General features: G+C 46.6%; 2 protein-coding genes and 2 long non-coding RNA genes across 8 annotated transcripts in view; 3 read left to right on the top strand and 1 right to left on the bottom strand.

Annotated features, from left to right (window-relative positions):
- The first annotated feature begins 11,836 nt into the window (after positions 1 to 11,836).
- RNF216 (ring finger protein 216) lies at positions 11,837 to 118,626 on the top strand. 5 transcript variants are annotated; one of them, XM_084763900.1, is made up of 17 exons: positions 11,837 to 12,206; positions 26,611 to 26,732; positions 34,063 to 34,193; positions 36,607 to 37,404; positions 38,607 to 38,683; positions 40,957 to 41,059; positions 42,106 to 42,270; positions 47,501 to 47,615; positions 48,172 to 48,311; positions 51,736 to 51,786; positions 52,438 to 52,575; positions 53,639 to 53,787; positions 54,239 to 54,317; positions 94,110 to 94,207; positions 104,436 to 104,658; positions 116,041 to 116,110; positions 116,585 to 118,626. In XM_084763900.1, the coding sequence occupies exons 2-17, from the start codon at positions 26,666 to 26,668 to the stop codon at positions 116,899 to 116,901; spliced, it is 2,721 nt and encodes a 906-aa protein (XP_084620026.1). In that variant the 5' UTR covers positions 11,837 to 12,206; positions 26,611 to 26,665; the 3' UTR covers positions 116,902 to 118,626. The 5 variants fall into 5 exon arrangements, with proteins under 5 accessions (XP_084620026.1, XP_084620029.1, XP_084620030.1 ...); XM_084763903.1 differs by having other exon boundaries at positions 11,837 to 12,057; XM_084763904.1 differs by having other exon boundaries at positions 11,838 to 12,206; positions 36,778 to 37,404.
- On the top strand, positions 27,804 to 31,615 carry LOC311587295. The gene is made up of 2 exons (XR_014775812.1): positions 27,804 to 27,884; positions 31,129 to 31,615. It is a non-coding gene; the product is annotated as an uncharacterized lncRNA (long non-coding RNA).
- LOC311587296 lies at positions 96,762 to 101,682 on the top strand. Its single transcript, XR_014775813.1, has 2 exons — positions 96,762 to 96,797; positions 97,052 to 101,682. It is a non-coding gene; the product is annotated as an uncharacterized lncRNA (long non-coding RNA).
- A 15,540-nt stretch (positions 118,627 to 134,166) lies between the features above and the next one.
- FSCN1 (fascin actin-bundling protein 1) overlaps positions 134,167 to 142,744 on the bottom strand; it is a 12,668-nt gene continuing 4,090 nt past the window's right edge. Inside the window, exons 2-5 of the mRNA XM_084761089.1 lie at positions 136,960 to 137,116; positions 136,746 to 136,867; positions 136,344 to 136,511; positions 134,167 to 135,545 (exon numbers count right to left, since the gene is read on the bottom strand). Coding sequence (XP_084617215.1) covers positions 135,343 to 135,545; positions 136,344 to 136,511; positions 136,746 to 136,867; positions 136,960 to 137,116 — 650 coding nt within the window. The 3' untranslated portion in view covers positions 134,167 to 135,342. The remainder of the gene's footprint in view (positions 135,546 to 136,343; positions 136,512 to 136,745; positions 136,868 to 136,959; positions 137,117 to 142,744) is intronic.

The following is a 142,744-nucleotide window of genomic DNA, read 5'->3' on the forward strand; positions in this document are numbered from 1 at the left end:
CACACCCCTGTAAACCCAGCCCTCAGGAGCCTGAAGCAGAGGACTGCGAGATTAGACTATCATGGGGCTACTGACTGAAAAACCAAAGACAAAAATAAGGAACCCAGGGAAGAGGAAAAGATGAATTGACCGAGGGCCAGCAAGATGGCCCACTGGGTCGATGCGCTTGCTGCCAAGCCTATCTCCGGAACCTACATGGTGGTAGGAGAGACCCAACTTCCCCCAAGCTCTTTTCTGACCTTCACAGGCACACATGAGCACGCACATACCTACCACGTACATACCCTCAAAGTAAACCATAAAGTGGAATCCGTGGCAAAGCCGCTCCTGACAGAAAAGGTGAGGATGTCAGTGATTGCCTTAGCAACAGAACACGCTGTGCATTCGAATCATCTCATCGCCATAGCAACGCAGGACCGCCGTCCTTTGGAGCCTTGGTGGCAACAGCGCCTGTTTAGGCCAATCTCTTAGATGAAAACAAAAAAACAGAAGAAGCAAACCAAGAAAGATCTGCATCACCTAGCTGGCTGTCAAAGCCTGGGCTACTCCTTAGAAATACAATGATACAAAAAGTGTGAACATGGGAGTAATCACCACCTATTCATTCTCTCCTCCCGTATGTGTGTGTGTGTGTGTGTGTGTGTGTGTCTGTGTGTGTGTCTGTGTGTGTATGCACAATGTATTATGTGTGTAGGTACACTTGCCAGAGTGTGCACATGTATTTGGCAGAGGTTAACTTCTGGTATCTAACTCCATCATTCTCCATGTTATTTTCTTTTTGTTTTTTGTTTTTTAGAGACAGGGTTTCTCTGTGTGTAGCACTGGTTTCTCTGTGTGTAGAATCTGTGTCCTAGATTCATTTTGTAGAACACACAGCAATCCGCCTGCCTCTGCCTCCCAGGTGTTGGGATTACAGGCTTGCGCCACCACGCCTGGCTCCACCTTATTTTATTTTATTTTATTTTTTTATTTTTGAGACAGGATCTCTTACTGAACCTGGAGTTCATTGTTTTGGCTAGACTGTCTAGCCAGCAAGTCCCCTGTCTCTACCTCAACCAGTCCTGGGGATATTGGCCCACACAGGTATTCCTGGCTTTTATGTGGAGTTGGGGATTGAATTCAGGCACTCCTGCTTGTACAGTAAATGCTTTCTCCGCTGAGCCACTTTCCCAGCCCCCACTTTGCTGCTTCTTCAGCTCGTTTAAATCTGAAGACTGGGCCGGGCATGGTGGCACACGCCCTTAATCCCAGCACTCGGGAGGCAGAGGCAGGTGGATCTCTGTGAGTTCCAGGCAAGCCTGGTCTACAAAGCTAGTCCAGGACACAGAGAGACTCTGTCTTGAAAAACCAAAAAAAAAAAAAAAAAGAAAGAAAGAAAGAAAGAAAAGAAAGTTTAGGTTTTCCTGCCCATGGCCAGTTCCCAGAGAGGTTTCTGCTCAGATGAGAAGTGACTGGCTACTTCCTGGATGCCTCTCCTTGTTTGAGGTCATGGGCTTGCCCGGAGGCCTCTGATGGGTCTTAGCTGAGTCACCAGGCTTCCATGTGTTCACTATCATACTTGTTGGGGCAAGGTGGTGATTTCCAAGAATTTTACCCCACCAGCCCACAGACTGGGAAGTCCCGCTGGATCTTTGTGAATCCCGAACCAGCCTGATTTACATAAGCAAGTTCCAGGCTAGCCTTGGCAACATAGTGAGACCCTGCCTCAAAATAAGAAGCAAGTATGTAAATGAACAAATAAATAACCAAAAAAAAACTTTCTATGATAGATTGTTGGAGTAGGGGGCTGGGCTGTTGAGCTCAGGACTGTTTTGTGAGACACATTAGAAGGGGCAGGAAGGGGGGAGGCACCCCTGTTTCTGCAGGTGGGAAAGAGCACCTTTTGTGTGTGTGTGTGTGTGTGTGTTGTTGTTGTGGTTGTTTTTCCTCTGAGTAATAGCCCTGGCTGTCCTATGCTGGCTTTGTAGACCAGGCTCGCCTGGAACTCACAAGAGACCCACCGCTTCTGCATCCAGAGCGCTGGGATTACAGGGGTGTGCCACCACGCCTCAGCGATGGTTAACCATGGTCTTCAGTATGATAGGATGTGGAATCTAATCAGAGACACGCCTCTGGGAGGGGCCATAAGGTTATTTCCAGGAAGCCTCTCCTCCTGAGTGGATAGAAGTCTCCAGCAGCAACCGAACACTGCTGTTTGCTTACTTGCCTGCAGCAGGTAAGGATAACAGTTAACCAGCTCAGTGTCGGGGCGCATGCCTTTATTTTATTTTATTTTTTGGTTTTTCAAGACAGGGTTTCTCGGTGTAGCCTTGGCTGTCCTAGAATCACTTTGTAGACCAGGCTGGCCTGGAACTCACAGTGATCCACCTGCCTCTGCCTCCCGAGTGCTGGGATTAAAGGCGTGCGCCACCACGCCCGGCCGCATGCCTCTAATACCAGCACTCAGGCAGCGGAGGCAAGAGTATCTTTATGGGCTTGAGGGTCAGCCTGGTCTACATAGTGAGTTCCAGGCTAGCCAGAGTTACAGAGTGAGACACTGCATCAAAAGAAAAACAAAACAGCCAGCAGTCTCCTTGGTCCCAGTCTACCTGAAGCTTAGCAATGAGAAAAGCTGAGAATACAGAGCTGGCTGGTACCTGTCACCAGATGTCTGGGACTTGGTCTTTCATCTAAATACTAGCCAAACCCAACTCTGCTTATCTTCCAAGATTGAGCACAGTCAGTGTGATATGGCTGTAGACTGGGGGATACTGGTTTGAATGAGAATGAATGCCCCCCCCCCATAGGCTCCTACTTTGATTTTTTTTTTTTTTTTTTTTTTTTTTGGTTTTTCAAGACAGGGTTTCTCTGTGTAGCCTTGGCAGTCCTGGACTCACTTTGTAGACCAGGCTGGCCTCGAACTCACAGCGATCCGCCTGCCTCTGCCTCCCGAGTGCTGGGATTAAAGGCGTGCGCCACCACCGCCTGGCTCCTACTTTGAATATTTGGTCCCCAGTTAGTGAAACTGTTTGGGAAGGATTAGGAGGTAGAGCTTTGTTGGAGGAGATGTGTCATGGGGGCAGGCTTTGAGATTTATAAAGGACTTTTACCAGGGGTGTGTGAGGTAGTACATGCATGCCTGTAATCCCAGCACTCAGAAAGGCAGAGATAGGCAGAGTTTGAAGCCAGCAAGGTCTACAAAGAGAGTCCAGGACACCCAAGGCTACACAGAGAAACCCTTGGGGGTGGGGAGTTTACTATTCCCAGTGTGCACTCTACCTCTGACTTGTAGCTCAAGATGGGAGCTCTCAGCTGCTGTTCCAACTGCCTGTTGTCAAGCCTTTGCTTAAACCTTATGGAAGCAAAAGGCAAATTAAACTATCAGCTTTATAAGTTGGAGCAGAGTTGACACATGCCTTTAGATGGAGCTCTCAGTTCAAAGCCAGCCTGGTTTACAGAGCAAGTTCCAGGACAGCCAGGGCTACACAGAGAAACCCTGTCTCAAAAAACAAAACAAAAAAATGTTTTAAGAAGTTGCCTTGAGCCGGGTGTGGTGGCGCACACCTTTAGTCCCAGCACTCGGGAGGCAGAGGCAGGTGGATTGCTGTGAGTTCGAGGCCAGCTTGGTCTACAAATCGAGTCCAGGACCGCCAAGGCTACACAAGGAAACCCTGTCTTGAAAAAACAAACAAACAAACAAACAAACAAAAAAGAAGTTGCCTTGGGGGGCTGGAGAGATGGCTCAGAGGATAAGAGCACTGACTGCTCTTCTAGAGGTTCTGAGTTCAATTCCCAGCAACCACATGGTAGCTCACAACCATCTATAATGAGATCTAAGGCCCTCTTCTGTCATTCATGCAGGCAGAGCACTGTATACATAATAAATAAATAAATCTTGAAGAAGAAGAAGAAGAAGAAGAAGAAGAAGAAGAAGAAGAAGAAGAAGAAGAAGTTGCCTTGGGCTGGATGTGGTAGCACACGCCTTTAATCCCAGCACTCAGGAGGCAGAGGCAGGCAGATCACTGTGCATTCAAGGCCAGCCTGGTTTACAGAGCAAGTTCCAGGACAGCCAAGGCTATGCAGAGAAACCCTGTTTCCAAAAAACAAACAAACAAAACCAACAAAAAGAAGTTGCCCTGGTTATATATCACATTAAAAAAAACGACTAAGACACTGGCTCTGTACTTCTCCATGTGGCTTCTTAACGTCCAGTAGGCTTTTCTTGGCCCTTGAAATTTTTAAAAATTTGTGTGTGTCCATAATGCATTCAAGCACATGTGCATATGTGTACACACATATGTGCAGGCCAGGGATCAATGGCAAGTGTCTCCCCCAGTCATTTTCCATCTCTTTTTGTTTTTCTCTGTGTGGCCTTGGCTGTCCTAGACTAGCTTTGTAGACCAGGTTAGCCCCGAACTCACAGAGCTCCTCCTGCCTCTGCCTCCCAAGTGCTGGGATTAAAAAGGCGTGAGTCACCGCGTCTGGCTTCCCATCATCTTTTTTTTTTTTCTTCAAAAAAAGTTTTAATTACTTACTATATTACTGCATTTAGTATTTGTGTGTGAGAGAGAGAGAAGAGAGAGACAGAGGGAGAGGGAGAGAGAGAGCACAGTGGCAAGCTTGTGAGATCAAAGGAATTGGCTCTCTCTTTTAACCTTGTTGTTCCCAGGGATCAAACTCAAGTTTGAGGTTTGGTACCAACCACCCCTTCTCCATGGAACCGTCTCCTTAGCCTCTACCTTATCTTGTGAGACAGTATCTCTCACTGAATTCGGCGCTCACCATTGGCTAGACCAGCTGAACAGTGAGCCCCAGGAATCCTCATAATCTCTGTCCTACTGCTGCCCCCCCTACACCCCCGCTCCCCCACCCCCATGCTAATGCTACAGACTGTTAGCATCCAGGTGATTCAGCTAGCCTGCCTTCAGGGTCCTAGCAATTGCTTACGTCATCATCTGCTGCTACCAGGTGCGCCAGGTGCAGACCTGATATAAAGGACCCCAGCCACCGGACCCCTATACCCCATAGCTTGATCTCTCTCTCTCTCTCTCTCTCTCTCTCTCTCTCTCTCTCTCTCTCTCTCTCTCTCTCTCTCTCCCCTCTTTCACCCACCCTCTCTCCCTCCGTCCTTCCCTCTGTCCTTGCCTCCTCCCTGTTTCTCTTTCTCTGTGTCCTGTTCTCTTCCTCTCTGCCCAGCCCTCTCTTCCGTCATGGCGCATTTACTGTCTCTATCCCTTCCCCAAGGCCTCCTCCTCCCTTCCTACAATAAACTTCCTTACACCAGATCTGTTGCAGTGGGGTGTAATTCCTCAAGGGGGTACACCTTAGCATACCTCCCTCCTATGGTACACCCTTGCCACATCATTTTTATAGGTCATAACACAGACCACGCCTGGTTTTTTTTTTCCTCTCTCTCTCTTCCTTTCTTTTACGTATATGAGTGCTCCGTCTGCATATATGCCTGCAGGCCAGAAGAGGGCATCACATCCCCAGTATTTAGATGGTTGTGAGCCACCATGTGGTTGCTGGGAATTGAGCTCAGGATCTCTGGAAGAACAGACAGTCCTCTTAACCACTGAGCCATCTTACCAGCCCTTCTTTTTCTTCTCCCCCCCCCCCCCAAGTTGAGGTTTCTCTATGTAGCCCTGACTTTCCTGGAATTTGGCAGCGAACTCAGAAATCTGTCTGTCTCTCCCTCCTGAATGCTGGGCTCAAAGGCATGTGCCATCACCTCTGGCCACCTGGCTTTTTAAAAACATGGGTGCTGGGGATCAGACTGGATCTTTATGCCTGTGTGGCAGGCACTTTGCTGATGTAGCTACCCTCCCAGATTCTTAGCCTTTTTAACGTAGAACCAAAAAGATGCCAAAAAAGCCGGGCATGGTGGCGCACGCCTTTAATCCCAGCACTCGGGAGGCAGAGGCAGGCGGATCACTGTAAATTCGAGGCCAGCCTGGTCTACAAAGTGAGTCCAGGACAGCCAAGGCTACAGAGAGACCCTGTCTCGAAAAACAAAAAACAAAACAAAACAAAACAAAAGATGCCAAAAAGACAAAAGTTGCCCTGCCTTGGAAGTAGTGTGGCGTCCCTCCCATTGCATCACGATCAAGTTAGTCACAAGGCAAGCCCAGGTTCAAGCAAAGGGGAAGTAGACACTAACACTTAGAGGAAGTGTACCAAAAGCCACCTCTAGGAAAGGAGTGGCTCACAGGGGAAGGGAATTCTTCTTGCAACAATCTGGCAACATCAATTTGTAACAGCTGACTCAGCTCTGAGCAGGCGGCCCACAGAGTGCGGACATGTGTAGCTTAGACCTAGGATGAATGGCGCCCTTTATTCCCAGTGAACTGAAACATAAATTGAGATAAATTAGTATGAAGTTACATTTGCTTTTCCTTTTCCCTCTCCTTGACCTTTCTGCTCTGATGAACTGTAACCTGGGAACGTAAAGTAAAATAAACCCTTCCTCCCACCCCCACCCCTCCCCACCCAGGGGTTGCTGGTATTGACCTCTGGAGACCACATTATTAACCCATGGGTGCATGTGCTGCACACAAACCGCAATAAATAATAGAAAAATAAAAGTTACTTCATTGTGTACAGGTAAGAATAGCTGAAAGGAGCAGCTTGCTGCGATACAACAAAATCACAACATTTCTTTCATCTTAATCTTCCTGGTGTTAGGAACAGAAACCAGACACAGAGGTAGTCCAGCAAAAGCTAACACCAGGCCCTCTAGCTGGGCGGTGGTGGCGCACACCTTTAATCCCAGCACTCAGGAGGCAGAGGCAGGCGGGCTGATCTCAAAGCCAGCCTGGTCCACAGACAGAGTGAGTTCCAGGCCAGCCAAGGCTACACAGGGAAACCTTGTCACAACAAACATGACCCCAGGGATGGCAAGATAGCTCAGTGTAAAGGCTGATGAACTAACTAACTGAATAAATAAAGCGTAAGTTTAAAATATTTTTAAAAATCGAAGCTCTTGCTTCCTCTTCCTTGGAAAACGCCAAATGGCGGATGACGCCATTGCAACGAGAGGGTCCGCAGGACCTCAGGGCCCAGGATTAGGAGGCCCCACGGCGTTTCTGTGGAGGATTCTGCAGGCAGTGGGGCTTATGGAGGTAAAGCCAAAGACAAGGAGTGGATCCCTGACTGGTTAAGGACATGAAGGTCAAGTCTTTGGAGGAGACTCACCTGTTCTCCCTGTCCATTAAGGAATCCGAGAAGATTGACTGTTTCCTGGGCACATTCCTAAAGGATGAGGTTCTCAAGATAAAGACCAGTGCAGAAGCAGACCAGTAAAGTGAACTAACTCTGTTTAAAAAAAAAAAAAAAGGCCCCAGCACTCGGGAGGCAGAGGCAGGCGGATCGCTGTGAGTTCAAGGCCAGCCTGGTCTACAAAGTGAGTCCAGGACAGCCAAGGCTAACACAGAGAGACCCTGTCTCGAAAAACCAAAAAAAAAAAAAAAAAAAAAAGAAGAAGAAGAAGAAGAAGAAGAAGAAGAAGAAGAAGCAGCAGCTTTTACTGCTTAGGAAGTTTATGGGGAGCCCTGTGCAAGAACATAACCAAAATACTTTTTACTGTATGACATGATCACAGAAGCCTTACTGAAATGCTGACAGATTTCATGAGATGCCGGCAAGTCACATCTGTTGCCACCCTGCCATCTTAGCAAGGAGTCCGAGTAGTGGGAAGCGGTCAAGCTCACAGTGAAAACTCAGATACTAATCCTCCCCCAGGAAGCTCAGCTGTTATCCCTGGAGGCAAACAGAGCTGCTCCAGGAGAAGCCATGTTGTCCCTTATTCATTAATGAGACAATAAATAAATAAATAAATAAGCAAAGAAATAAATAATAACAACGGTGTCTGAGATACACCCCAGTTGGAATTAGCATAGTTTATCATAGTCATATTTTTTTCCCTCTAGAACCCTGTGTCTTGGGGAAGGAAATTAGTTCCTCCCACAACTCCCTGCTGCCGACATCCTTTCCTCCAGAAAGTTGTGTTCTGTGTGTGATTACCTGCTGTCCTGGTTTTGGTTCTATTACTGTGGTAAAAAAAACAAGCCGATGAAAAGTAACCCTGCGGGGAGGGGGGTGGGGAGGTGGGGGTGGGGTGGGGAAAGGGCTTATTTTAGTTCACATTTCCAGATTACAATTCACCAGAGCGGAAAGATCAAGGTGAGGAAAACTTCAGAGCATTCATGGGCTGAGGATGTGGGCTCGGTAGGTCAGAGCAGGCACAGCTGGAGGAGACTGAGCTTGGTTCCCAGCACCTTTGTCAAGTAGCCCACAACTGCCTCTAATTACACCCCAGGGGAACCCAGTGCTCTCTGCTGGGCTCCCCAAGTGCCCGTACTCATGTATAGTGATACACGTGCACATATTTTTTTTTACAAGTCACATACATTCACAGTCAAGAGCAGAGAGAAATGAACACAGCGCTCAGCTTGTTTTCTCCTCCTTCTGAATTTATATTTTCATGTGTGTGCACGTGTGTCTCTGTATGCATAATGCATGCCATACGTGTGTGGGGTGTCTTCGGAAGCCAGAAGGCTTCAAATCCCTTGGAGTCTTGTAGAGGACCAGGCAGCTATGGGCCACCAGACATGGGTGCTGGAAACGGAACGTGGGTCCGAGATAAGAGCACTGAGCAAACTCAAAACAAAACCCAAATGAATCTGCCCAGTCCCTTCTTTTTTTTTTTTTATACGGTCCGGGACCTAAACCCGGGGAATGGTGCTGCCCACAGTGGGCTAGGTCTTTCCACACCGGTTCTGCAGTCAAGACAGGTGACCTGATTTAGACAGTTCCTCACTGAGATTCATACATGTATATAATGAATCTTCCTCATTCATTCCTTGCCTCAGTACCCCCTCTCAACCCTTCCTCTTTCTCCCTTAAATCACTTTTCTTCCCAAGGACTCTCCCTTGTATCATTGTGTCTTTTTTTTGTTGTTGTTCTGTTTTTCAAGACAGGGTCTCTCTGTGTAGTGTAGCCTTGGCTGTCCTGGACTCACTTTGTAGACCAGGCTGCCTTCGAACTCACAGCGATCCACCAGCCTCTGCCTCCCAAGTGCTGGGATTAAAGGCCATTGTGTCTTTTTTAAAAATGTGACCCACTGAGTTTAATTAGGGGTCGTTTGCATGGCCATAGGTAGGAGGTTATTTACAGGACGTGGTCAGCTTACTAGTGGCTACACCATTGGAGACAGTTGTCCCCTTTCCCTCAGCACCATTAACTGAGACATAGTCTTTGAGTGAAGCTGAGAGGGTTCCTGGTGCCCATTAATTCAGCTAGCCTGGCTGGACAATGTTAGCATACCTGCCTCCAGGTTGCTTAGCAACCTCTGACGTCATCACCTGCATGTCACAGATGCCATTGCTCAGCCTTCACTGGGTCCTCATGCTTGCAAAGTATACAGTCTAAGGGTTGAGCTGACTCCCCAGCCTTCCCCTCCCCCATCTCAGTGTGGGATAATTTTGGGAGTTTGCAAATTTGTTAAAACTGATAGAAAGTAATCTGGGTGCTGTGTCCTGTATATAAATTATACCTCAATAACATCAATTTTCTTTTCCTTTTTTTTCCCCCCTGTAATGATGGGCCAGAATGGCAGAAAATTACTGCTTCTGAATTCAGATCCAATTTGGGTCTAGTTTCCTCTGTGACAAGACCCAAAGAGCCTCCATCTGCATTAAGCCGATGACAATGGTGATAGCTCTTGGGAGCAGGCTGGGACACACATTGGCATAATGACAGCCCCATACTACTGAGACTAGTTTTACAGGTTGAATGAACATTAAACAAAGTGCAACAAGAGATGTAAACTCAGGGAGTGCTGAGGAGCTAGGAAAATGGCTTCAATCAGTGGAAATGCAACCAAGGCTGCTCTTCAACGCTGCCCGCCTCAGCATTTCAGCATAGTGAGGACAACTCCGAGATACTGTCAACAACCACTAGAAGCATCATTCACCTCCCATAAGAGCATGGTTCTGGAGGACGAACCCACGCAACTCACGCGTCAGGCCCCTTGTCCTATGCTATTGTTTGGACTGTAAATGTCCCACAAAAGTCCATGTGTTAAAGATTTGGTCCCCAGGGTGGTACTACTGGGATGCAGTACTAACTGTTAATAGTTTACAAATTGATGACAGAACAACTTAAGAGAGGAAGGACTTTTTAAGATTTATCAGCCGGGCGTGGTGGCGCACGCCTTTAATCCCAGAGTTTGGGAGGCAGAGGCAGGCAGATTGCTGTGAGTTCAAGGCCAGCCTGGTCTACGTAATGAGTCCAGGACAGCCAAGGCTACACAGAGAAACCCTGTCTCAAAAAAACAAACAAACAAAAAAGATTTGTTATGGGCGTGGTAGCATACGACTGTAATTCCAGCACTCAGGAGGCAGAGGCAGGAGGATTGCTGTGAGTTCAAGGCCAGGCTGGTCTACAGAGCGAGTCCAGGACAGCCAAGGCTACACAGAGAAACCCTGTCTGGAAAAAAAATTATTGTTACTTTTCTCCTTCTTTTTCTTCCTCTTCTTCTTCTTCTTTTTCTTCTTCTTCTTCTTCTTCTTCTTCTTCTTCTTCTTCTTCTTCTTCTTCTTCTTCTTCTTCTTCTTCTTCTTCTTCTTCTTTCTGTCCTGGACTCGCTCTGTAGACCAGGCTGGCCCCGAACTCACAGCGATCCACCTGCCTCTGCCTCCTGAGTTCTAGGATTACAGGCGTGTGTGCCACCACACCCAGCTTATTATTACTTTTATTCACATTTATGTGTGTGAGTATGTACAAGTTCATACGGGTGCCCACAGGGACTCCAGGAGGATGTCAGATTGCCAAGAACGGGAATTACAGGGGGTTGAGCCAGGTGACCTGGGTGCTGGGAACCGAACCTGGGTCCTCTGCAAGTACAGTGCACACTCTTAACTGCTGAGCCATCATTCTAGTCCCAGGAAGGGTTCGATTTACAGTTTGAGGGTACAGTCCTCAATGGGGATGGTGGCAGGATTGTGAAGTCACTTTGTATCCACAGCCACTGAGCAAAGAGAGATAAATGCAGGGTCTCTGCTGGCTTTCTGCCGTTTGTGCAGTCTGCGTGGGTCTTCCCGCTTTAGTTAGCCTGGGCGCGACAGTTCCTCACAAACATGGATGGCAGGATGACACGTGATAGGCATGCCCAGAGACTTGTCGCCTAGGTGATTTTAGATCCTCTCATGTGGGCAATTGACATAAACATCACATAAGGTGGTGGGGCCTAGTCAGAGGTGGTGCCTCACTGAGGGCATGTCCCTGAGGGAGATTGTAAGGACCCCATGCTTTCCTTTGCTCTGTCATGGTCTCCCACCCTTGTCATTAGGATCACCAACCAGGGACCAAGGATAGGATTGGCCTGGAAACTGAGAAAACTGAAAGCCCATATTAACGCTCTCCCCATCCCTTTCTCTTTTTTTCCAGGATGGGGTTCAGGGTCTCTGTGTAGCCCTGGCTGTCCTAGAACTCATTCTGTAGACCAGGCTGGCCTTGAACTCACAGAGATCTGCCTGCCTCTGCCTCCCAGAGTGCTGGGATTAAAGGCGTGCTCCACCTCGCCCGGCTAAGTTTTTCTCTTCATAAACTCATATTATTGGGGATTTTGTTTGAGGGGTTGGTTGGCTTTTTTCAGACAGTCTCACTCTGTAGCCCTGACTGGCCTAGAACTCCCTGTGCAGGCCAGGCTGGGTCTTTGAGCTTCTGCCCCCAGGCCTTCGGTTTACAGGCATGCTGTTATCTATCAGTTTCTTCCTAGATTGAAAGAAATAGTCTATCCTGCGGGGGGAAGTTCCTTAAACAGAAAGGGAAACAACTCAAAAGAGCTCCAGGAAGTGCCTGAAACTGATCCGATTTATCAGGCCCCTCCCTGCCAGAGGAGGCAATCAAAGCTGAGAGAGAGAGCCCCTCTCAGAAGGGCGGATACCAAGCTGCAGGCAAGATTCTCGGGAGGAGCAGAGGTACAACTGTCGACACCAACCCAGCTTCCTGGAAGACGTGTGAACCAACTGAGGCAACTGGAAAGGACATGTTGCATGCTGTGCAGTAAGCTCCAGGTGCTGAGGCTTGTGTGCTGGGTTTTGGCAGTGCAGCTGACTTTGAGTCATCTCAGCTCCTGCAAGTAACCCCAGTGAAACTCACTGGTTCACCAAGTTGGACTTTGATGGTGTTCGTCCTTTGGTCTGTCATGGGTTCCCTATGTTGGGTGAGTAGGTTGTGTATTTCCAGGAAAAGTATTGTTATACAGCCTATGCACCACCACACTTGGCTTAACCACCCTTGTTTTCCTTGCTTTATTGTGCTATTCCAGAATCTCTCTGCCAGCTATGGTCATACATACCTCTAATGCAGGACATCCCAGTACTTGGGGAGGAAATGCCTATTTCCTCAGAGGCCCTATTACCCTTCCCCTTGCACTGTTGGCAGCCTTTCTCTTCTGGTGTGGTTTGACTATGCCTCTTAAGAGTTTACGTACTGGCGAGATGGCTCAGTGGTTAAGAGCGCCGCCTGCTCTTCCAAAGGTCCTGAGTTCAATTCCCAGCAACCACATGGTGGCTCAATGTGATATGGCGCCCTCTTCTGGCTTGCAGGAGTACATGCAAGGAGAGTACTGTATACATAATAAATAAATAATAAGTTTAAAAAAAAAGTTTATGTACTGAGCCAGGCAGTGGTGGCGCACACCTTTAATCCCAGCACTCGGGAGGCAGAGGCAGGAGGATCGCTGTGAGTTCGAGGCCAGCCTGGTCTACAAAGTGAGTCCAGGACAGCCAAGGCTACACAGAGAAACCCTGTCTGAAAAAAAAAAAGGAAAGGAAAAGAAAAAAAAAGAGTTTATTTATGTACTGAAACCTACTCCTAAGTTCTGTATGTTATTGGTATTTGGAAATGGAACTTTTGAGGTTAAATGAGGTCATGAAGGTGGGACTGTAAAAGGGACTTTTATTTTCCTGCTCCAGTTGTCTGGGAGGCTTCCTGCCTCCTTCTGCTAACCTAGGCCTAGTCCTAGAAACTTCTAGGCTCCAAACAATCTAACCTAGGCCTAGAATGTTTCCAGCCTCTGAGACTTACTGCTGAATAAGCTCACCCTTTCTTGTTCTTACTGAGCTCTGGGCTGGCTTGTTCAACTCAGCTGTTCTGGCTCAAACTCCTCTCCCAGATGACTTACTCAATCTGGCTTCTCACTTGGCCTCTGAATTGCTCTGCTTGGCTTCAAACTAACTCCAGCAATCTTCTCTAATCTTCTGGCTTCTTCTCATTCTCTGGGTTGTTCTGTCTTCACCTGTTTCTAGCTTGTTCTCTCATTTAACCTCTCTCCATAAAACTCGCTGGTCTCTCTCTCTCTCTCTCTCTCTCTCTCTCTCTCTCTCTCTCTCTCTCTCAATATTTATTTATTATTTATACATATTCTGCTCGCATATGTGACTGTCCGCCAGAAGAGGGCGCCAGATCTCATTGTAGATGGTTGTGAACCACCATGTGGTTGCTGGGAATTGAACTCAGGACCTTTGGAAGAATAGCCAGTGCTCTTAACCTCTGAGCCATCTCCCCGGCCCCTCTCCTCTCTTTCTTATTCTCTGTTGTTCCCGTAAGTAGCTTCCCTTTCACCTCGCCTGCTGAGAGGTAGGCATATCCTATTCTGTCAAACCTTTCTCTGGCTTGTCACTTTTTTGCCATTCAATTAGACATCACTTTTTTTTTTTTTTAACCTGAAACTTGCTCTAAACCAGGCTGGCCTTGAACTCAGCTTTTCCTGCCTCCGTATCCCGGATTAAAAGTGTGTTTGTATTCCAGCTGGATCACACAAGCCTAGAAGGTCTTTGGATGTGGTCTCTTGTCAGAATACCCATGTTCTCAATTAACTGCCTCCTGAGTGCTGGGACTAAAGGCATGAAAATAAAACATTCTTAAATTCTATTCAAACTCTGTTAAATCAAGGCTGAAGCACAGGGTCAGTAGATAAGAGCACTGGCCCAAACTTAATTCCTGGAAACCTCAATGTAGCTCATAATTGTCTGTAAGACCAGAAGATCCAATGACTTATTCCGGCCTCTGTAGGCACTGGGCACGCAAGTGGCGCATAGACATACACTATATATATCGCGTGCAGTGGCACACGCCTATAAGCGGGACAGATAAGTAAGTGGCTAATCAGTAGATTCCACAGCCAGATGCCCTCCAATCCTGGTGAGGAGACAGTGACCCTGGGGGTTGAGCTGTTCTTTTGTCCTCCCGCCGCAAGGGAAAGTCAAGGCTCTGCAGCTGTGGAGCCTCCTTGGAGGCCAGCTAGGCAGCCATCTCTATGGTCTCACTCTCCAGGCCTCTCCTCCTCCCGCCCTCCTCTTGCCTCTATGGTCTTCCTGTCATTAGTCGGGAGGGGGCGCTGCGCGCAGGCGCGAGGTGGACGCCGTGGCGAGGCCGGAAGGAACGCAGTAGCGGCCTCGGAGGCGGCGGCTGTGGCGGCTGTAACGGCGAGGGACCTTTTCAAACGGCTGCCTCAGGTGACTAGAGCCTGAACTCCGGGCGCCGAGTCCCGCTCGCGGTGCTAGGCCAGCTGCGTGGCGAGTGCATGAGGGGCGCGCGCGCGCGCGCGTGGGCTCCCGGGACCGCGGGTCGAGTGAGGAGAGTGGCCTCCCGCCGGGGCGCCACTTGGGTGGGGGCGGGGGCCCGGGCCGAGGGGCGCGCTCGTGCGGCCCCGGAGGTCCTGGGGGAGATCGCGTTGGGGGTGTCGGGAGGGGAGCGTCGCAGACGACTGCTAGCCAGCCGGCTCCCCTCCGGCTACTTAAGGAAGTTTCTCGGGCCGGCCTGCTGCGCGGGGGAGGGGGCCGGCGAGCCGCCGAGAGAAGGTTCGCTGGCCGCTGGCCTCCGTGGCCGGGCTCCCCACCGTGGCCTGGTGAAGCGGAAGGGGCGGCGGGCTGTTGACTTTGAACTCCAGCCCGGGCTAGTTTGGACCCCTTCGAGTCCGAGTTGAAGCCTGTCATCCCTGCCAGCTCTCCTGAGCAAGGCGGGTGGGGGGTAGGGTGGGACAAGCAATGCGACCAGTCCTGGGTTGCAGCGGTGGGAGTGAGCGCCCCGGTGGCGCGTGGCACGCTGGGTGAGCGGCGAGACCCATGCTTGGCAGCCTCTCGTGGGGTCTCATCGGTGATCCTAAACTCCGTGCCTTTCGAAAGGGTGCAGTGACCTGGGACCCTCTCCTCCATTGTGTTAAGTGTCTTGCTTGGTAGCCGTTTCTCCGCTGAGGTTTGTTTTGGTTTCTTCCTCCCCCTCCCTCCCTCCCCCTCGCTTCTCTCTTCCTTTCCCTTCCCTTCCCTTCTGTCTCCCTCCCTTCCCTAATTTTCTCTCTTCTCTCCTTTTCTTCTTCTTCTCCCCCTCCCTCCCTCCCTCCCCCTCGCCCTCCCCCTCCCTCTCTCCCTCTCCTCCTCACTGCATAGCCTAGGCTAGCCTGGAACCTGAGAAATAGATAAAGGTGGCCTCTGGAACTCAGAAAGTCACATGCCACTGCCATGGTGTAGGCCATCATATTCCTCCTCCTCCTCATTATTATTGATGATGGTGATTATTAATATTATCATTTTAAGGTAGTTCTTGCTGTAGACCTTGCTAGCCTGGAACTCAGTTCTGCGAGCCTGTCTCCTGAGCGTAGGGATTAAAGGTAGTGTCACCTTTCTGCTTTAAACAGCTGCTCTATCCTGGAGCGTGCACACACCCTTCTGAGTGTTTGTGTCAGTGAGACTAATGGATTCATTGGGCTTGCGTACCAAGCAAGGGTGAAGGATTATGTATAGGAGCCTGTGTGCCCCTGAAACATATGCACCAAGGTAAAGTTTCACCCCCACCACGGATGGTAACCTTATGAAAGTTTCATCTGCTTGGTATTTTAACATATTCTGAGAAGGGGTTTGTCCGTCCTCTTGCTTGGAGGAAAGGAGGGGCAGTGTTTTTATGACCTTAGTTTGTTGGAATTAAGAAATAGCCAAGCTTTGCATTTTGTTTATATCCAAATTAACTGTGCCTAGGAGGTAGAGAAGGATCGTGAACTTGAACCCGGATTCTTGAAACCTATGAACCTATTGTATTAGAGACATTGTATTAGAGACTTTAGCGCTCGCTCTTTCTCTCTCTCTCTCTCTCTCTCTCTCTCTCTCTCTCTCTCTCTCAGACCAGGCTGGCCTCCGAACTCACAGCAACCTGCCTGCCTCTGCCTCCCAAGTACTGGGATTAAAGGCGTGTGCCACCACGCCCAGCGAGACTTTAGATTTTTTGTTTTGTTTTTTATGCTTTTTGAGATAGGGTTTCTCTGTGTAGCCTTGGCTGTCCTGGACTCGCTCTGTAGACCAGGCTGGCCTCGAACTCACAGCGATCCGCCTGCCTCTGCCTCCCGAGTGCTGGGATTAAAGCCGCACACCACCACGCCCAGCTTGAGACTTTAGATTTTTTTATCTCTAATAAAAAGCTTTTGAGAGGAATCTAATAAAGTTGTGGCTCAGGAGATTGAACGTTTATGAAATCTGGTGAATGTTTACAAGCTACAGTGTGAGATAATGCTTTCTATGTTTACTGTGTTCTAGGCTTTGCCATTTTCTTTCTTTTTCTTTTCTTTCTTTTTCTGGGGGGGTGGTTTGAGACAGGGTCTCTCTGTGTAGCCTTGGCTGTCCTGGACTCCCTTTGTAGACCAGGCTGTCCTCGAACTCACAGCAATCCACCAGCCTCTGCCTCCCGAGTGCTGGGATTAAAGGCGGCTTTGCCATTTTCTTTTCCTTTCTTCCTATCTTTCTTTTGTTCTTTCTTTTCCCTAGAGAAGGTTTGTCCTTGGCTCTCCTGGACTTGATTTGTAGACCAGGGTGCCCTTGAACTCACAGAGATCCACCTGTCTGCCTCCTGGAGTGCTGGGATTACAAGCACGCATCACTGCACCCGGCCGTTATAATATTTCTTAGTCCTGTCGATAGTGTAGGTTCTCTTAAGAGTGTGTATGTGTGTGTAAGGGGTGCTGAAAAATAACACAGGTTCAGAGCTGTTTTTGGAACCCATGTGGTTGCACAGCTTTCACCTCTATTATTTTGCTGTACCTTGTTAATGCTATTCACATTGTGGGTTTTTTGTTTGTTTTGGTTGTTTTTGTTTGTTTGCTTGTTTGGTTTTTTCCTCGAGACAGGGTTTCTCTGTGTAGCCTTGGCTGTCCTGGACTTGATTTGTAGACCAGGCTAGCCTTGAACTCACAGCGATCCACCTGCCTCTGCCTCCCAAGGGCTGGGATTAAAGGCATGTGCCACCATGCCCGGCTTGTTTTTGGTTTTTCAAGACAAGGTTTCTCTGTGTAGCCCTGGCTGTCCTGGACCTCTCTGTAGACCAGGCTGGTCTGGAGCTCCACTTGCTACTTCCTCCTAAGTGCTGGGATTAAAGGTGTGCGCCACGATGTGCTTTTTGATCAGCTTCTTGGTGTCGAGCAGTTATTCTTGTCTCCTAGCTTTGGAAGTGCTGAGTAAGGCGTGGTCTTCTGCATTTGGAACCCAAGTTCCAGAAGAAGAGAGGTTAATGTTAAATATAATTTCCTAAATAGTTGAAGTTATACTGTGGTATTTGAGGAATTGAAGGGGTGTTTGTGAATGAACATGGGGCCAGGACACTTAAGGGATAGTCAGGAAAGGCTTTTCTCCGAGGAACTAGAGAATTGAGGCATGAACAGAGGTAATTTGGCCAAAGAGGGGTGGTCTCAACAGAGAATTCGGCCTGAGCGTGTGATCAGGGAACCAACTACTTTTGCTAGCGAGACTGGAAAGAGCTATTAGACGATGACACTACTTGGACCAGCAAAACCTGGCGGAAAACCTGATATTTTGCATACTATGGTAAGGACTTGGGTTCTGTCATGGTGACATTTGTAATTAAAAACAGCCAGGCATGATGATGGTGCATGCCTTTAATCCCAGCAGAGGCTAGTGAGGTGTAGATAGAGTTCCAGGTCAGCTGGGGTTATTTAGTGAGACCTTGTCTGGAAAACAGACACAAGCCTCAGTGTATGTGAAGAGGTCAAAATGTGTGGCCTAGAAGGCAGTACTTGAACTGAAAGTAGGAAGCAAAAGGTCACAAGCTCCTAGACAGTGGATTTGTAAGATCTTGGAGGGTTAGGGCTGTAGCTCAGGTGTATGTACTTAGCACATGCCAGGCCCTGGGTTCAGTTCCTAGCACTGTGCCCCACCACCATAAACAAACTGAAAAGGTGAGTGACAGTGTGTTTACTTACCTGCCCCCATTCCAGAATGTAGCTTCTAACAGTTGACAAAAACCTAAACATTTTATGTTAACTTTTTCTAAAACAGTTTTTTTGTAGTGAAGGCTGACCTCACACTCACTGTGTAACTCAGGATGACCTTGAATTACTATTCATTCTGCCTCTTCTGAGTGCTGGAATCTAAAGGTCTGCCATCACTCTAACAGGTTTATGTAGTACTTACAATTGAACTGGGGCTTCCTGGATATTAGGCAGCATTCTGGGAGCCACATCCCCAGGCCTAACTATAGTTAAATCTTTATCTAACTTTGGGGCTGGAACTGAAGCTCTGCTTTAAAGAGCAGTTGCTGTTGCTGCTCTTGCAGAGGATCTGGGTTTGGTTCCCAGCGCCCACATGATGGCTCATAAATACCTATAACTCCAGTTCCAGGGTCCTTTGGGCCCCTGTATGCACCAGGGAAACATACATAAATGTTGCTCATGTTTTTTGTTTTTCCACTGGCCTTTAGTCATCTTGCTGTCTCTGTTGGTAGGAGCTTTTGGTGTCAGGTGGAGGGGGTCTGAGGACAGATCCACCTGTTTCCCCAAGATTTCCCTAGGTCAGGAGCTCTAATGCTCCACTGCTGACATGATTTCAGTCCCATTTACCAAGTTTGCACTGCCAAGCCAGGCCACAGCTCCCAGCTCTCAGGCAGGCTCCGGGCCAAGCTGTGGGGACTGGTCTGCCTTTCTCCGTATGCCACTGGATGGCAGGAGGGCAGATCCACCCTTGGGCTGCACTGCAAATCTCTCTCACCTAGTCATCTCCAGCTCCACTCCACAGTGGTCCGTGGCTCCCGGTAGCTTCTGTGGTCTCTTCCCTGCAGATCAGACACTGTGCCATCCTGGAATCCCAAGTCCGAAAACATACATATATGCAAGCAAACATTTGTATGTATAAAGTAAAAACTTTTTTTTTTTTGAAGCCTTGGCTGTCCTGGACTCACTTTGTAGACCAGGCTGGCCTTGAACTCACAGATCTGCCTGCCTCTGCCTCCAGAATGCTGAATAAATATAACTTTTAAAAAATGTTTAGCTAACCAACCTGATTGTGAATTTAATTTTTAGTGTGATCCTAGTGTAGAAAAACACTGATAATAGGATTTTTAGATTTTGTTTCAACTGTTTAAATTCCTAATTATCTACATACTAATTTTTTAAATTTATTTTTATTTTTTATACATTGGTGTTTTGCCTGCATATGTCTGTCTGAGAGCATCAGATCTCTGGAATTGGAGTTGCAGACAGTTGTGAACTGCCATGTGGGTGCTGGGAATTGAACCTGGGTTCTCTGGATGAGCAGCCAGGGCTCTTAACCCCTGAGCCATCTCTCCAGTCCCCACACTTATATTTGTAAAAATGTATGTTATTATATCTTAATTATTTCATTTTGTCTGCATATTAAAATTAACATATTGTATTTCCTTATTTGGAGCTCGTCATATTGTTTGTTCTTAAGATCTTTGCCATTCTGCAGTGGCCTGATCTCACCATCTAGGTCAACTTAGACTCCCTTTTTTCTCTTGCCCCAGTAGGCACTTATATTCAAAATCCCACTAAATCTAGCTGTGTACTCACTATCTTGTGTCCCTCTCCCCTTACATGCCATCATTTCTAGTTCAGTCTTGACTGGCTCTTGTTTGCTGGATTTCCTGACACAGAATGTCCCATTGCATCAAGGCTGGTTTTCCTAATGTGTAGCTATCATTGTTCAGTTTCCCATTGGCTGGAAAATATCATTTGAACTCCAGTTCAGCTTCCTATCAACAGCACAAACTAACCCAAAATGTACTAGCCTAATACAACAATATAATTGTTGACAGGAGTGTGTGTGTTTGGGGGGGGGGGGAGGTTGATATGTAGACCAGGGTGAAGTTGCTGTGATCCTCGTGCCTCTACATCCAGAGTGCTAGAATTATAGGGAAGCACCACCACTCCCAGTTTATTTATATAGTTGTATGAATCTGAATCTGGAGATTGAAAAGGGTCACCTGGCTTATGTTGTCAGCCAAGATGGCCATGGTAGGAAGATCTACTCTAAGATGGCTTCTTCACCCACGTGTCTTGTCAGAGAGTAGAGACTGCTGGAAGACTTGAATGTTACTGTCTGTAGTGTCAAGTGTTTCCATGTGATTACAGCTGACCACACAAGCTTCTCAATATGGAGATTTAGGCTCCCAGAGCTGTAGATCAAAGCTTCTGTGCTCTTAAAGGCTAAGCTAGACTCTGGCACAGGACTCAAATGGTTGGCCTTCCTAAACTGTCCCTGCCTACCTGTCCTAATTTCTGTGTATATGTATGCACATGTGTGTATGTGGAGACCTGTAGAGGAATTTTAACTCAAAACATAGCTGCTCTGAAGAGATCACATTCAAAACCTTCTAGGTCTGAGTGATCCAGCTGCAGTACAAACACACCTTTAATCCAGGAGACAGAGGCAAGCAGATCTGAGTTCAAGGCCAGCCTGGAGTAGAGCAAGTATCAGGTTTAAAAAAAAAAAAAAAAGCTTAAGTCCAGGCATGGTGCTACATGCCTTTAATCCCAATCAGTGAAGCTAAAGTTAGTTTGTAGAAGGAAGTGCCCATGTTTAAATGATGTCTAGGTCGAGTGTCAGAAAAAGTGACAAAGACTTGACAGAATAAGATATGCCCAACTATCAGGAGGCTACTTATGGGACAATGCACAGAGAGAGGAGGGGAGTGGGGGCGGAGAGGAGAGACTGAATGAGCCAGAAAATGAGGAGGAAGCAGTGTTACGGAGAGAGGTTAAATGAGAGAACAAGCTAGAAACAGGTGAAGACAGAACAACCCAGAGAATGAGAAGAAGCCAGAAGATTAGAGAAGATTGCTGGAGTTAGTTTGAAGCCAAGCAGAGCAATTCAGAGGCCAAGAGAGAAGCCAGATTGAGTAAGTCAGCTGGGAGAGGAGTTTGAGCCAGAACAGCTGAGTTGAACCAGCCAGCCCAGAGCTCAGAAAGAACAAGAAAGTCCTTATACAGGTTTCTTTAGTAGCCAGTGGTATTGTGTAGAGTTAGCAGTTCATTGAAGCCTGAAAAATAAGAATCTCTTTATTGAGATTGTATTTGTTTTAGTTACAATACTTTTATAAAGAAGCCACTAATCCACACAGGAGGCAGAGGCAGGCAGATCTCTGTAGTTCGAGACCATAGAGTTAGTCTAGGACAGCTAAGGCTGTTAAGAAGAGAAACCCGCTGGCCATGGTGGCGCACGCTTTTAATCCCAGCACTTGGGAGGCAGAGGCAGGCAGATTGCTATAAGTTTGAGGCAGCCTGGTCTACAAAGCGAGTCTAGAACAGAAAGGGCTACACAGAGAAACCCTGTCTTGAAAAACTGGAAAGGAAAAAAAAAAAAAAGAAGCAGCAGCAGCTGCCACTTCTCTGTTTGGTCACCCAGTGATACAGTTTATGTAGAAAAAGTAAGAGAATGTCTATTATTTGACCTCCTTTACCAATTTATTGATTTATTTTGCATGTTTATTTTTGTAGGTTTGTTTATTTTCTGAGACAAGGTCTTAACTGTGTAGCTCTGAGTGTCCTGGGACTCACTGTGTAGACCAGGCTGGCCTCAAACCCGTAGAGATCCATCTTGTTTCTGCCTCCCCGAGTGCTGGGATTAAAGGTGTGTTCCCCCACCATCCAGAGACCACTGTTTTGGTTTTCATTGCTGGTTTTTTGTTTTGTTTTGTTTTGGTTTTGGATTTTTGAGACAGGGTGTGTCTGTGTTAGCCTTGGCTGTCCTGGACTTGCTTTGTAGACTAGGCTGGCCTCCAAATCACAGCGATCCACCTGCCTCTGCTTCTCGAGTGCTGAGATTAAAGGCATGGGCCACCACGTCCAGCTTTGTTTTGTTTTTTTTTTAAAGACAGGGTCTAATGAGCCCAGAGTGGCCTCAGTCTCACTCTGTACTTGAGGATAACCTTGATTCTCTCACCTAGGCTTCCCAAATGCTGGGATCACCACACTCAGCTTTCATTTGTTAGATAATGTGTATTGCTTGTCATCGTTTGAACATGACCTTTAAACAAATGGGATCGCTCAGTTGGGAGTGTGCTGGCTGTTAAAGCATGAGGACTTGCTTGATTCCCCACACTCTGTAAAAAGATCCCAGTCGTGAGGAACTGGAGTCAGGCTGCTTCCTGGGGCTTGCTGTCTAACCAGCCTAGCCAAATCCCACTTTTCAGTGAGAGAACCTGTCATAAAACCCAAAGATGGGCAGTGTTTGAGGAATGACACCCAAGGTTCACCTCTGGCCTCTACATACATGTGAACACACACCATACACAGTAAAGAACTCTAAATTTTTATGCACACTGAAGAGTTCCATGCTAAGTCAATACTTAGCCTTATTGAAGGTAAAAAATGTTCTATCTTGGGTCACTGGGAACTTATCCAAGATTTGTTTTCTAGTTTTGGTAAGACCAATCTTGACAAATGGTCTTTGATAGCTGTTTTGATGTCTGAGTGACAAGATGTTCCAGGCTCACTCTGTAATATCTCCTGCTCACATCCTTGGAGCTAGTAATTGTCCAATATTACTTTTGGTGAGAAAATTTCATAGACCAGAGAAAACCCTGTGTTGTGCTTTTTCTTTGTTGCCATCAAAAGATTGTTTTATGTCTGCATTCTTAACAGTGGTTTTATGCAAGTTGATTTAAAACTTGGTCTACATGCTGAGTTATGGCCAGAAAGAAAGGCTGTAAGGTTAATAATAGGGCTAGTCTCAGTTGATTGTGAACATTGTCGACTAGTTAATACAGGCAAAGTGGTTAGAAAATGCCTCACACAGCACCCTCACTTTAGTTTGTAATTGTGTTCTTACCGTCTCAAACAAGATCAAGGCTCATACTTCAGCTCCTCAGGACCCTGCCCTTATAACTGTACAGGATTTTAACTTCAGCCTTAGAAAAAGGTTTGAAGTTGAGGTGGTCATTGGATATCTAAAACTTAGACTATTTTAAGGAATTAATTTATTGTACTATAGATTGGTTCTTAAACTCTTTTTTGTTGTTGTTTTGTTTGTTTCCTTTTGTTTTTCTGCCTCTGCCTCCCCAACTGCTGGGATTACAGACATGCACCACCATGTCCAGCTTTTGTTTTCTTTTTTAATGTGTTCATGACTCAACAGGCATCTTCAATGGCTTTTATTAGTTTGCTGAATTCTCTCAGGTTTTTCTTTATCTGAGTGAACCTGGAGACTAACAATGCTTGTAGTGCCCCTGGATGCCCTTCACTGGGAGCTGCCAGCAACAGTATCAGGTATCAGCAGAGCTGCTGTGCCTCTGGACCAGTTCTGCTTCCATCAGCAGGGCCATTTGCAATTCCCAGTCCCATCTCTGCTTAAGACTACTGTTTCTGTTATTTTGATACAGAGTCTCACTGTCTAGCACTGGATAATGGCTTAGATTTCACTAGGTGAGGCTGGCCTCAAACTCAGAGATCTGCCTGCATTTGCCTCCCAAGAAGGAACTAAAGTCATATGCTACCATACCTGGCTAGGATTATTTTGTTATTTATTTCTTGACTGAAAAATACAACTATTTAGCATGAGAAAAATAAAGGCATACCTAAAAGTGTCATAATAGTAGAGATTAGAACCACAAAACTGCTGGCCTGTGGTGGTACTCATCTTTAATCATAGCACCCAAGATGCAGAGGCAGGAGGATCTCTGAGTTTGAGACCAGCTAGGAGTACATAGAGAGACCCTCTCTACCTGAGTTCTGAGGGCAGCCTGGTCTACAGAGGGAGTTCTGGGGCAGCCAAAGCTACACAGAAACCCTGTCTCAAAATGCCCTGCTAAAGCTGGAGAGATGGCTCAGAGGTTAAGAGCACTGGCTGCTCTTCCAAAGGTCCTGAGTTTAATTCCCAGCAACCACATGGTGGCTCACAACCATCTATAATGAGATCTGGTGCCCTCTTCTGGCCTGAAGGCACACATATAGGCAGAATACTGTATAAATAAATCTTTAATCCCAACACATGGGGAGGCAGAGGCAGGAAAACTACATGAGTTGGAGGCCAGATTGGTCTACAAAGAGTGTAGGACAACCAAGGTTACATAGAGAAACCCTGTCTCAAAAAAGAAAAAATAAAAAGAAAAGAAAGAAAGAAAGAAAAAGTTTCATTAAGAGAAAAGGAATCAGCGGTGGGGGGTGGGGATTGCGCACACCTTTAATTCCAGCACTCAGGAGGAGGCAGAGGCAGAGGTATCATTGTGAGTTCAAGGCCAGCCTGGTCTACAAAGCAAATCCAGGACAGCCAAGACTACACAGAAAAACCCTGTCTGAGTTTAAGAACCAGCAATGCACACCTGTAATATCAGCACTCAGGAGGCAGAGGCAGGCAGATCACTGTGAGTTCAAGGCCAGCCTTGTCTACAAATTGAGTCCAGGACAGCCAGAGCTCTGTTACACAGAGAAACCTTGTCTGGAAAAAATCAAATCAAAACAAAACAAAAACCCCAAGAATTTGGAGCCCATAGCAACAGCAGGAGTTCTAGAATGTCCTTTGGCCTCATTGGCTGCAAGCAAGATATCACAGAAGAAGTTGATATTAGCTCAGGTGGGTCTTCATGACATAGGCATGTTATCAGTGTCCTTTATATTAGTGCTTCCATCCAGGAATGGTGGGAAGTTAAATAGAATATGGTGTTTTGTCTGTCTCTCCCTCCTCCCTTCCCTCCCAATCACTCTTCCTGTTCTTTTACTTTACTGTGAAGGCAGTTCATTTATTATGAACATCCTTATACCATTTCTCTGAGCCATAGCACAGATGTCACCTCAGGTGATTTCCTGTACAGAGGAAAATGGACTTCAGAGTCAGCCAGCTATGGATCTAAGTCTCAGAGCTTGCACCTCGTCTCTCAGGTCTGTCTGCCTGGGCGAGGACCAGTGGAAAGCTGATGTGCTAATACAGGCATTGCACTGTGCTGTCCTCCTCAGTTCTAGCTTTGCTCTCCCACACTCATTTGTGAGCTTGTCCTGTCTCAGCTCAGGGCTCCACCAGCCTTGTCAGTGCCATGGCAAATGCCCAGCAGTCTGCCAAATTGCTGTTCCTCCGGACCCTCTCACTCCATTCCCAGAGAGCGAAGTCCTGGTCCTTGAGGTTGTAAAATATATACTATGCCTGACAGGGAATGGCCCCTGAGTATACTCAGCCAGCAATATGAGTTTCTGCCTGTCTGTGTCCTTGCAGTTATGTTAAAGTGGCATCTGTCTCTATAAAGTCGATCAACAAATAATACAGTAAATGTATCTGTGACAACTCGGGGGAAAAAGTCCTGCTATTATCTTTTTAAAATAACTTTTTACATACAGTTTTTCATGTTGTGGTGACCCCAAACTATAAAATTATTTTCATTGGTACTTCATAAGTATAATTTTGCTACTGTTATGAATCATAATGTAAATATGTTTTCCAATAGTCTTCAGCAACACCCTTTTGATCTCACCCCACCCTCAAAGGGCGTTGAGAACCACTGCATTACATCATTTTGAATTTTCTAGCACTTCAGTGGTAGAATGTTTGTCTCTTCTGACTAACCGCTCCTTAAGTCCTTTTACATTTGAGTATGATCTATGTATAGTGACATGAGCAGGTGAGGGTACAGGTTGACCCATTCCCAGTTCAGTCCATCTCAACAGATGCATGCAGTAGACTCCTGTAATAAAACTACCTCTTCAAGCTCGGTTTCTCTTGCGCCTAAAATATTGCTTCATGCTTTTTGTGGTCACCTGCCACCCCCCTTTTTTTGTCATTTTAAATTAGCTGGTCAGACCTGTAATCTCAGTGTTTTGGAAATGAGGTTCAAGGCCTACCTGGTCTGTGGAATGAGGCCCTATCTCAAAAATGAAAACTAGACTACATGGTGGCGTATGCCTTTAATTCCAGGTCCTAGGAGGCAAAGGCAGGAGAATCTCTTGAGTTCCAAGACCAGCCAGTGCTACTCAGTAAGATCCTGTCTCAAAAAATGTTTTTAAGCCAAAAGGAGATGTATATCTCATGAGTTTTCAGATTTGTAGATCTTTATTGCAATGAAATGTTAGGCTTGTGTGGGTTCAGTGGTAGAGTTATTGATTACCTTTGGCATATGCAAAGCCTTGAGTTCCCTCGCACTTCAATCCATCAATTAGTAATTTGTTTTTCAGTTTCTGAGACAGTTTCTCCGTGTAGCTTTGAGTGTGCTGCGGCTGAGTCTGTAGACCAGGATGGCTTCAAACTGACAGAGATCCGCCTGCCTCTGCCTGACAAGTGCTGGGATTAAAGGTGTGCACCACCACCACCCTTTTTGTTGTTAACGCTGTCTTCTCTCTTTCGGGACAGATGATCACCATGTTTGGGTACTAATAATCGCATATGTTTATATCTGAATTTGAAAATGGCAGAGGGAAACAACAAAGAGGAGGTCATTCACTTGAACAACTTTCATTGCCACCGGGGACAAGGTAAGTTGTTTGTCCTTTAGTATGATGGCAGTATCTGCTTTGAAATGAGCCTGTTTTGTACTTATTTATTATTATGTATACAGTGCTCTGCCTGCGGGTATAACTGCAGGCTAGAAGAGGGCATCAGGTCACATTATAGATGGCCGTGAGCCACTATAGTTACTGGGAACTGAATTCAGGACCTTTGGAAGAATAGCCAGTGTTCCTTACCTCTGAGCCATCTCTCCAGCCCGGCATTCTCAATCTTAAAATAATTTATTTTGCTGCAAGATTCTGGCTTAGCATCATTAAGAATGTTAAGACATAGTTCTTTGTCTTATAGGCTTTAACATTTTTAAAAAATCCATTGATTCGAGGTTGGAGAGATGGCTCAGAGGTTAAGAGCACTGACTTTTCTTCCAGAGGTCCTGAGTTCAATTCCCAGCAACCACATGGTGGCTCACAACCATTTATAATGTGATCTAATGCCCTCTTCTGGAGTGCAGGCATACATGCAGGCAGAGCATTGTATATACAATAATAAATAAAAAATAATCCATTGATTCACAAAGAACAGAAGAGTACCTGCATTTCCATGACGTTTCCTATATGCGTGTGGAGTGTTCTGTCAAATACATTTATTTATATTTGGTCTTTAAAAATTAATATTCATGCATAAAGAGAATCCTTAATTTATTATGTTAGCAAATGTTATTAATATTTACTATTAATGCATACAATTACCATATTTTCCGGCATGTTAGACGACTTTTTAACCCTGAAAGATCCATGCCAAAGCTGGGGGGGAGGTCATCTTATACGCCGGGGTGCAGCTTGCTTCGTATGCTGGAGCATATATTGGGGGATGCCACAGCCAATTCCCCATGAGGAGCAAGCTGCACACGTGTTCCTGTACCTCGAGGAGGAGAATGTGAGTGCGATTGGCTCTCCACCAGAACCCTCATATTCCACTCAGGGCTGAGCATGGAGGGTGTGCATTGGAAGAGGGGTAGTCTTATACAGTGAAAAGTTGGGACAGGGTTGTCTTATATGCCCAGACATCTTATACACCCGAAAATGCAGTATTGCAGCAGATTTTTTTAGCCTGCTGTTATAGAAGTAAAAGACCAATTAGATTTGTTTTATTTTTGTCTTTGAGACAGGGTTTCTCTTGTAGTCCTGGTTGTCCTGGCCTCACTTTGTAGACCAGGCCGGCCTCGAATCACAGAGGTCCACCTGCTTTTGCTTCCTAAGTCCTAAGATTAAAGGCATGTGCCACCATGCTTGGCCTTTTGTTTGTTTGTTTGTTTTTTCTAGACAGGGTTTCTCTTTGTAGCCTTGGCTGTGATGGAACTCATTATGTAGACCAGGCTGGCCCGACCTCAGAGATCTGCTTGCTTCTGCCTCTCAAGTGCTGGGATTAAAGTCAAGCGCCACCACTGAGGCTGGGCAGCTCTTAACCCCTTAAGCTACCTTGTTATTTCCCAGCCACACATCCCAGTCAAAATTCCCATCAATACTTGGACCTGCTCCATTTGGGCTGCTTCTCTCCACCATGCCAGTCCTCAGAGCCAGCTTCTGACGATGTGATTCTTTTTTATTCTAACCCATGGCAACTTGTTCCTTTCTTCTCCTTTTTCTCCTGTGACCCTCTGGCTCCTAAGCCCTCAAACCTTAGCTCCGCCTACTTCTCTTCTGCCCTGCTCCTGTGTAGGCATTTAATTGGCCAATCAGGGATAATTTGGAGGCAAGGTCACATAGCATCACTTGGTATACATGAGAGGGTTTCTTGGTAGAACAATCAAGGTCTCAGGGATGTGGGGATGGGGTAGGGGATGGGCAGCAGCAAGCAATTAACAATTAAATACAAAGCACCAGACCATGATGCAACAATATTCACTTTTTGTTGGGATGGGGCGTCGAGACAGAATTTTTCTGTGTAGCCTTGGCTGTCCTGGACTCACTTTGTAGACCAGGCTGGCCTCGAACTCACATCGATCCTCCTGCCTCTGCCTCCCAACAATATTCATTTCTTATGAGTACAAATTCCATGTAGAGGCTAAGGTAGCTTTGTTTTTTTCTCTTCATATTTTATGGTTGTGAAGGTGATTCCTCCCCCCATATTATGAAATAAGTCATATATTTGCCATAGCACATTTGAAGTGTAAAAAATTTTATTAAGTGAGTAAATTTAGGGGAAAGAGAATCATTCAGACTATACATATTATAGGTACCATAGAAATACGCAGTTTAAGATTTTGATAATACTGTAGTCCTAGCTTGTAGTGATTCAGAAAATTTGAAATCTTAGCTGAAATTTGTATACATGCTCATTTCTGACGTTTGGACATGCATATTGAATTAATATTGAAAATTTAAAACTGGGCCTTAAATACAATTGAACAGAGTTTTTTTCAAAAACAACTGCTAGGCTGGGTGTAGTGGCACATGTTTTTAATTCCAGCATTCAGGAGGCAGAGGCAGGTGAATCTCTGTCACTTTGAGACCAGCCTGGTCTACATAGAGAGTTCCAGAACAGCTAAAGCTACACAGTAAAACCGTGTCAAAAAATATACATAGATCAATATATAACACATCTGCTTTCTTTTGGAAAATTATTCACTTTGGAAATTTATTTTTTATTGTATTTATTTGTATTTTTTTGTTCAGTAAAAATAAACACACCATACCTGTTGTAAGGGTGTTAGTCAGTTGTGTAGAGTTGGTTGGTTTATATCAGCTCTATTAGCTTTTTTTTTTTTTTTTTTGTCTTTTGAGACAGGGTTTCTCTGTGTAGCCTTGGTTGTCCTGGACTCGCTCTGTAGACCAGGCTGGCCTCGAACTCACAGCAATCCACCTGCCTCTGCCTCCCGAGTGCTGGGACTAAAGGCGTGCGCCACCACGCCCGGCTCTCTATTAGCTTTTTGTTTAAACATTTTAACCACTGTCTTATTTATTTACTTGTTTATTTATTCTTGGTTTTTTGAGACAGGGTTTCTCTGTGTAGCCTTGGCTGTCCTGGACTCACTTTGTAGACCAGGCTGGCTTTGAATTCACAGCGATTTGCCCACCTCTTCCTCTAGAGTGCTGGGATCACAGGCGTGTGCTACAACGTTCGCCTATTTTATTAAATTTTTTATTTAATCACTTTACAGCCTCATCCCAGCCCCTTCCCTTTTCTCCTCCCAGTCCCACCCTCATGGCCCCATTCCCTCCCTCTCCTTAAAGAAGGGGAGGCCCCTAAGGGCTACCAACCTATCCTGGAACCTCAAGTTGCAGCAGGACTAAGCACATCCTCTCCCAGCCCAGCTAGGGGCAAGATTTCCAGAGGTAGGCAATAGAGTCAGAGATACCTCTACTCCTCTTGTTAGGGGACCCACATGATGGCCATGACCATGCACACATCTGCTACATATGTGTAGGGGGTATAGGTCCAGTCTATGCATGCTCTTCAGTTGTTGGTTCAGTCTCTGTGAGCCTAGCAATTTTTATTATGCAAATATCTTACGTATTGGGAGGGCAGTTTCCTTCTCCTCCTCCTCCTCCTCCTCTTACTCTTTTTGTTTGTTCATTTGATTTTCAACACAAGGTGCAGCCTAGGCTGTTCTGAACTTGCTTTGTAGATCAGGCTGGCCTCTGCCTCCCCTGTCATTAAAGGCATGTGTCACCACATCCAGCCAATTTTTTCTTCTTAAGAGTTCTGAAAAGCCTTAGAATTGTGACCAGATCATTTCTGCGACCCTGTGAAGATTCCTGTGTTTCTTTGCAGTGCTCACTCCATCCTGACCTCAGAAAGCCACTAGTCTACTTCATGCCATTATTCAGTTTCCTTTAAATGGAACCATAGTACACTTTTCTCTAGAATTCTTTGGCCCAGCATATTGGAATTAGAACATAAATCAATTATAAGGTGTTGTTGATGTTAGGATTTATTTATTGGCCTGGTGGTGCTGGTGGTGGCACACGCCTTTAATCCCAGCACTCAGGAGGCAGAGGTAGGTGGATCTCTGAGTTTGAAGCCAGCCTGGTCTACAGAGTTAGTCCAGAACAGCCAGGGATACACACAGAGAAACCTGTCTCAGGGGGAAAAATTATTTGGGTATTTTGTCTGCGTGTATGACTGAACAACAGAAGAGAGCATTGAATCCCATTATAGACAGTTGTGAGCCTGTGAGTGCAAGGAATTGAACTCGGCACCTCTGGTTGAGTTGCCAGTGCTCTTAATCGCTGAGCCATCTCTATAACCCCACAAGTTCTTATTGGAAAACCCCTGTGTCTATGGAATATATGAATAGACTTCAGACTGGGCAGTGGCGGCATACACCTTCTGTACTCAGGAGGCAGAGGCAGGTGGATCTCTGAGCTTAAGACCAGCCTGGCTTGCAGAGTAAATTTCAGGACAGCCAGGGATGTCCAGAGAAACCATGTCTCAAAAACAAAAAACCAAAGAAAAAAATAATAAATTTCAGATAAATCCATAACAATGAAAATACATGTTTTAAAGAAAACTTAAGGCCTTACACACACACACACACACACGCACACGCATGTATTATATATCAAGTAAAGCCGGGGAATGAGAGTCCAAGTAAGGGACCAGCAAATATTAAAGTCCTGATACTTAGTACCGCCTTGCAGACTGTGTGTCTCTGTTACATCAACTTAGCAATACAGTTTGTCTCTTAAGATTGAACATATGCTTACCCCGTGACTCAGCATTTCCATTCCTAGAATGTTCTCAACTGAAATGAGCACACCAAAGCATGTACATAACAGCAGTATCCAAAATAGCCCATATTAGCACCAACTCCGATGTCCGTCAAGGGAGGGCTGAATTATTAACATGCAGCAAAGAGAACTGTCATCACAGCAATATGGATGTATCCCAATCATGTGATTTGCAAGAAAGCCAGACACAGAAGAATCCCTACTCACAGCCATCCAAGACTAATCTGTAAAGTTAGAAGTCCTGCCTTTGAGGAGGATGACCTCAACTACACTGTAAGACCGTGTCTAAAAGGAAAGACTAACACAAAAACAAAATTAGGGCTACTGATACAGCTCAGTGATAGTGCTCTTATCTAGCAGGCACAAAGCCCTGGAAGATGGTTCAGTGAGCAAAATTGACTGCTGAGCAGGAGCTTGGTTTCCCCTCTCCATCCCCCAGAATCTACATAAAGTTAAACATGGTAGTGCATGTCTATAACCCTGGTGGTTCTACAGCAAGATGGGAGGTGGAGACAGGAGAATGTCTGGAAGCTTGCAGGCCAGCTAGTCTGACCACAGCAATGAACAAGAGAACTTGGACAAGGTGGAAAGCAAGAGTGTTGTTCGGTGTCATAATACATGTGCCTGGTGTCAGTCTCACACAGGAACTCATGTGTTACCACGCACCACAAAGATCTATTTATTGCACAGGAGGGGGAGTGCCAGGCACAGCAGTGCATATCTGTATTCCTAGTACTGGGATTCAGAGACAGGAGGGCTCCCAAGGCCTCTGGCTGTTCATTGTGACTGAATAGTGAGAATTCCAGGTTAGTGTCAGAACTGTCAGAACATAGGGTAGAAAATAATAACTGAGGGTCACACATATTCCACCTCTGGCCTTCACAGACAAGGGCTTGTGGCCCCCCTCCCCAGTCAAATAAATAATAGCGATGAAATATTTTTCTATAAGAAAAGATTTAAGATCAGATGTCAGCCCCACACAATGGGGAAAACAGTCTCCACAGATGGATCCACACATACCCACAGACTAGGGAGAGCAACAGCCCTCTTCACCTGCAGGACTGGCTCTTTGGGTTTAACTAGCCGTGGTTCCACTTAAAAGAGAGCAGGTGCCGGGGCATGGTGGCGCATCCTTTAATCTCAGCACTCAGGAGGCAGAGGCAAGCAGATTGCTGAGTTCGAGGCCAGCCTGATCTTCAAAGTGAGTCCAGGACAGCCAAGGCTACACAGAGAAACCCTGTGGGGTGGGGAGAGGGAGAGCAGGCAGGTTAAATTGCCTAGTCATAGATGCCAGATGAGTGATTGCATGATAGATGTTAAGTATTATGCTTAAATAGTTTATGTGCAAAAGTAGGCTGATTTTTAAATCTTAAGTGAATATATTACTATTTTTGATTAATAATTCTTTCAGTTGTGGTTGTTTAAACAGTCTTTCATTTATACAAGGTAAACATGGAGTGTCTCTAAAGACACTGGTAGTTCTATGACAGTAGAATAACAAAACAATTTCATGTATGAAAAAAAATTGCAGTTGGCTTGAGGAGAATTTGTTTTTTTGAGGCAACATCTCACTCTTTCAGGCTGGCTTCTATAACTTTATATGCCTAGAGGATGGCCTTGACCTCCTTATCTTCCTGGGTGCTGCAATCTCATGGTCGTACGAATGCACCCAACTAAAATGATGATGATGATTCTTCCTCTTGTTCCTCCTCCTCTTCTTCCTCTTCCTCCTCCTCCATTTATTTTTTACTATGTATACAGTGTTCTGCCTACATGTACACCTGCAAGCCAGAAGAGGGCACCAGATCTCATTACAGATGGTTGTGAGCCACCACCATGTAGTTGCTGGAGATTGAACTCAGGACCTCTTGAAGAGCTGTCAGTGCTCTTAACCTCTGAGCCATCTCCAGGCCCTAAAAAGATTCCTACAAACACATTAAACGCCTATATTCCTAGTATCCAAAAGGCTGAGGTGGCTGGGCATGGTAGTGCATGCTTTCAATCCCAGGACTCAGGAAGCAGAGGCAGATGGATCTCTGTGAGTTCAAGGCCAGCCTGGTCTACAAGCCAAGTCCAGGACAGCCAAAGCTGCACAGAGAAACCCTGTCTTGAAAAACAAAGATGGCTGGGCAGTTAATCCCAGCACTTGGGAGGCAGAGGCAGGCCTGGGCTACAGAGCAAGTTCTAAGACAGCCAGAGCTGTTACTCAGAGAAAAAATAAACAAGCAAAACCAAAAACAAACAGGCTGAGGTGGAGGATTGCTAGGGATTTGAGGCTAGTCTAGTCTACATAACACCAAACCAGCTAGCCAGCCACCCATGGCTATAGCATAAGACTGTCATAAAACAAAACAACCAAACAACCAAAAAAACCTTCAGATTTCTCCAACCGAACATAAGGAAAAGTTGATATATCTTGAGCCTTCTGTCCTGCATCTCTCAATGTCAATGGCAAAAATCAACATGGAAACAGTTCTTGCTGCTTGAGTCTGTGTGCACCTGAGGTGGTAAGGTAACTGTTAGTAGCCCCGAACATGGCTTAAGGCTGGAGTCAAGGGTGAGTGTAGGCATGGAATGTGCTCATGCTGGCCCCACAGTGATCATGTTTTCTACCTCCCTATAGAATGGCTGACTGTCAGAGATGGGCCCATCACCATATCTGACTCCTCTGATGAGGAAGGGATTCCAATGCTGGTTACCCCCGCTACTGAGCAACATGAGGAGGACCTGGATGATGATGTCATCCTGACAGAAGTGAGTAGTTTCAAACTGCCTATAGAGAGCAGCCCATTCCCATCGGTCTCTTGTTTCCTTCACGTTAGACTGTATGTAGTCTGTTTCTGTACCCTAGCTCTGTCTGTGAGCACTTTTTTGTTTGTTTTGTTTTTGTTTTTCAAGACAGGGTTTCTCTGTGTACCCTTGGCTGTCCTGGACTCACTTTGTAGACCAGGCTGGCCTCAACTCACAGTGATCCACCTGCCTCTGCCTCCTGAGTGTTGGGATTAAAGGCGTGTGCCACTGCACCCCACTGTCTATGAGCATTTTATTGCTCACTTTTTAGCCATTATTGTATATGATGTGCCTTACTATCATATAGAACTTAATTCCTTTATAGTTCTCAGGTGTCTTTAGTCCCACCCATGCTATTCTTGATAACATTTTAATGATGCTGGCTTTATGAGAATAGTTTATAAGTTTTTATCTATGGTTTTGAATATACAAATAAAAAAGTTAAAGCTTTTTAAAAACTTTTACTGTAGTGTTTTTTTGGGGCTTTTTTTGTTGTTGTTGTTTTGGGGGGGGGTTCTTTTTCTGTTTTGAGTATTTGGTTCTCATTTTTTTTACTTTCCTCTTTCCTTTAGACAGGGCCTCATATAGTCCAGCTGGCCTGGAACATGTTATATAAAATAGACTGACTTGGAAATGACATAGATTCACCTATCTCTGTCTCCTGGGTTGAGTGCTGGGATTAAGAGTATGTACCACCACACTAGCATTTCTCATGTTTTCTTGATTTGATAAATTTAACCATTGCTTTCTATTCCTTCTTTTAAATAATTTTTCTTAAGATTTATTTGCACTTTATGTGTCTGTTTGAGAATGAATGCCATGTGTGAATGAATTTTCCTTGGCCATAAAGAGGCCATCAGATCCATTGGCATTGTTGCAGGTATTTGTAAGCTGCCTGATGTGGATGCTGAGAACCAAACTGATCTTTTAGAAGAGCAGCAAGTACTCTGAACAGCTGAACCATCTTTCCAGCCCATTCTCTTTGTTTTATTCATTTCCTTTACCTGAGAAATAGCTCTAAGATTTACCTGGTGGAGCTTGCATTTGTTTTCTCAGGCATAGATTTCTGCTTTGGTATTTAGTAGTTCTTCCCTTCTGCTTTGTTATATTTGACGTACTTTGCTTATTATGTGGTTCCTATATTACTTTAGACGTTCATTATGTGTTTATCTTCTTGGGTTTTTGGGATAGTGTTTCTGTGTAATACCCTGGCTGTCCTGGAACTAATTTTGTAGACCAGCTTGGCCTCAAACTCACAGAGATCTGCTGGCCTCTGCCCTCACAATGTTGTGATTAAAGCTGGTGTCACCACACCCAGGTACATGTTTATCCTCTTAATTATATAACTTACCTTAATGGCTGCAAGCATATTATGCATGCTTTTAGATTACATAAGTGATTTTAGTGTGGATTGAGAATTATACAGATATCTTGTTTATGTATGTAACAAATGATGGGTCTTTTGAATTGTACTTTTGACTGTCATGAAAAACGTGTAGTTCTGCTGTAAAGGTTTGTGTGTGACTATTTTCATTTCTGTTTGTATATGCAAGTAGAGTTGCTGCATCACTTAGAAACTGTTGAATCCTACCAGCAGCTGTGTCATTTTACATTACTACTAGCTTCTAATATTATCTATGTTCTTGCTTATACCTTTTTTATTATGACTAGATGATATTAAGTTTTGTGGCTTTGACTTACTCTTCAGAGTACTCAGGGATTTGAGTGTGAGTGTGTGTGTGTGTGTGTGTGTGTGTGTGTGTGTGTGTGTGTGTGTGTGTGTTTGTTTTACAAGTCCATGGACAAATATGAGGGTTCATTCACTTATATACACTGGTGGAGACCTCAGGGTTGCTGTCTTCCTCTGTTGCTCTCCACCTACTTTATTAGAGGCAGTGTCTGTCAGTGAGCCCACAACTCTTTATTTTGGCTAGACTGTCTAGCCAGGAGGCCATTACCATCCCAGCACCTAGAAGGCAGAGGCAGGTGAGTTCCAGGCCAGCCAAGAGTACATAGTGCAACCCTACCTATCTTTTTGTTGTTGTTGTTGTTTTGTTTTTTGAGACAGGGTTTCTCTATGTGGCCCTGGCTGTCCTGGACTCACTTTGTAGAACAGGCTGGCCTTGAACTCACAGCGATGTGCCTGCCTCTGCCTCCTAAGTACTGGAATTAAAGGCATGTACCACACCACCGCCCTGACCCTACCTATCTTTAAAAAAGAGAGAGAGATGTAATAGTCTTTTCTTCTGCGGGGGAGGGAGGGAAGGGATGCTTCTAGTTTTGTTTCTTTCCTATCCTTTCAGTATAAGTCCAGAAGTAGGCATAGATACAGGAAGGAAATTGATTTTTTATTATTAAAATTTTATTTTTTTCTTAGACACATAAGCCTCATACATCCCGACCCAATCTCATCAAACCAGCTGCCCAGTGGCAAGATCTGAATAGATTGGGAGAAGAAAGGCCTAGAAAGTCTAGAGCACACTTTGAAGCAGATATCCACAGCTATCTTTCCTTTTGTAACAACTCATTGTTTGGTTCTGGGGCACAGGATGATTCTGAGGATGAATATGGTGAATTTCTGGATCTTGGGAGTAGCAAAAAAGAAGGAGAAGCCAAACCTGGACCAAGCAATAAGCAGACAGCGAACAACGTTGTCAACCCCAGGTTGGAGCAGAAAGTCATTATATTGGGAGAAAATGACCTTCTTTTCCCAGAAAGTGAACCTTTGGAGGTTCAGAACCAATCATTGGAAGACTCAGAGACTGATCTCTTATCAAATCCTGGAGAGCCAACTGCCTCAGTAGACGAGGAAGAGTATTGGCTTGACCATCCATACTTCCAGCCTCTGAATCCACAGCCTCAGGAGAGAATAAACCAGGTTGTGCCCCAAGAGCGGCATTCTGAATCAGAAATGGGCCCAATGTTCTTGCCCCATGATTTCCCAGAGCCAGCTTTTCCAAGGCCAGAACCCCAGCAGGAGGGGATTCCAGGCCCTGCTTCTCCACAGCCAGCCCATCCTCTAGGAGAACTTGAAGACCAGCAGTTAGCAATTGATGAAGACCCTGGGCCACCTTTTCCCCTTCCAGCATCTCAACAAGCCAACTTGGAAAACATGTGGGAACAAGAAGCTGCTGGAGTAGATAAAGAACTCATTGCACTGTTAGTGAAAGAAACTGTAAGTTTATTTCTTTTTATTATGACTTAATAATGCTGTACTATTAATACTGATATTATGCTATGTTTTCTGCCATTGCAGTAAACAAAGGAAGGCTTTATGTAAACATTATTTTCCTAAGATGTGTATATCTAAGGTTAAAGAAAAGAATCCAGAAAGCAAAGCAGGCCTTTGTTTTCCATGAACAGTTGTTAGTTGCCCCCCTCAGACTGGGTTTCTCTGTGTAGCCTTGACTGTCCTGGACTAGTTTTGTAGACTGGCCTCAAACTCAGAGATCCACCTGCCTCGGCCTCCCAAGTGCTGGGATTAAAGGTGTGCGCCACCACACCTGGCTCCTCTAAGTCTTTTAATACTAATTTACCAGGCCTTTTTGTTTTGGTTTGTTTGTTTGGCTTGGTTTCATTTGGTTTGTTTTTCCTGGATTTACTTTGTAGATCAGGCTGGCCTCAAACTGATATCATCTGCCTACTTTTGCCTCCTGAGTGCTGGGACTAAAGGTGTGCACACCATGTCTGGCCTTTTGTTTTGTTTTGGTTTGGTTTGGTTTTCAAGACAAGGTTTCTCTTTGTATCCCATGGCTGTCATAGAACTCACTATATAGATCAGACTGGCCTCGAACTGACATCAATCTGTTTGCCTCTGCCTCCCTGTGACCCTTTGAGGTGTGAGCTTGAAAGCAGACATGCATTTCTTTCTTTCTGTGTACGGTGTTCTGCCTGCATGTACACCTGCGGGCCAGAAGAGGGCACCAGATCTCATTCTAGATGGATGTGAACCACCTTGTGGTTGCTGGGAATTGAAACTCAGCTTCTTTGGAAGAGCAGCCAGTGCTCTTAACGTCTGAGCCATCTCTCCAGCGCCTTAAGGGGCTGATTTTTTGTTTTTGTTTTTGTTTTGTTTTTCGAGACAGGGTTTCTCTGTGTAGCCTTGGCTGTCCTGGACTCACTTTGTAGACCAGGCTGGCCTCGAACTCACAGCAATCCACCTGCCTCTGCCTCCCAAGTGCTGGGATTAAAGGTGTGCGCCACCACCACCCAGCAAGGGGCTGATTTTTAAGCCAGGCCCAGAGCTGCTTTACAGCCATTCTCTGGTCTTCAGGCATTTTATATACTTTCTACCCTTCAAATTTGTTGTTGTTGTTGTTGTTGCTTTCCAAAACCATTCTACAGAACAAAATATAAATAATATTTACTTCTTTCTAGGAAGCAAGATTTCCAGATGTAGCAAATGGATATGTTGAAGAGATAATTCATTTAAAGAATTACTATGATTTGAATGTGTAAGTATTCCACCATGCTCCCTCCGCTTCCCCCCTCCCCTAGGGTTACATTACTGTAAAGAGACACCCTGACCATGGCAACTGATAAAAACATTACAGTTTCAGTTTCAGAGGTTTAGTCCATTATGATGGTGGGAAGCATGGTGACATGCAGGCAGACATGGTGCTGGAAGAGCTGAGAGTTCTACATCTGGACCTACAGGTAGCAAGGAGGAAACTGAATGCCCACACAGAGCAGAGCTTGAGCATAGGAGACCTCAAAGCCTGTCCCCACAGTAACAGTCTTCTTCTAAGGCCACACCTCCTAATAGTGCCACCACTTATGGGCCAAGATTTCAAACACAGGAGTCTATGGGAGCCAGTACCTATTCAGACCACCACAGTCCCTCTCTTTTTGGTGGTAAAATATAGATAATGTTTTGGCCATTCTAAAGCATACACTTTAGAAAGATCCTGAACCAGACTTGGAAGAGATGCCTGTAACTAGTTTCCATAGCTCTTTGATGATCCTGTTCTTTGATTGATTGCTTTTTTGAGGCAGGGTCTTGCTATGTAGCTCAGGCTGGTCTGGAACTAAGCTGCCTCCTGCCTCTGCCTGAGTGTTGGGATTAACAGTATATGACACTATACCGAGCTTGTCATTGCTCCTAACATACAGGTGAGAAGAGAGGCCTGGAAAGGGACACCTTTTCTCTGTTCTCTTCTGGCCACATCTGCCATACTGCTAGGGGCTACAGTACTGACATGGGACAAGAAGGGAAGTAGGTGATAGTTTTGAAGGGAAGAGGTCATTCTGCAAATCTGCTAAATAAGGAAAGGGGGGAAAAACACCTGAGGAAATCTTTTTTTTTTTGGGGGGGGGTGGGTTTGAGACAGGGTTTCTCTGTGTAGCCTTGGCTGTCCTGGACTCGCTTTGTAGACCAGTCTGGCCTCGAACTCACAGCGATCTGCCTGCCTCTGCCTCCTGAGTGCTGGGACTAAAGGCGTGCGCCACCACGCCCGGCTGATGTGAGGAAATCTTAATTCCCTTTCAGCTGAAATTTTATGCTGCTGAGCTCCACCTAGGCCAGCCTTAGCCCTGACTGCTATCTTGTCCTCTGTCCAGCCTTCTGATTTGCCTTGGTTACCGGATGAGGAGCCTAGCTTGTTGACTTGGATTTATTCTTCACACTGACTTGTCATTGTGGGTTAGCTTGTGCTACCTCATCTTAGCTTTGAAGTATTTCAACACTGATGTTGACTAGAGAAAGCTTAATGAGTTTGTTATGAGGAGAATCTGTCCTAAGAGGATGGAATCTGCTCATCAATCCGCAGTTAACTAATAAGCGGAGCCTGACTTCATGCCCAGAAGCTTGCTTTACTACAGGCTTACAAAGGTCATTGGCATCTTGGAGTTCATTTATTTGCTCAGCAACCTTATAGCAAATATGTTAGATTGTGAGTGCAAATATACACTTATTCTCATTTATATGCTCATAGTCTTGAAGAATAGCTGCTTTCCTTCTATATTCTCTTGTTCGGTGCAGTTTAAGCATTACTCATTTCAGTGGCTTCCTCTTGGAGATAAGCTCTGAGGACTCTGCATTTGTCAGTGTGATCATTGTTTTCATTTTGTTTGGGCTCAATTCTTGCTGTGCAGCTTCAGCTGATTTAGGATGAAGTGTCTTCTGTCTCCACCTCCTGAGTGCTGGGGTTATGCATGTGCCCAGCACATCATGCAGTGAAAGCGGAGACTGATAGGCTTGTCTTAATTATTTGCTTAGTTGTTCTAGGGTACAGCACCTTTTTTTTTGTTCGTTTATTTTTTGTTTTTTGTTTTCGAGACAGGGTTTCTCTGTGTAGCCTTGAGCATCTTTTTTTTTTTAAAGATTTATTTATTTATTATATATACAATGTTCTGCGTGCATGCACACCTGCACACCAGAAGAAGAACCATCACATTATAGATGGTTGTGAGCTACCATGTGGTTGCTGGGAATTGAACTCAGGACCTCTGGAAAGAGCAGTCAGTGCTCTTAACCGCTGAGCCATCTCTCCAGCCCTGGGTACAGCATCTTAATTCCTTTTTTCCCCTTTAGCTGAACCAGTGTCAAGTTTGAGATCCTCCAGCCTCAACCCTCTGAATGTGCCACTACTAGTACATCCGTAATTATGTGATAATTTAGTTGTCTTGTGTCTATAGAGGCATTATTTTTCAAGTATGGGATTTGGAAAATAATATGGTGTGGGGTTTTTTGTTTTTTGTTTTTGTTTTATTTTTTGTTTTTTTGCAGACTTTGTAATTTTCTTCTGGAAAACCCAGATTATCCAAAGAGAGAAGACCGACTTATCATCCACCCCAGCAGCAGCCTGCTTGCCAGCCAGGACGATGTGAAGGCAAGTATCCTAGTGGCTTAGCCCCTGAGCCTCATCTGCTCTGTGCTGTTAGCATAAGGCAGCAAAGGCAAGCAGGTGACATATGGCTTCAGAATGTTTGCAGACCTCCCTGCAAATCTCTCTCGTCGTTATGTTATCATCCCATTCCCATGAGGAATTAAGCAAATCTTGTCCTGTAACCCTACAGAGCAATTTCGTAAAAAGGGAAAAGAGTTAGCCAAGATTCTTTGCGGTGTTTTAATATTTCTCTTAATGTTTCATAATTGTGAACTATATAAAAATTGAAATACTTTGTGCACGAATTGTACCATTAAAATTTTCTCATAGCTATACTTTGTATCTGTCTTCTATCACCATTTATTAGAATACTTTCATCCTGAGTTACAAAAGCATTATTGCACCCCCTGCAGACACCTCAGCATGCAGACAGCTATTCTTACATGATTTCTGTTTAGCCTATGTAGCAAATTCCATATCAAGATGTCAGAGCTTTAAAACTTTAGTCAATAGTTGCGATCTAGACTAATGTTGAGTATGTTGTGTGGTACAACCCCTCCTCACCCAGTTGATTCTTAATGTGTAACCTCTGCTGGCCTTGCACTCACCATCCCTGTATCCCTCCTTCAGTGCCAGAAGTGCAGATAGGAACCATTTCTCTTTTTTGTTTGTTTCATCTGGTCACCTTATAGAGTAAATGAGGACAAACAAGATTCTCTCCTGTAATCTACTTTTTAAAAGATTTATTTATTTGGTTTGGTTTTGAGACAGCAGGTATTCTTAACCGTTGAGCGCTCTATCCAGCCTCCATCATCCTCTTGTAGAGGAATGTGCTATCTTTTTTTTGTTTTTGTTTTTGTTTTTGTTTTTTGAGACAAGGTCTCTCTGTGTTAGCCTTGCCTGTCCTGGAGTCACTTTGTAGACCAGGCTGGCCTGGAACTCACAGCGATCCACCTACCTCTGCCTCCCAAGTGCTGGGATTACAGATGTGCGCCACCACGCCCGGCTGGAATGTGCTATCTTACTCTTTGTTTTTTGTCTCATTTCAGTTGCCCAAAAGAGATTTTTTTGACTATTTCAAATTGACTCCACTTGACCAGCGCTGCTTTATTCAAGCTGCTGACCTCTTGATGGCTGATTTCAAAATGCTCAGCAGCCAGGACATCAAGTGGGCCCTCCATGAGCTCAAAGGACACTATGCAATCACCCGAAAGGTGAGCCCTTGGGCTTCCTGTTGGGATTATTCCTTGATTCTTCTGCAGAGATAGAAGAGGTACAAAGCACAGAGTGGGGGTGGCTTGTGGCAAAAAGCTTCAGAGTCTGTCAGCGGATGTAACTGTTGATCAAGAAGTGCTTCTTAAAAGCAGGGAATCCCAATGTCCATATGGCATTATGTGATGATATTTGTACTGTGGAAAGCAGGGTACCTGGAGTGTGATGTGTGTCTGCCTGTTTCATAACTTGTTCAGTCATACCAAGCTCCAAGTTAAACTTGTTTAGGGTCATTGATTGGTTAAGTCTTTTATCTATAGGTTCTCAATGTCTCCTTCCTGCTTTATTTATTTATTTATTTTTTGGTTTTTCGAGACAAGGTCTCTCTGTGTAGCCTTGGCTGTCCTGGACTCACTTTGTAGACCAGGCTGGCCTCGAACTCACAGCGATCCGCCTGCCTCTGCCTCCCGAGTGCTGGGATTAAAGGCATGCGCCACCACGCCCGGCTCTTATTTGGTTTTTCGAGACAGGTTTTCTCTGTGTAGCCTTGGCTGACTAGACTCACTTTGTAGACGAGGCTGGCCTTAAACTCACAGCATCCACCTCCCGAGTGCTGGGGTTAAAGGTGTGTGCCACCATGCCAGACATGGTGTTTAGTTGTTGTTGCTGTTTTTTCTTTTTGAGACAGAGATTCTCTGTGTAGCCTTGGCTGTCCTGGACTCACTTTGTAGACCAGGCTGGCCTCGAACTCACAGTGATCCTAGCCTGCCTCTGCCTCCAGAGTACTGGCATTAAATAAAGGCATGCGCCACTACACCTGGTTTCCCCTAGACTTTAAATAAATTATTAGAGCTTGAATTTGATGAAATATAGGGGTAATTACATTTTTCCTCCTGATTTCAAACATTCATTTTCTGCTGCTTACTAATGTGAGATTGTAGCAAATGTCTGGTATACACTGAGCTTCAGTTTCTTGCAGTATAGAAAGGATCTCTTATACATCCATTAGAAGAACTGGATAGTAGTATAAAGCTGTGATCTGGTACCTAGTTTCAGTAGACAAGTTACTGCCCTAACATAGTGTCTATAATTCAAATCCCAGGGGACCTGACACCCTCTTCTGGCCTCTGAGGGCACTACATGTACATGGTGCACAGGCGTATGTGTAGGCCTAGCCCTCATACACATAACATAAAATAAGTATTTTTTTTTTAACCAAATATTGTTTAAATGCCTGTATGCAGTTTTCAAGTGGCAGGTTGGAGGCTGCATCTATTCTCTTAAGGCTCTTTAATCTGTTTTGTAGCATTTGCCTTCATATTTTGAGCACAGGTTTATGCTTAATAGATTAATGAAAACATTGCAGTGTGATGAGGTCTTACACCCACACAGGTTTTTTCTTCTTTTTCTTTTGAGAGAGGGAGGGAGGGAGGGAGGGTGTGTGTGTGTGTGTGTGTGTGTGTGTGTGTGTGTCTATCTCACTTTGTAGCCTGGACTTTTTTTTTTTTTTTTTTTTTTTTCGAGTCAGGGTCTCTCTGTGTAGCCTTGGCTGTCCTGGACTCACTTTGTAGACCAGGCTGGCCTTGAACTCACAGCGATCCGCCTGCCTCTGCCTCCCGAGTGCTGGGATTAAAGGCGTGCGCCACCACTTCCCAGATGTAGCTTGGAACTTGTATAGACCGACTGACTGGTCTTGAGATTCCCCCTGCTTTTATCTCCCAAATGCTGACATTAAAGGTGTACACCAGCTCACCTTGCTTGCTTTTGGGAAGGGCAGTGTCACTTTGTATCTCTGGCTGGCCTTAAACAGACCCTCCTGCCACTGCCTCTGAAGTCCTGGAATTAACCTGGCCCACACACGCTTTTTCATGTACATATTTCTTGGTAAATCTCTGTTTTCAGGGTTTTCTTTATTATGACTTGGGAATATATTTGCTACTAAGACAAATAATATACTCTTTATTATGATTTTCTTTCTTTCTTTCTTTTTTTCCTTGAGTTTTCATGGGGTTTGTAGTTAAAATTAAGGAGGGTGGTGGCAGCAAGCAGGCCAGATACACTCTTCAGCAAGTTGCAGAGGCAAGAATGCAAAAAAAAAAAAGCAGCAGTTTTTCCCTTGGGTCTCTTTATATCTGGACCATTGCTGGAAGGTGCTGCCCACTCTGGGGAAGGGTCTTCTCTCAGTTAATTTCCTGGAAATTACATATCTGCTCAGAGGCTTTTCGTTCAGTTGATTCCACGTTCACCAGCTTGAAAATTGACTTCCCGTTCAGCTTTTTTTCAGATAGTCTACTGTAGACATGACTGCCTTGTTCATTTGGTTCGTCACCTGCCCTAGCTCACGCACCAGGAATAGCAAAGGAACATTTAATTTAAGCCTCTAGTGGGGGCAGGTCATCTTTTAATCTGTTGCGTAAACTTGGTCCCTCTCAGGGTATCTACTCCCTAGTTAGTGCTCCTAGATTTCTCCTGTCATGTGGCTTTAATAGTCATCTTGGCTCTGCATGAGTGGCATGGCCCCACCTTTACTCATCCTCTACCAGACTTAAGTTTCTTCCTGTCCCTTGGTTTTCAAAGGGGGCATCAACACCCCCATTGTACTGTTCCTCACTCTCGCTCGAAACAGAGACTTGCTGTGTAACCTCATCTAGTTTGAAACTTAGGATCAGCCAGTGCTGGGAATACAAGCCTTCTCAGTCAGTCAGTGTGTGTGTGTGTGTGTGTGTGTGTGTGTGTGTGTCTGTGTCTCCCCCCCGCCCCTCCTTAGGTAACTTTGGCCCTTGCTTTAGATATCTTAAAAACCTTACCAGACTGACTGTATGCTTGACTTAGAACTATCACATGAGTGGGTACTTAGTTTATTGATGAAGGAAGAAGAAGGACAGACAGAAAAATTGTGTACAATGTAACTTCTTCCAAAGAGCTTTTAATCTGTTTGGGGCACAGTTTGGTAAGTTTTCTAGAGGGAAAAAAGAGAGCTGGGAAAGCTGAAAAGTCACTAGAGCAGAGCCTTGGTGGAAAGATGCTTTCACACCAGCCATGATACAGACAGCTAAGAGGCAGGAAACTAATCTGTGTTGCTAAGTGTGTAGACACAGGTCACAAGGCATTTACCCCCTTCCTCCACCCCGCTCCCCCAGACAGGGTTTTTCTGTGTCCTGAACTCCTTCTGCAGACCAAGATGGCCTCAAACTCACAAAAGGCATTCTTTTTTTAAATTTTATCAATTTAGTGAGATTACAACTCAGTTGTTATCCCATCACTTGTATCCTCCTGTTCCTCCCTCATGCTTTCACCCTATTCCCCCCCTAGGTCTAAGACTGAGGGGGACCTCCTCCCCCACTATATGGTCATAGGCTCTCAAGTCTCATCTCACACAAGGCATTCTTACACTGCAATCTGACTAGGCATTTGGCTAACTGTAATGGACATGCTGGTTACTGATACAATGGTTAAAGTGAGAACTTGGAGGCTTCTTTAGTTTACATATGGCATTTAAAAAGATAATGGATTCCCTGACAAGTACTGAATGTTCATTTTAAGTTAGACTTTCCTGCTGCTATGTAGAACCAATACCAACCCCCTTAGCACTCCACTCTGGAGCCTCTTACCTTAGGAGCCACCAAGCCAGTGCACCACCTTTCAATTAGCACTTGTGCTCTAATGGCCTCACTTGTAAAATGTAGCTATGGTGGGAATTTTAGCAAATAGCTTTAGTTCAAAGGTGAAGTGTTTACCTTGGGTAAAGTTAGTGAATCTTTAAGAAAAAGTATGTGAGTGTTTTGCCTGCATGTATATCTGTGTACCAGATGCTTTCCTGGTACCGTGGGAGGCTAGAAGAAGATGTCAGATTCCCTGGAGGTGGTAGTTAGGGACAGATGTGAACCACCAGGTGGGTGCTGTCACTCAAACCCAGGTGTTCTAAGAGCAGCCATTGATCTCAACTGCTAAGCCACCTCCAGTCCAGAGTTGGTGAATCATAATATTCTTGCAGCTGAGTACTAAGATAGGACTTTAAGATTGCTGCATAGGGGTTTGGAAATTCTGAAAGAAGAAATGGGAAATGCCACAGCCAAAGAAGGAGAGCAGGAAGGTAGTAGCATGATGAGTGTTGCCATTAGCAGGCTTTGGGTTTCTCCAAGTCTATATGAGGTTGCATTATCAAAGAAGGGAACTTTAGCTTCTAGACTGCACTATCTGCAAATCTAGCTGTTTTGAAGTTTGACTTGGGCTAGCCTTTTCTCTCTAAACATATGCAACATTTCCTGTCCTCCAGAGGGTTATAGTCTGGTAGAGGAAATGACTTGAAGCAGAGACGCAAACAAAAAATTATGCTATTAATGATTGAGATGCACCTTGAAAGAAAAAAAAATACAGTATGTTTAAGGACATAACAGGAGTTATGGAAGAGAGGAAAACTGAAAAGAAATGGCTTATGAAGAAATAAGATGCCAATCAAATGAGCAGTGTTTGTGAGGCAGCCAATTTATTTAGGTTGGTTAAATGGACAGAAAAAGTTAGAGAAATAGGTGGAGGCGAGATTTTTAGAGTTAACAGTATGCAGAAGGCAAACATGCACTGAGATGTCTGAGAGTCTGTCGGGTAGAGATGACTTACAACATAGGCCAGCAGAGGATCAAGGCAGAGTCGATGGGAGCATTAGCACATGTGTGCTACCAGGGATGCCAGGCAGTCATGGAGGGAGGCCCGTGCGTATCCCCTTGTTAATGCATGGGCTGAAGAGAAGTTGGGTGGGAAGCATGGGCTCTTGAGTTTTGTTCAGGCCCGTGGGGAGGTAGGAGGTGAAACAGAGATAAAGAGGGTGGGGCTAAGAGCTGAAAAGGGAATGAGGTTTTTTTAAAAAGTGCTAATAGGAAGCTGGAGTTGCAAAGGAAAGAGCGAGACACTGGGTTAAAGATTTCCAGCTGCAGCATACAGTAAAGGGCTTCCAGGTGCAAGCGTAGTTGGGGCTAGAGGGACTGCTACCAAAACACCTTTAGGCTGCAGCTGTGGAACAGTGCCGCTCACAGTACTCAGAGGACTTAGCTTGTACTCATGCATGGTGCGTGGATAACTTCATGTCCTTGTGTCATCTTGTAACCTGTTAGAAAGCAGTTTGATATTGTCACACTAGGCAGAGCTGGCACTGTAAGGGAAGATGAGATTCAGGGATTGCCTTCTGATTATTTGTTCTTTATTTATATGGTAACCTTCCCCTTTCTATACTTTTAGGCCTTTTCTGATGCCATTAAAAAATGGCAGGAGCTGTCACCTGAATCCAGTGGGAAACGAAAAAAGAGGAAAGAAATGAATCAGTATTCTTTCATAGATTTCAAATTTGAACAAGGTAATGATAATCTGCTGCCTTGTTTTGTGAGCACTGAAGTGGGGCACAGTGTACTCACTGTTTATAAAGGCACAGCAAGCACAAAAGTGGCTGACTAGGACTGTTGCTATAGACTGTAGCTGCAGTTGTTGGCTTCCTCCTTTCTTAGGTACATCATAACAGGAAGATGCTGTTCAGTGGGGAATTTTGTGTATGCACTAACACTGCTCTTGAAATGTGAGAACTGGTTAGATAGTTTGACCAGATTGACCGGTAAATAAACACCAGCCATTCTAGCTGTGCCTGTAATAATTCAGAACTGTGAAGCCACTGCCCTTATAAGGGTCAACTGTGTGCTTGCTACAGTGCTGTCAGAATAAGAGAGGCTCAGAGTTGGTGCTCACAGAGAAAAAATGAAGAGGGACAGATGAAGTCTCCAGCTGCAAGATGAGTTGTGGGAAGCCACAGTGTCCTCCCTCAGGGCTGGTGGGGTACTAAGTTGTAGAAGACAGGACGACCGGCCTGGATTCCTAGCGAAGAATTGTCCTGTGATTTCACTTTGTAATATGTCTTCTAGGTAACATAAAAATAGAAAAGAGGATGTTCTTTCTGGAAAATAAGCGTCGACATTGTAGGTCCTATGACCAGCAGGCCCTCCTTCCAGCTGTGCAGCAAGAGCAGGAATTCTATGAGCAGAAAATGAAAGAAATGGCAGAGGTAGGAAGCTGTGCTCTGATCCTGGAATGTGATTCTGGGGTTCTAGTTTGCTCCCTCTTAAAGCCATGGCTGGTTGTAAGAGCCCCTTTGGGTGCTAGAGATGTAGCTCAGTGTGGCTTCCATCATTAGTACCACATGTACTCCTTTTTTAAAGAAAAGCCTGTGTTCAAGCCTCTGACACTGGTGAAGGCAGGTGAGTCTTGATTGGAGGGTTTGTTTTACCTGTCATCTTAGTCCAACTCTGCCATCTCCTTGTTTATCATGTTCTCCCAGTCCCCACCTGAGACCCCACCAGGCCCCGGAAGGCCTGTCTTCTTTCTTACTCGGCTGTTGGCAATTTATTAACCAATCAAGAGGTAATGGGGAACAATTTTTACACAACGTTGAGACGAGACCAGAGATGCTTAATAGAAATAACAGTGCCAAAGACTGCAACTAGTACCTAAATGCAAGGTACATAAATCAGCATTTGGATACATACTCTGGGACTGGTGAGCTCCCTGTTTTTCCAAAGGTCCTGAGTTCAATTCCCAGCAACAACCACATGGTGGCTTACAGTCATCTATAATGTGATCTGATGCTCTCTTCTGGCATGAAGGTGTACATGCAGGCAGAGCTCTGTATATATAATAATAAATTAATAAATCTTAAAAAAAAAATACATACTCCACAAAACCAAAAACATCCTCCAACAAAAATGAGAAGTGCATGAGTATTCCTACAGCATCTGGACATAAAAACTCACCCTGAAGAGATAAACTCAGCCGGAAGAGATGTACTTGTCAACTGAGTTGAGAATAGCTGAACCTGTGTGTACACACACACCTTTTATTAAAAAAAAAATTTTTTTTTTGGTATTTCGAGACAGGGTTTCTCTGTGTAGCCTTGGCCATCCTGGACTCACTTTGTAGACCAGGCTGGCCTCAAACCCACAGCGATCCGACTGCCTCTGCCTCCCGAGTGCTGGGATTAAAGGCGTGCGCCACCACGCCCGGCTCCTTTATTAATTTTCTAAAGAAAACAACTGAAAGAAAAATTACTGATTAATCAAAATTGAGTATTTTGGGTAGGCACTATCTCAAAACGAAGTGGTGGTTTGTGTGTGTGGATAAGATCGTACAGCTCAAGCAGACATTAGAATTTGAAGAAAGTGTTTAATCTTGATCCCTTTATTACAGAATCACATTCATTAATACCACCATGAGGAATTGCAGAAATAGCTCAGATATTAAGAGCATTGGCTGCTCTTCCAAATGATTTAGGGTCAGTTACCAACACCCACTTGATCATTCACAGCTATCTGTAACTCCCGTTTCAGGGGATTTGAATCCTTTCTGTGGGCATTAGGCACACACATAGTACACAGACATGCATGTAGAAAGAAATAGCTATACACAAAAAATTAAGTTAAATTATCACGGCGCTCATCCAAAAATGATTTTTTAAATCGATAGATTTAGATTATATGATGTAGTGTGAAGTATTTTATGTGCCTGGCCCTTTAAATGACTCTGTCCTTCAGTGACAGTTAGCTCTTGGGCTTCTGGGAATAGGAGAGGATATAAAAAGCCGGCAGAGGTGCATGCCTTTAGTCCCAGCAGGCAGGGGCAGGCAGATTGCTGTGAGTTTGAGGACAGCCAAGGCTACACAGAGAAATCCTATCTTGAAAAACAAAACAGAAACAAAAAACAAACAAACAAACAAAGCCAGCAGAGGCAGAGAGGAAGAGGAATGAGTATAGAAGGACTGAGGAATAGGCAGGAGTAGGATCCAGGAGACAGAAGAGTAGGGTGGGAGAAGACAGTTAATGGGAGAACAGAGATTGAGGAGGACTAGAGACAAGAAGAAAAGAGATAGCGCAGGTGAAAGTGAATTGACTAGCAGAGTAAGAAGAGAAGACAGTGCAAGTTGAGCCAGAAGAAGCTGAGCTGAGCCAGAGAAGATACTAAAAGACAGTTAAAAGACAGACAGGTGGCCACTACTGTGGCTGAATGGAACACTTAATTTCAAGTACCTTAGGGCAAAAAGCAGGAAAAGAAGGAATGGATACTTTGTTTCACAAAGCTGGCAGGGTGTTTGCTGCGGTGTTGTTAGGGCATACTCCCCCAACCAGGGTTTTTAGCAGCAAATTTTCTCTCTCCCTCTTTAAATTGTGGGATATTTTGTTTATAAAAGACTGGCCGAGCAACTGGAAAAAATGCAGGTGGGATTAGCAAATCTTGGGAAACAAAAAAAAAAAAAAAAACAGAAAAGAGAGAACAAATAGTTTCATTCCCAGTGACTGAACCAGAGAGGGAGTTTCCCCCAGGTAGAAAGAAAAGGAAACGGTGTCACAGGGCAGAGAAGTCAAAGAAATGAGAAAGCAGGAGGCTGATTGGACAAGACAGCACCTTTCAGGAGACAGAGTTAAGCGCACAGCACCTTTGGAGCACAGGCAGACCGAGGTCACAAAATCAACAGCATTCCCAGTAGTTCTATAACATATGACTGCTAATGGGGACAATCCAGAAGGTTATGATAAAATAGTATGGTGTCCTGTAGACATGATGTACCTAAGGCACTTTAAGGAGGTAGTGATGTCTCATGGAATACATTCAGTGTATGTGAAACAAACTCTTAAAAATTGGACTACTCGGGGCTGGAGAGATGGCTCTGAGGTTAAGAGCATCATCTGCTCTTCCAAAGGCCCTGAGTTCAATTTCTCAACAACCACATGGTGGCTGACGACCATCTGTAATGAAATCTTATTCCTTATTGTGCAGGCAGGCACACATGCAGGCAGAATACTGTATAAATAATAAATTTTTTAAAAAATTGGACTGCTCAAAATAGAATTATTCTCCATGACTGGAAGAGACTGGTAGCAGTTGTAATAGAGGCTGGTCCTCAGCTGCAATGGTTATTATGGTGGAGAGGAGAAGCCAGGTATTTGGAACCGTGCAATTGATCAAGGGGAATTAACACAGCGAGGGACCAGTTAATAGGTGATGGTCAGCATACAAGAACAGGTTCAATTTGAAGACAATCATAGAATAATGTTGTTTAGCAGCTTTAAGAGTTTGGGACAAAGTTGAGTGGGGAGGGGGCCTGTATCATTTATAGAAATGACACAAGGCTTTGGAGAAGCCTGGTTTCTTAGGAAGACTGAGCTCAGCAGTAAATAAGGCCATAGCCTTGAGTAGGATTAGAGAAGAGAAGGAAGGAAATTGAGTGGGGAAGAAAAGGCCGTTGATGCAGGGAAGAGCAGAGTGAAAACAGAAGGTGTTTGGGCCAGAGAAGATATTGTTAGGAGACAGAAACAGCCATGAAGAACCCACAAAGTAGCAAGCTCCTGTTAATAATGTGCATAAACTAAATCCATGTTATTGGCTTATGGTTTCCTTTCTACATTTGTATCTGAATGTTTGATTCTTTTGTTCTTCAGCACGAAGATTTTTTGCTTGCCCTGCAGATGAATGAAGAACAGTATCAAAAGGTATTTTGAAATCTCACCAAGTTAATTTATTCTCGATATACTCAGTGGCTTTTTCTATATGACCTCCTGTTGACTTGGGAGTTTGTAGTTCACTCAAGTCACAGTGACATCAGCTAGAGGAGGCATCATCATAAAAAACTAAACAGAACTAATAGGTTCTTAAAGAGCATGCACAGAAACCCATAAGGCAGTTGCTGGAAGGTAATATAGAACCGAGATTCCCTCCATGTAGCCTTGGGCCAGGAGTTTCTTTTTCATCCATATCTGCTAAGTTGTTTAGTGGCGTTTTTGAGCATGAGTGAGAACAGGCTGCAGACTGGATGTGTCTGTCTCATCAGCACATCCAATGAGCACTGACATTGCGTCTCTGTATGTATTTAAGGATTTGGCTTCAGTTGGTTTCCTCAGCCTTTAACCAAAACCAAGATCTGGCTTATGATCTCTCGACACTCTTGTCTTCTGACAAGAGGAACAAAATTCAGCTTTGGAAAGCTTCTGGGATAATGTGTCATGCCGTTAATCCTTACTATAGGAGTGAGTTTTGACCTCATTGTGTGTCTTGGGCAAGGAAGTGTGTAGGGCTATAGATGAGGTCTCAGTTCTTGCGTGTATAGTCTGTGGGCATTCACATGTATCTGTTTTGGCTTGCAGGATGGACAGCTGATTGAATGCCGCTGCTGCTATGGGGAGTTTCCATTTGAGGAGCTGACACAGTGTGCTGATGCTCACTTGTTCTGCAAAGAATGTCTCATCAGATATGCCCAAGAGGCAGTGTTCGGGTCTGGAAAAGTAAGAAGTGTGTGCTACACATAAGTAGGGATGGTGGCCGAGCTTAGAGACACATGGACCTCTTCTGCTGCTAGGTTGATACGTGCTTGACTTGATTTGTGTCATGTTGGTTCTGAGTACAAGTTTCCTATCTGCTTCATGCCCTGTGTCTAGCTCCATAGGGCCCTGCTTCAGTACTCACTTTCCTGGGCACAGTTAGATAAAGGGTGAGCAAGTAGTGCAGGACTGTAATCCAGCTATATGGAAGGCCAAGGCAACAAGGTCAAGGCCAACCTGAACATTACTGGAACAGTCTCAAAGTAGAAGGACTGGGCCTGAAGCTTAGCAGCAGAGTGCTTACCTAACATGTATAAAAGGTCCTGGGTTCCATCCTTGGTACTGACACAAGGAAAGAGGAAGACAAGAGATGGGAGAAAAACCTAATGCAGAGATCTAGAACATGGCCTTTTATTAAAGATTCTCATATGTGGTTCTGTATTTGCATCATATGCTAATCCATCCAGTATATTCCCACCCCACCCCGCGCTCTAAGGCATTTTCACTGGATGTGAGTATGAAATTGCCCTGCTCAAGCTCTCTGGAACTGAGTGGAGGAAGGAGATGGGGACATCACTATTCCATACGCAGGTTGTGCTTCAGGTCTTTACTTGAGGCCACATTTGAACTCTGCTGTCCCTGAACCATCTTCCTTTCTGTCAATTTCCATCCAGAGAAAAAATAGAAGCCCAAACCTCTCCGTTTCTTACCTAGGTACCACCTTTCCCCTCCCCTTCCCAGAGGGTCTCTGGCCCTGCAGACTCTACAAAGGAAGCAGCTTACTTCAGACACTAAAGCCAGCCTCCTTCAGCCCTCTGAGCCGTGTCTGTCTCCGTAGCCATTGGTGTTCCATCTTCGTAGCATGTAGCTTGCGCTGCTGGGGCATCCTCTGCTAGGATCAAAGGAGGCCTTTATGTCCATACTTAATGGCTCCATGGATCTTGTTGACAGATGTGTTTATCGTCCTTAGCTCTTTGTTATTCTGAATCCCTGGTTAATTTTTTGTTGCTTGTTTACTTTATTCTAGTCAGAACTCAGCTGCATGGAAGGCAGCTGCACATGCTCCTTCCCAACCAGCGAGCTGGAGAAGGTGCTCCCCCAGACGATTTTGTACAAATACTATGAACGAAAAGCAGAGGAAGAAGTCGCCGCAGCCTACGCAGACGAGCTTGTCCGGTGAGTTCTGAGAAGTGACTCATTTCCCAGGGTAAAGTCTGCCTTCATCAGGCAAGAAGAATCTGGCAGAGTTGGCTTGTCTGTATTTCCTGGCTCTTCTTGCTAAGAAACAGTATAATCAATTAGGCTTTATAATGAAAAAAATCTATGCAGTCTTTATCCACTTGCCTTTACTACCTAATCTCCTAGCTTGTAGCTGAATCACTGCCCTGGATAGGAGGAAAAGTAATTCTTACATGGAATCCTTGGAAAGTTGAGGTATGTGGTTGACTTAGATAATGCCTGTGATTCCTGGTAAGTGCAAGGACAGGAAGAAGCTCAGTCTAGGTTATAGTGAACGCTAAGGAATAGAAAGCACTGTCTTGCCATGCATAGCATTCCATCTTGGTAGCACAATCCCACGAAACCCATTCAGCCATCCTGAGTGGTGGTACCTTCCTGTTCATTCCAGGTGCCCCTCCTGTAGCTTCCCTGCTCTGTTGGACAGCGATGTGAAGAGGTTCAGCTGCCCTAACCCTCGATGCCGAAAGGTAAGAGAGACAGTTTTTTTTCTAGCACATTCTTGAATTTTGGCTTGCACTTTTGGTCCTTGTAGTTTATGTTCCATGATCTGCATGCTGATGCAGCTGCCTGTTCCTTTCCATGAAATGAGCGAAGATCCTTTGTGGTGGTAGTTGGCATGGTTACAAAGATGAGATTATTTTTTGGGTTCCAGTTGAAAAGCTCAGGATCTCTTGTCTGTCATTGTATAAAGGCAGATGCTCGATAAAAAAAATGTGAAGAGTTTTTATTTTCTTCCGCTATGTTGTATTTCTTGCTTGCTTTTCCCTGTCCTGTGCTCAAATACAGCACACGTATATACAGTCCCTGCCATTTTCTGAGTCTTAGTGACACTTGTTTCATTAAAGAACCCAGCACCATGTTAGCATCTCTTCTCTATCTGGTAGGCTTTTTATTTGAATTTTCTCCCATAATAATAAGTCATTTCAGGACAGGTCAGAGCTGTGAGGTCACTTCCCTTTAATAGCACTTCTACTCAGAATAAGAATTGCTTAAAATTTACCAGCTAGTTATAAACCACTTAGGACATTGCCTTCCCCAAAAAAATGTTTTTTAGGCCATTTTATACAACTACATTATCAGAGTACTGCCTTGCTCTGGGGATAGTGAAAAAAACTGAGGTAAAGCTTAGAAAAGGAAGAAGACACTAGTCAGCTAAAACTTTACTCCATTGTTTTAATATTAGCATTTCTCTGTGAAACCTGTATGTATTCTTAGAGTTGGTGTAACCATTTTGTAAGTTGTGCCCACTTCAGGTTGTTGTTGTATTAACTGTCCTAACAGTTCTGGCCTCTCAGAATAGGAAAGCACAGTAAGATGTCCTTGTGGGTGTCACACTTGAGCAAGTGACACCAGAGCTAAGACAGAATAATAACAAAAGCTAGTGAGAAGGGTAATGTTATGTTCTGGCTAAGAAGTAGCATCCGTTTAGACATTGGCTGATGGGACAAGTGAAGGAAGCTCACGAGCTGGCTCAGAGCAGGCATTGCATACTGAGTAAGGGAGAGCCAGAGTATCAGGAAGACCTCTTGAATCCCACACCCGGGGAGACAGAGGCAGGTGAATAGATGTGAGTTTGAGGCCAGCCTCATCTACAAACGGAGTCCAGGACAGCCAAGGCTACAAAGAGAAACCTTTTCTCAAAAATAACAACAGCAAACAAACAAGTCCTGATCTCCATATGCATGATGCTGTGGCACATGTGCTCACACACAAAGTACATACAAATAAAATGAGATGGGTCAGGGGTTAAGAACACTTAGCTGCTCTTCCAGAGGATCTGGGTTCAATTCCCCAGATCTACATAGCAGCTCACAACCATTTGTAAGTCCAGTTCTAAGGAATCCAATGTCATTCTAACCCCCTTAGACACCAGGTATACATGCATATACAGTTCTCAGACATAAATGCAGGCAAAATATCCATACACATTTAAAGAAAGGAAAGGCTGGAGGAAAGAAAAGAAGCAAGTGTGGTTCATACCTTAAATCCCCACACTCAGGAGGCATAGGCAGGCAGATAAATATAACTCTGAGTTCAAGGCCACTCTCATCTATATAGCCAGGGCTACACTGTAAGAACCTACTCTGTCTGCCCCCCCTCCCCCCGTTTCTTTTTCTTTTTCTTTTCTTTTTTTAAAGATTTATTTATTATGTTTACAGAGCTCTGCTTGCATGTACACCTGCAGGCCAGAAGAGGGCATCATATCACATTAAAGATGGTTGTGAGCCACCATATGGTTGCTGGGAATTGAACTCATAACCTCTGGAAGAGCAGTCAGTGCTCTTAACCTCTGAGCCATCTCTCCAGCCCCCCTTTTCTTTTTAATGTGGAACATTTGCAGAAGCCTTGCGAACAAAGAAGTCTGATAGCTTAAAGGGCTGAAAGAAAGTGACCTCTAGCCAAGCCAAGAAAATTGTATTCTATAAAACTATTCAAAAATTAAGAAGAGAGCCAGGCATGATGATACACATCCTTAATTCCAGTACTCAGGAGGCGGGGGCAGGAGGAACAATATGAGCTCCAGGCTAGCCTGTTCTTTATAGCGAGTTCCAGACCACCTAAGGCTACATAAGTGAGACCCTGTTTTTTTTTTTTTTTAAAGAGTTAGTTATATGAGTGCTCTATCTGCATGTACACTTGCATCAGATCTCATTATAGATGTTTGTGAACCACCTTGTGGTTGCTGGGAACTGAACTTAGGACCTCTGGAAGAACAGAGTCATCTCTCCAGCCCCAAGACCCTGTCTTTAAGACAAAAAAAAAAAAAGAAGAAGAAGAAGAAAGCTGGGCTTGGGAAGTCAGCACAGTCAGGAAAGTGCTGCTGCTGCTGCTGATGATGATGGTGATGATGATGATTATGCCACTGTGCAGTTGCTGGGAATTGAACTCAGGACCTCTGGAAGAGCAGTCAGTGCTCTAACCACTGAGCCATCTCTCCAGCCCCCAGGAAAGTGCTTCTTCACAAGTCAAGCCCATTAGCAAATAAATATACAGATAGTTCCTGATTTAGGGTTTTTCAATTTTAAGAAACCATATATTTTTCTTGAGTTTTTAAAATTGCATGTATTTGTGTGTACACATAGGAAGGTCAGAGGACAGTTTGTAGGAATGTGTTCTCTCATACAATATGGAACCCAGGAATCAAACTCAAGTCAGCACACTAGGAAGTAAGCACCTTACCCACAGAGCCATCTGGTCAGCCTAAGGGACTGTGATTTGAATTTTGTCAGGCTAGTCATATATGATGATAGTACTCTTAGTATGATGGCTGACAACAACAGCAGGCTGCAGTTACTAGTGAGTCACACATCCACAGGTAAAGAGTAAGCATTCTGCTGTTAAGCTTTGGTGTTTGGTTGGTTAGTGTATGAAATGCGTTTTGAGCTCATAGTTGGCCTACTGGTAGGTTAGGGAGAATCTGTATTGATATACAAATTTCTCTAATATGGTACTCACATGTAAATCACTTTCAAATAGTTTGAAAGGCAAAAAACAAAACTCTTCAAAAGTACTAATGGAATCACAACAGAAAGATATAATTTGTGATGTCCTCACAGTGTAAGGAAGCAGAATGTATACAGTTCAAGTTATTTTCAGCTTAAAAGATTATTTTAAATGTTTTATGTACATCTTATGGTAACCTCAAAGAAAACTCCCATAGAGAATATGTATAAGAAGCCAGACACTCAGGGAGGCAGAGGCAGGCAGGTCTCTGAGTTCGAGGCCAGCCTGGTGGCAGTAATTTCCTTTTTAAATGCAACGTGCAGTGAACCCCTGAACAAAAGACATATAAAGAGTGACTAGAAGGGTTTTAATTGGGCTCTGGGATTATGCTGTCTACAAAAACCTGTACTGAGTTGGACTATGTACTGGCTGGAAGTCGGATGAAAGGCGTTAAATAGAAAAGATAACCCGTAGAGAACAGGCTGGCCATACTTCTACAAAGTAGATTTAAAGAAAAAAAAAAAAAACTATCGCCGGCGTGGTAGCACTGGCCTTTAATCCCAGCACGAAGGCAGAGGCAGGCACATCTATGTGAGTTGAAGGACAGCCTGGTCTACAAAGGAAGTCCAGGACAGCTATGACGGCGAGTCAGCATGCGGGAAAGACAAACCAGTTATAAATACATGATAAGCCTGTGTATCCGTGGAATCTGTAGCCATGGATTCAGCCAACCACAGATAAAAATACCTGAGGAGAAAATGGCTCTTGCATCAAACATGTACAGACCTTGTACCATTCTTCCCTAAATTGTATTCTATAACAGTTATATATAAGAGTTTGTTTCAAGTATGGGGGCTCTGTATAGCTTATGTACAAATACTCTTGGAATTTCACAGGAGAGTCTAGAGTGTCAGTGGATTTGGGTATCCAAGAGGGTTATTAGTTACTCTTCCATTGCTATGATAAAGCACCATGACCAAGGCACCTTATAGAAGCAAAAAAGGTTTTGGGGGGTCATATGGTTTCAGAGGGATAAATTCCATTATGGCAAGGAGGTATGGTAAAAGAAGTAGAAAACTGACAGATGCCATCTTTAGCAGCAGACATGAAGCAGAGAGCACAAACTACAAGTGTAGGGTAAGGGTAAATGATCTCAAAGCCAGCCCAGTGACATCTTCTGGCTGGGCCAAGTGTTCAAATGCCTGAGCCAATGGGGCAACATTCTTATTCAGACCACACAGGAAGATCCATTCCATAGGTACTGCTGTGGTTTGAATAGCTTTGGCCTTACTGGCTTAAATCTTGGCCCACAGGGAGTGGCACTATTAGGAGTTGTGGCCTGGTTGAATATGAGTTTCTTCCTGGCTTCCTGCAGGAGCCTGGCTGCATTGGGATACAGACAAAGCACTCTAAGCTCTTTCAGGACTGTGTCTGCCTGCAGGCTGCCATGCTTCCCACCATAATGATAGTGGTCTAAACCTCTGAACTGTAAGCATATGGGAGATAAAATGCTAACCAGGCCCATAATAGAATGCAGAGAGGTATCCATTCCAGGATACTGTGGACGGTGGAATAAGTGCCACTAGATGGCACCAGTACTCCACAAGAAAAGGGCCCTCTTCCCCTTGAGTATTTCCAAAGTTGATGTGTCAGCACTACTGTCTTGTAAGCAGAACCAACCGAATTCTTCCAGGTTAGTGCTAAAGCAAACCACTGCATGCATTCAGCACTTCATGGCAAAGATGGCTGCCCTATTAGAACATCTGCTTTTCCTTTGTTCTTGCCCAAATTCTGTAGGTGCCCGTTTTTTTCTCTTCAGCAAGATAGCTAAGTAGGCAGTTAATCCTTGATTTTGCATGTGTAAAAAGTGAGCCCCGAGCTAATTTTGGCCCATGTAAGACTGAAGGCATCTGCTTTCTCATCGCAGTGTTTGCCAGTAAGCTACACTCCAGTTGGATATTCAGGGACCTGTCACTCTGAGATAAGGCATTGATAGTGATTTCCTTATCTGGAAGAGGCTTGGTGCCCAGAATCCCTGAAGGCTGAGACTGTCTTCTGTAAAATAGGCTGGGTCTTATGGATGTGATGGAAGGCCTTCTTCCCTGCTCATCATTTTTTAAAAACCATTTTCAAGCCCCATCCCATCCTCTGTAGCCTTCAATGCTCTTAACTCTTTATGAAATATAACCAAAATTTACATCTGCGGTAAACTAGCTTATTGTTAAAAACTAGGCATCTGCAGCTGCCTGCAGTAGCTGAATGGCTTTGTGGCAAGAATGTAAATTAATCTGGTACAGCTGCCGTTGCCAGGACAGCTCCAGCTGTGGTAGCAGGTCATTGGCACTTATCAGCCACACTCTAATGGGGGAGCCTAGTCAGTCTGCTGACTCCTGGACGAGACTATCCCTTCACATTATCCAGAGATGATGAAGCTTGGTCTTTGTGTTCCTTCTGTCAGAGATGACCTTTAGTCAGGAAGTTAGGTTGATAAGAACCACTGTCTTGGTGACAGAAAGATTGTTAATCCTATAGGTGAGGGCTCACTTACTGGAATAAAATCCATACGACATAATTGGAGTCAGAAAGGGAGAGGTTGGAATGGGAAGTCCTTGTTGTGAATGTGGCCTGCCCTTCCTGCAGTTTCTGGAGAGGTCCCACTGAAGAGCTCCAGGTCTCTGGTGCTGTAGTGATATTGTACTCCAGATGGAACAGAGCCCTTGACTCAGTGCTGGTCACCACACGAGAGTGCTAAATGGACACTGAGGCTTGACAGATGTAAACCAGTAGAGCTAGAAACCCAAAGGCAGCCCCAGCGTATGTCCCAAGGGCCATCACCGGGGACCATCCTTCCATCAAACATGCAACAGAGCCAGCAGAGCAAGGGTTTTCAGAGGCCTGGTTTCAGGGTTTCACCAGGTCTGATGCGTTATGTCACTCAATAGTGGCTGCATGTTGAGGGGCCAGTGAGAGATAAGCCTAGTAATTAGAGGAATTTTCAGAAAGTTGGGCATTTCTTCCAGATTTGTAAAATCTACTGCCATGAGATTGGTTGGGGATAGTTTTGGTTTTGGTTTTTTCAGACAGGGTTTCTCTGTGTAGCCTTGTCTGTCCTGGCCTCGAACTCACAGCAATCCGCCTGCCTCTGCCTCCAGAGTGCTGGGATTACAGGTGCCACCTGCCTGGCCATTAGATTATTCCTTAAATGAACAAGCATAACATCCTTTCAGGAAGCAAATAACTTACCACTCACCTTGTATTTTAAAATTGTGTTCACAATACCAGCCTTTAGTCTGCTGTATCATAAGGGGATAGGTAGGCTTTGGTTTGAGACATGGGCTCTATTCATATAGTCCAAAAAGGCCATGAATTTGCCTCAGGCTGGGATTACAGGTCTATGTTACCAAAATTAATTGGAGAAGACTCCCTGAAGCAGGGATAGTATAGCTCAGTAGTGAAATGCTTCCCTAGAACAGGTAAGCCTGAAGCTTCACCTCCCAATACCACAAAAAGGAAAGGAAATAAAGGGCAGACTTGATTCTCACCCACCTGCCTGTACCAACCTAAATCGCCCAGGTTCCCAAGAAGGACCCGCTGCTGCCCAGGGACAGCTTTATCCTAAGGAAGGCTGCTGTCACTGCTGCGGACCCTGTAGTCTTTGCACTTGTCCACAGCTCTGCTGTGCCTCTCTTGCTCATTGGTTTCCCACTGGTATCCAGGATTGGAGTTTCAGGGAATGATGCTCCTGAGAGATGTAAGAAAGTTCACAGCACACTCTGCTGGAGAACTCAGAAGTAGTCACAAAGTAAAGATAATGTGTTTGTCCCTGTGACTGCTTGGTCACACAGTTTTTTGCTTGGCCCACAGCAGGGGTCCTCTATGTCCAGGCTGCCAGTCTCTCCTCTGCTGTCCTTGAAGCAGGACATACCTGCCACCTGTTATTTTTAACTCTGTGCTACTTACAGAAAAAGATTGGATTTTTTTAAAGATCAGGTTTTGCTCTATTGAAATAGAAGTTGCCCATCTTCTAGTGGCTTTGTGATCACTGGTTTATTAGCTTTGCTTTTTTAGACTCACCACAGCCGTATCTCATTTGCACATTCTACTGGGAACATAAGTTTCTAGGAGATCTTTGTATAAACCACATACCCATTTTCTTAGCCACCTTTTATGTTTTGCTAAAGTTCTTTGATAGAATTTTTCAGTGCATTGTGGTGTCACTGGGAAAAAATGTGTTTTGATTGTCTTTAAAAATCTCAAGTTCAACTGGGCTTGGTGGCACACACCTTTAATCCCAGCACTGAGGAGGCAGAGGCAAGCAGATCACTGTGAGTTCTAGGCCAGCCTGGTCTACAAAGCAAGTCCAGGACAGCCACAGTTCTGTTACACAGAGAAACCATGTCTCGAAAAATCAAAACGACAACAACAAAAACTCATGTTAAAAATCCCTCAAAAAATTATATCGGCAAGCTGTCTTTGGGGGGGGCGGTGTTAGGCAGAGCCGGTTTCGAGACAGGATTTTTCTGTGTAGCTTTGCCTGTCTTGGACGCTCTTTGTAGACCAGGCTGTCCCTAAACTCAAAGCGATCGCCTGCCTTCCAAGTGCTGGGATTAAAAGCCTGTACCACCACACCCAGCCAGCAAACTGTCTTTATAAACAGTGATTTAGTCCATCTTATCTTTACACTAATTGTGAATTACCAGGTGTCAGCACTTTTGTTTTAGTGATCTCATTGCAATGTCCTTGAGCAAGGGCTCTGTGAGAGAGAGCGGGTGTGCTATGCAGATGCCAAAGAGCATGAGCGATCAGATCCCTCCTTTGCATTCTCAGCACTGAGCACTGCAGGGTTTCCAGCTTTGCCAGGTAGAAGTGACATTGTTGCTATGGCAATACCAGAGGCAGGAACCCCCCCCCCCCAAGTCCTGGAGGTGTTGTGTGTATGTCAAGGCAGAAGACTTGGGAGAGAAACGGTAGCAAAGGGATAGGAAAGCATTTACCAAGCACGGGAATTATACCTGCTCTTTGTGGATTTCGGATTTACTCTGAATACAGGGTTCTGTCCTAGTTGTAGTGTGCTGGCCATAAAACAGAAATGGCCTCTAACCCCTAAATTAGACCGGAAACAGACTGGAACAACGGTTACATCACTAGCCTCCGCGAACCCTGCAACCTTTCCACAGACCACAGTTAAAAAAAAACCCATTCTGAGCAGGGTCAGCTACCCTGGCCTGGAAAACCTCACTGCCCACAACAGGGGAAGATGCCAGTCCCTTTAAAACTGCACCGCACTGTGTGCTCTGTGTCTGCACTGCATGCTAATGAACCCTGTGATGACTCGGTAACCTTGGTAACTCAGAGTAGCAGTGGAGAGACACAGAGTCTGATCTGCAGAAGTCAGGGCCAGAGTACAAAACACAGTTAGTGGGCAGTGCCTCTGCTGACTCAGTATATGCAGTCATGACTCCCTGGCTTGGGAGCTTGACACTATCCTCAGGCTGATCTCTAATGGAGCTCTCCCCTGGTGGGTGTGAGGGACTTGGTACTTGTTTTTTTAGTCACACAGCATCAATTTATATCAACAGGAGTCAAACATAGGGCTTCCAGTTGCTCTTTATGTATGTTTGGGATGGTTTTATTGTGTTAGTTTTCAGAGTAATTATCTTTTAGAGATAGACACTAAAATGTTTATAAATGAGCCAGTAGTCTGGAACTAGTTTTATGACTATAGGGGGAGGGGTGGAAGACGATGAAGCAGCAGTTAAGCTGGATAACTAGGATCATTAGTAGCCATAAGTAGCTAGGTACACAGAATTTTTTATATTTAATATAATTTTGCATTTTTCTTACAAAAAAAAGAATTAGTGTTAAGCATCACTTAAGTGTTAGAGGTGTAGCTCTGTGGCAAAGCATTTCCTAGCCATGTGCAAGGCTCCAGGTTCAAGTTCCAGCACTACATGAACTTAGCAAAACACCAAGTAAACAAAATGTATGTCTTCTCCGTTTACTGCCCTTGCCTGCTTTGCTTTGCTAGTACAAGTGTGTATCCCTCAAAGGGACTGGAAAGACCTTATTCAAATGGCTTGTCCTACGTTCAGTCAATATCTTTCCTGAAATGGGAAAATTGGTAGCAGGAAAATAGCAGCAACTGCCTGTGGGAGGATAAAATGTTCATCATCCTGGAAAAAAGAGGGTTCTGTGGCAAATTTCTTGGTTCTTTGATCAGTAACTGAGAGGTGGGGCAGCTCATGAGAGCTATGCACATGAAATTCATGCTGGCCCAAAGAGCCCTAGTGGAGTCAACAGACAGACTGCTGGGAGAGACCCTGCATCAGTTGTGGCTTTCTCCTCCTCGAGGCTCTGGTGTGCCTAGAGCTGATTGTTCCACCTCTTTTTAAAAAATTTTTATTTATGTTGGATGTGGTGATGCAGACCTTAATCCCAGCGCTTGGAGGCAGAGGCAGGTGGATTGCTCTGAGTTCCAGGCCAACCTGGTCTACAGAGGGAATCTAGGACAGCCAAGGCTGTAAAATTCTGCCTGCAGGCCAGAAGAGGGCACCAGATCTCACTCTAAATGGTTGTGAGCCACCATGTCATTGCTGGGAATTGAACTTAGGACCTTTGGAAGAACAGCCAGTGTTCTTAACCTCTGAGCCATCCCTCCAGCTCCTGATTGTTCCATCTCTAGGGCAAGTTGCATGCAGGCAGAAGATAGTCCAGATAATTTTTTGAATGTCCTTCCAGTCCAAAGTCAGTGGTTTCTAGAAAGCTAGGATTGGCATTTGCTTTTCAAAAAGAAATAGGCTGAGAGTCTCTCAGATCAAATCCCAGCAGCCTCATAAAAGTACTTTTTTTCCCTCAGATTTATTTCCCATTAGAGGTTCATATGAAAAGCATTTTGGCTTCAAAAGCTCACTATGCATGAGAAGCTAATCCAGATTCTAGCTCAAAGCAAGTAAAATACTACAATTTCTTGTGTGTGTGTGTGTGTGTGTGTGTGTGTGTGTGTGTGTGTGTCTTTGACTAAAGGTTATCCTAAGAACACGTCTGGTTGCCGCAGCCTCTCAAAGTCAGGCTCACTCTCACCCTGTGAAAGGCACCCCTTTGCCCTCGAGGCACTGGCATGTGCTCTCTTCCTGGACTGTCTTGCTGCTTCTTACCCAAACTATAGCAGTGCTGTTCCCCTTTCCCCATTGCCATGGAACACCACAGTCACAGGTACAGTGACTCATCTAGACAACAGTGGGAGATAGTGGGACTCCCAGGATTTGTCATTAGGATTTGTCACACATTGTGTGAGCTGGGTCTTGGCCTGACTACTACAGTAAGACCTAATGGGTGGAAACAGAATTTCTTTTTTTACTGTGGGGCCAGAGGATCACATGAGCCGAGCTGTCAGTAGACAAGGTCAGCCAGTAGACAAGTGTGGCCACAGTAGAAGGAAGTAGAATTAGGCAGAGAAATAGGCTCCAGATCATGGACTATGACAGTGAACCCATGAGGGGCATCACAGTGGGTTCCTGGAGCTTTAGCGGGAAGCTTTAACTTGGAGAGGAAGGAGCAGGTAGAGACCTTCATGGAGCTTTGCCAAGCCCTGAAGACACATGATCTTGTAGTCCTGAATTAATCTTCTCAACCAAAAGCCTGTGAACAAATCTCTGAATATCTGTGTGTCTTTTTCCCAGTTCCCAGAAGGCTGAGATGGGTGTGGCTAAAGAAGCACCAATTTTTTTGAGTTCTGGTTAAACTGGAGGTGCCAAGGAGAGGCAGCTTTGGGCTATACAGGCCAGTCCAGGGCCATCTGGAATACATGCCCCACACGCGTGCCCAGGAGTTGTTCCTCCCTCCTTTGGTTTCCTGTGGTTGTCCCTGGAGCAGATTCCCGGGCAGTTGTGTGTCCCTACAATTTAACAAGCTAGCTTGCTTTTCTTTTCTTTTCTTTCTTTTTTGTCTTTGGGACCTTTAAATGTGGAAGAAACTGTGCAAGCATCACAGTTGTGTGCTCCCACCCCCCATTTTAAAAGGCTTGTTTTCCAGCTGAAAGCATGTTGGATAAGCTTAATTTCTCTCACTCAGATAAGCTTAATTTCCCTAACTCTTGATGTGCCTACAGAGAATTGCCTAATTCTTCTTTTGCAATGTGTGTCTGCAGCTGCGGGGAAGCCTGCTTTTTTTCTGTGGGCTTCTTGACAGAAATGCAAACAATTTAAGGCCCTGTGTTGCAAAGTACTGCCTTATCAGCAGAAGGACCTGGAACGGTGCCGTGCTTTCATGGGTGGACTTATCTGTACAGGGTGGCTGCTTTCTTGGACCTCCCTGCCTGACCCCAGTCTCAGTAGCTCCTGCTGATGTGTGTGGACCCAGTGGTTGGAACTCTGCTTAGACCTTTCACACAAACAAGATTTTTCATGCCTTTTTAAATAAAAAGAACATTTTCACAAAAACACGGCTCTCCACTCATAAGTGCCGTGTCCATTCACAGGCAAGGTAAGGGGGGATGCCTCCAGCATTTTGGCTAGGCCTGTTTTCTTCCTTAGTAGATGTCTGGTACGTACCGTCTAGCCAAGAGTGGCTGCCAAACCCACAACAAATGACAGCTTTCCCTTCTGTCATCTCTGGGTCCCAGTGCTGGGCAAGTAAATCCTTTTTCTACCATAAAAGGGCAGTGGGATTTGTCTGTAGCTGCCATGCCTACTGTACCATGGGGAGAAAGCAGAGACAGGAAGGAGAGCTCTGATTAGTCCTGGTCTGCTTAGTTCAGGCTGCAGAGTGACAGTGGAAGCCTCTGCCCTGCCTGCCTGCAGTAAGACAAGCATGGAAGCTCAAGACAGATGTGGTATTTGTTTTCATTTCTGTTTGTCCAGTGCAGCCTTCCCAAGTGTTTCTTGTTGGTATTTGGTTTTCAAGGCTTGTAATTGTAGATAATCCAGTTTCAGAAGAGACCTGGGACATCATGTACTCCAGGCACCCTCAGTACTTAGTCACCTAAAGTCTTGTGGAAACTGTAAAATCTGTGAAATTTTTATCTGTTAACACCTTAGGGTCTTAGCTGGGCATGGTGGTGCACACCTTTAATCCCAGTACTCGGGAGGCAGAAGCTGGTGGATCACTGTGAGTTCTAGGCCAGCCTGGTCTACAGAGAGGCCCTGTCTTGCGGGGGGGGGGGGACGGGACGGACGGACATGGGGACGACGGACGGACCCAGGGACCCAGCAACAGCAACTCAGGATCTTGTCAGTGATGATAAGTAATTGTTAAAATCAATATACAAGTACTTTAAAAAAGTAAATGTCCCAGTCAGATTTGGTAGTTCACATCTGCAGTCTTGGTAAAAGCCAAGACAGGAGTTTTAGGCCCGCCATGGCTACATGGAACCCTGTCTCAAAAAGAAAAGAAAAATCAAGAGAAAACAACGCCCCCAGACATTTTGACACCATTACAATATGAATGGTGATGGACAGGTGGCTTTGTACTTGAGAGCCTAGGTTCAGCAGTTCCCAGCACCAGGTCAAGCAGCTCACAAACACCTGTAACTCCAGCTCCAGGGGGATCTGAGCCTTCCGGCCTCCACAGTCACCACACACACACAACATAATTAAAGTTAGTAATACTTTCAATAGAGAGCTTTTGAGATAGTGGCTGTTTCTGCCCAGCCAAGGGACTAGGTAGCATCCTGACAGAAGCTGGGCAAGTGTCTCAAAAGGAAAAGCTGCTTCAGCCAGCACCAAGAGAGGGTGGGGTGGGGTGGAGGAGCCCATGGGAAGGATTTCTTATAAAGAACTGCAGTTGGCTTTGTCTTTCAAATCTCCATTTTGGCTAGTTTCAAAGCGGAAGCTGGGACTGAGTGGAGCACATTCTTAAGTGAATAAAGGTCAGCCAAGAATCTTGCTGATCCAGAAATTAGGGAGGAAAGCAAGGCCCTCCAAAGTTGAACGTTATTACCCAGATAGTGCTGGTTGGGCTAGGTTCTGTATTCAACTGGCTCCCATTCAGAAATGAATCACAAGTCATTCCTGAAAGAGAGAGTCACTGAGTAGAAGTGGCTGGAGCAAGTCTTGTGGGAGTCACATACCACATACCTAAACCCTGTACTGAAGCTGGAAGGCTAGCTTGACACTTTACTGTGCTGGCATGTAGAGGAGCTGGATAGGTAGCCTGAAACGGAAAGTTTACAAAGTTTTGCTTTTTTTCTTTAAGACTTTTCTCACTTCCTTTTTCTCACTAGCCAAAACCTGAAGCGTTAGATGTACCAGGCACAGCTCTGCCACTAGCTTATCTTCAGCCCTTGATTTTGTTGTCCTATTAAATTGCTGATTAATGTGATAATATCCCCCTGGGTATGCACAGGAGAGCGGGTGGCACATTTCACTGGTCCACATGACCGATTTCCTACCTATCTTCTCCCCACCCATTCCCTATCTTGCTGTATACCCCAGGCTAGCCTCAAACTTGTGGTGCTGCTCCTCCACTTGAGTACTGGGATCACAAGTACCTACCACCACGACTAGCCTTTTGGAAGCCCCACCTCCTGTTTTGGTCAGCCACAGCAAGAAAAATTACTAATTCTGATTAAGTCTAATTCTTAAGCTTGATTTCTCAAGCAGATAGCATTTCCTTCTGGGACTGGTACTCTCTCCCCATCCATCACTGTCTCTGTGTGCCTGTACATCCTGACCATGTGGTGACCACTCAAGCGATATCAGCCAGCTTGTTTCCTAATTTGGTTACGGTATGCTCCAAGCAGTCTTGCCTAACCTTAGAAAACACAAACACAAGGAATAGCTCCCACAGAGCAGAGGGGAATTTCCTCTTATCAGAAACCCACAGTTCCTTTCTTACTTCCTCTACAAAGAAGAAGTAACATTCTGAAGAGGTGGTTGTTCTCTCTGAAGTTCCCTCTTGAAGCGGGGCTTCTTCCTCATCCTTCATTCTGCCCAAGTATAAGTTTAATTTTATTCTTAAGGGCATTTTTCAAGACCAGAGTTAATGGTACATGCCTGAAATTCTAGCACTTAGAAGTCAGAGACAAGAAGAATTTGAGGCCAGCCTGGCTGCAGAATGAGACCTTGTCCGAAGTGGGGAGGGAGCTGTCCATTTTCTCTTTGAATAGTTATAAGCAGAAAATAGTTAGGTACATTAATGCTATGGCATATGCTAGGTAGGCGGCAGCAAACTTCCTACAAAAGCAAGAGTAAATATTTTAGGCTTTACAGACTATACAGTCTGTCTGACTGCTTACTTCTGCTTTTAGCATAAAAGTAACTGTAGATCTCACATAAGTAGACTGTGTTTATTTATTAGAATTGGAATTACTAAAGTAGGTAACAGGTCGAATATGGCCCTTCAAAATATAGTATGGCAGCATATGGCTGCCTTCAGGGAAAGAATAAGAAGCAGGGTAATTGGTGCAGAGTGCTAGTGTTGGGCCATTTTGGTTTGTTTCACTTTGCTTTGGATACAAAGTTCAGACTCAGTCTTTCTGCTCCCCAGTGCTGAGATCACAGGCATACACCACCGTACTCTCCTCTACATAGGAATCTAAATGGGACGAGAACAACATTTGCTGGCATGTATAAAGCTGGTTTAGAGGCTAGACAGGCATCAGCATGGATCCCTCCATGGGGAGACCTGAAGCATATATACATCCTTTGTCCTTTTGTCTGCACGAATGTCTGTGCACTGTATGTGCACTGTGCACTGCCCATGGAAGCCAGAAGACAGCACTGGATCCCCAGGAACTGGAGTTACAAATGTTATAAGCTGCTGGTTGCGTACTGGAAATCAACCCTGGGTCTCCTATAAGAGCCACCAGTGTTCTTTACTGCTGAGTCTCAAGCCCCTCCCTAGTTCAGTCTTTTAGAGCTAAAGGATTCATTCATTTTAAGAGAACTCATATGAAAGAAAAAGGAACTGCTAAAACATGTTTCTATGTTTTTTATTTTCTATCTGGTCTCTGGTCCCCATGGTTCCCCATGAGGACCTGTTCTAGTCCCTGAAGAGGGCTGCTGTGCATCAGCCGTGGGTGAAGTGCTAGGTTTGTGTGAAAGAGCCCCAGCACCATTCACAGCAGCTGCTTTGGAGCTGCTATTGCCACGCTAGGTACAAACTTACAGCCTTTATAATAGGGATTCAAGTCTGCTTCTAGTGGCTTCCTGCCTAGCAGGTCAGGGTGGGTTCTGATTCAAGAAGCGTTGCCGTGACAGGCTTTTTAAATGTCTGGTTTGGGTTGTGAGAGCAGCTGATAAGAGTCGCTGCTTTCCTGGTATGTGACACAGCTTGCTTTTTGGTATGTGCTGAAGGCTGAGTAGCAAATCCCTCTGCTGAGGGAGTAGTGTGAGGTATAAACAGCTCAAAAATTCACATACGGCTGCAGCCTCCTCCCAAGCAGATGCTCTTCAAATATCCAAACTAAGCCTTTCCCAGGCATAATTTGCAGACTTCCTTGCTATCATTCAGTTTGTCTACAAAGCTTTGTATAGGAATGTCAGAAATGAGAGCTTTTGAAATCCCTTCTTGGAGACATGGAGATTTGTGGAGCCAGGGAGGCAGTAGCCAAGACCACATCCCCCCCCCCTTCTCTCTCTCACACACACACACACACACACACACACACCACACCCTGCAGCAGGAGAAGGAGTTGCCACGGGCCCAGGCTGCCGTGTGCTGTTGTTCTTGGCTGTGGCTTTAAAAAAAGTGGTCAGTAGGCAAGTTCTGCTGAACAAGCAGGCCTGGCCCTTTATGAAATAAGTCATTTCAAACATTGGAAATAGGTTTTAAAGATGCCAGCATGGTTTCCTCTGACCTCAATCCACAGGCAGCTCTCCCTTGCCAGTGTACTCCCTGACAGGTGGCCAGGGATGTGGGCACACTCCAGACAGAAAAAAGCCAAGCCTCCAGTAGCTGTGCTACATCCTGCTTAGTAGTCCTAAGGGAAGGTGGACATTTCTGAGAGTCTCTTTGAAACTAGCATTCTTTCCCACACATGCACGAGCACTCTTTTCTCCTCCCTTCCCCATCTCCACCCCTGTTCATTTCTTTGTTGTTTTTAACCTTGAAACCTTTGTTGCTATGCTTCTGCATTCTTTCCACTCCTGCTCTTCCATTATTAATGGGCCTAGAGCAATTCATCCAAAACCCTGACACTACTACTAACTGTTTAGAACCCAAAAGTGAGAAGCAGAGAGGAGAGAGTCCTGAGACACCTAGTCTCAAGTAAAAAGGGTCTGCTGTGGGTTTGAGGTGTGGCTGTGCTTAGCCCCCACCCCACCTGCAGAAAAGCAGAGTGGGAATCTAGATTCTTACAGGTATGGAGAAGCGGATGTGCTTCTATCAGAACCTGGAGCAGCACCAACAGGTGTGTTCTTTGTGTATGAAAGTGGCAGAATGCAGAGACATGGTGAACACTCACTGACTTGGAGGAGCCCATCACTTCCAGAGCTAGCTCATCTGAAGTTCAGTCTCTCCTATCTCACAAACTACAGTGATTGACTGGTGATTGTGTACATTGCACATGGTAACAGTGATTTGCTGGAACGGAGCTGTGCTAGCAGAATATGCACATATAGGAGAATCCAGAGTTAAGAGGCCAACCTGTGATACACAGTGAGGCTATGTCTCTCAAAAATAACTACAAGGCAGAAAAGGACATGGGAGCTTTTCTTGAAAACAAGGAGTCATTGATTGTGGGGACAACAGGAAGGTGTAGCTCCTAGGTGCTGCATTCTGTTCCTCAAGCTGCCTGTCCTCTTTTATTCAACCTCCTCCTCCCCTCCATTCCCTCACTTTGATTTGTTTTTTGTGTTTTTTTGGTTTGGGGCTGTGGGAGGGGGCGTTGTTTTGTTTTGTTTTTCTCTTCAAAACTTGGCTTTGGCAGCCACCATCCCTCCTCATCCTGCATCAAAGAATCCCCTTCTCCCTAGTAGTGTTCCTAGCCCTACAGGTTGGCACACAGGTTCTTGAAGACACCGTTGCATTATGGGCCTTGATTCTGTTTCATGGTATTGACAGGAACCACAGCAAAACCTAATCTAGATCCACTGAAGACAGAGTGAACAGTGCCTTTGTTTAGTTTTTGTTGTTGTTTTGTTTTTGTTTTTCAAGACGGGGGTTTCCTCTGTGTAGCCTTTGTAGACCAGGCTGGCCTTGAACTTCCCAGTGTGCTGAGATTACAGGCGTGTGCAGCTACCGCCTGATTTGTATGCCTTTTAACAGTTCTGGCTTCCCTGCCTACATTTAGTCAACATTGCCATATATGCTCCTACATTTTACTATTTTGTTCTGTTGATTCTCCTTCTACCTGTGCTGGGCTTATAGGCAGGTACCACCGTACCTAACCGTAAGCTTTGTCTTTAAGAGCAGTGTTTTGTGTCTTGATGACGTTAGTTCGTGTGAGATCATATGTCATAGTTACCTAAAGCAGCCCTGTCATTGATAGAAAAGGGAAACACAGCAGTACTAGTGTTAGTCATCAACACAATTTTTAGATGCCATTCCAAAAATATAAAGAGGCATGTAAATGCTGATAAGGAAGTCTATTAAAGGCTCAGAGCAAGACATGGAACGTGCACACCATGAGCTTTCTGATTCCCTCTGTCTCAATGTCCAGAATCTAACTGCTAAATGGAGGCCTAGCCTTTTTTTCCTGTAAGGAATCCAACAGCTTAAGGATGCAGCATGTACATGTGTTAGCAAAGAGTTTTTTAAAAGGCAGGTGGGGGGTGATTTGGCTGAACACCCCTCCCCTTGTTCTTCCTAGAATGAACCAAATGATAGCCCCCCCCAAGGGTGGGGATTCTTAGGTAGATAGACTATGCAGTTTACTTTAGCTTTACTTACTGTTAAATTGCACTTTTTATTAGATCTTACTTTTTCTCTCGGTCAACAATAACTAAAAGAAGACTGAACACCACTGGAAGTTCTTTCCACTTTACACAGTTCTGTGCTTTTAAAACCAAAAAGAAAAAGAAAAAAAAGTCATAGTGGCACACACCTGTAGTACCAGCTCTCAGGAGGCAGAGGCTGACAGATCTCTGTGAGTTCAAGGCCAACCTGGTCTGCAAATGAGTCCAGGAGAGTCAGGGCTACACAGAGAAACCCTGTCTCAAAAAAAGAAAAGAAAAGGCCTGTTGTCCCTACCAGCCAGAAGAAATTTGCTGTGCTAAGCCAGTGCCTCGCATCTTCATGATGGCCACTTCCTGCTAGGAAATAGAAAGGTATGTACACAGACTGTGACAGGCACTACCTGTGGTATGGCAAAGAGTTCCAGGCCACTCCGTGATCTGAGCAAATCCTTGATCTCTTAGCAAAATTGTTTCCAGCTGAGTTGCAGCTCAGTTCACTGAGTACTTGTCTAGCATGGATGAAATCCTAAGTTTGTGATTTCCAGCACTGAATAAACTGGACATGATAGCACATGCTTATAATCTTAGCACTCAGGAGATTGAGGCAGGGGATCAGAAGTTCACGGACAATCTGGGATACATGAGACTCTGCAGGGGCGGGGGTGTTTCCTGGTTCTTACAGTCTTCCCATTTGGGATCATTGGGTTTCTCTGAGACCTCCTTACCTTATCTTTGCAAGATTACAAAGAGTTGTGGGACCCAGTTCAGTTTAAAATTTAATGTCTAGAAATTTTACACATTTTTTAATTTTTGGCTTTTTATTCGGAACCTGGTATTCCTGGCAGGCAAAATCAATTGCCCCATGGTAATGAAGACACTTGAGCTGGTCAGGGCTTCTGCTTACATTTTAAAGACCTTTTGTAGGTAACAGTCCATTGCTGCAAATAGCCTTTGATGGCTCTTTTGGTGTGTTTCCAAAACCCTCCCTGTTCATGTATTTTAAAGAAGTGAATGAATAGTAGAGTTGTCATTGGGACATTCAGTATTGGTGACTCTGACTGCCCCATGGCTCTGATAGTTCCCAGCAACAGCTTCTGATTACAGAAAAGACATTCGAAAACTGCTTTATGATCATCAATAGCCTTGATTTCCTTACCAGAGAATTTATGGCAGTCCAAGTCTCCTTTGGGAGTTCTGTTGGTTTGTTTTTGTTTTTGAGACAGGTTTTCTCCGTGTAGCCTTGGCTGCCCTGGACTTACTTTGTAGACCACACTGGCCTTGAGCTCACAGAGATCCACCTGCCTCTGTCTCAAGTGCTGGGATTAAAGGCACACACCACTTCTGCAAGGGAAGGTTGGCTGCCTTGGCTGCTCTCCTCCAGGACGCAGCTATCTCTTGCAGCTGACTACTAAACAGGTGAGAAGTCACTGAGCTTAACCAGGACTCAAGTGAGAGGAGCTCAACTGCAGAAACAAGAAGCCCCCAAGGTGCTGGGGGTGATCCACAGAGTCCAGTTCAGATTGCAAGAAGGAAGGAGAGGTCATTATTCCTTAAAAGTGAATCTGTGAAGGCTCAGGGGTAAAGTTCAGCAGAGAATCACTTGTCTTATGCAAGTGAGACCCTGCACTCAGGCTCTAACATGGGGGGGGGGGGGAACTGTTTATTCAGGCACATTTTTAAGGCTCAGTATGGGCTGATTGTATCAGCATTCTCCTACCAGTTTTTACAGTGTATGCTAGATGGAATTTTTTACATAGTTTTCTACAAGGTCAGAATAGAAATGCATGCTAATACTACAGATTTAAAGAATGCACATTTTGAAAGTGTTTTTGCTTTTGTCCAAGCCTTCTTAGCATACATATTTAATTACAAGCATGAGGATTAATGGGGCTTTGAATATTTAAAGCTCTTCTCCCGAGATTCATTTGATTTAATTACTCCTGAGATAGGCGTTTGCAGCCTTGGTGACTTGCCATTTGGACAGGAGTGTGAGAGGAAAGGGGACGAAGCTGTGACTTCTGACAAGTTCGGCTTTGGGCTTTTACTTCCGCACAGTGCCCCCTCCCCTCATGCTTTTAGTTCATCTCTTTGTCTCTTCTCTCTGGGGAGGAGAGAGGAGGGGATAAAAGCGTGCCTTTATGAGGCTCCTCTTACAGCACTGCAGCAGCCCAAACGCTTAGTGTGCATGCCTTGGCACCTGGGTGTGTGGGTAACAACTGGTTCTCCATCCCTGTGTCTTTATGTCTTTCCCTGTTGCTGCAATTTAAAAAAAAAAAAATGCTCCCAACCTGAGAGAGTTTGTTTGGCTTGGTGTCCAGGGTGCAGTCATCATGGGGGTAAAGCAAGGCAGCCAAAGCCGGAAGGAGAAAGCAGAGCATGATGAACGCATGTTCAGCTCTTTCTATTTATAGTCTAGGACTCCATCCAAGTGCCACCCACAGTAGTCTCGTTACCTCAACTAATGGAACCAAGATAACCCCCAGAGGCCTGTCTTCAGGTAATTCTAGATTGTATCAGGTTGACAGTTAATGCTAACCAATTACCCCCTTGCTCTCCCAAAGACTTAAGAAATCCTCCCCAGCCCCTGGCCTGCAGCCCAAAGGCCTATCTGGAGAAGGGCATGGGAAACAATGGCCCAGCTGCCACTTAAACCTTAGTCAAGAGTCCTGAGGGGCATAGAGCAGGGGCCCTTATTTCCCCCAGCACATTTCTTTCTTTGGCTATTCATGCATCTGTAGTGGCAGCAACTGTTATCAGTAAGAAATATAGATATTTCTTTGGGGGAAAGGAAAAGAGAGAGGAGTTAGGGCCTGAGTGGGCCACGAGATGAGGGGCGGGGCAGCCTTAGGGAGACAGACAGAGAGGGAGATGCTGAGGAAGTGAGAGTGTAAGGTGGCAGGTTGGCCCTTTTATATCTGCTGCAGGCTGAAGGGTATCTGGCACACACCTGGCAGCAGGTGATGATGTCAGAGGTTGCTAAGCAACCCAGAGGCAGGCTAGTGGATCTGCATGTAAACTAACAGTGACAAAGCAGCCAAAGATCCAGTGCCTTATTTGACTCTTGTCAGGCCCACTATGGCATAAGTAGCCAGTAGCCAATACAGAGGGCTGACCAGGAGAGCCCATGCTATCTAGACCTGTGGCTCACAACCCATAAGAGACCCAAGTACTTTGTCACTTGGGGACCTGTGCTCTGGAAAAGCAGGCAAATGGTTTCTCCATATTTGCCCTATTGGGTCCCATGCCCTCTGCCCACCTACCCCAGACAGGGTCTCTCTGTGTAGCCTTGGCTGTCCTGGACTCACTTTGTAGACCAGGCTGGCCGATCCTCAATTCACCTGCCTCTGCCTACTGAGTGCTGGGATTAAAGGTGTGCGCCACCTTTAGTATGCCCTTGTAAAAAATGTAGACAGCTTCCTGTAAGCAACAGATGTCCATCCAGGTTCATGAGCACAGAAATGATAGGACCAGTCTTAGGTTTAAAAAAAAATTATCCTGAAGCCGGGCCAATGGCACATGCCTATAATCCCAGCACTTGGGGAGGCAGAGGCAGGCGGATCTCTGTGAATTTAAGGCCAGCCTGGTCAATAAAGCCAGTCCAGGACTACACAGAGAAACCATAACTGGAAAAAACAAAATGTTGCTAGAGTGAGGCTAGCTATGTCATCTGTGCATGCTTTCCTGACTACTAGAATCAGTCCTACCACAGGCAGTTCTAAAACTGTCCTTATTCCCATGAGACCAGTTATCGGGCAGTGCCAGCAGGCTGATAAAGGCCTTCTGTCAGTAGTGTGCACCTGTACCTCCACCTTTCTTCCTCCACCCCCACCCCTTCCTGAAATAGTACATTCTTTGGGCAGATTCCATAGCAAGAATGTTCCATCTTGCGCTCTTGATTTCAGGGTCTTAATTTTGTGGTCCATTGCCATAACTCCTGAGCACAGTATTCATCAGACATTCTTGAGGGCCTAGCTTTCCCATGGTGCACCACCATCCTAGTTAACTCATAACTGTGCGTTCATGTCAGTGCACACCTCTCACCTTCCCACCTCTTGTGCTGACCATGCTGCTCTGTGCTCTATTCCACATCATCCTGGATGAAGTAGATGAAGTAGAACATATCTTTTGTTCAGAGCTCTGAGGACAAGCTGAGGTCCTGTTGCCTGTGTTTAGGTAACCTTCCCTGGAACCTCGATTTTACCTACAGTTAGCTCTTCCCTGTCACCTTGGAAGGGTGGCAGCAACTCTGAAGGGGATGCAGATAGGAAGCTTGGTGAGGGCTTCTTGGAGGTGACTGCCACAATTACTTACACTGTGCCCAGTCTTTTTTGCTCCTAGCCTTACAGCTCCATTCAGAAATGGATCCTGTCTTCCAGCTAAGCATAGCGTTTCTGCCTTTAATCTCAGCACACAGGAGTTAGAGACAGTGTGAGCCCAGCCTGGTCTACATAGTGAGTTCCAGAACAGCCAGGACCTATAGAGTGAGACCCTGCCTAAAAATTAAGAACTGAAAAAAAGCAAGGAAACAAACAGAAAAAAGATATTATCTTCCCACAGCACTGGTGAACTCCCTTGTTGTCCTCATTGTTAGAGTTGTTGGTAAAGTCACTGACAAATAACTCCTGCAGTATTTATATTTAGCTCTGTGTTGTTACATCCGCAGACCTCGATGCAGCTCTGTAGCACTCTTGCTGTGCCCTTCTGGAATTTTCTCTCTGCCTTTAAGTAAGTTGTCTGGTCCAGTTCTCATTTTCTTTCCCAGTGGATTGGGTCTATCCAGAAACATCATCTGTCCCCATCTGTGTGCAGAGTGGCCTCTTCAGCTTAGCTCGTTGAGCAAGGGTCCCTGTACTAAGAGAGCAGAAGGCCCAGGAGCCCAAGCTGGCATGGTGACAGCAGCAACTGTAGAACAGCAGGTAACATTTCTTAGTCACTGCTGGAGGCCAGCCACCATGCTGGGTGCTTGGAATACATCCACTCCTCAGACACTTATTCAATCAGGGGTGCTGCTTACTAAGTGGCTGAGGAGATCACCAGGCTCTGGACCAAACCACCCAAGTCAAGACCTCAGGAAGAGCAGACAGTTTCTTAACCTCTGAGCCATCTCACCAGCTCCTACCCCTTGGTTTTTAATGATTGTTAGTTTTTTTTCCTTAAGCCCAACACAAGCTTTACTGTTCTGCAGTCCCATTATAAAATATAGTTAAGGTATCTATATTGCAGAAAACACAATAGAAAGAACATAAGCACTATAAAGCTCTCTTGCCTGTTGCAGTGAGCTTGAGAATCAGTTGAGAACCTCAGAGGTGGTTAGCAACGGAAGATTTTGTTGGTCTAACAAAGAGTTGACAGTTACTAAAAGCAGCCAGCAGAGGGCCCTGGAGCCTAACAAATAAACCTACATTCCAGCACAAGCCTGGCTTTTACATGTCCCTGCGACCAGTGGCCAGCAGTACTCACTTGGGCAGAAACACTAGTACCACATATAAGATGGGTGCAAAAGAAGGTAAACAACCAAGGTGGGGAGGCGAGCAGAATCCAAACTCAGTCCAGATGCTAAGTGTAGGAGTGAAAAGCAGGCAGGGGAACAACTATGTGAATGTACTTATGGCAGGGCTTCTGTACATTTGCTGTTACTGGTCTTCATGTTTTCCCTCTATCGTTTTTTTTTTTTCTAGACTTTTCCCTCTCTTTTCGTGTGTGTGTGTGTGTGTGTGTGTGTGTGTGTGTGTGTGTGTGTTCTTTATGTATAAACAGTTTGAGATAACAGCAAGTAATTTTTTAAAGTACATAGTTTTCCAGATAGCAATAATCTTCAAAGAGAGGGAGCCACCTGTCCCATGCCCACCTTTCGTAACAGCATGTGGTGTTGTCCATACTATCCACAAAGCAAAGGGTAGGATTTTCTAAAAAAAAGATGGCCAAGGGCTGGAGAGAGGCCGGGTACGGTGGCTCATGCCTGTAATCCCATCACTTGGGAGGCAGAAGCAGGCGGATCACTGTGAGTTCGAGGCCAGCCTGGTCCACAAATCTAGTCCAGGACAGCCAAGGCTACACAGAGAAACTGTGTATAAAAGAAACAAGACCATTGGCTGTTCTTCCCAAGGAGCCAGGCTTAATTCCCAGCACCTACATGAGAACTTAAAGCCATCTCTAACTGCAGTCACAGAAGATCCGACTAACTCTTCTGACCTCCAAAGGCACTGCATACACATAGTACAAAGACATACATGCAGGCACAGCACCCATACATGCAAAATAGGATAAAAATAAGGTCTAAAAAAAGTTTTTTTGTGTGTGTGGGGGAGATAGTGCTGCTTGCTTGAGGCTGAAGTCTCTAGATGAAGGGTATCTACTCCCAGGTGAGCACTGTTCAGAGACATGCCATGAGAAAGTGAGCACATTTAACTGGATGTGGTGGCACAGGCTTGTAATCTCGGCACTCGGGGAAGCTTGGGAGGATTGTGAGTTTGGGGCCAGCCTGACTCAGAGTGGAAGCAGAGGAATGACATGGTTACCATAAGCCGTACATCAGTTTATCCTAAATTTGTTACAGGATATGTGTAGGCTGTACACTGTCTTACTGAAAACACACACACACACACACACACACACACACACACAACACACACACCATTCCTTAAGATATTTGATGTGTAAGCTATATCTTGGTGTTGTTATGTTACTGTAGAACAATGATTTCTACCCATGGGAAACACGGACCTTAGATGAGGTTATATCCGCATCCCTGGTCCCATGTGGCCCACACCTGCTCACAGGCCAAGGCCAGCCTGGAATTAGAAGCATGGGACAATGGCTAGAGGGGAAGTGCCTGAACCTTGAGGCCGTGACTTCTGTGTATGTCATGGCTCAGCTGTACCAGATGTCTAGTTGTCCCTCCTAGTTGTTCCACATGACATGCCATTCTTCCAGAATAGGGTCTCAGGTGGGACTACACTCCTACCCTTACACACCCATGTTCTTTTTAGTGCTAAATGGATTTCCTTCCCCACTACCCCTGTCCCGATGGCCTTTGTGTTCCAAGAGCCTTGGGAGGTGGCAGCCAAACAGCTGGGCATTGGAACAGGATGAGAGGCAACCTTGAGCAAGCTGGAACTGTTTCCAGGAGGCCCTGAAGCTTTTCTGATGGTAGAGCTGCTCTTGGTGTGGAGCCTTACCGTTCATGCCTACTGCTAATTAAGATTTATACTCCCATCTTTGAGGTCAAGTAAAATTTCAAAGTGTTTGTCTAGGAGAAACACAATGTCTTTGACATGGGACAAGCTCATCAAGGGGCACCCAGGCCTCACCGGGCTTCTGTGGTTCCTGCTGGCATCGGCTTAAATGAACGAGGAAGTGAGTCATGAGGGGAGGGCATGCTGCCACTTGTGGATACGTATTAGTGTTTTATGGGTACTGGCCTGTGTCAGTAGCCTTTTGGAGAGGTCAAGCAACCACAGTGGAGCAGAATGGGACAGATGTAGGAAGGGCTTGAGGCTAGGTAAGGACCACAGCAAACTCCAGTGTATGTATATAGCAGCTCTGTTTGCATACTCAGCCATGTTTCAGGTCTGCCACAAAGTCCCCAGTCTGTAAAGTGCATACCCTGAGATGGTAATCTGGGTCCTACGTGTTCGGCTCACACCAGCAATATAAGTGGTGTTTTAGTTACCTGTAACACATGCAACTAGGTTTCACATAAAATCCCAAGTTTCTAGGTCTCTTAAATTCAGAAAATGGCAAATGGAATGTTACCTTGCCTGGTAGCTGCTGGTCAAGCTTGGGGTTACAGATTTTCAACTCTGGTTGCAGGCATTTTGCATTCACAGGTCTTGGTTTAGACCATTTCTGCCAAAAGTCAGAGACAGAGCTCTGGTCACCTTCAATTTCTGCTTCCCAAGTGTGTCTGGCTAGCTTGAATACAGTAAGTGCTGAAGTAGGTCTGCTTAATCACACTAAGTACCATAACTACAGATTTAATTGGACATGGAGTCTATGAACTCTGGAAACTTCCCTGTCCTCAGCACGTAATCCACAGTCAAATCCTGTTGAAGTAAGTCGGCTAGATAAATTCTGTTGTCATGGTCCAGGCACTCCATTAAATGAGTGGTGTTTGTTACTCTGAAGTCTTGATGCCTTGCCTTTTCTACTTAATTTAACAGGCACACACTCCAGGGTAGCATTTTTGTAGGCTGGTATTATTTGCTGTAAACATGAATGGAGACCAGAGTAATTTGTAATCTCAAGATTGTTAGACTTGGGCCTGGAGAGATGGCTCAGTAGTTAAAAGCACTCCCAGAGGCCTTTTTAAGAGGGTTTCTCTGTGTAGCCTTGGCTGTCTTGGACTCACTTGTAGACCAGGCTGGCCTCGAACTCACAAAGATCTGCCTGCCTCTGCCTCCCAAATGCTGGGATTAAAGGTGTGCACCACCACGCCTGGCAACCCTTCTTTTCTTCCCAGCACTTGGAAAATGGAGGCTGGAGGATCAGGAGTTCAAAGCTAGCCCGGGGGCTGGAGAGATGGCTAAGCAATTAAGAGCACTGAGTTCAACTCCCAGCAACCACATGGTGGCTCACAACCATCTGTAATGTGATCTGGTACCCTCTTCTGGTATGAGTGCAGATAGAGCACTCCTATATATAAAATAAATAAATCTTTAAAAAAAAAAGTTGTTAGACTCAAGCAAACCTGTTTAGAGGCAGCTGCTTCCTGGAAACCTATGCTCATACAAATGGGAAAACAATGGGTGTCTTAGTCTTTGGAGGACTTAGTAATCGTAGCCTTCTGTAAGTAATTTTCTGCTCATTCCTAAGAACTCTTTTATTTTTATTTTTTTTTAAGATATTTATTGTTAGGTATACAATACTCTGCCTGCATGTGCACCAGAAGAGGGCATCAGATCACATTATAGATAGTTGTGAGCCACCATATGGTTGCTGGGAATTGCACACAGGACCTCTAGAAGAGCTGGCAGTGCTCTTAACCTTTGAGCTATCTCTGCAGCCCCCTAAGAATCAAGGATCTCACACTGAGGCAGACCCAACACAGGCTCCTTCTTCATGTCACTAACACTGTATGTTTCTTAGGTGCTTGTGTAAGCAGTTAATGAGAGAGCTATGAATAAAGCTGAAAACTGCTCTGAGCTCCTGCTATATCTCCTGTACCATTTTAGTTGTATATACTATCTGGGGTTTTATTGTTTGTTTGCCTATTTGTTAGTTTGTGTTTAGATAGAGCCCATGGCCTATACTGCCCTGGAGTTTACTATGTAGACCAGGCTGGCCCCTGCCTCAGCCTCCCAAGTCCTAAGATTGTAGGTGTCAGCTGTCATGCTCAACTACATAGTTGTCCTTTTAATTCCCAAGGTGGCCTTGAGTTGTTGAACATTAGAAACTAATGAACAAATAGGGGTAAAGATTAAGTTGCTTAGGAGTCAGACTGATAAGTGTTGTATCCCTGATTCCTGCTCTGATCAATATTGCTATGGGTGCTTTCTGCCTGCCATAGATTTCAATCCATGAATACATACATGGAAACAAAAGGATGGTGTTTTCACCAGACAGGAGTTGTTCAGTGTTCCTTGCCTTCTCAGTGTCTTCTTGGCAGCAGCTTCTCCTGGCATCAGAGGGATGTGCCACCTGACCCACCAGGGGCTGGGTCATCTGAAGTGGGAAAGCAGCCACTGTATCCAAACATGTTTATGTTTTGTGTGGGTTTGTCTGTCTCTCCCTACCCATGTGTTTGCATGAACCCACACACATGCTCTCTATTATCAGTGTATATACTGTCCTGTATGTCAGCATCACATACACGAGGATGAACCAAGATCCACTCTCCCCTGGTGCATTTTCAAAAATAGCTTTGTGGATTTGATATGAAGTTTGGGTCTTAGCCAGGTGTATAATGCGTACCTGTTATTTTAGCACCTGAACGATAGAGACCGAAGGATCATTAATTCAAGGATTAGATAGTGAGACCCTGTCTCAAAAGACAGACAATGGGCTGGAGAAATGGCTCAGAGGTTAAGCACACCGACTGCTGTTCCAGAGGTCCTGGGTTCAATTCCCAGCAACCACATGGTGGCTCACAACCATCTATACTGTGATCTAATGCCCTCTTCTGGCCTGCAGAGCACTGTATACATAATAATAAATAAATCTTTTATTTAAGCAAAAAGACAGCACCAGTCATAGTGGCGTACACCTTTGATCCCAGCACAGGGGAGACAAAGAGAGTCCAGGACAGCCAAGACTACGCAGAGTATCCATGTCTTTGAAAAAACAACAGCAACAAAAGCCAGGCATGACCATGTACCTATTTAATCCTAGCACTCTGGAGGCAGAGGCCAGCCAGGGCTGAATAGTTGAGACACTATCTTAAAAACAACAGAGCTAGGAATGGTGGCACTTGCTTTTGATCTTAGTACCAGGAGGACAGAGATCTGTGAGTTCACAACCTGCCTAGTCTAGTCTACATAGTGAGTTCCAGACCAGCCAGAGCTACACAGTTAGAAAATGTCCCAACAACAAAAATAATAAAATAAAATGAAGATCTTCCTATTAACTCAAGAACCCACATTTGGAGCCCAATGTGTGAAAGTTTCATGAACTTCTGCTAGTCCTTTATCCACACGTAAAGGAGCTACAACTTACTGTGATACTAACTGCAAAATATGGAATTTCCAGAGAACTTACCCGGTCAGAGTACATATCAAAGGATCGGCAAAGCAAGACCCTGAGTCAGGGTTTCCCAGACTGCAGTGTGTCAAAATTACTCAGTGATCTTGTCAATGTGCCATTCTGGTTATTAGAGTTTGTAGCAGAGCTGGCCTTTGTATCATTCTGTCAAGACTTCAGATGAAGACACAGCTACTCAGCTGGGCGTGGTGGCATACGCCTTTAATCTCAGCACTCAGGAGGCAGAGGTAGACAGATGGCTGTGAGTTCGAGGCCAGCTTGGTCTACAAAGCAAGTACAGGACAGACAAGGCTAACAAAAGAAAACATAGCTGCTCATCCTGAGTATCAAGAGCTAGTTGACCAGTATTTACATCTGGATGAACCATCACTAGTGACTTGCTTATGTTAAACTATCATGTAATGTCCTCTATTAGCCCACCAAACTAAAGGTCATTATTACACTTCTTACATTTCTTGGAAAGGGAATTGTTTTGTTGGGTTGTTTGTTTGTTTGAGAGAGGGTTTCTCTGTATAGACTTGGCTGTCCCGGGACTCACTTTGTTGACCAAGCTGGCCTCGCAACTCAGAGATCCACCTGCCTCTGCCTCCCAAGTGCTGGGATTAAAGGCGTGCACCACCACACCCGGCGGGAATTGTTTTTTAAGTGTGTGATGCTAGCACAGACTCTGCCCTAAAAACCTAACAAAGAACAACAGAAAGACAAGAACACTAATATGTTCTACAGAGAAGCAAAAAGAATAAGCTAGCAGCCCACCAGTCTTAGTACTGAGCTGTCAAAGGGGTAAAGACACTGATACCAGATGTGCAAAGCTAGGCCATTCCATGAAGTCAGGGTTCAGAACAGCCTGCTAGGTCAGCAGCTTTGCCCTCACTGATCCTTGCCCAGAAGATAGCAGAGCCAAGACACTGACCTCTAGTCTATCTCTGTCACTAAAGCCCGAGCCCCTCCCCCACACACACATTCTGTTTCTGTTCCTCTCAGAAGAAGATTGGGCAGCAGATGGGGGACTTGAACTTCAGAAATAAAAGTGGAAGGAAAACTAGTGGGACTTTCCACTTAGCAGCCCTAAAATATACCTGAAACTAGGACTTGAGTCCTTGACTGTAAAGTATAACTATCTTCTTGTTTGTCATCTTCCTACCTCTAATCTGTTCACTCAAAATGGGGAACAGTGAAATATATCTCGTAAAATACACCTGTCTGTCTGTCTGTCTGTCTCATGGAACAGCAAGAAAGTATGCTGGTGAGATGGCTCAGCAGGTAAAAACACTTGCTACAAAAGCCTGAGGACCTGAATTGAATCCCAGGAACTCAGAGAAAAAGCCTGTTACAAGATGGAGACCTACAAGAGACTCAAAGCCAGTGGGCCAACTAGCCTGGGGCACGTAGCACAGCAGAGACAAGAGACTCTGCCTCAAACAAGATGAAAGACAAGAGTCAGCTCCTGAAAGTTTTCCTCTGAACTTGCATGTTTGTTGTACATGTGCACCCACATGCACACACACACAAGAGAAGAGGGAGTAGAGATGTCATTTTCCTTGAGGCTCTTTATTTAAAAAAAAAAAAGTTAAGGGCTGGAGAGATGGCTCAGAGATTAAGAGCACTGGCTGCTTTTCCAGAGTTCCTGAGTTCAAGTCCTAGCAACCACATGATGGCTCCCAACCATCTATAATGAGATCTGGAGTGTAGGCACACATGGCAGACAAAGCACTGTATATGTAATAAATAAATCCTTAAAGATGGTGGGGGTCATGGTCAGGTAATAGGAAAGCCAGAGCTAGGCTCTCTTCCCAAAGCCCAGTTCTTAAAGTGAAAGACTGTCACTAGAAAAAGCAAGATAGGGTGTGGGAAGCCATCAGAATGCATTTAGGCACAGTGTGGTGGGAGGGAAGGAATAACCTCGGCAGAGGAGCAGCTCATGTTCCACCCACTTCAAAGAACCATTCTCCTATTCTGTGTTCTTCCAGAGGTCAGTATTGTACCAAAAGTGCTCACATGACCTATAGCCACCAGTTTTATAGTTTCATGAAAGCTGTATTCCCCTATACTTTGATTTTTCCACTCTAAATATAGACAGACATTCACCTGTACTTGTAGGATAACTGCTAGTTAATATATACCAGTTAGATGTCTACCTAGCAGTTGGAGCTGAAGTTTGTGGTGGTCCTAGGAAGCTGCTTCTAATTTATGGTTTTATCTTACATGACTATTGCAATTCTAACTCATCCATGATCACAGATTCTGAGCTAAGAACTGCCTGAGTATTCTGGCTTTTGAATGGGCTCAAAGTTAAGCCAGATCTGTTTCTGTTTGCTGCTGTTCCAGGAAGCCCTACTCTAATGGGGCTTTGAGTGTGTATCATTCTCCCTGCCCAGAACACTGACTCTACTTGTACTCAGCACATCTATCCACACCTCCTCAAACATTCCATATGACATGAGATGAGTCACAGCAGTGTCTTCTTCTAGAATAGTTCACATATAGGGCCTGGATATGTGCTCATTTGGTAGAATGCTTAACTGGCGTGCACAGCCCTGTATCCCATCCCCAGTACTCCATAAACTTGAGTGTGGTAGCACATGTCTAAAATCTCTGCACTCTGGAGTAGAGACAAGATTAGAAGGTCAAGACTATCCTTAGCTAAGTAGTTCAAAGCATGAGACCCTTGTGTATGTCTGTGTACAGGTGCCAGATCTCCTAGAACTAGAATTAGAGATGGGTGTGAGATTTATTAATTAATTTTTATGTGCCTGCTTGTCTTTGTGTGTGTGTGAGGTTGTCAGATACCCCGGAACTGGAATTACAGGCAGTTATGTACTTAACATAAAGTCAGTGTATGGGTATGTAAATATCTAACTGAAATAACAGTTTAACAAAACACTTGGTATGTGGAATGCACACATTTATATCCTAGTTCAAAACCCACCGATCATAATCTTGTGGAGTGATTTCAAAATCCACCAAAGGGTTGCAGTTCTTAAAGTCATAACTACAGTGACTTTGACTCCACAAACTCGTTGTTTGGAGCCTATGTAATAGGCAGATGCTTCTGGTAGGGCCTGACATGGCCTCTGCCCTCCTGCTCTTTCAAGGCTATGAGAACTGAACCGCTGGGCACCACTCAGAGGCAAGCAAGGCCCCAGCCTAGTGGAGGAATGACTTAAGCACCTTGGAAGGGCAACCCAAGGTAGAGAGGTTCTGTGGGGAGACTCTTTACCCTCTGGCCACTATGGGTGCTAGCCAGACTCTAGTTATCACCTGTCAGACCCAGGCAGCCTCATCCCCTCATATCACCTGCTTGATTCTCTTGACTAGCCTCCCCCTCCCACTTCCCAAGCCATTACAAAACATGCCCCCTTCACTTCACTTCAGTACAGGTTTTCCCTGCCACCCATCTCATGACTGAACTCCAACCTTTACCACGTCCCAATTAATCCCCTTAGTACTTACAATACAATCCCACCTTTTTTGTAGTTCACTTACTTAACATCCACCACCACCCCAGTGTAACTTCCTGGCAGGCATGGGCTTTTATTCCCCAGAATAGGACCTGTAGTACCTAGAAGGAACGTGGGTATTTGTTTCTAAGCTTCTCTGAAGCGTCCACTGTGTTGTAGATAATCTGCTACAGGGCCTTAGAGAAACCAGACTCAATTTTTAATAACTTCTGGAAAGGAATTGGTGGATTTGACTTAAAGTCAGTTATTATAAAGGTAGACCGAACTGTTACTGATGCCAGGTAGGCTTTGCCAGCCACTCTATCTCAGAACTCTGATCCCAATTGTACAGAAGGGTCCAGACTCCGAAGCAGGATGGTAGAGCAAAATGCTATTACAACCGCTTGTCCCTAGAGGGCAGCATTAGGACAGAAACCTAGATCTTCCTGAAAGTGGTGCTTTCCTGAAAGTGGGAATGATGCTGAGTAGTTCCTTTACTGCAAAGAAGTGGTACTGTATGCTGTGCCCACTTACTTTAGACTTAGTGCATGCTTATATGATTGTTAAAAACTAAGGCCAGTCTTTTTCTTCAGAAGCCCTTTTGCTGAAGGCTAAAGAGTGGTACCAAGATCATTGTAAGAGTCACAGCACTCAACTGGCCACACCCAAGTTGAAGTTTTGAGAGATGGTTCTTTTTGAAACAGTGAAAAGCCCCTGCATTTAGAGTGCAACTTTCTGGATCAGTGTGGGCTGATTGTCAAATACTACTTTTTAGAATGAGTGGTAGAAGAGCAGGGACATATAACCCAGCACTTGGAAGCTGAGGCTTGATACAAGGCCAGCCTGGGCTACAGTGGCACACACCTCTAATCCCAGCACTCAGAGAGACAGAGGAAGGCAGATCTCTGTGAGTTGGAAGCCAGCCTGGTCTACAGATCGAGTTCCAGGACAGCCAGGCTACACAGAGAAATAGTTGATTAATTGATAAATATTCACAGGAAGGGTCTGGGGCTGGCCAGCCATGGGGCGTGACTGGTCCTAGGCTCTGGTGTGGAAAGCACACATTGAGCCTATCTTTGTTTATACATATTTCTTTCTTATTGCCTCCAGATGTGCAAAGTGGCTGAAGGTGAAACAGCCACTTCCATTCATGTGGCCAGTTGTACGGTTACTCTGATTGTCAGGCTCTATGGCGATCTGGCGGGGGGGGGGCTCAGATTTGATCCCATTCCATCCTGATGTTCGCAGCTCTCCAGCAATCTCATTCAGGAAGGGTGTCCTGTGCAGTTGCAGCTGGGCAGCCTTGCCAGTTGCTCATTTGTGGTCTCTTTATACAAGGTTCCATTGGGACCTCACAGCTTGTCTCATGCCCTTGTACCTTTTAGTTTTCTACTAAACAATGACCTGTTCTTGCTAGCGAAAAGCACACAGGGAAGCAGTGGGAATAGAAGGGAAAGAGCAAGCCTCCTTGGAATCACACAGTTCCATGGCCTTAGCCAAGTAATATGACTCTCTTCCTTTGTCATTTACTTCAGAACACACAGCTGTATAGGGCCAATAGTTCAGGCTTTTCTTCACAGTTACTGTGAAAGTTAGAGGACAGGAGACCTAAGTTCCTTCCTAAGTGTGGTTCCTAACACCCACACTAGGTATCTTAACCACCACCTGTAACTCCCATTTCCACTAGGACCTGAAGCCTCTGGGCTTCCATGAGCACCTGTATATGTGCACATAGAGATGCACATACATGTAATTAAGAATGAAAACATTTAAAATCTTGTTTACCAAGTGCCCTTTGGGAAGATGTTTGCATTTTCAATAATTAGTGTTTGTGTTTATTAGTGTTTGTATGTGAATCCAGGTTGAGTTTATGTGCACCATGGGCAGGAAGGAGCCCATAGCTTCTTCCGCTTGTTTGTTACCTGCCTCTGGTCTCAGCTTCTTCAGTCACCCTGGAGTATGTGGAAGTATATATTGTGCCTATCTGCATCCTGTCCTTGGCTCCCTGGTACCAACAGGAACAGATGCATAACTTTCTGATTGCTCACAGTGTCAGAATTATGTAGAGCAGCAGGCTCCCTTATATGTGAGCTTCTTTATAAATTACATGTCAGTATGCTACCTTAAGCTGTGTCACAGACATACCTAATAAAATATAAGAGGCTGGGATGAAAATTTAACTTATTATCCTTATTGGTAATGTGTATGTATCTACAAGCGTGCTTGCAGGAGCCTGTGCCAGGGAGCACATGTGGAAGTTAGAGAACAGGCTTCAGTTCAGTTCTCTCCTTCCATTTTGGGTCCCAGGAAGCAAACAGGGTATCAGGTTCACAAGCAAGCACTCTTCCTTACTTACTAAACTATCTCACCAACCAAGATAAAGTCTCAGTAATCTCAGCCGGGCATGGTGGCACACACCTATAATCCCATCACTCTGGGAGGCAGAGGCAGGCAGAGAAACCCTGACTCAAAAAAACAACAAAAATAAAAAGACATCATCAATCCCCAAAAGAACACCTGTCACCAGCCCTGCTTCACTGGGTACATGTGCATGCAGTCATGCTATGTTACATCATGCCAATAGTAGCACCACTAACCAGCTCCTTCAGCTGCTGTGCTTCTCTTCCTTGCCTGGGAGAAAGGGAAGTCCCTGGAGCCTCCAGTGACTTCCTCCAAGAAAGGACGCTTAACTGAGTCTGCCTGGCAGCTTTGATTTAGCTGAGCTGTGTTGATTCTCACAGCTTCCTGTGTCTGTGTCGAAGTGTCTTTATCTTCTGGCTCTTCACCCGCGTGGCTTTTGGGGATGGGGGTGGGGAGGACAGGGATCTTTGACAGCTGGAGGATACAGATGGCCTCAAAGCCTGTGTCCCTGTGGTTCCTAAAGTTGGCTAAGCATTAGTGAAGTCAGGTGTCTCATCTTTCACCTGAAGGCCTCAGGGAATTGACGGTCACAACCAGGGTTGGTGTTTTCTGAGTGCCTTAGATGACAGCAGGAAGCTGGAATTTCTCAGATTAGATAGGGTAGGCTAACAGCCTTGTGCCCTACAAGCTGGGTCTGGAACTTCATTTCTCCTGGAGAGCAACTTGGAAGATTTAGCTGGAAGAACCAATCAAGAGCAACAGAGCAGTTTGTCTGGTGTTCTGACTCTAAGGTAGGCTCTCAAAGACAGAGCAGCAAAAGCTGAATGCCTAGAATACAGCAGCCACAAGCCTGGGAAGAGTGCTTGGGAGACCTGCTGCAGCCTAGGCCTTGTGTGGCCTCTGCTCACACACTGCAGACCAAAAAGACCCTGGTAACCTGCTAAGCTGTGTGTGAGGTGATGGTCCAGGGACATCTGCTGAGTTTTTGCTTGGTTGGTTTTAGTTTTGGGTTTGAGTTTGCTTTGGTTTGGTTTTAGTTTTTTCAAGACAGGGTTTCTCTGTGTAGCCTTGGCTGTCCTAGATTCTTTGTAGATCAGGCTGCCCTCGAACTCACAAGGATCCAGCTGCCTTTCAACAAGCCATGTAGCTTAGCCTGGCTTTGAATGTCATGACAGTCATTCTGCCTAGGCCTCCAGAGCCAAAAACAGACCCTAATCTGCTTATTAAACACTCAGGTAACTGGAAATGGATAAGAGGAGACTGTATCTCTCTCTCTCTCTCTCTCTCTCTCTCTCTCTCTCTCTCTCTCTCTCTGTGTGTGTGTGTGTGTGTGTGTGTGTGTGTGTGTGTGTGTGCTGTGTTTTATATATCAATACATGGTAGTCCAACACAGATCAGTCCCTAGTAGTGTTCCCCCATCATTTTTGGGGAGAGGAGTTGAGTCAGGTTTTCTCTGTGTAGTCCTTGCTGTCCTGGAACTCTGTAGGCCTGGCTGGCGTTGAACTCATAGAGATCTGCCTGCCTCTGCCTCCCAAATGCTGAAGTTAAAGGTGTGTGCCACAGCAGCACCAGCCGCTGTCGCCGCCACCGCCACCACCACCACCCTGCCTTCCATCTTGTTTTTTAAAATAGGATCTCTCATTGAGGATTTGCTGATTACAGTGGGCAGGCTGGCCATAGGACCTTCAGGATTAACCTGCCCCTTTCTCTGCAGAGCTAGGATTATAAGCACTTTTGTAATGCCTGTTTTTGTTTTGTTTTGTTTTTTAATGTGGGTTCTGGGGTTTGAACTCAGATCCTAATGTTTGCAAGGCAAGCACTTTACCAACTGAGCCATTTCCCTAGCCACCTATTTTTTCTTTATATTACAAGACATCTTAGCATTTCAGGGCCCCATGGGCCCCATAAGACTTAGGCAGCAGGCTCCTAATGTCATAAAAAGCAGCTGGGTAGCAGCTCCTTTAATGAATTGCCTAGGTTAGGCAGCACCTGTGTCCCTCTCGTCTTTCTCCTGGAAAGGGATGGGCTGCAAAGTTCAGACCTGGCTGGGTTGAGTACACATAGTTGATAAGTTACCTGTCAGGTTGCTCTACCCTCCAAAATGGCCTTCTGGCGTATCTCATTCTCCCCAGTTTGAAGAACATGGTTGTCTTCACATTACAGCAGCTTCTTGGAGTTGAAGAACAAAGCCTAGCTGAGATTGGGAGGAGAGAATTATGGTTTAGTAAACACTGTTTAGAAGAGACAGTGCAGAGAGCTCCATATGATAACTGTGCTCAGCCTGCTCTATGCTTGCCTTATTTTAATTGTGGGTTTTGGTGTCTAGCTATAGTGCCTCTTCAAAAGACAATTGAGGTTTATTCTCTGGGACCCCTGGGCCCTTCACTGTGTGAGGAATACAACCAAGAGGCTGACCACTGGTTTTGAATATGAGCCAGAGGACTTCTGTATGACCCTCATGAACCATAGGCTCCAGTGTGGACAGGCTATTTTGTGGGCTTGGGCCTTATCTAGAGAATGGGGTTTCTTCATTTAAGACAGACCATGAGCCAGGCGTGGTGGCACATGCCTGTAATCCCAGCACTTGGGAGGCAGAGGCTAGCAGACCTCTGTGATTTGAGGCCACCCTGGTCTACAAAACGAGTCTTGGACAGCCAGGGCTGCACAGAGAAACCCTGTCTTGAACAAACAAGAAAGAAGGAAGACAGGCCATGAATTAATGACTGAGTCATTAGAACCACTCAGAAGTATTGCCTTTCTGCCATCTATTGTTTCCAAGCTGTGGTTTCTGGTGGGTGGCTGTGTTGGTTTTGTTCAGAAGGACAGGATCCAAACACCAGCTCATCTATTTTCCAGCTGTTGTTTATGCGACTTTCCTGGAACAGTCACAAGGTCTTTTTCTTTTCTTTCTTTATTTTTTTTTAAAGATGTGTCTTTCTATGTAACCCTGGCTGGCCTGAAACTCTCTTGTATAGATCATGCTGGTCTTGAATTCATAAAAATCCACTTGCCTCTGCCTCTTGAGCGCTAGGATTAAAGGCTTGTATCACTATGCCTGGCTGCACCAGGTCTTTTAAGAGCATTTCTGTGCAACTACAAATTGTGTTGGGAACTAAATACACTACTGACTTATCTCTGAATGGCATGCAAGCACTGGAAAGACCACCTACACCCATTAGAAGCAGTGACACTGGGGGGTATGCTATCCCATGAACTCATCTGGACCCTTACACCATTGACTAGAGCCTGTAGGCCACATCCTCTCTAGAGTGTGCATTGCCAGACTCTCGGCTGTCTGTGCCATTTTTTATCTCTGAAATTCAATGTTCCTTCTATTATTTCACATAAATGTCATATACAGTTAAAAGGTACAGAAGAGGACTAGAATATTCCTTAATTGCTAGAATGATTGATTGCCTAGCTTGCACAAAGCCCTTGGCTCCATCCCAAGCACAAAATAACAGGTGTGATGCCATGTACCTGTAACCTTAGCACTCAGATCAGTAAGATGAAATGCAGATTTGTCTTCTGAGCTCTGTACACACATGCATACTCTTGTGTGGTGCTAGTGTCTATAGTATAGGTACCATCCCAAGCCTTATTAGAGTCACCAGTTACTTATAGAAAGTTGTTTGGGAAATGTTTCTAGAATTCCCATGAAGCCCTAATACAGCTAAGCAGCATCCTGCCCTCTCCCTAAGTTTTAAAGATGCCACCAACTCCCACCCCACATTCCATTGGCCCCTTGTATTACCTCTACCAGATCAGTCTGCCCGCATCTACCCAAGCATGTCAGTACTGTTGTTTCTGTTAATCTTCTTTTGCCTAAACCAGAAAACCCGTTGAGCTTACTTTCTCAGATTTCTTTCATGTCAGTCAGCTATCAACATCTCTCTACGGGATCTCATGTATCTTCATGGTCTAGGCCTTCCTTCTTCTCCTAGCTGGATGGCTATACTAAGTTCTTGAACCTGTCTCCGTCTCCCCACCCCTGGTTACTTTATGTTCATGAGTGTTTTGCCCATATGCATGTAGATGTGCCATAGCTCCTGCCCACAGAGATCAGAAGGCATTGGGTTCTCTGGAACTGTAGTTATAGACAGTTGTAGACTGTCATGGATGCTGGGAACTGAACCCAGGTCATTTGCAAGAGCAACAAGTGCACACGTGCGCGCGCATACACACACACCACCAGCTCCTGGAGGACCCTGTGCCTCTGGCCTCTGCAGACACCAGCACTCACATGTACATAACCACAGAGATTCTCACACACACACACACACACACACACACACACACACACTTTAGTTATTATAGGCAGGATCTTTCTTTGTGGACCTGGCTGTCCTGGAACTCCCTTTGTAGACCAGGCTGACCTGGAATTCAGAGATCCACCTGCCTCTGCCTCCTGAGTGCTGGGACTAAAGGCACGCACCACCACCTCCTGCTGCAACAAATGCTCTTAACCACTTGAACCATCTCTCCAGTCCTCCAGCTGTCTTTTGAAGGTTTTATTTTATAGTCTTTCCTTCCTCTAATCTGTTTCCCAAGAATGTTGTAATAAAGTCATAAATCTATTCACATTGCCTCCATACTTCCTGATGGTCTGGATTCAAGACCAAACTGATAATTAGGTCCATAAGGACTAGGCCTGCTTGCATCACCTGTACCAGCCACAGTGCCCCACAGCCCAGCTTTGCCTACTATCATCTTCTGCCTCTAGCCTCTGTTGTTTTCTCCAGTTATCAATAATGCCCTGCTTTTATCTCAAGTGTTCCCCTGCTTCCCAAGACAAGGCCAGAACCCAGTCAGCTGACACACACTATCTTTTCCTGTGCTGTACTGAGCACCGTTGCAGTTTTTACTTAGGCTCATGATCATTGGATTAGTGTTTTCTTATGATCCTGTTGTTAGTACAAGATAGTTTCTGTAGACTAAAATAAAAGGGGATGGTGTGTTGGTCAACACACATGCTCCCAAGGCAAACACTTTCTCAACCGAACTATCTCCCCAGCCCAAAGGTGATGAAATTTTCCAGTCTGTACTTGTAATGAAGTGAAAGCATGAAGGGTCATGTCCATGTTATGACTGACAGGTGACAGAAGGAATGTCTTCCTCAGCTCCCCTGGCTGGTGATTGTATTCCAGGCTAGTCCTCAGTTGTATGCCAAGAGCCTGACTGGAAGAATTCTGGAGGGTCAGAGCCCAGTAGACATGCCCTCAAGCAGTTCCTGTGCTGTCTCTAGGTGGCTCTTCAGCATTTCAGCTCTGGTGGGGAGAACAGCACTTTCTTTTAATGGAAGAGAGAAAACTGGCTGTGCCTTCTGCTGCTGCTGCTGCTGCTGCTGCTGCTCATCTTTAGAAGCAAACTTGCTCATTGGGACAGCAGCCCTCAGCGCCCCAAGAAGCACATTTCATAGACATTAGTGAACAGGCTGTGTCACACCGGCTCACCTGTTTTTGTGTCCGTCTTTTGTCCCTAGGAGACCTGTAGGAAGTGTCAGGGACTCTGGAAAGAACATAATGGCCTCACCTGTGAAGAGCTGGCCGAAAAGGATGACATCAAGTACCGGACGTCTATGTGAGTAATGTGATGGCAGAGCTGGCCCTGCAGGAGCAGGGGTTCTGTGGAAAATGTCAGCTCAAGCCACCCCTACACAGAAAGAATCTTAGGCAGGGCCCTAACCCCAGAGCCTTTTTCTTATGTCCACAACCTATAGCTATTCAGATGTTATGTGGTACCAGTAGGAATGTCTAGCTTTGCTTATATGTGCTCAGTAAAAATAAGCCACCCCTCTCCTTCCAGTCTAATCAGTAAGCAGGTGTAACAGTCTTCATAGATGAGACTGCACTGATTGCTTCTGCCTGTGTCATGGGATACTGGTGGCCTGAGACAGTGAGTAGAATTGCCAACCTCCAGAAGGCAAAAGGCTGTCAGTAATCTTAATAACCAGCACTGTAGTGCTCCCTGTGTAGCTGAGCAATTTCTAAATATTAACACATGAAAATACAGTAGAGATGGCACACGCCACTGCCCCATATCAGTGCATTCTAGATCACCTGCTTCTTCTATTCATCAGGTCAGATCTGTGTGTCACTTGAGTCACAAACAAGTACATTGTCTTGGTGGGTAACAGATAAGATCCTTGTCAGCTGCTATTCTCTACCATTGGACAAAAGAATAAAAAACATTTTCCAGATCAGTAGCTGTGTGCTGGTTGCCAAGAGCTATTATTGCTACAATAAGAATAGCATCTGGAATAGCAGGTGCAGTTATTCAGTACCGGATGAAGCCTCTGCAGTGTACCTGGCATTCGGCTCGCCTTGGCCCATTCTCTACACAGAGAAGACCCTGTCAGGAGAATCAGTACTCTAAGCCTTCACTGCAGTCTCTGAGATACTTGTAGGAGTTAGGTACTGGCTTTAGGGAGCTTTAACTGCCCCACCCCTACCCCTACCATGTAGCCCTTCCTCAGTTGACCTGGGGGATCCTGCCTGCTGCCAAGTAACAAAAATAAGATGCGTGGTGATGCACGCCTTTAATCCCAGCACTGGGAGGCAGGGGCAGGAGGATCTCTGAGTTCAAGGACAGCCTGGTCTACAAAGAGAGTTCCAGGACAGCCAGGGCTACACAGAACATTCAGTGTGCCAAGCATGGTGGTGCATGCCTATAATCCCAGAACTCAGGAGGCTGAGGCATTAAGAGTTCTGTAAGTTTGAGTCTACACTGACCTTGTTTCAAAAAATGACGACCTCCCTTCCCCCCAAAAAAGTAAAACACTGTGTAGAAAGCTGGGAATATAGCTTCACTTCAGAATGTGCCTGACTTGCATGAGGCTTTGGGTATACTTGAGTGTTTCTCCTAAAGGTCCATGTGCTGGAAGCTTTGCCCTTGGTGTGGTGGGCTGAGGAAGGAGGACCTTTAAGAAGTAGGATCTACCAGAAGGGAATGAGGTCATAGAGAGTGGGCGACTACATTTGGACAAGATTAATATCTTCTCACAGAACCCGGGTAGTCCTTAGGACACTTAAAAAGTGTAAACTGGGAAAGGCAGGAGGACTGCCTAGAGTTCAAAGCTAGCCTTGGCTGCATAGTGAGAAGACCGGCTCACTAAACTGAGAACAGTTAGAAAAAGTCCTGCATGATGGTGCATCCTTGTGATTCCAGCCACATAGAGACAGGCAAAGAGAAGGATGAACTCAAGGCCAGTCCTACATAGACCTTCTCACCAAGAGGAGGCATAGCCATGGGATCTGTTTTGCCTGTGTCCCTGCCACTGTGAGCCATCCACCTCAAGATCCTCACTACAACCAAGTAGATACCATTGCTGTGTTCTTGAACTTTTAGAACTATGAGCAAAATAAATCTCTTTTCTTTATTAATTGCCTAGACTAGGGTAATTTGTTACAGCAGTGGTTATCAGGGTAAAATACACCTGAACTTTTTTTTGGGGGGGGGGGTTGTGTGTGTGTGGTTTTTGTTTTGTCTTGTTTTATTTTTGTTTTTTGAGACAGTGTCTCTGTGTTAGCCTTGGCTGTTCTGGACTCACTTTGTAGACCAGGCTGGCCTCGAACTCACAGAGATCCACCTGCCTCTGCCTCCCAAGTGCTGGGATTAAAGTTGTGCACCACCATGCCCAGCCTACACCTGAACTTTCTATGATAGCTTTTCTTTTAATGTTTTTTATGTATACAGATGTTTTTCTTGCATGTGTGTATATGTGCATCTGTACATGCTTGACACCCAAGAAAGTCAGAAGAGGGCTTTAGATCTGCTAGTGTGATGGTTGTGAACCACAGTGTAGGTCCTGGGGATCAAATCCAGTGTCCTCTGCAGTAACAGCAAGCGCTCTTACACACTGAGCCATTCTCCAGCCCCAGCTGTTTTTGTTTTTCCAGACAGGGTTTCTCTGTGTAGCCTAGGCTGTCCTGGCCTCACTTTGTAGACCAAGCTGCCCTCGAACTCACAGCAATCTGTCTCTGCCTCCCAACTGCTAGAATTAAAGGTGTGCGCCACCACCCGGCAGCCCAGCTGGGTTTTTGTTGTTGTTTGTTTGTTTGTTTGTTTGTTTGTTAATTCACTTTTTCAATTTATTTAAGCATCCAATTGATGATGCTGTAGTAAGAATTCTGAAAATTTGATTTCTATTAAAAAAACACATACCAGCCGGGCATATAATCTCAGCACTCGGGAGTCAGAGGCAGGTAGATCACTGTGAGTTCAAGGCCAGCCTGGTCTACAAAGTGGGTCCAGGACAGCCAAGGCTACACAGAGAAACCCTGTCTTGAAAAAACAAAAACAAAAAACACATACACAGGCAGAAATACTATAAGAATATGTTTTTGTTTTAATTCCTGGTGTGGGGATATGCAGTTGCTTCTGACTAAAGCAGCAGATTATGATTTGCCTCATGATCTGGCAGAGGCATGGTTTAGCCAGCTACAGATAGTTTCTGTGATTGTATGATTGGAATTCTGGGAACTTTTCAGAGGGTATGTAAATGCTAGAGCCCCCGATAGGTTGGGGCTGGTAGCTGTTAGTCACTTAAGGAGGTAAGTTGTGATTAGCAAGTAGCCATAGTCAAAGAAGAAACTAAAGGAAAGAAATTAGATTCGGGGATATTTCTATTTCCTACCACCCCTCTATTCTTGTTTCTCTACTATCTAGTGTTAGGGGGTAAAACTGGGGAGGTGGGGCACAGTGATAAAGGTTAGGAAAAAAGAACCCACAAAGTAGCAAGTCCAGCTACGTAGTGCAGCTCAGTGCTGAAGTGCCTGCTTAGATGTATGAGGCTCAAGTGGGATACTCCACAGCACACACAGATTTCAAGTGTCCACAGTAGAAATACTAGTGGCTTAACCCCCAGTGGTTATGAGCATTTTGTCATACTTGATTTTGTCTGTTGTGCTTGTTTAAAGCCCTATATATTTTCAAACAAATCTGTTTTTAGCATTGTGTTTCAGCCCTAAGTGCTTAACTGTCATGATTAACAAAATTTAGCAGAGTCGATGGTGTCTGTTGCCAGATTCACTGTCCCCAGTTGTAAAAAGAAGTGCTGGGGCTGGAGTAAAGCTCCGAGGTTAAGGGCACTGTCTGCTCTTCCAAAGAGCTTGAGTTCAATTCCAGGTAACCACGGGTCCATAGAAGGTCTGCTTTTCACATGAGCTTACCATGTTGATGACTTTTGATAAAGATAGTCAGCCTGAAGAATACCTGCTGCCATTGGCTCTCTCATGATCTCCTCAGACTTGGTCCCAAATATCTCCTCTAGCTTAGGGTCTGAAGGTGTCATTGTCAGGAGGCTTTAGTGAGATTTCACAGAGGAGCTGAGCTGGCCCACCATCAGGTGCTCCTAAACTAGTGTTAGGTCTAGAGGCCTTGGTGTTAATGGCTACATGACAAGTAATTTTAACAACAGGCTAGAGTTGAAGAGAGCCATGCATAGTGGCCTATATATGCAGTTAACAGCATCCAGGAGGCGGAAGCCAGAGGCTCTGTGAGTTCCAGGGCAGCTGGGTCTGCAAAGTAAGTTTCAGCTAAGACTACATGGACCCTGTCTCAAAAAGAATAAACAAGTTGTCATGTCAACTTTCCTTGGGGAGTTGGGAGATCTCTCTACTTACCCTAGAAAGGACCATCTTGGGGAACAATGAATTTATTGGGCTTGCTTATAGAGCAGGGGTAACCCCAAAACACAGCTACCCACTAAAAGTCTCAACTCAGAAGCTATTTCCTGTAGCTGCATAGATAAAGTCCACCCTTCAGTTAGACTTTCATCCTCTGATTACTCTGTTTCATTTTTAAGACAAGGGAAATGTGTGTGTGTGTGTGTACTCGCGCGCGCACACACACACACCTACCTGTGTCTACCCCCTGAGTGCTGAGATCAAAGGCATGTGCCACCATGCCTATAAATTTAGGAAACCTTTAAAGAGCAAACTGGCAGGGGCTCTGGGTGATAGATGGCAATGTGAAAGTAGATAGAGTCAGTAATGATTCTCAGGTTCCAGCTTCAGTAATTAAACTGTCCCACCTAACAGAATCAGGATGGGGAATAATGGAGTAAAATGAAGGTTTCACATCTGAGCACAGGGAATCAGCCTCATGAGTCTTACCAAAAAAGTTAACATATCAAAGGAAAATGATGCTGCTAAAAATGGTTGCGTGCTGAGCCAAAAAAAGCACCCTCTTCCCACTAAAGCAACAATTAGCTTGGCAGGAGCTGCCAGATGCAAACCTTGGGGTTGAACAGCCTCCCCTGTGGATTTTGTTGAGGCACAGTCTAGTTGCAGCAGCCTATGACCTAGAAGACCTCATGAGTGACCGGGGACCAGGCTGCCACAGTTCAGACAAATCCATGCAAATGATAGATTAAAGGCAAGCAGAGTTAAAAGTAGCCTTAGCTAGGTAGGAGGAGTGCAAAGTCAGAGCTAGCCAGACACCAGTGATCAGGACAGCAGGGTCCCTCACTGCCTTCCTTTCTTAGTTTTTCAGCCTATATATTCAGTTCCATAGCTTAAAAATATTTCTCAGTGCCAGCACTAACCACTAATCATAACCCCATACAATAGAAAATACAGCCTCAGCAACTGCCTGACCTGCAAGAAGCAATCTGATTTGCAGTTTCCACTTTATTAGAAATAACCAATTAAAAAATAAATAAAAATAAAAAACCAATTTTCAACAGTGATTTGCGAGGCATTCAAAGAAACTAGGGAAATGTGGCCTATTTGCAAGAGGAAAAAAGTGGACAGAACTATCCAAATGCTTAACTTTCCAGGCAATGTTGGTGGCACATGCCTTTAATCCCAGCGCTTAAGAGGTAGAGACAGGCAGATCTCTGTGAGTTAAAGACCAGCCTGGTCTACAGAGGAAGTTCAAGGACTGCCAGCCCTACACAAAGAAACCCTGTCTTGAACTTCCCCACCCTCAAAAAAAGTTTTTAAAATCTATTATCTTAGCCAGGTGTGGTGGCGCACACCTTTAATCTCAGCCCTTGAGGAGTGGGGCAGAGGTAGGCGGGTCGCTGTGAGTTCAGGACAGCTAATGTTACACAGAGAAATGCTGTCTTGAAAAACAAAACAAAAACAAAAAAATCTATTATCTTTGTGAGAGTAAAAAGAAACCATGGACAGAAAAAACAGTTTCCACGGTGAATGAGCAAGTGGAGAATATTATAACAAAAGATTATGGAAAGACACCATTGAAAACTACAAGAGCCGCAGTGGGAAACTAAAAATGTAGTAACAGATTTTAACAGGCAAAAGAATGAATTGGAGGGCCTAGCAGTGTAGTTCAATTGGTAAAGGGTTTGCCTTGTATGCACAGAGCTCTAAATTTAATCCCCAGCAGTGCATAAAAATGGCTACAGTGGTGCATACAAGTCACTTGAGGTGTCAGAGCAAGAGGATTTGGAGTTCAAGGTCATCTTCAGCCAAATAGCACGTGTGAGGTCTGCAGTAGAAAAGTGGCTCAAGAGATGGCTCATGATTAACAACACTAGCCATTCTTTCAGGTGACCCAGTTTTGATTCCTGGTACCCACATGGCAGCTCGCAACTGTCTATAACTCCAGTGCCCTCTTCTGGCCTTTGAGAGCACTGCATTCAGAAGTGGCATATTAAAATACAGAAGGCAAACACTGACAACCATAAAATGTTGAATAAATTAAAGAAAATAATAAAACAGATTTCTAAAGATTGCTGAGTTGACATCATCCAGTCGGAAAAATGGGGAGAAAGGGCAAAGAAAAGAATAAACAGACTCCAAGGGACCTGTTGCACATTATATTCCTATTAAAAGGGTACAAAAGGGCTAGCCTGGTCTACAAAGTGAGTCCAGGACAGCCAGGCCTGTTACACAGAGAAACCCTGTTTCAAAAAAAGAGACCAGAGAGACTACTTGAAGAAAGAATAGGTGAAAACTTCTCAGATTAGGGACATGAACCAGTGCTCAGTAAAGGTCTGAAGAAACAAGGCACACAAGAGTCAAACTGCTAAAAGCCAAGAGGCGCATTTTGGGTTTTGGTTTGTTTTATTTTGGTTTGATTTTTTGAGGTGGTATTCATTTGTTTATTCTCAGTACTAGAAATTTAACCCAGGGCTTTGCACATGTACTCTTTCACGGAGCTAGTCTCAGCTCCAATAGACAGAGGTCCTGAACCAGCAGGAGACTACAGCCCAACCCGAAAACAGGTCATTTCAGTGGCTGTTTGTTTAGGAAAATGAGCAGTCACTTGTGCTCGTTGGCATTAGCCATCAGAGAAATAACAAATCAGACTGTCGCAAAGTAACTGTTAGGGTAACTACAGCCAAATGCTTATTTGGCTTTGTTTCTGGAGGGTGGGTGGAATTACATGTCTCCCTTGGTCATCTCCATCTCTGGTTCTCTGTGTAGCCCTGGCTGCCTCTGTGAGCCCTGGACTCACTTTGTATACCAGGCTAACCTCAGCAATCCACCTGCCTTGCCTCCCTGTGTGCACCACTGTACCTGGCTCCATCCTTTTTTATTTGGCTCAGCACTTAAGAGCACTTGCTGTTCTGTCTTAGTTAGGGTTGCCATTGCTGTGACAAATCACCATGACCAAAGCCCCACTCATCATCAGCGCAAGAACCTGGAGGCAGGAGCTGACGGGGGTCATGGAGAGGTGCTGCTTACTGGCTTCCTCATCATGGCTGACTCTGCCTGCCTCTTACAGAACCAAGGACCACCAGGCCAGGATGGCACCACATAACAGTGAACTGTGCCCTTCTTCATAGACTGTTAATAAAGAAAATGCCCTACAGCTGGATCTTATAGAGGCACTTTCTCAATTGAGGTTCCCTCCTCTCAGATAACTCCAGTTTGTGTTAAGTTGACATACAATTAGCCAGCTCCCTTTCCAGAGACCAAGGTCATTTCCTAGCACCTATATGGTGGTGCACAACTGTCTATATCTCCGGTACTTTCTTTTTTTAACTTCATGGACACCAGGCATGTATATGGTATACACACACGCATGTAGGCAGAACACTCATACATATAAGATTAAATAAATATTTTTTTAATTAAAAAAAATAGCCAGGCATGGTGGCGCACGCCTGTAATCCCAGCACTTAGAAGGCAGAGACAGGTAGATCTCTGTGAGTTCAAGGTCAGCCTGGTCTACAAAGAGTCCAGGACAGCCAAGGCTACACAGAGAAACCCTGTCTCAAAAAAAAAAACAAATAGGAAGAAAAAAAAATTTTGTGTTAGCCAGGCGTGATGGCGCACTCCTATAGTCTGGGGGGCAGAGGCAGGCGGATCTTGTGAGTTTAAGGCCAGCCTGGTCTACAGAGCTAGTTACAGGACAGCCAAGGCTACACAGAGAAACCCTGTCGTGAAAAAAACAAAAAGAAAAAAATGTATCAGGACTGGTGGCAACGCCCCCACTCACTAAACCATGTCACCAGTACTTGACCTTATTTTTGAGACAGGGTTTCTCATTGAAGCTAGAACTCACCAGTTGAGCAAGACTAGTTGGCCGGCAACCCCAGGCATCTTCCTGTCCCTACCTTTCCAGTACTGGACTGAGAGGTGTGCACTACCACAGTTGGCTTTGTGTGTGCATATGCCTGGTTTGTTTTTCTGTTGTTTCGGTTTTTTGAGACAAGTTTCTTTGTGTGCCTTGCCTGTGCTGGACCTCAAACTCACACAAACTTGGCTTTTTGTGGGTGTTAGAAATCTCACTTCAAGTCCTCATGCTTGTATATGGCACTTCTTTGTCTTTTTTTTTTTAATTAACTAGTCTAGGCTAGTTGTGGTACACATGTAGATCCCAGCTCTCAAGAGAGAGGGGCAGGTAGATCTCTGTAAGTTTGAAGTCAGCCTTGTCTACATAGGGAGATACAGACCAGCCAGGACTACTCAGTAAGTTCTTGGCAGGGAAATGGGAAGTATGGGCAGAAGAGAGAGAAGGAAATCCCCAAAGATTACTTCCCAGCATGCTTGGGTGGTCAAGCCCAAGTAGTGACAGAATCATGGGGTGTCAGCTGGCTGTGCAGAGGATGTCCATGAGTCTTCCTGTTGAACATGAGGTCAGCAGACACAGCCAGCTTCAGCTCTGGCTTCTCTTCCTGTCCTGCTTCTGGGAGCACATCCTGTGGGACTCTTTCCTGCCTTCCTACATCACAATCTTCTTGCCAGCCTCCTCTAACAAAACCAGCAGCTATGGCGCCTCAGCTCTGTTGGGCAGCACATTCTCATTGTAGCAGCCCCTTTTTAAATACAGGCCTGTTCTGGCCCGTTCTGTTTTGTTTTTATTGTGGTGGTAGTAGTTTCCTCGAACTCTGCCTGCCTCTGCCTCTGCTGAGATTAAAGACGTGCACCACCACTGCCTGGCAGAACCTTGAGCCTTAGCTAGCAACATTAACATGGTGGCGCACGCCTTTAATCCCAGCACTCGAGAGGCAGAGGCAGGCGGATCACTGTGAGTTCAAGGCCAGCCTGGTCTACAAAAGCGAGTCCTGCATAGCCAAGACTGGTACACAGAGAAACCCTATCTCAAAAAAACTAAAAAAAAAGAAAAGAAAGAAAGAAAAAGAAAAAAAAAGTCTTCACAAAAAAAAAAAGGAAGAAATGTCTTGCTCAATAACTCATTATGCTACTCTCAGCTAGCAGTGTAATAGAATCATTTTAAGTCTTCCAGGTGCACGTTTGTTTGTTGGTTGGTTTTTTTGTTCATCTCAGTCCACTAGTAGATTGAACCAAGAAGCAGCCAGTTTCCTAATGTATTTTACTATTTTTAGTGCATGCTCTGGTGTCTGAATAGCAGAATGCTATTGACATATCTGTCGTGCAGTGGAAGCACATCCTGCTGAGACTTACCTCTAGATCACAGCACGTCCTGCTGGATTCCATCTCTGGCTCACCTTGTAGATGACTCCCTTTGTCTCACTAGCAAGCCTGTTTTGACCCTGTTTCCCTTCCCTCTTCCTTCAAGGCCCTCAGTGTAACAGAGAAAGGGGAAGGGTGTTGGTTTGTAGTTGGGAGCAGTACTACAAAATAACAACACATCCAGAAGTTCCTGGCAAGAGTAGTGTGCCCTCCTATCAGTTCATATGGCTCTAGAATCAGTCTGACTATGGGGGAACTGTGAGAGTGTGAGCTTCTACATGAGAAGCATGTTCTTTCAACAGGGAAGTAGTAGACTGCCCATTCCCAGGCCGAGTGTTGAGAGATCCAGGCTGTCTAGATTTGGGTTCCCAGTTCTTTTTTTGGTTGGTTTGTTGGTTGGTTCTTTTCAAGACAAAGTTTCTCTGTGTAGCCCTGGCTGTCCTGCACTCCCTTTGTAGACCAGCCTGGCCTCAAGCTCACAGAGATCCGCCTGCCTCTGCCTCCCAGAGTGCTGGGATTAAAAGGTATGCGCCACCTGACCTCCCAGGTCTTAGTCACCAGCTTCGCATAAGTAAGATTTGGTTTAGGAAGAAACTCAGTTTCTTCTCCCTGTTGTCAACCCATAGAGTCATTTTTCTAAATTTAAGTGCTAGACATTATACCACATGGCTTTATAGCTTATCTGGATTGCAAAAACAGTTAGATTGTTATGCTTTCCCAATTTAAAAATGAGGAAACTGAGTCCCCAGGCAGTTGGGAAATTCACCCAACGTAATCCAGTTGATAAACTTTGAGCCCAGTTCTCAGACTCTAAAACACAGGCCCTTTTCAGTGTTTGAATGTCACTGAAAGTCTCAAGAGTCGTTACATGTGGGGAAACAAACAGTAAAGGCCGCAGTAGCTTTCACTGGGCTTCACCTTCCCTGCCAACTAAAGTTGTTGTTTTCTTTTCTCAGTGAAGAAAAAATGACTGCTGCTCGCATTAGAAAATGTCACAAGTGTGGGACTGGCCTCATCAAATCCGAAGGCTGCAACCGCATGTCTTGCCGCTGTGGTGCCCAGATGTGCTACCTCTGTCGAGTTTCTATCAATGGCTATGACCATTTCTGCCAGCATCCTCGCTCTCCAGGAGCCCCTTGCCAGGAATGTTCCAGGTGCTCCCTCTGGACCGACCCCACTGTGAGTAGATGCATGTCGGCCCATTTCTACATATGGGAAACCAGCCATACATTCCTGTAATCAAAAATATTTTGTATATATGTGACAGGTTCTAACTCATGGAAGCATACAAGCAATTGCGTAGGCCAATAACCACAGGGAAAAGACTGCACAAAGTACACTAGGTGTGGTGGGCATGCCTAGTACCTATTCTTAGGAGGCTGAGGTAGGAGAATCACTGAGATCAACCAAGCAAATGAGAGTGACCCCATTTTAAAAAGTCATGCGTCGGGGGTGGGGGTGGGAGGGGGGCTGCCTTTCATCCCAGCATTTGGGAGGCAGAGGGAGGCAGATCACTGTGAGTTTGAGGCCAGCCTGGAGCAAGTCCAGTGATGCTTTGACCCAGGTGTTCCTCCACCAGTAATTCTGTGTCAGGAGCTGGTTCCTATGGCCCACTGTGCCCGTGCTACTTTGAAGGACCACCTCAGGAATCACCTGGTCGTGAAGCTCAATGAGACCTCCAGCAGGCCTCTCCTCTGTCTCCAAGGTGGAGTGTGGAACAGAGCAGAGGTTTTGTGTGTAGAAAGTCTGATCTTCCCAAATGTCTGTCTGGTTGTGTGGAGGCAGCCTACATGGGAAGGAACACACACCTCAGGTGTTGAAAGCCCTGGGAGACAGGCCTGGCCGTTCCGCCGACTCCACCACCACCAGTCCTAGCTTGCATCTCTGGAGGTTCAAGGGCAAATGAATCTTTATCCTAGGTTGGGGTTCTTTCTAGCGCCTTCCGTATCTCTAGACATGGCACGTGGGCATTGGCACACAACACTGGGACGTTAGCAGCCTGAGCTGTGCTTGTTCTCTCCCCTGCGCCTCTTCCTCAGCGTGAAATTCTGCTTGCGCCTTGTCTGTCTGCCATAGCAGGTACCTGCCCTGTTCTCTTGTTGGATTGCCATCTTGTAGCCTGAGGAAGGTTCTGTGGTTACTCAACGTTTGAAAAGAAGGTCAGGCAAATAGCAGTCCCTCTGATTTCCTCCAAACCATAGTAGAGATTTTGTTCCACTTGTCCCATTCCCATCAAACCAGGGATCAGCTTGGTTTCCTTCATTCTCACCAGGAGGCGGATTGAATTCCAACCCAGCATCTGCTGAGTCCTCTGAGAACACAAAGCCATTCAGAATCGCCAGAGACAAAGCTTGCACTGTCCTGTTCCTGACCTCTGCTTCATTAACCAGCAGGCCAGGAAGAAGCGCGCATTGTCAGCAGGGAATTGTTCCTGCACAGCTTGGGGTGCAGAGGAGCTTGAGCCCTTAATGATGAGAGGTAGTTTAGGAGCCTGGATGGACTCTGTGCTAAGGGCTCAGATGATGAGTAGTAGTCCCTCCTCTGTTTGCTACCACAAATACCTTGCCATGAGTATGCGAGAAACTAGTTATGATGCAAGCTGCCTTCCTGAGGAAGAAGGGAAAACAAGAGCAATGTGGGACAAGGGACATAGCTCAGTGGTGTGCTTGCATGCCATGGACAAGGCCCTGAGTTCAAACCCCAGTGCTGCGCAAAAAAGAGGATGGGCAGATAGTGCTCTGCATCTACCCCACCTCCAAAAAGGGCCAAAAAATAAATAAAAATTATTAAGTTGGGTATGCTGGAAAACAACAACAACAACAAAAAGCTGAGTATGCTGGTGCATGCCTTTAATCCCAGCACTCGGGAGGCAGGTCGCTGTGAGTTCAAGGCCAGCCTGGTCTACAAAGCAAATCCAGGACAGCCAAGTCTACACAAAGAAGCCCTGTCTCAAAGAACGAACATACATACATACATACATACATACATACATACATACATACATACACACACACACACACACACACACACACACACACACACACATATTTTCTTAATAAAAGTAGATCTTAAGAGCCAGGCATCATGATGGTTCATAACAGTGTGATCCCAGAACTTGGGAGACAGGAGAGGAGAGGATCAACATGAGGCTGACTTCAGCTACAAAGTGAGACTGGCTCAGGGCCAAAAATGACCAGGTCAGAGCTTGTCCTGGGTTTGGGCTTAGTGGTTTGCTCTGTGCTGGTGTTTTATAGTCTTGGAGATAGGACGTGAGACCTGAGGCCCAGCTAGCACTGTCCCACTGAGCTACAGAGCCCGGGCTCTGTTTTTCGCTTGAGGTTGTGTTTGTTTTTTGAAGCAGGGTCTCACTCGGCATTCCTACTGCCTCGTCTCCCCGAGTGCTGGGGGACAGGTGTGAGCCACCACACCAGGATTCTGTGTGTTTGGAGCCTCCTCTGAGAAAGCATTAGGGCTTTCCTGCCAGTTCATGGGAGCGTGCCACAGCACCCAGCCATCAGGGTAAGAGGCTGGTTGTGAGGTTATCACGATATTTAGCTACCATCATGTATGCAGTGCTGTGGCAATGTGCTAAGGCACCTGTCTTCTCCCAGTTTCACAAATGAAGATTGATGTCAGTAAATAGTAGCTCAGCTCTATGCCTGTCCCAGGACGCCAGTGCTCGGGTCACCTGTCCCCAGCCCCTGCCTTCTCCCCTCAGTGGCTACAGCACCTTGGAGATCCTGGTTCTAGTGGCCCTTCAGAAACAGCTTTATTCAATATTCTTGCTTTGCATGGCTTTGTACACAGGCCCTAGGCTTACAGGGTCCCTGCCACTTCCTTCCCTTTGGCCTAGAATCAGAGTCTGCCTGCAGACATGTACTGTGGACTGCCCATCAGCCACATGGTGTAGAACCTCCCCATTCCTCTTAACATGGAAGGGAAGAGACTTACTGTGATCCATGGGCCTCATCTCTCCTCAGAACGCAAACCATGCTGCTATATGTCTTCGCCTATGGCTTAAAATAGCTGAAAGTCTCTTAGTGAAATAGCAGTCAGCCTCCATGTCCCTCATCAACCCCATTTTCAAAACCTAGCTGTGCATGGCAGCACAAGTCTTTAGTCCAGGCACTTGGGGTACGGAGGCATCTCTGAGTTTGGGGCCAGCCTGGTCTACACAGCAAGTTCACAGCTGGGGCTACATAATAGGGAGGCCCTGTCTTGAAAACAAAAGAAAAGGAAAAACTAGTCGCCAACTCTTACAGCTGACTTGACTTTTATTTCTAGTCACTGTCTTCAGTTCCATTGTATCTTTAAGAAGATACAAAGAGGAAAGTGGGTGTCATCATCTGAAGTGTTTATGAAACTTCCCACCCAGTACAATGCTTTGTGAATGTTAGGGGTGATTTTGACTGACCGCGTGGCAGTGGGGGCATTTGTTTTCCATTTTTGCAGATGAGGAAAAGTGTTCAGGATCCTGGACTTGGTAAAGCCAGAGTGAAAGAAAGCTCAGGGCTTCTGCTCATGAAGGCTTCCTCTACAAGTAGATGGCCAAGAGGTGCCCGCAGGGACTCACTGGACTCCTTCCCAGCTGAGCAAGCTGCAGATGGAAGGAGAGGCCTCGCAGCTCCACCTCCCTGGTGGGTACCAGGTCACCAAAGGACTCTGTCAGGCAGGCAGCCATCCAGTGATCCCCTGTGCCAATGAAGTCATCTTCAGCAGAGCCCAGCAGGCACATTCCACACTGCCTCAGGTCCTTGTGAAGGAGACATTTGGCTGCCTGGCCTTTGTGGATAAGGAGATGGCTGCTGAAGCTAGAGGCTGGTCTGAAGCCTGTGTAATCTTTGCTCCTCTGCAGCACATTGTCCATTTCCCTCTACACAGCATGTGCCTCCCTGAGCTGGGCTTTCCTCTCATGCCCCACCCCCCAATTTCCTGTTGTAGGGAGACAGCTGGGGTGGGGGCTAGGGGCTGCTGTTGCTCAGGCAGCCCTGCAACTGAGCTGGGAATAATTTGAAACTAAATCTCCAGCCCTTTGGAAGCCTTTCACAAAACCCTTGCAAGTTTATTAACAACAGCTGTGGCCACACATGACCAGAATCCTGGCCCCATAATCATGGGGGGAAGGGGCTGGGGTTGGGCAGCAGCAGGCTTGCCTGTCACCTTTTAGAGGAAAAGAAAGCTAAGTCAAGTCACCCATGGCCACATGAGCCTGGCCAGCAAGTAAGCAAATAGTGAGGCTCAGGTTTGGACTCTTAAGGTCTTGGAAGGGAAGGCCTTAGCAAGAACAGCTCTGTGCCAAGTGCTCGTGCTTGTGGGTCGGCTGATGGCTGTTAGTAGCAGACTTACAAAGACAGCCTCTGTCCCTACTCCACTACTTGCAGTTTCTTTGTCCAGATCCTGCTTCGTAGACAGCTGTGGTGTTAGTGTTTGAGGGACGTGCAAAGGTCTTTGCAGTTCTGCTCTTAATGAGAACTTCTCTGGTAATTTCTACCTCACTTCTTGTGAGTTTCTAGAACAGCTGGGCCCCTGCTTTCTCCCTCCAACTCTGGACCTAACTCCCAGGGCCTTCTGTGTCCTGCTGAGCTCAGAGAACTCAAGGATGAGAATTAAGTCCTCCCACCTCCTTTTCTTTATTGAACTCTCTTCCAGGGACCTGCTGGGTGTGACGCCCACATGATACTTCATCTTTTGTCCACCCTGGGGTGCTCCATATATGTCCTCCCCCATTCTCACCAAATTCTGGTGATCTAAGGGCTTGCTTCTTAAAAGAGCTGGAGATGTCAAAAGGCACATGAGGATTCACCTAATGACACCTGCTGTGTCCTTACCCTCTTTCCTTTGAGACCCTGTGTGTCTGCTCGGCCAGTGTCCACCCATGTCTATATCAGCTGTCTCTGCTCTTCAGGAAGGAACACTGATCTAGGGTGTTTTTGTTTTGGAGAGGTTTTGTTTTGTTTTTAAGACAGACAAGGTTTCTCTGTGTAGCCTTGGCTGTCCTGGACTCCCTTTGTAGACCAGACTGGCCTCGAACTCAGAGATCCACCCACCTCTGCCTCCTGAGTGCTAGGATTAAAGGTATGTGCCACCGGGCCTGGCTGTAGATCTGTTTAAAGTAAATAAGTACACAGAGAGAAGTTCAGTCAGGCTTATAACATTCTAGAGCCCAGGAGCCAGGGGGAACACTGCAAGACTCCTTCTCACTGTTGCCTGTGACCAAGGCAGGCAGCTGGGGGTGGATCTCAACTGGCCTCCTGCCCTATCCCTAGGAACACTCTCACTTGGGCTGACTCTCAGCCATGTCTCTGCCTCTCCGGGCTTACTATACCCTGCCTGCCAATCCCTGTGTGTGAACATGAGCCATGGTGCAGGGTGGCAGGTACAGACCAGCCTTCTAGGGTGAAATCTCAGGAATTGTCAAAGTTGAGTCAGAAAGAAAAAAGAAAAAGAAAAAAAAACTTTGGAAATATACCAGAATGTTCCTAGGAGTAGCTTCTGGTAAGAAATGACCAGCAGATGTTTGGTTTTTTTATTTTTGTTTGCTGGTTTGTTTGAGGGGTTTTGTTTGTTGGTTTGATGGATTCTGTTTGTATTTTCACAGCTGGAGATTAAACCCAGGGCCTGTTCATTCTGTGCAACATCCTGTCAGTGAGCTACACTTTGCACCCTCAGTTGTTGTGTCTGTTACTTTAAACAAGACCTACTGGCAGACCTACAGCTTGGAGCTCCAGGCTTGGGGTCTAGCTCTAACCCCACTTTCAGAAACTGTTTGCCAAGGAAATGAAGAGACTGTGATGGCTGATCTTGTCATCAACCTGACACACCTGGGAAGGGGACCCCTCAGTTGAGTTGCCTCCATCAGATTGACCTGTGGGCATGTCTCCTTTAATGAATATATACTTTTTCTTTTCTTTCTTTTTTTTTATTTTTTATTTTATTTTTTCTTCCATACAGGGACTCCCTGTGTGGCCTTAGCTAACCTGAACACACTATATAGACCAGCCTGACCTCAAAATCAAAGCTTCTGCCTCCAAAGTGCTGGGAATAAGGCATGTACTACCTCACTCAGCAAACATAATACTATTTTAAAGATTTCTTGAGATACGGTCTCACTATATAGCCCTGGCTGGCCTGAAACCTGCCATGGAGAGCAGACTGTCTTCAAACTCAGAAATCCTTCTGCCTTCTGAGTCCTGAGATCAAAGGTGTCTTCTGCCACAGACCAGCTTTTTTTTTTAATTTACCTTTATTTATGTGTTTGACTATTTTGTGTGTGTGCATGCACGCAAGAGAGAGACAGACAGACAAGTGTGCTTACTGCCTACTGAGGTCAGAAGAGAGCATTAAATTCCAAGGGATGATTGTGAGCAGCCATGTGGATGCTAGGGACAGGTCCTCTGTGAGAGTAGCTAGTGCTTCTCAACCACTGAGCCATCTCTTCAGCCCCCTTTTATTATTTTTCATTGTGTGTGTTTGTGTACACACCTGTGCAGGTATTCACAGACACATCAAAATCAATGGATTTGGAATTACAGGTGGTTGTGAGCCCCTACCCCCACAGTGGGTACTGGGAACCAGACTGAGCTCTTCTGTAAGAGAAGCATGTACGCTGAACCATCATCTCCAGTGTGTGCTAGGGCCTTGGCCTTCTACATCTCATAACTTAACTATCCATGAGTGAGAATATTTGGGAGCAGGAGAAATAGCATCTGTTCAGAGCAAGGCAGAGACTGAACGAAGTAGGCCTCTGACTTAGAAACCATGGTTTGGGACCGGGTGTGGTGGCGCACACTTGTAATCCCAGCACTCAGGGAAGTAGAAGCAGGTGGATATCTGTGAGTTCAAGGCCAGCCTGGTCTATTAAGAGCGCCCGGGACAATCAAGGCTACAAGAGAAACCCTGTCTCAAAAAAGAAAAATAAACCATGATTTGGGCGACCAGGTGTTCAAGGCTGTAAGGTGAGACTGCCTACATAGAACCTGAGTGTGCCTTAGGAATTCCTAATTTTCCCACAGAGTTGCCTGTGACAGATTTGATGGACATAATTCCTCTGTTGAGGGTCCCTCTTTTCAGGTGTGTCAAGATGACAACCAGAATTAGCCCTCACAGAGACCCTTTACTCTTTGAACAGGCTGGGAATAGTTAGTGTCAGGGCTAGACCCCAAACCTGGACCCAGAGCCCCAAAGTTGTAGGTCTTCCAGTCACATCTACTACTTACCCTATGGCTATGGCCAGGCAGGCTCCATCTTCCTGTAAGTGACTCAGCCTGTGGTCCTGCTCGCTCCTGGCCTGCCATCCTCTTTCCTCCCATTGTTCCTATTTCCAGCAGCCCCATAGCAAGCCCTTTTCCAGTGCCTCTCACTCAGGTGACCTAGAATGTCTCCCTAGGGCCTCCCTTACCCCATCTGTCTTCAGCCTTCCTCCTTTCAGTATTGCTGATTCTTCTTCAGTTATGACAATATGAGTAGTAGATAAAAACTGTATGTCGTTCCTGCCTGCCTTAGCTTGAAGAACTTAAACTGAAGGGAAACTGCTGGGTATGGGCCCTCCCCTCAGTAAAGTAGGAAGTGACCAGAGTATACACACTGGCTGAATGTGACCTTTTTCTCTTAAAAAGAAAAAAAAAAAAAGCCATGCCTGGTGGCGCACACCTTTAATCCCAGCACTTGGGAGGCAGAGGCAGGTGGATCGCTGTGAGTTTGAGGCCAGCCTGGTCTACAGAGTGAGTCCAGGACAGCCAAGGCTACACAGAGAAACCCTGCCTCAGAAAAAAAGAAAGAAAGAAACACAAATCCCTTTTAAAGTTGTTAAGCACATCAAAAGCCAACCAATACAACTGTTTGCTCAAGCTTATTTGTTTTTTTTTAGATGTGGCCCTAGCTAAATAGCTTGTCCTGGAACTCACAGACCTTCCTGTATCTTAAGAGTGGGGATCACAGCCCTATGCCCCATGCCCAGTTTGTCTGACTAGCAGTTTACTCATGATTCATCATAAATTATAACTGAGCCCCATCATTTCTGTAACAGAGACTGACGCAGGCGCCAAGGGCATCTCCAGGCTCCAGACAGATTCAGGAGGAATGGTCTTGAGGATACTTTGACACACCGGGGAGTGATCAAAGCATAGGAAGGAACAAGAGGAAATGCTGGGGTGGCTGCTTCCTGTGCTCAGGAAGGACTCTTGAGCAACAGACTGGGGTTCTGCTGAGAAAGCTTGCCTCATTCCCCTTGCCAGTGCTGTGCATGCAGAGGGAAAGGCACAGGAAGCCTGAGGTGCAGATGAGGCAGGCATCGACATGCAGGTGCCCTCATACTGCCACAAGCAGCCTAGAGCCTTCTGTCTAAAAAGAGCAGTTTCTGCTGAGCATGGTGGCACACGCCCTTAATCCCAGCACTCAGGAGGCAGAAGCAGGCGGATCGCTGTGAGTTTGAGGCCAGCCTGGTCTACAGAGTGAGTCCAGGGCAGCTAAGGCTACACAGAGAAACCCTGTCTCAACGAAAACAAAGCAAAAGAGCAGCTTCTGTGTCCCTTAGGTTCCAGCCATCCTCCGTGACAGATGCAGCAAGGTTCTGTCTGGACATTTCCACCTCAGAGCATATGCACTTGGCCAGGAGAACCATGGTTTCCAAGTCAGAGGTGTTATATTCAGCCAGCTATATTACTCTTCCTAATTTGAGTCCGAGGAGCCAAAACAAGGCCATCCAGTCTTCTCTGCTCTGAAATGTCATAGCAGAAAGTCCATGGTGAAGAGTCGGGTACTCAGCACTGAGATGTGTGGGTGCTATAAGGGACCACACTGCTTCTGTCCTCGCCTTTCCTGTACCTTTCAAGACAGTGCACTCAACTGGGTCACAAGCTAAAGGAAGGAAGGCAGAAAAACCCCGCCATTAAGCTTTGAAAACTTTCCTAAACTGTAGATTTTTTCAAGAAAACTATCAGAGTGCTACTGGGATTTTTTTAAAAGGCATTCTTTGTAGTCCACTTCCATCAAGCCAGATATGAACAGTCACTTTCTCTGGGACATCAGATTTGTGCTCTATGGAAGTAAGAGCGAATGGGGGGGCTTGGGGTTGTTTGTTTGTTTGTTTGTGTTTTGTTTTTTGTGGTTGTGGTTTTGGGTTTTGTGGTTTTTTTTTTTTTTTAGGCAGGGTTTCTCTGTGTAGCCTTGGCTGTCCTGGACTCTCTTTGTAGACCAGGCTGGCCTCGAACTCACAGCGATCTACCTGCCTCTGCCTCCTGAGTGCTGGGATTAAAGGCATGCACCACCATGCCCGGCTGTGGTTTTGGTTTTTTGAGACAGGGTCTCTGTGTAACCTTGACTGTTCTGGACTCACTTTTGTAGACTAGGCTGGCCTCGAACTCACCGTGATCCCCCTGTCTCTGCCTCCCAAGTGCTAGGATTAAAGGCGTGTGGCACCACCGACCGGCTCATATAGAGTGTTTTATGCATCACCTAGCCGGTGTGTATGGGCCACAGTACTCCTCCCAGACAGTGGACATGGCTATTATTTTACAGTATCTAAAATGTTTGATGGGAACTGGACTTTTGTTCCTCCTTGTCAGAATAGCTGACCAGGTGTGACTATATCTCTTAGCACACTGAGATACGCATTTAGAATTCCCAGTGCCAAGGAAAGCTTAATAAGGATCACTTCTGTGACTTGGCAGCTGAGGCTTGGGGAATGTAAGTGTTCACTGGTGTTACCCAAGTTGCCACAGAGCCATCTTCAACTGCTCTCTGCTAAAGCCCTTCATCAAGGTGAGGGAATGTGCTGCATAGTGACACACACTATGTGGCTGGCGGTCTGTCTCATGGGCTGAAGTTCAGCAGCCTTAGCAGTACTGTGTCACAGAGCAGCACATCTCTCTAATGAGATTCCTGACCTGAGGGACACAATAGCTGTGTGGTGAGATCACTGGTCACTGCGTGCCTGTGACCTGAGTCACCTGCAAGTAGGTGACAGACTTCTCTAACAAGAGGTCCAGGGCTGGGGGATGGAGACATGGCTCAGAGGTTAAGAGCACTGACTGCTCTTCCAAAGGTCCTGAGTCCAATTCCCAGCAACCACATGGTGGCTCACAACCATCTATAATGAGATCTGGTGCCCTCTTATGATGTGCAGATATACATGCAGGCAGAGCACTGTACACATAATAATAAATAAATAAATCTTTAAAAAAAAAAAAAAGAGGCCCAGGGCTGTGCTCTTTGTCAGAGTAGGGCCTTGTCTTGAGAAAAGAGGCCAGCAAGATGATGCAAGTGGTAAAGGAGCCTGCAGCCAGACCTGAGAGCACGCATGGCAGGAGAGAACCAGCTTCTGCCAGTTGTCCTCTGACCTCCACACGGGCACCGTGACATAAACACACAATAAGTAAATGTAATTTTTAAATTTTAAAAAAGAAAGAAAGCCAGTATGTCAGAGGTGGGCTAGGAGACGAGACATGATCTGGAGAATCAAGTGTGTCCAAGAGCCTGTTACTTCACTGAAACTTGCCCTCATCCCCCATATTGGTTTTTTGAGACAAGGTCTCATGTATCCCAAGATGGCCTTGAACTCACTGAAGAACCAAGGATAACTTTAAACTCCTGATCTTGCCTCTACCTCCTAAGTGCTGGGATCACAGACATACACCAAATCTGCCTGTCCATAGTAACTCTTAGGAAAGCAAAGCTCTTTCTCATGCTCTCAGCTGGTTCAGTTGATGTGTCAAGGTCTGCTGTGTGCCAGCCCTGCTTCCGATAGACCACCATCCCTTGAGACCTCCAGCTGGCCGAAAAGATACCCACCATCTTGGTGGGTTGTCTATTGGTTTCTCTCTGTTAGGGTCTCACTATGTAGCCTTCACTAGAACTCATTCTGGAAACCAAGCCATTCCTCCAACTTACAGAGATCCTCTTGCCTCTGCCTGCCCAGGGCAGAGATTAAAGGCATTGCAACCCAGCCCTTAGTGAGGGTTTTCAAAACAGTGAGTAGACCTTTTGTCCCAAACTAGAGAACCATGTTGCAGGCTACTCATGAGTGAGAGGAAGCAAGCATGGATGATGGTTCTGACAAAAGTCCCATTCTCCCTCCAAGCACATGGAGATACGGGAACAGCACATGGCACAAACCCAGCCACTCACAGTTGGCCTATGTGCAAGGTACCTGTAGTTCTTGACCCAATAAGGGACAACTTGTTCTCCCTTTGCTTTGTTCCCCCTTTCTGTCCCACGAAAGTCAAACCTCTGCTGCAGGGCTGCCACCAGGAGCCACAGGCAGCTTCCACTCAGCAGGGCCTCCCTGTATTCAGAGGGGTGGGTCCAGAGGCCTGCTGTGCCCAGAGCTGCAGCTTGGAGAGGAGAAAAGCCATGGGCTTTAGCCCTTCTGTCATCTTCCCCTGGCCCACATGCAGCTGCCTTTCTGCCATAGACCCCACTCAACAACCCCTCAGGCCTCCTTTATCAGAAGACTAGCCAGCTGGTCAAGAGAAAGATGCAGGAGATAGGAACGCACTGCGCTCTGCCCCATGACCCTGCTTCTCGGTGCTGCAGGCTCATTCTCTGATGTTCTTTTTATTCTAGGAAGATGATGAGAAGCTGATTGAGGAAATCCAAAAGGAAGCTGAAGAGGAGCAGAAAAGGAAGAATGGAGGTGAGTGTGCTTCCCAGACCTTGATGGGGCTTGGGGAATCCCTGCCCCTCAGGCTCACTGCTCAAGCCATGGGAAGGCAGCAAAAGCCATGGGTTCAGTTTGGGCACCCCTATGGTCAAACACTCCAAGAGTGTGTTTAAGCTCTGGAGGCTCTGAAGGGACAGCTCATATGGGCTGTGCCAAGCTAGACAAACATACTGCCCTCTGTGGGCTATGGGTTGACCTTAGGAAAGTATACATTTGCCCTTTGGCATCTTGCTCTGATAGGCAGTCGGTGTCTTTTGTATTAAATTTGAGATTAGCCACCACTTCTAGGCTCAGAGGAGAGTGTACTGAGGGTCAGGAGTGGCCCTCCTATGCTGGGCTGCCCTAGAGCCTTCCAAGCCCTGGCAGAATCAGAAGTGGCATATGGTGTAAAAATCTACTGGAGTAGGTTTGGTCTACTTGACTCACTGAACCCCACCTTCTTTTCAGAGAACACCTTCAAACGCATCGGGCCCCCTCTGGAGAAGCCACCTGAGAAAGTGCAGCGAGTGGACGCGCTGCCACGGCCTGTCCCACAGAACCTGCACCCACAGATGCCACCCTATGCCTTTGTGCACCCACCCTTTCCCCTGCCACCTGTGCGGCCCGTGTTCAACAACTTCCCCATCAACATGGGCCCTGTGCCTGCGCCCTATGTGCCCCCTCTGCCTAATGTGCGTATCAACTACGACTTTGGCCATGTGCACGTGCCTCTGGAGCACAACCTGCCCATGCACTTTGGCCCTCAGCCGCGGCATCGCTTCTGATACCCAAAGTCCTACCCAGCCACACTGAGTCTGCAGGAGGACCCAGTCTCACCTTCTGAGGAGGAGTGGAGTCCTGGCTTCCCTCTTGAGGGTGGGCTCGTGTCCTCCTTCTCTTTCCTTTACAAAGTTCACTGCTCCTTCCAGTCTGACACCCTTTGGGTGCTGACTCTCACTGGGAAGCTCCCTAGTTCTGCCATCTTAGCAGCTGGTACAGTGGCCTGACCCTCCCAAGCAGACAGCTGAAAACCCAAGGGGAAGTGGCCTGCCGTCCCCAGGCCAGGGCTTTCCCCTTGCTGCCCAAGGCCCACTCAAGTTCAAGGGCCTCCCAAGAATCTTCTGTGGCACAAGTTTTGTTCTGTTGTTACCTAAAAAGGTCACTCCTATTCATGTAGTTTGAGCTGGAGGTTTTTGTGGGCTGTTTGTCTCCACATTGAAAAGTCTGGTTGGAAGTATTTCCCCAGGGAACTGCTGAGAGCCAATAGTCCTGACACGTGACATCAACAAAGGGGCTTTTTGGGAAGCTGTCACTTATTACTGGGCTCCCCTTCCTGGAAGAGACCTTTCTTGTCACCAGCCTGGGATGAGCAGCATCTCAAAGGTGTTTTTTGATTTCCCTAAGGGTACAGATGACCTCATGGAGCTGTTGCATCCTGCCTGCTCGCCTGTCCCCTCATGAGTTAGCAGTAGAAGCAGGCAGAGGGAGAGGCCCTAGCTCCATGCTGAGGACAGCTGGCTTCCCTAAAGTCAGATGAGAATCCAGGCCTGCGTAGAGTCCCTGACATGTTCCCGCTGCCTGTGTCCCCTCCTGCCCAGACCAGGTCTTCGTACGTTGCTCCATCCTATTTGCTGAACAGGGGTGGCAGCAGGTGGTTCTTTCTCAGTTGAGTTGGCTGTCCTTGTCCTCCCATTGCTCTGAGGGTGTCCCACATTCAGAGCGTGCAGACTTGGAAATGGGAAGACTCCCTGAGTGCCCATGGCCACTTGAGTGTGGGTGGGGCGTACACAGTGGTGACTCAGGAGCTCTGCCAGGGGTTACCTGAGCTGTGCTCCTAGTCTGAATGACAGTGCCTTGGAAAGATGGGCCACAGGCTGCACGACAGGATCCTCTAAGTACCTTAACTATTATTGTATCCGTGTACTCTGCACCTCTCCAGAGGCCCCCACAGGGGGTGGGTTACTTCAAGCACTGCCCCTCCAAGGCTTCATGAGCCATTGGACTGGGCACCCAGTTCTAGTTCTACCCAGTGCCCCCATCACATTGCTCCACCAAGAAGAGGCTGGGTGAAAAGCCTGACCGTTTCTGGGGTAGCTGGAAGAACAAGCCAGGCAGGTGCCACCCAGACCTTGGCACTCAGAGAGGTGAGGCCAGGGTCATGTCTGGAAATACAGTCTGTGGCACACATGGCTGCAGGGATCCCCAAGGCAGCTGGCACCTTAACCTCTGGGACCCAGGCTGCTTCCTGGTTTGAGAAACTGCCTAGCCACTCCCAGTGTATTTGCCTTAAAACTGGAGAGAATCTAGTATTTGCACTTAGCAAAAGGTTTCAAAGTTTAAAGTGCATGATCTCACTTTGTACAAAAGAAAAAAAATGAAGTAGATGGTTAAATGTTTTCTTTACCTTTTGGTAGTAAAAATAGAGAAACCAAGTCTGTTTAGACTACTGTGTAAAAAGACTGTATCATATGTAACTTGAATTCCATGTAAATAAATGTTTGTGAACACTTCTCTTGGCTCTGCTTGTCTCCACTCAGATGACAGGTTCCCAGAAGCCCTTAGGTGCAAACAAGCACCATATGCTACTCACTTCCCCAAGAAAGGCAGCAGCACAGGGTGGGGAGAAAAGACCCCTTTCACCTGCCAGGGGAGAAACTCAGTGCCTTGGCTTCCAAACCCCATTTAAGTTGTCTTAGCAAAGAATGTCCTCGAAGATCACACAGGCAGTCCTTGGCGGACTCCTTTCCAAGAGGCTTCCCAGTGTAGCATTAGCCCCGGGCTAGCCTCATCCAGCTGACAAGGCCGAGAGAACAGGACCACGTCTGGCATGGGCATTCCTGGCCAATCTGGCAGGAAGGAAACCATCTCCCTGCATTCCATAGACAGCACCACACATCTTTACCTTTACCACCACAGGGCCAGGAGGGCCTGGGCACAATGAAAATGGGACCTGCAGATGGAGGAGGGCCCAGAGAGCACTCCAAGAAAATAGTGTCCTTTCCTGCCATTTGTTGTGTTACTGGATTTGTTTTGCATCTGAGAAATTTTCTGCTGAAGTAAAATTTGGGGGCAAAATTTTTCTACATTGCCAGCTCTCAAAGCAGTCATTGCCTACAGATTTCCTCAGTTGTCCCCAGCCATCCAGAGCTGTTCCTGCATTGTGAAAGTGGTGGCTGGGGCATTGCAGCCAGATTGTGCCAGTAAAGCTGTCCATCCTGCCTTCTGTGTGACAGTGGTACCCTCACCTTTCCTAGGCTCTATTTGCAGGGCTTCATGGCTGCCTTTGTTTGTTTGTTTTGTTTGTTTTTCAAGACAGAGTTTCTCTGTGTAACAGCTCTGGCTGTCCTGGAACTTGCTCTGTAGTCCAGGCTAGCATCAAACTCAAGGAGATCTGCCTGCCTCTGCCTCCCATATGCTGAGATTAAAGGTGTGCTGCACCACCACCACCACCACTTGGCCCACGCCTTCATTTTCATAAGTTTTTCCACACTCTTCCCTACTATATACACTTCCCTGGATACCATGTGCACTGGAGGAGTTTAACATAAGGTCTCTCGGGGGCTGGGGAGATGGCTCAGAGGTTAGGAGCACTGACTGCTCTTCCAGAGGTCCTGAGTTCAATTCCCAGCAACTCTTCTGGAATGCAGGTATATACGCAGACAGCACTGTATACATAATTATAATTAATAAATCTTAAAAAAAAAAAAAAAGGATAAAGTAAGTCTCTCTAGTCCTGGCCAGACTATAACTCAACTATGTAGACTAAGTTGATCTCAAGTAGATTTGCCTGTCTCTATCTAGTGCTGGATTTAAACACGTGTGCTTCCACAACCTACAGATTTCTGTTCTGATACTCCACTGTAGATTTATCCAATGTCTCAAACATTGCCCTAGTTAAAAATAAGTAAGTCCAGCTGGGCATGGTGGTGCATGCCTTTGATCCCAGTGCTCAGAGGCAGAGGCAGGAAAATTTCTATGAGTTCGAGGCCAGCCTGGTCTACAAAGCAAGTCCAGGAGAGCCAAGGCTACACAGAGAAACCCTGTCTCAGAAAAACAAAATAAATCATCAAGGGCTCCAATGTTGTTGCCATTACATTCAGACTCTGTAAACACCCTGTGCATAATGGCAGGTGCTATCCGAGTTGGACCACTTTCAAACATGGAGAAGGAGCTTTGTAACCCAGGCTAGCCTTGAGCTCTTAAAGTCCATTCTGGCCAGGCGTGGTGGCTCATGCCTTTAATCCGAGCACTCAGGAGGCAGAGACAGATCGCTCTGAGTTCAAGGCCAGCCAGGTCTACAAAGCAAGTGCAAGACAGCCAAAGCAAGACACAGAGAGACCCTGTCTCGAAAAACCAAAAAAAGCCCATTCTGTCCCCAAACTTAGAACTGTGCCTTAAGTTCTGGGATTACAGGCACACCACTACACCTGATGTGTATAGCATCTGTATGGGAGTACACATGCATGCCTATGGAGGCCGATTACCTGTTCACGTGGTTCTCCATATATATTTGGTTGGTGGATTGGTTTTGGTTTTTCGAGGCAGGGTTTCTCTGTGTAGCCTTTGCTGTGCTGGAACTCACTCTGTAGACCAGGTGTAGACCAGGCTAGCCTTGAACTCAGAGATGTGTTTGCCTCTACCTCTTAAGGGCTGGGATCAAAGGTGTGCACCACCAGGTAAAGTTCACATTTGTTTGTTTTTCAAAACAAAGTTTCTCGGGGACTATAGAGATGGCTCAGAGGTTAAGAACACTGCCTGTTCTTCAAAAGGTCCTGAGTTCAATTCCCAGCAACCACATGGTGGTTCACAACCATCTATAATGAGATCTGGTGCCCTCTTCTCATGTGCAGGTGTTACATACAGGCAAAATACTGTATACTTAATAATAAATAAATCTTTTTTTTAAAAGAAAAGTTTCTATGTGTAACAAGAGCCCTTGCTGCCCTGGACTCAATTTTTAGACCAGGCTAGCCTCGAACTCTCAGAGATCTGCCTGCTTCTGCCTCCTGAGTGCTGGGATTAAAGGCATGCGCCACCACGCCCGGCTAAATCTTATTTTTCAGCCCTCATTGATCCTAGATTTCACCAGTTTAGCTAGGCTGGCTAACCAGCAAGCCCCAAGAGTCTTAATCCGTCCTTATCGGTACTGAGGCAACACATGCCAGCCCCAGCTGGAGTTTGGGTTTATACAGAACTTGAATCCCCAAGCTTATGTGGCAAGCCCTTTGCTGACTAAGCCATCTAGCCCTTCCTTCTGTATAACACCTTTGGTTTGGGGGTGGGGGGCGGGTAGGGCGGCAGGATTGGGTGGTTCTTGCTCTAATACGCATGCTTCAGTTTCCCTTTACCCGCCTCCCGCCCCCTCCCTGCCTCGGGGTGGGGGAGAATGTCAACATAGTCTCCCTATACAGCCTGGACTTGGACTCCTCCCACCTTGGCCAGGTGCCAGTGCGCCCAGCTGCCTTTGGTCTGCAGCACTACGATCCAGCAAGGGTTTTTCCCTCTGAGGGTTGCAGCCGAGCTTACGCCCTCTTGCCACAGGCTCCACTCACGTCCTTCAGTGCTGGCACTGGTGTGATGCCAGCACTCTGGTCTCATGACCCCTGGGGGAGACAGTCAGTGCCATAGTCCTGAGGGCTGTCTGTGTCATCCCTCAGACAGGATTTAATGAAGCATCCGTCCCTCCCGTTGCTTCCTCTGCCAGAGGCTATTTGTTTTGCTTGACTGGATGGGACAGTGGAGTGAAGATTTCATCTCTTGCTGTCAGGCTCGGCCCGTCCCTGTCAGTGATAATAGACAGCTCTGCTGTGGTTGTCCTAGGATTGTCTGTCACATTTGTCCAGCGAGTCCTCCTGGCTGTTGGAGCCCAAGCTCTGGGACCTGTCATCTGTCGTTAAGGCAGGAATCAAGACGTGTTCTAGCTGGGAATGGGGACAAGCCTTTGATCCCAGCACTTGGGAAGCAGAGATTACAGCTCTCTCTGAGTTCCAGACCAGCTTGGTCTGCATGGTGAGGTTTCCTGTCTGGAGGCTGGGGGGGGGGGGGGGGAGTGTATCCTAGGGTGAGCAGAGCATGCAGCCTCAGGGAAAGCATTTGTCACACCAGCCTGACAAACTGAGTTCGATCCCCAGAGCCCTGTAGATGTGGAAGGAGAGCGCTGTCCCCTAACCTTCACTCCACATACTTAACGCATACACTTACAGTAATAAAAAATAAGATAAAAGGGGCTGGAGAGATGGCTCAGCGGTTAAGAGCACTGTCTGCTCTTCCAGAGGTCCTGAGTTCAATTCCCAGCAACCATCTATAATGTGATCTGATGCCCTCTTCTAGCCTGTAGGTGTATATGCAGACAGCACTGTATACATAATAATAAATAAATCTTTAATAAAAAATAAAAGAATAAAATAATTAAGGCTGTATCCTAAGCGGGCATGGTGGCACATGCCTGTAATCCCAGCAGAGACAGCCCTCGACATTCAAACCCAGCTGGATATGCTTAGTAAATTGTAGGGCCACATAAGGAGACTTTGTTTGTGGGGAGGTGAGGCCCGATGACTGTGAGTTCAGCCCCCAGATCCCATGGGGGGAGGTGGGTACCAACTCATGAGAGTTGTCCTCTCATCTCCAGACTTGCACCATGACACTGAACATACATTCACCGGCTTCACATACACAGGCTATAGATATACACAACACAGGACATTTTTTAAAAAAACAAACTTTAGCTGGGAGTAGTGGGGTATGCCTTTACTCCCAACACTTGGGAGGCAGAGAGATCTCTGGAGTTGGAGGCCAGCCTGGCCGGGTTAGTCTATATAACAAATCCAGACCAGCCAAGGCTAAGTAATGACTTTAGTGTCTTCTTCCTTGAACTGTGAGCAATTCAAGAACAGACAGGTATGATGACAGCAGAACAAAGCAGGGCAGACAGCCTGGCGTGGTGAGCCAGGCCTTTAACCCCAGCAGCACTCCAGAGGCAGAGGCAACGGGATCTCTGTGAGTTCTAGGCCAGCCTGGTCTGTAAAGCAAGTCCAGAACAGCCAGGGGTCTGCTTAACAGAGAAAACTCTGTCTCAAAAACAAAAACAACAACAACAAAAAGAAAGGCATAATGGGGTGGGAGTGGGAGGGAAAGCTGGAGAGAAAGCTTAGAGGTTCAGTAAGAGCACTGGCGGCTCTTCCCGAGGTCCTGAGTTCAATCCCCAGCAACCCCATGGTAGCTCATGACCATCTATAATGAGATCTGGTGCTCTCTGAACACTGTATACATAATAAATAAATAAATCTTTAAAAAAAGAAAGAAAGGGGGGCTGGAGAGATGGCTCAGTGGTTAAGAGCACCAACTGCTCTTCCAGAGATCCTGAGTTCAATTCCCAGCAACCACATGGTGGCTCACAAACATCTATAATGTGATCTGATGCACATTATATACATAATAAATAAACAAATATTTAAAAAAATAAAGTGGGCTTAAGAGATGGCTCAGTGTTTAAAAATATTAAAAAAAGAAAAAAGAAAGAAAGAAAGGGCCAGGTGTGGTGGCACACACCTTTAGCCCCAGCACTCAGGAGGCAGAGACAGGAGGATCGCTGTGAGTTCTAGGCCAGCCTGGTCTACAGAATGAGTTCCAAGACAGCCAGAGCTTCACAGAGAAACCCTGTCTCACAAAACATCATGATGATGATGATGATGATGGTGATGATGGTGATGAACATTGATAGCCCCCTGACGTTCATGGCCACACCAGCCCACCCAGGATCTGAAGGCATGCTGATGGGCCCAAAGGCATCTCTCTCCCTGTTTCACTCTGACGGGACACAGGACCAACCTGGAAGCCATCATCAGAGCTGACAGAGCCACAGGAAATCAGGATACTGTGTTCAGCCCTAGCTCTTGACCTCTTTCCCCATCTGTGGCACTAACGTTCCCATTAATAATCTCCTTAGGGCTATTTTCCAAACCCCCAAAAGAGTATAAACAACCATTTGGCACAGAAACACATCCTCAGCCCCGGATCAGGCTCTGGCAGGCTTAGGAGACAGATAACTTGGAAGAAGGACGCTATGTATTCGTGTATTTGGCTCGGTGTCCTATGCCTGCCATCTCAGCACTCAGCAAGACAATCATTACGAGTTGGAAGTCGGCCTGGGCTACGTGGTAAGTTCAAGACTAGCCTGGGGAACAGAATGTGGCCTCGTGGTGGAGAAGAGGAACAGAGAAAGAAGGGAGGACATTCCAGAAGGGGGTGAGAGTTGAGAAGTAGAAATGATGGCTCACATCTGTGGCCCAACACTCTGTAGAACTAAAGGCCAGGCTTGACTACAGAGTGAATTCAAGAGTAGCCCAGACAACTTAGTGACACCCTGCCTCGGATAAAGAGGGAAAGGAAGGGAAAGAGGGGCGAGCTGGAGGGAGACGAGAAAGGAAGGAGAGGAGTTAGGGAGAAAATGTTGGTAACCCAGAAGGGCATTTGCTGTGAATTCTATGAAATGGTCTTGATGAAGACTGTGCGACACAACCACCCCGCCCCCCGGAAGACGCGTCAAAGTTGGCTTGATGTTTTTAGGATCATCAAGGTAAAGTTATCTTTGCCAGTGTCATGTAGTGTGCAAGTCGCACTAGACAGCTAAAGTCTTCGTCTTTTCACGTCTGCAAAATGGAGCCTTGGTTGGGTGGCTCTCCACCTGCTTGCTCCCTGTTATCCTGGTGCCCAGCGGGAAGTGTTCAAAGTCTGCGGAGATGCTCACTAGAAAGGTTTCCATTGCAACGGTTGTTTGAGTCATTCACAACAGCTGAAAAGAAGCAACTCGGCCAAGGGTGGTGATGCAAGTATGCCATCACAGCCACTTCCTCTACCACTGAGCGGCACCCAGCACCTCACTGGGGGAATCTAGGCAGGGAAAGAGGAAAGCCACTTAATGGAAAGAGGAAAGAAGAGTGATCACAGAGTAAGATCAAGGCTAAGCTAAGCAAATTAGTGAGACACTATCTGTTTCAAATAATAAGAGAACTGGGTGTGGCTCAATGGTAGAGCACCTGCCTAGAATCCCCCAGGGAGGAGCTGGGGTGTGGCTAGATGGGAGAGCCCCTGCCTAGAATCCCCCAATGAGGGGCTGGGGTGTGGCTCAGTGGTAGAGCCCCTGCCTAGAATCCCCCAATGAGGGGCTGGGGTGTGGCTCAGTGGTAGAGCACCTGCTTAGAATCCCCCAGTGAAGGGCTAGGGTGTGGCTCAGTGGTAGAGCCCCTGCCTAGAATCCCCCAGTGAGGGGCTGGGGTGTGGCTCAGTGGTAGAGCCCCTGCCTAGAATCCCCCAGTGAGGGGCTGGGGTGTGGCTCAGTGGTAGAGTACCTGCCTAGAATCCCCCAGTGAGGGGCTGGGGTGTGGCTCAGTGGTAGAGCCCCTGCCTAGAATCCCCCAATGAGGGGCTGGGGTGTGGCTCAGTGGTAGAGCACCTGCTTAGAATCCCCCAGTGAAGGGCTAGGGTGTGGCTCAGTGGTAGAGCCCCTGCCTAGAATCCCCCAGTGAGGGGCTGGGGTGTGGCTCAGTGGTAGAGCACCTGCCTAGAATCCCCCAGCGAGGGGCTGGCTCAGTGGTAGAAGGCTTACTCAGCATGATTGAACCAACTGGTTTCAATTCTCTGCACATCAAAAACATTCTCTGCTCAGCCTTTAATCTGAGCTCCTAAATCTGCACTCAGGGAGAACACTGTCCCCCACCCTCACCCCTTTCTCTGCCACGATCTTCCCCTTGTGTTGCTGGGGCCCCAGACACTGTCCTAGTGAGGTCCTAGCCAGCAGTTCTGCAGGAAAGGCTATTGCCAGAAGGTTATGGCTCTCCATCCGGTAACTCCAGCACCAATATCTGATGCAAGAGCATCAGGAGTCCAAACCGAGCCTGGACTACTTCGTGAGATGTTATGCCAGAAAACCAGAAACAACCAGATGTGCAAGGTAGCACATGCCTTAATCCCAGCACTCGAGAGGCAGAGGAAAATGGATCTCTGTGACCTCGAATCCAGTCCAGTCTACAAAGTGAGGGCAGCAAGGCTGCATACTTGCTAGGCAAGCACTCTACCAACTGAACTACATCTCATCTTGTTTGCTTTGAAACAGGATCTTTTTTTTGTTTTTGGTTTTGTTTTGGTTTTTTGAGATAGGGCTTCTGTGTAACCTTGGCTGTCCTGGACTCACTTTGTAGATCAGGCTGGCCATGAACTCACAGCAATTTGCCGGCCTCTACCTCCCAAGTGCTGAAACAGGATCTTTTACATAGCCTCAGGCTAACCTCAAAGTCCAGAGTCTCCTGGCTCAACTTCCCCAGTGCTGGGATGAGGTTGTTTTTTTTTTTTTTTTTTTTTTTTTTTTTTTTTTTTTTTGTCTGTTTGTTTTGGCTTGGTTTTGTTTTGTTTTTTCAATCTGGCCACATTTATTAAAATGTCAAATGAGCCAGGAGTTGCCCTCCAAGGAATTTTCTCAGACATTTGCACAAAGGTTCATGGACTTAGTGGCTTCTACAGCCATATTTGTTCTAATGATGAATGAGAGGTGATGCCTGGGACAGCGAGTGGGGGGGATGCAGATAAGAGATGACATCCATCCACTCCCAGGGTACAGGATGAAGGCACAGGGAGGCCTGTCCCTGCAGATAAGGAGAACACACATTTGTTGGGTGACAACTCAAGCGCCCAGCTGTGGGTGCATGCTATCCCCCGTGTGTAAACAAATCAAATGGAACCTGTCAGCCATGGAGAACTGTAAGATGGTACAGCCGCTGTGGCAAATGCGATAATAGTTTCTTAAAAATCAGAGAAACCTTCTCTCAAAAAAAAAAAAAAATGACCAGGGCGTGGTGGCACAGGCCTTTCATCCCAGCACTCGGAAGGCAGAGGCAGCCAGATCTGTCAGTTTGAGGACAGCCTGGTCTATACAGAAAGTTACAGGACAGCCAACACTACACAGTGAGACTCAAAAAAAAAAAAAAAATATATATATATATATATATATATGGACTGGTGATATGGCGAGGTTAAGAGCACTAGCTGCTCTTCCAGAGGTCCTGCGTTCGATCCCCAGCAACCACATGGTGGCTCACAACCATCTGTAATGGTGGATGAGGACAGAGCACTCATGTACTTAAAGTAAATAAATATTTAAGCATACAGATACATATTTAAGTAATATATATGCTAGTGTCCTGTGCCCAACTGGCATAGTAATATCTGTAGCAGGCACCATGGTGCACCCCCCCCCCCAATTCCTTTGAGCTCCCACCTTCAAGTGTAGTATGCTGACCCCCTAGACTTGCTTCGTCCTTGTCGGCTTCCTGTCCACAGCAAGTGCTCGATGTGGCTGGGTGGGGCAGGGTCCACGCTACAGGAAGCTGTGACCCAACTCCTAAGCGGGTGGCTCTGATGTGTGTGGCCTCTGAGTGCTGCCCAGCAGGCCCCAGCTCTCCTGTCCACGGGGTGAGTCTGCTGGTCCCTTCCCCTCTGGGTCTGAGTCTCCTCCACGGTGCTTCCTGTTGTCTCTCCCCAAATACAGCACGTGGCCTTGAAGGCCCCGCTGCACTCCTACGTGTGCTTTGTGGTTTAGGTGAGGTTTTCCTTTTGGTGTTTTTGTCGTTGTTAGCGGGGAAGGGTTTGACAGAGTCTCATGTGACCCAGGATGGCCTCCAACTCACTATGTAGCCAAAGACACCCTTGAACTCCCCAGCCTCCTTCCTCCATCTTCCCACCCCAGGTGCAAGAATTCCAGAGAGTGCCACCACATCTGGCCAGCCTCATTGACTCTTCTTAAAGGTGGTGGCACACCTCTACCACCAGGCCACAGCACCCAGCTCGGATGACCTCACTTTAACTCATGCACTGGAGGCAGAGGCAGACGGATCTCTGTGGGTTTGAGGCCAGGCTGGTCTACAGAGTAAGTCCTAGGACAAAGGCTATAAAGAAACTCTGCCTCAAGAAAGAAAAAAAAAAAACAAAGCCGGGCGTGGTGACGCATGCCTTTAATCCCAGCACTCGGGAGGCAGAGGCAGGTGGATCGCTGTGAGTTCGAGGCCAGCCTGGACAGGGGTCCAGGACAGTCAAGGCTACACAGAGAAACCCTGTCTTGAAAAACCAAAAAAAAGAAAGAAAAAAGAAAAAACAAAACACACATACACACATACACACACACACACATACACACAGAGGTCATCAGGGTTAAGGCTTTAATATCTAAACTGGCCATGAGTGACACCTTAGGTGAGTGAGAATTTGGATAGGTAAGAATTTGGGTAGGTAGGATGGTTCAGTGGTTAAGGGTGCTTGCCACCCAGCCTGAGGACCTCAGTTCCAGCCCCAAGACTCACATGGTTGATCTGACCCCCCTAGGCTACCATAGTACAAACACCACACTCACAGACACATTAAAAAAAGAAAAAGACTAAATTAGGGGAGTTAGGGGCCAAATTAGGGGAGTTAGAGGAGTCTGGGGATGTTGCTCAGGTGGGATGATGCTTACCTGCCCCTAATGGAACACTCTAGATTGGACCTTCAGCACTACATAAACTTCCAAGCAGTGGTGGCGCACGCCTTTAATCCCAGCACTTGGGAGGCAGAGGCAGGTGGATCTCCGTGAGTTCGAGGCCAGCCTGGACTACAGAGCAATTTCCAGGACAGCCAGAGATGTTACACAGAGAAACCCTGTCTCGGAAACAAACAAACACACAAAGACTAACCTGGTCCAGATAAGGCATTCCAGGCCAGCCAGGGCTACATAGTAAGATCTTACCAAGCAAAATGGGGTGGGGATGCTAAGGAGATGGCCCCCAGGAGGAAGCCCTTACCAAGTAAACATGAATCAGTTCCCCAGCACCAGGTGGCTGCGGGTCTAGCAGGTAGCCTATCAGTCCAGTACTCTGGAGACAGTGACGGGGTTCCTCCAGTGAGCCGGACAGCTAATGTAAGGTGCTGATCAGGCTCCAGGTTCAGCAATGGACCTCAGTAAATAAGTGGGGTATGAACCTGACTTCGAGCATATACGTGCACCCACACACATTCAAATACATATAGGCTCACACACACACATATTATATATTATTTTATTTATTTGCTTTTGGTTTTTCGAGACAGGGTCTCTCTGTGTTAGCCTTGGCTGTTCTGGACTCACTTTGTAGACCAGGTTGGCCTTGAACTCACAGAGATCCACCTGCCTCTGCCTCCCAGAGTGATGAGATTACAAGCATGCTCCACCACACCCAGCTTAAATTTTTAATTAATTTTACTTACTTGTGTATGTGTGTGTGTGTGTGTGTATGTGTGCACAAGTGCACGTGTGCATGTGTCCACACACAAGTATACCGCAGCACACACAAGCGGAGGTCAGAAGATAACTTGGACCAGATTGTCAGCAACTTTACTCACTGAATCACTTCCCAGGTCTTTAATTTCTTGCAATGATAACAAAAATATTGGCATTAAATTCCTGAAACCCTGTGTGCTGCTCTAGTTAGGGAACTGAAGAAGAAGTCAGTGTTTTACCTTTCTCCTTCCAACAGAGGCTCGAGCCTGGGTCCTGGTCGTAGGGGGGGGGAAGGGAAGGGAACACCGCCCAACCCCCCCCCCCCCACGGCTTTACCCATTGTTGTTGGCGGCCTTAAACCCAGGAAAAGGCTTTGGTTTCATGGTAAACTTAAATCCCTCCCCACCCCCACCATGGCTTCCCACCTTCCCCCCAGGCATCCTTCTCCCTGGGAGACCCCATCTGTTCCCTCGGCTGATAGCACCCTCAAGGGAACCACAGTCCCTTCCTATCTAGGCAAGAGCATGACAGTCCAGAGAGGCCAGGAACTCCTTCACACACACACACACACACACACACACACACACACACACACACACATGCTTTCCAGCACATAGCCTGCACTCTCAAGTTATCTTGTTGTTGTTGTTGTTGTTGTTGTTGTTGTTGTTGTTGTTGTTGTTGTTTGAGACAGGGTTTCTCTGTGTAGCCCTGGCTATCCCAGACTCGCTCTGTTGACCAGGCTGACCTCAAACTCACAGAGATCCGCCTGCCTCTGCCTCCCGAGTGCTAAGATTACAGACTTTGCCCGATTGTTGGTTGGTTTTATGATAGTGTCTTATGCTAGCTAGCTCAGCCTGGCCTGGAAATCACTTTGTAGCCCAAGCTGGCACTGAAGTCGAGGTAACCTTTCTCTCTAGGCACCTTCCCGTTTTAGCTTCTTGAGTGCTGCGATTAGAGGTGTGAGGCACCCCGCAGAGTTGGAGCCAGAGTCCCACTCAGTGGCTGGACATGTAGACCAGGTTGGCCTCAACCTGAAGGTGATCAGCCACGCCTGGCTCCCAAGTACCCGGGCTTACAGGCGCTCACTACCACATGGATCAGCGTTTTACATGCATACATACATGTGTGCAAGTCCATATGTGCATGTACGTGGGTGTGTGTGTATGTGCCAGGAGTCATCCTGGGGTGTCATTCCTCAGGAGCCATCCAACTTGAGTTTCGAGCTTTCCAATTCAGCTGGGTTGCATGGCTAGTGAGCTCCGGCCTCTTCTTACCTCCCCAACTCTGGGGACCAAGCCAAGCATTTTACCAGCTGAGCCGTTTCCTCAGCTCCTCAAGCCAAGCATCTCTCTCTCTCTCTCTCTCTCTCTGTCTCTCTCTCTCTGTCTCTCTGTCTCTGTCTCTGTCTCTCTCTCTCTCTCTCTCTCTCTCTCTGCTCCAAACCCACAGGTGTGAGCCAACCACTGCCCACCCAGCTTTCTCAGCTCCCTGCATTCAACATTGTTACAAAGGCAGGACACAGCTGTCTCTCTTCTCTCTCCAGCTGGAAAAGCCACAGGGCTCTGAGGAAAATGGGGGCGCTGTGTAGACTAGGATGTCACGCCCTTAGGTCCCCCCCAGGAGGGGATTAGAAACAGGTCTCAGGACAGGGTGGGTGCCCAAAGTGGACTTGGTTGGGAAATCCCCAGGCCACAGGCATCAGCTCCCCACCTGACAGAGTCATCTAGCCGGCACCAGTCAGGCCACATCACCTCTCGTCCAGGCTTCCTGAAGGCCAGGCCTGCAGGGTAGAACTTTGAACTGGAAGTGCTTACCGCTGGAGTCTGAGATGATAAGCCCCAGAGGGGACTGTAAACCGCCAGCCACGCCTCCTGAACTCTGACAGGCCTGGAAGAGACTCCTGAGGGCCCCTAAAGCTTCTCGATTGTTCTTTCTCTCCTAAGGTGGCTCCAGCCTGTAATCCCAGCATTTGGGAGACTGAGATGGGAAGAGGCCAGCCTGGGCTACATAGCAAGACGCTGTCCAAAAGTAAAACAAATAGAATAGGCGTGTGGCTCCCTTGGTTGGGTGCTTGCCTAGCAGACATGAAGCTACAGATCAGAAGCCAGCACTGACTGGAGCCACGCCATGGCACATGCCTGTAATTCCAGCATCTAAGAAGTGCAGGCAAGAGACAGGCAGAAACTTAAGGTCACCATTGACTACAGGGCAAGCTCAAGCCTGACCTACATGAGACCCTGTCTTTAAAAAGTGGTGGGGGGGGGGGTGGTTGGTAGAGGAGACCGGATGGCTCAACAGTTAAGAGCACCAACCCCCACATGGTGACTAACAACCAACCAACAACTCCAGTGCCTGGGACCCAATGCCGCCTTCTTTCCACAGGCAGCAGGTACATATGTGGTGCACATACATGTAGGCAAAACATTTGTATACGAGCCGGGCGTGGTGGTGCGCATCTGTAATCCCAGCACTCAGGAGACAGAGGCAGGTGGATCTCTGTGAGTTCAAGGCCAGCCTGGTCTACAAGTGAGTCCAGAAAAGCCAAGGCTACACAGAGAAACTCTGTCTCGAAAAAAAGAAAGAAAGAAAGAAAAAAAGAAAGAAAAGCCAAGCCGGGCAGTGGTGGCGCACGCCTTTAATCCCAGTACTCGGGAGGCAGAGGCAGGCGGATCGCTGTGAGTTCAAGGCCAGCCTGGTCTACAAAGTTAGTCCAGGACAGGCAAGGCTACACAGAGAAACCTTGTCTCGAAAAAAACCAAAAAAAAAAAAAAAAAAGAAAGAAAGAAAGAAAGAAAAGCTAAAACCCCAAAACAGACAAAAACGACTTGTATACATAAAATAAAATAAAAAAGAAATCTAAAGAGAAAATGAACACACTAAGCTATGCTGTCAGTTTCCATGTGCAACAGGAGTGGGATTCGTGACTTCACATGTGCACGCACACGTAGACACACAACACACACACACACTTCAAAGGGATCCATCTCAGAGCTGTGGGGTCCTGGTGGCCCCTGAATCTAAAGAAACAAGGAACTGGGATACTCAGCTACAGCTGGCTGTGTGACCTTCTGTGTGTACAAGTGTGCTTCTGCACACCTGCCCATGTGCATAAGTGTGTGTGCAGGACTCTGACAGACCTATGGTGTGTGCTAGTTCATAAGTGCTCCGCTGCACCTCAAGATGTCTGTTGCTCCGGGCCCCTACAACCTGGCCTCATTAGCATAGCCTTTCTCTGAGGTGACCCCAACTCAGGGCCTGTGCTTAAGAGTCCCCTGACTAGGTGGCTCTTCTGTCCCTATTCCTACCTATTCACCCTATATCAATCAGTCCTGCCTCGCACCCGCATCAGACCTTGTGCCTCCCACTTCAGATCTGTGCCTCCTCCATCGGACCCTGAGCTGTCCCCCAGCAGACTCTGAGCCTTCACCACTAATCAGTCTGTGCCTCCTCCATCGGACCCCTCCACTGCCGCAGGAACCCACAGCCATGTGTGGGACTTCCGCAGTCATCAGGTGGCTAGGCTGTGCTTGGACCCGGTGTCTTTTCTCCCCAGCGCGGTCCCCACCGGAGCTTGAGAGTTTGACTCGGTAGGATTCATCTGTCTCTCCTGGCTTGGGGCCCCAGCCTCCACCCTGCGGGGAGCCACTGGACCCTTTGTGGCCATCTGCCCCCGTCAGTCTGCATGCCTGCCTCCGGGCAGGCACCGCCAATCACGCTGCGGGCCTCTTCATTGCGTCATCAGCAGCCAATCAGTGAGGCTCTCCAATCGCCACTGCAGAGCCTCGGGCTGCTGGGCGTTGGGGATGCCCTACCTCTGGCATGAGCAAACAAGGTTGTCTTTTCCCTAGTTCCGTAAAATGTAACTCTGGGATACTTCAGAGGCCTAAGTACCTAGCTGCAGGCATAGGCGATGCTTTCATCCTCCCTTTAAGCTTGTCTGAAAACAGACAATGGCTTGTCTCTTTTTTGATTTTACATCGGTGTTTTGCCTGCATGTGTGTCTATGTGAGGGTGCTGGGACCCCCTGGAATGGAGTTACAGGTACGAGTGGCCTTGTGGGTGCTTGGAATTGAACCGAGGCCCTCTGAAAGAGCAGCCAGTGCTCTTGACTGCTGAGCCATCTCTCCAGCCACGGCTTGTGTCTCAGCTGTGCGGCCACAAACATTTAACACATCTATCTAGCAAGGTGCCCAGACCCCACCCTTGAAGTCACTCTGCGACCTAGGCAGCCTTGAACCTGTGATCCTCCTGCCTCAGCTTCCTGAGTGGCTGGGCCTGCTTTGGTTTTGTGTGTGTAGGATTTAGGGGCATCTGTGTCATCTTCCACAATGCATCTCTACCTTACCAACACAGGGCCTCTCACTGGACCCAGAGCTCACAGTTTAGGCAAGGCTGGGCAGCCAGGGAGCTCCAGGGAATCCTCCTATCTCTACCCTTCCCAGAAGCCCCTGGGGTGGGTGCCCACCACGACACCCAACTTTTTCACATGGGTGATGGGGAACCGAACCCAGGTCATCCAGCCTGACAGAAAGCAACTTTCCGTGCTGAACCCTCCCACCTGCCCTTTTAAATACCCAGCTGGCTAGACCATGGAACCCCATGTTCAGCCATTTGAGCTTCTACGGCTCATGCTGGGGCTACCAAGGTCTGGGACGTGAACAAGAGGCTGCTCCCTGCCACCTGCCCGCTGCCACTCAGTGCAGCCTCCCTCTCAGGCAGCCCTCAACCCAACTCCTCTATTCAGGTCCCCTGTGAGACACACACAGGCTGCGGACTTGGCGTTATTTTTATTTTCCAGTTCAAAGCTACTATCATGGGTCTTCAGAGTTATACAAATGACAGTTACAAAAAAAAAAAAAAAAGACCGAGACACCCAGCGTGAGACGCATGGTGTGGGGAATTGGCAGGACGGGGTAGTTAGGGAAAGGCCCCCTGAGGTTTTACTCCAGGGCTCCCAGGGAAGGACACACCTGGCTTTCTCCTGCCCCGGAGCCCCTGAGGTGTCAGGAAGACGTGGAGCACCAAACACAGGGCCAGGGCTGGGGGCGAGCAGGCAGGACGGGGTGAGGGGACCCACTGGAGAGGCAGGACCAGGCACCAAGCGTCCCCCCCTCCCTCCCCACCAAAGACCACTCACAGCACAACTAACAGGACAGGCTTGCCTACGGCCCTCTCAACAGTAACATTTCCTTTCAAGAAACAAAACCAAACAAAACAAAAATACTGATTTGGTCATTTTTTTTCTGCTTCCAGTCAGGCCAGGGTGAAAAGGAAAAAGCCGGGAGCAAGGTTCTCCCCAACCTCAGAATGTTCTGGGGCAATCTGGCAGTGCCACCACCGAGCTAGCTTTGAGTCCAGGAACCAGGCCGGCCCTTTGCAGGATGGGAGGGACTGCTCTCCAACCACGTTCCAGTAAAACACTTGTGGGCAAGCCATGCTGTGTCTGGCTTCAGTCCCACCAAAAAAACAAAACAAAACAAAACGCTTGCCTCCAGAAGCTGGGGACAGAGCAGGTGCACCAGAGAGGTGTGACCTCGTGGGGGGAGGGAGTTCCAGTTACAAGCTCAGGGGCTGGGGCCACTCCCTAGGCAACCCCCACCCCCCACCCCCCCAGTTTCTCCTAGGCCACTTCCTGGGGGGGGCAGGGAGGGGGAAATAAGGCTCAGAGTTGTCTGAGGTCAGAAGGTGCCAGAGTGCCCCATGGCAGAGAAGAGTGCAGAGGGACCCGAAGTCCCTCCCAGGGACAGTCTGCAGCCACCTACCCACGGGGAGCAGAGAGTTAGGGGGAAGTCGGGAGGTCCACAGAGGGCAACAGGCGAGGGCACCATTTTCTCTTGGGTTTCCAGTTTGAAAGGCAAGGGGCTTTGCCACCTGCTGCAGGGCCACCAGGTAAGTAAGGATAGCAGGAGGGACTGGATGGGTGGCCCGCAGAGGGCAGGTGGCCTTAGTACTCCCAGAGTGAGGAGGGGTCGATCGTCTCTGCGCAGGCCTTCAGGACCCCAGCGTGGTCCCCCTTCAGGTAGCGGCCGCCCACCTTGATGGCCACCCTATTGTAGTCACAGAACTCAAGGAAGAAATCCACAGGGGTGTCACTGCTGCTGGTGACCGACGAGTCACTACCCACCGTCCAGTACTTGCCTGTGGAGTCTGTGCAGGGAGGTGACAGGTCAAGCTGTGTCCCACCCCTTCCTTCTCCCAAAGGATTAACATGTCTTCCCACTGTCCACTCCCAGAACTGGGTAGGGTCAGTTAGAGGTGGGACACAGTCCCGTAATCCTAATCATTGAAAAACTGAGACAGGAGGATCACCTAGAATTCAAGGCCGTCCTGGGAAATTTACTGACACGCTATCTCAGACTGAAAAAGAGGGCTAGGGCTGGTCATGGTGGGGCTTGCCCTTAATCCCAACATCTAGGAGACTGAGGCAGATAGGCTCTGCGTTCAGTCCTCAGCCCTGCAAAGAGTCGGGTTTGCCTTGCCAAGGCCACACACAGCACATGGTTCTGAGTCTAACTTAACACCTCTGGATTGTTGTTTTAGTCCCACAGCCAAGGAATTGTACCCTCATCTTCCATCTCTCCTTTTTTGTTTGCTTGTTTTTTCGAGACAGGCTTTCTCTTGTGTAGCCAGCCTAGGCTGGCCTCGAACTCAGAGGTACTGCCTCTGCCTCCTGAGTGCTGGGACAAAAAGTGTACGCCAGCACCTCCCGGCTCCATCTTCTTTTATCCTTCCCTCCTTTCTCACCTCCTCCTCCTCCCCTCCTCCACCCCACCCCCTCGAGATAATTCTCCTGTCTCAGATTCCCAGAATAGAGGCATGCATCCCCACCTTCCCTAACTGCACAGGATGGGCTGGTAAAGTTCTCTCTACAGGAGGCGAGAGGGGAAGGGGATTCCCCCCAGCAGCCACAGGACACCCGTTCCCACCCCCGCCCAGGGAACCTGCCTTTGATGTTGTAGGCGCCATCATTGAATTCCAGTTGGAAGACGTCGTAGCTGGAGCGGTTGGCGTCCAGCGTGCCCGTGACCTTGCGGCAGCCGATGAACCCATGCTCCCCACGGAACACGATGATGGGGCGATTAATCAGCTTCATGAGGAAGAGTTCCGACTCCCCTGTCACCGGGAGAGGGGCCATTGAACATCATAGCGACCGAAAACACACGGCCACCAGGGTGTGGCTCAGACAGGGATACCAAGGAGCTACGGGTCAACACTCGGCCAACCCGAGGGTATGTAAGCTTACGGGGGGATGCCCTGCACAGACAGAGAGGGTCAGGTGGGACTGGTGACTGACCCTTTAGGGCACTAGGGAAACGGGCTTAAGGTGCGTGCCCTCATGTTGACTACCTGCTGTCTCCACAGAGGCGGCCAGCTGACCGTTTTTCTTGGCGGTCACAAACTTGCCGTTGGACGCTCTTAGAGTGATGCGACGGTCACACCATTCAATGTCAAAGTAGCAGCTGGCGTTCCTGGGGAAGAGAAGAGGAGTTGGTTAACACGAGGGTGGGGTGTCAAGCAGGCTGCCCAGTCCCGGGAGACTGAGGGGTGGGGCGTCACTCACTTGGTGGATGCCGTGGACTGCACACCCCCGGTCGTCGTCAGCGTCCAGTACTTGCCCGTGTGAGTGCGGAAGGCACACTTCCTCGTGTCCCGGTCGATCTCCAGTTGGAAGGTCTCCTGATCCGTCTCTTCATCCTGATTGGCCGACAGGTCCATTCCTGTGGAGAGAGACCAGAGCCAGTCAGGCCACTGTATGACCTCTGTCTCACCCACACTCAAGGCTGTGCCGTGGGCTTCCTGAAGTGTGTGGCTCAGATCCCTCAGATGGTGTCCCAAGCAATGTGCAGGACTCGGGACACTTGGGCCAGGCTAGCAGGTCTGCAGCCAAGGATACTGAAATGGCAAGCTAACTGTGAGTTCTGGAGTCCCCCACCTGACCCCAGGCTACTGAGTAAGACCCTGGTTTAAAAAAAAAAAAAAAGGAGAGAGGGTGCTGAAGACGTGGCATTCCGTTGAGATTCCCCAGAACTATGTAAAAGCTGGCCTCGGCGGTATGAGCCTATAATCCCAGCAAAGGGAAGCCAAGACAGATGGCTGCCTGGAGCTCAGTGACCAGCCAGCTGAGCTGAACTGGTAAGCCGCAGGCCACTGAGAGAGTCTCATCTCAAAGTACAGAGTGGACACTCAGGAGACAGAGGCAGGTGGACCTCTTGTGAGCTCAAGCCCAGCATGGTCTACATAATGAGTTCTAAGACAGACAGAGCCATATAGTGAGACTCTGTCTTTTTCTCTCTCTGTGAAGCCCCTGGCTGTCCTAAAACTCTCTCTGTAGACCAGGTTGGCCTCAAATTCAGAAATCTACCTTCCTCTGCTTCCTGAGTGCTGGGATTAAAGGCGTGCATCACTAGTGCTTGGCTAGACTCCATGTACCACCAGCACCCCCACCCCACCCCACCCCACCCCACCCCAAGTACAATGTACAGAATGACCGAAGACAACACATCTGATGTGACCTCTGACCTCTATGTTAGGGGTATACACATACACACTAAAAATTGAATGTGCTAAAATTGGATAAATATATACATGGATTTAGCTCAGTCAGTTCTGGGTTTCTTTCATCTCTAGCACCAAAAAGACAAGGAGGAAAGGAGAGGAAGGAAGCCTTCAAACTTCAGAACGAACCACCCACAAAGATGTTCTAAGGCCAAGCAGGAGAAACTCTCCCGTGGCCCAGTATTGGCTCTGAAAGATTGGTTCCAGTTAGGCAATGCTGCCGTTACGTAAGGGACGGCCTGGTTTTGTAGGTACAGATGTAGGCGTTTCCGGATAAGACGCCCCAAGAGTTGGGAATTTGCTTTAAATACAACCAAAACCATTGTATAAACACACAGATGGAGCTGCTTCTGCAGAATGTCACATGGCAGAGGGCTGGTTAAGAAGGGGGTTTGTCACACGCTTCCTGTAGTGGGTATGTGTGAAAGTAAAAGAGTACAGTTATGAGCCAGGCAAGGTGACCCACGCCTGTCATCCCAGCACTCAGGAGGCTGAGAGTTGCCTTGACTATAAGATCCTACCTCAAAAATAAAAAAATAAAAGCACTTGGGGGAGGAAAAGGCAGGCGGATCACTGTTGAGTTCAAGGCCAGCCTGGTCTACAAAGTAAGTCTAGGACAGTCAAGGCTACACACACAAAAAAAAACCCTGTCTCGAAAAACCAAAATAAATAAATAAATAAAAATAATAATAGGAGCCTGGTTATAACAGTTGGTAGGATGCATGCTTTTAATGTGCGAAATCCTGCGGTCCCTTCCCATACTGCATGAAACGGTGTGGTAGAGAGAGCCTGGCATCCCAGTACTCGCTTACCAGAGGCAGGAGGACCAGAAGTTCCAGGCCACAGGGACATGAGACCCCTCCCCTCTGACCTCCACCCCACGAACACACACAGGAGGCATTGCAGGCCACCGAGAGGGCTCTTGGAGAAGTAAACTTCCGCTGCCAACCTAAGGGCTTGAGTGCAAACTCCTGTGACCAACACAGCAGAAGAGAACTGACTCTGACCTCCAAACCCGCACCATAGCATGCGGGCCACCTCCACACACAAAAATAAAAACGCGGCAACTTTTATCTTTTTGTTTGTTTGTTTTGTTTTTTGTTTTTTTTAGAGACAAGGTTTCTCTGTGTAGCACTGGCTGCCCTGGACTCACTTTTGTAGACCAGGCTGGCCTCGAACTTAGGCCAGATCCACCTGCCTCTGCCTCCCAGGTGCTGGGATTAAAGGCGTGTGCCACCACCGTCCAGCTTTTATCTTTTTTTATTTTTTTAAGAAAAAGGCTTGTGCCTTTATCCTTAGCACTCAGAAAGCAGAAAAAAGCAAGTGAATCTCTTTGAGTCTGAGGTCACTCTGGCTTACATGAGGTCTAGGCCAGCCAGGGATGGATATATATATATAATAAAATAGAGACAGGATTGAAAATATAGCTAGGTGGTTGGTTAAGTGCTTGACATGGTGAAAAGTCCTGGATTCCATCTCAATAACACACACACACACACACACACACACACACACACACACTCCTTTAGAAAGCTTAGAAACTCAAAAGGGATAAAAATGAAGTCATCTTTTACCTCTTCCCCCATCAGCCACAAACACTAATTGCTGACTACTCTGCCCACCATTTCCTTGTATGTGGGGGCATGTCCACCCCAGCAGGATGACTGGGCCTCCCTCCCTTCTTCCCTCTCTTTTTTATTTATCTTCTTTAATTTTTAGAAAAATGCCTTGTATTTTATATGTATGTGTGACTGTTTTGCCTGTGAGTATGTATCCGCACCACACATGTGCCTGGTGCCCTCAGGGGTCAGATCTCCTGGGACTGTTGCGAACCACCACGTGAGTGCTGGGCCTCTGCAAGAACAGGTGCTCAATGGCCCGGATGACAGTGGCGCACGCCTTTAATCCCAGCACTCAAGAGCCAGAGGCAGGAGGCTCTCTGAGTTGGAGGCCCGCCCGGTCTACAGAGTGCGTTCCAGGACAGCCAAGGCTGCACAGAGAACCCCTGTTTCGGACAACAAAAACACGAAAAAGACAGACAGACAAACAAACCAAGTGTCTAGACCGTTGAGCTGTCTCTCCATCCACCCCCGTTTCCACTTTCTGTTTGCTTTGTTTTCAGGGTCTCACTGTGTACCCCAGGCTGCCTTTGAACTCAGAGATCCACCTGCCTCTGCCTCCTGAGTGCTAGGACTACAGATGTGCGCCCCAAGCACCCATGGCTTGCTGACTTCTCGCTAAGTAACACTGTACAGTTTCCATGTCACTTAACCTCACTGCGCCCCAATAAAGCATCGCTCCCGCCAGCAGCTTCCACTTGGGCCTCCACCTGAGGTCCAACAAGAGAAACTCTTTGCTTTAAGGAGCCTGAACGTCCTCAGCCTGGTTCCTCGTTTGTCTTGTCTTCAGGCGTCCTTATGAAGGAGGGACCAAGGTGGGGGATGGCAGGTGCCACCTTCACCCTTGCCCCTAGGGACCCATCCTTAGTGGACACCCACCGTAGGGTGTGCATCTATGCTGACCCAACGGTGGCTCCCTCCATCAGCACTGCAAAATGGGGACTCCTTTACCTCCACCTCACAAAACGGAAGATGAGGCTGAGAAGTGGGTGTGGCCTTGGCCCAAGGTCACGCAGCAAGGCCAAGGGTTTCTTGCTCTCAGGGATAGGGATGGAGCCGGGCGTGGTGGCACATGCCTTTAGGCGGAGGCAGAGGCAGAGGCAGGTGGATCTCTGTGAGTTCGAGGCCAACCTGGTCTACAAAGAGAGTCCAGGACAACCAGGGATACAAGAGAAACATTGTCTCGGAAAGCCAAAATATGAAAATTAAAAAAAAAAAAAAAAAAAAAAAAAAGAGCACTCGGGAGGCAGACGCAGGCGGATCACTGTGAGTTCGAGGCCAGTCTGGTCTACAAAGTGAATCCAGGACAGCCAAGGCTACACAGAGAAATCCTGTCTCGAAAAACCAAAAAGAAAAAAAAGAAAAAAAAAAAAAGGAATGGAGATGAACAGACGCCTGGCTAAGGCTCAGCCCTCCCATCTAGACAAAGGATAAAAAGGATGAGCAGACACGGCTTCCATGGTGGGTCACCCAGGACCATGACGCAATCCCTCTCTTGCTAGGTAGTCAGTCACCCTGAGCCCACACTAGAGATGGCTAAACACTGAGAGGACAGCGGGCCACAGGCATGCGGGGTGCCACCCACTGCCCCCTCAGCCTGCCTGTAACTGAGCTGACTTGTGCAGGGAACGCTGAGCCAGCACCGCACACTGGGCAGAACAGCCACGCCCTGCCCAGGAGGCCACGGGATGCCACTTGATCAAATCTGTGGCCGCTGAGGGTAATGGGGCAGTCAGGGAACCCCAGCGGGTAAAAGCCCTGTGGCCGAGCCTTGGGAATTCCATCTCTTGGGCCCAGTTGGTTTTAGGAGAAAACCGATTCCCACAAGTTGAGCCCCTGTATGTGCTGTGGCCTACACATACCACCCCCGCACAAAAATCAATTGATAAAGGTAATTAGATTAAAAATGTATTTAGAGCTGGGCGTGGTGTTGCACACCTGTAGTCTCAACAGAGGCAGGCAGATCTCAGTGAGTTCGAAGCCAGCCTGGTCTACACAGAGAAACCCTGTCTCAAAAAAAAAAAAATTAGCCGGGAGTGGTGGCGCACGCCTTTAATCCCAGCACTTGGGAGGCAGGGGCAGGCGGATCGCTGTGAGTTCGAGGCCAGCCTGGTCTACAAAGTGAGTCCAGGACAGCCAAGGCCACACAGAGAAACCCTGTTTCGAAAAACATATATATATATATATATATATATAAAAGAAAGAAAAGACAGCATTTGGAGGTGTGGCTCAGTGACTGGGCATTTGCTTAGAATCTCCCAGTGAGGGGCTAACAGCGCGGCTCACTGGCCGATCACCACCTGCCTGCCTGTCATGCATAAGGCCTCAAGTTCGATCCCCACATCCCCCCCCCCAAAAAAAAGCTCCATCAGCTGGTAGTTGCATAGGCCTTTAACACCAGCACTGGAAGGCAGAGGCAGGGCAGGTCTACAGAGTGAGTTCCAGGACAACACAGAGAAACCCTGTCTTGGAAAAAAAGAAAAGAAAAGAAGAGAAAAGTCCCACCCAGCATCAGAATGCTGCTCCAGTCATAAGTGGTGGCCCATGCCTGTCATCCCAGCACACTGGAGGCTGAGGCAGGAGGATGGAGAGTTGAAAGCTAGATGAGCTGCAAGACAAAAAACCAAAAGTGAGGTGGGCGTGGTAGCGGATTCCTAGTTTCCCAGCATGCTTGCCACAGAGGAGGACCCAAGCCCGAGACACTGTGGGCACCGAGTTCAAGGCAGGGCAGTGCTGTGGACACACTACCAACCTTCAGCCTTCCAGTACCTCCAAGAAACGAGACATCCAGACAAAAAGGACCTCACCCAGGCCACCATCTGGCTCTCATCTCCAGGTACTGGGACAAAGGGCCTGTTGCTTCCACTCTTTGATAAAAGGCCTAAGGAGGCCACTGAGGGAGGCACCAACAGTGGATCCAGGCACCTCAGATGGACGCCTTCGCTTCTCTCTCCCTCAGTTTCCCTACCTTGCCAAAAAGGATCACCTCTCTATTCTGTTGAGGCCCTGAAAGGATGTGAAGGCCTGTTGCCAAAAAGACCCCAAGGGCCCTCCCATCTCAGCAAGAAGGGCCGGGAAAGAGAAGTTAGCCCCCGTCCAGACCGGCCCCTCTCAGGCCCAGGCAAAGGGAAAGGCCCCCCCACTTGGCCTTGGAATCACATTGGAGCTACG

Source organism: Acomys minous (assembly GCF_964271855.1).
Source record: "Acomys minous genome assembly, chromosome: 16".
In the NCBI taxonomy this organism is placed as follows: Eukaryota; Metazoa; Chordata; class Mammalia; order Rodentia; family Muridae; genus Acomys; species Acomys minous.

Excerpts from the sequence above, each read along its gene's own strand:
- RNF216 (XM_084763900.1), top strand. The coding sequence starts at position 26,666 with ATGGCAGAGGGAAACAACAAAGAGGAGGTCATTCACTTGAACAACTTT. Across the intron at positions 26,733-34,062 it reads TCATTGCCACCGGGGACAAG|AATGGCTGACTGTCAGAGAT; the intron begins GTAAGTTGTTTG and ends ACCTCCCTATAG. Across the intron at positions 94,208-104,435 it reads ATCAAGTACCGGACGTCTAT|TGAAGAAAAAATGACTGCTG; the intron begins GTGAGTAATGTG and ends TTCTTTTCTCAG.